Here is a 144179-nt window from a genome sequence, read left to right as displayed (position 1 = left end):
GGTGTGGGCGTGCTCAGCCATCTCAAAAATAAAGCATTTTAAAAAGCATTTATTATCACATTTATGGGATAGTTTATACATGTATATTTTTGCATATTTTTCTTCTTGATCTTTGAACATATTTGTAAACATTGTTCATGTTTGCCCATAAAAAAGTGGCATTTGTTGAGATTTTTCAAGTAAAAATAACATGCACCAAACTGAAGTTTCTGTGGTCAATTTTAATTACATATTTTGTGGCTATGGCAGAAAATGTATCATGCTATATAAATGTTCAAAATGTGTAGCTGTATTAGAAAATGTCTCCACTCCCTTACCTTGTAAGTGTAGTAGGTATACAACTATGGAGTTGAAGTCATGGGCCTCCAGTTGCTGTGAAAGTACACATTCCAGCATGATCTGGCACACCTTTCATACAATGGATTGCTTAAACTGTGCCAGGGCATGCTGATATGTGTAGTTGATCAGCAGCAGCAGACCCATGAGTGTGATGTCACTGTTATTTCCAAATGCAATAATGTACTTACCAGCATGCTGTCACCAAGGGAAACGTCAGGATGAATCATTGTCATAAACAGGCCTCTAACTACTCCCCTATATGTTGATGATAAAGTATGGTATTTGGGTCAGTTTATGCATGCACACTTACAGGCAAGGTACAGGGTAGGTAACAATACACATTTACTTACCTGAAAAGTAGCACCTGATGATCTCCCTCTCATCAGATCCCCCTCTGCGTACCCCGCACTACCGTTGCCAAGGTATTTTGAGCTTCCTGCACGACTGCTGTATCGGCATCCTCAATATAGGAAGGTTGGGCCAGGGTAATGTTGTGTAACATGCAGCAAGCCTGGACGATCATCACTACTTTTGCTGGGTGGTAGCAGTATTCCTGAACACCTGAAACGACTTTTCAGCACCCCAAAGGTGCGTTCCACAACATTGCGGGTGGCAACATGTAAAACGTTATAGCGGTGCTGTGCAGGGCCTTCTGGGAATCGCAGAGGTGTCAAGAGCCACGGAAGAAACACATATCCTGAGTCACCTTCACAGAAAAGATGCAGTCAGTGCAGTATATGGTAAGGTATGTGCATTGGCCTAACATGATTAAGTGGGACAACAGCTATCTTCATATTTTACACACAATTAATTGTAATGTTATTGAGGATTTAATGGTGGTGTGAGTAAATTTCACAGACTATAGGGACACTCCACTGGAGAAGATATTTAAATAATTAAAAATATCCTTACCAAGTAGCCAGCCCTCTGGCATTTGTTGGTCGTGGAATCGGTCCCAGAGGGCTGAGTGCCTCAGAATATAGGATTGGAGGACAGAAAAAGAGTGTCTTGTACTGGTGCACCTAAGAAACAAATTAACTCATAATATATAACTTTTAATGATTTTTAGGTAAAATTGTTGCAAAATAAAACCAAACATAAACAACATATAACAGACACAATTAAAAGGGGAAGACCCCTCACTCAGTGTAACCCCCTTTCCCAAGCTCCCTTTTTATTAGTTGTCTGTAGGTACCATGTGCAACTATATCTGTTATAGGGATACACTGTCCCTCTTAAGGTATATAACTCTCTTGCCGCTTGTAAAATCCTAGCAGTAAGGCTATTTAGGCTGGACAAATATTAGCATGCGAGTTTAGTGCACTTTAATGTGTATGTCAGGGAGAATGAGACGCTGCACAGGCAGAGCCGGCAGACGCCAGACACGGGTGATGTTCCCGCTACAGCGCTGCCACTCACTCCTGGAGCCGCTAGTCTCCCTGTCTGGTTGCCGCTGGTGAACAGGATCTGAGGTGTGCAGGCGTGCACCTACCTCGTTCACCCAGCTAGGCAAGCTTGTGAGAGCACCGGATCTGGCTCCAGACTGCATCCCTCACTTGTGGTCACGGTGTTAGCCGGAGACTCACTTGCTCATCAGTACAGATCAAAAAATACAGTGATATGTGGGGAAGGGATAAGGGGGTTTAACACACTGAGTGTGTGAGATTGGTCTCACAAAAGTCCAACAGGTTTTAATGCGGTTCAGCCTAAACATTCCCACAACCTGTTGATCCGAGAGGGAGTCCAGGTACAGCCTAGCACGATACATACGTGAAGCACGCAGTAGTCGGGGTACCTGGATCTGGCGTGCAGCTTCCTCCCTCCTCCTGCGCAGCTCCTCCAAATGGCCATAATCACATAGAGCCAACTCCAAACTACTCTGCAAAATCTCCATCTCTGAAACCCTCACAGGTGTCTTTAATGATGTTGGGGTATATGTGGGGGAGTTTCTGATTAAAAATGAGGACACCTGTGATGAAATTAACCATTAGTGCACTTGACCAAAGTTAGTTGTGCGCCAAATCGCCAATCAGAACCTGGTCTGAAAAAAGTGCGATTTATATCGACCAAAAAAATGTGATTTCCGTTTGCGCATGCCATTAAATAAGCGATTTGTATACTTTTCTGTGCGAAAACATTTGGATGCGAATTAAGTGCGTTTTTTAATACACTTTTAGAAAGTGCGATTTATCGCCAAAAAATGCGAAAAACGGGCCATAGCGCACCCTATTAAATGTGCGATTTGGCCAAAAAATGCGAAAAAAAGAGAGATCACAGTTTTTATGCGAAAATATCGCAAAAAAACCCAGAAATCGACTCCTATTAAATGTCACCCATAGTGTTTTAATGCAAAGACATAGTTGCAATGGTTACAGCTTTTATCCTGACAGCTCCTTGGCAGATTTCATCAGAGGCAACGTGCATAGGACACAGAGCCCACTTTTAAACCTGATAATTGCGCCAAAACAGTATGCAAATACAGCATTCATGACATCACTAACATGTGGTAGCAGTCTTCACAATGAGTGACAGCGGGAGGCGTGGTCAGGTGCCGGGGGAGGGAAGCATGGCAACTGTCACAGAGCGCACAGTGTCAGTTGCGTTGCGTAGTGAGCATTGGAGGGGGAGTGAAGGGGCCGGATGCTTGGTGCTAGATGGTATGCGGAGAATGCTGTGATTGTATCGCCGGCGTGGTCACTCAGTGTGGTGGGGGCTCCCGCTGTCAATCAGGCTGCAATAATGAAATTGGACAAACTATACACACCTTAATTCAAGTGCGATCCAATCAGTTGTCATTGATAATGTTGCTGTCGGCATCACTTATGTTGACTCAGCAGCAGGGGCGGGCTGGGCCGGGGGGCAGAGTGCCATATGCCCCCCGGGCCGCTTACCCACTCACTGGCTGCGGGCCGTGCTGCGGCTGGATCAGCTTCTCCAGCCCTCCTGCACTAGCCGCGGCTTCCAGAACACGGCCGCGGCTACAGGAAAATGGCCGCCGGCCCCCTGCACTGAGGACATGTTCTCAGTGCAGGAGGCCGGCGGCCATTTTCCTGTAGCCGCGGGCATGTTCTGGAAGCCGCGGCCAGCGCAGGATGGCTGGAGAAGCTGATCCAGCCGCAGCACGGCCCGCAGCTAGTGAGTGGGTAAGCGCTCTCCCCCCCCCCCTCCCTCACCCCAGCATATGTGTTTCTGGCACTGTGTGGGGGCATATATGTATTTGGCACTGTGGGGGCATATCTGGCACTGTGGGGGCATATATGTATTTGGCACTGTGGGGGCATATGTGTATCTGGCACTGTGGGGGGCATATCTGGCACTGTGGGGGGCATATATGTATTTGGCACTGTGGGGGCATATGTGTATCTGGCACAGTGGGGCATATGTGTATTTGGCACTGTGGGGGCATATGTGTATCTGGCACTGTGGGGCATATGTGTATTTGGCACTGTGGGGGCATGTGTATCTGGCACTGTGGGGGCATATCTGGCACTGTGGGGGCATATGTGTCTGGCACTGTGGGGGCATATGTGTATTTGGCACTGTGGGGGCATATGTGTATTTGGCACTGTGGGGGCATATGTGTATTTGGCACTGTGGGGGCATATGTGTATTTGGCACTGTGGGGGCATATGTGTATTTGGCACTGTGGGGGCATATGTGTATTTGGCACTGTGGGGGCATATGTGTCTCTGGCACTGTGGGGGCATATGTGTATTTGGCACTGTGGGGGCATATGTGTCTCTGGCACTGTGGGGGCATATGTGTCTCTGGCACTGTGGGGGCATATGTGGCTCTGGCACTGTGGGGGCATATGTGTCTCTGACACTGTGGGGGGCATATGTGTCTCTGGCACTGTGGGGGCATATGTGTCTCTGGCACTGTGGGGGCATATGTGTCTCTGGCACTGTGGGGGCATATGTGTCTCTGGCACTGTGGGGGCATATCTGGCACTGTGGAGGAATATGCGTATTTGGCACTGTGGCAGAATATCTGGCACTGTGGCGGCATTTGTTGTTGGCACTGTGGGGGCATATGTGTATTTGGCACTGTGGCGGAATATCTTGCACTGTGGGGTCATATCTGGCACTGTGGACATCACATTGTGCGGTGTAATGGGCATCATGGTATGGGGCGTAATGGACATTACGGTGTGGGGAGCATTGGGTAATTGCCATCACAGTATGGGGTGTAATGGGCATCAAGGTGTGCGGCATAATGTGTAATTAGCATCACAGTGTGCGGTGTATTGAGTAATTAGCATCGCAGTGTTGGGCGTAATGTGTAACTGGCATCATGGTGTTCAGCATAATGTGTAATTGGCATTACGGCATGTGGCTTTATGTGTAATGGGTATTACAAGGTTCGCAAAAATGTGCAATCTGCAGGTACACAATACAATCATGGTACAGGCAACGCCCCTTATGATAGGCCACGCCCCTAATTTTTAGGCGCGCCTTCGGCGCGCAAAAGCATTCCTTCTGCCAGTGAGTTGGCTGATTATGGGCCAGTGCTCTGGACTTGCCCCCTAGGCTAAAAGTTGCCAGCCAGCCCCTGCTCAGCAGCGTAACAACAAGAGGATTTACATCTAATATACTGTATACTGCTCATTGCACCTGTTCCTATGTCTCTCCCCCCTATTTTTATGTGGACCCATATTATGCCTTAAAATGCAGTTGTGTATGATTGGATTAATGTACAATAAACCCTCTCAGTGTGCTGCTATGCATTATTTTAATTCCTCTTGTTGTTACGCTGCTGAGTCGACATAAGTGATGCCGACAGCAACATTGTTAATGACAACTGATTGGATCACATTTGAATTATTGTGCAGTGTGTATAGTGTGTCCAATTCCATTATTGCAGCCTGACTGACAGCGGGAGTGTGCTGCTTTGCATTATTCTAATTCCTCTTGTTGTTACGCTGCTGAGTCGACATACGTGATGCCGACAGCAACATTGTTAATGACAACTGATTGGATCGCATTTGAATTATTGTGCGGAGTGTATAGCGTGTCGAATTCCATTATTGCAGCCTGACTGACAGCGGGAGTGTGCTGCTATGCATTATTTTAATTCCTCTTGTTGTTACGCTGCTGAGTCGACATAAGTGATGCCGACAGCATCATTGTTAATGACAACTGATTGGATCACATTTGAATTATTGTGCAGTGTGTATAGTGTGTCCAATTCCATTATTGCAGCCTGACTGACAGCGGGAGTGTGCTGCTTTGCATTATTCTAATTCCTCTTGTTGTTACGCTGCTGAGTCGACATACGTGATGCCGACAGCAACATTGTTAATGACAACTGATTGGATCGCATTTGAATTATTGTGCGGAGTGTATAGCGTCTCGAATTCCATTATTGCAGCCTGACTGACAGCGGCAGTGTGCTGCTATGCATTATTCTAATTCCTCTTGTTGTTACACTGCTGACATATCGGCAAGGATGACTCCAAACTGGACCACAGATCCTGCAACCTTAGATTCAGGGTCACTGCCCCCCAGCCCCTGAGACGGGCATCGGTTGTGACCACCAACCAATCCCATGACTGAAGGGAGCGGCCCAATTGAAGGGATTCCAGATCTGTCCACCCCAGCAATGAGTCCCTCGTTCCTTGAGACAGAATAACGGTTTCCTGTTTCATGGACTTTGGATTCCCTGACCAACTGCATAGTATGTTCTATTGGAAAGCTCTCAAATGGAACCTTGCATACTGAAGGGTCTCGAAAGCTGCTACCATCTTGCCCAGTAGTTTCAGACACTGCCATACTAAAGGACTGGGTGACTGAAGAATGGCCAACACTAACAGACGAATGTTTCTGTCCTTCGCCTCCGAGAGGAAAACACGATGAAGGTGTGTGTCCAGAATTACTCCCAAAAACTGTAGTCTCTGGGTGGGACACAGATGAAACTTCAGTAGATTTAATATCCACCCATGGTTCTGCAAGAATTGAGTTGCAACCGATAGATGTTCTTGCAACTTCTCCGCTGACTCCGCCTTCTACAAGAGATCATACAAAAATGGGATGATCACAATTCCTTTGAGTCGGAGAGCCGCTGCAATGACCGCTATCACCTTTGTGAACCAGCCCAAAAGGGAGGGCCTGAAACTGTAGATGGAGATGGCCTATTGCAAAACACAGCAAAGACTGATGTTTTTTTTGTAAATAGGCACGTGTAGATTGGCATGTCCACGGATGCTAGGAATTCTCCAGGTTCCATGCTCAAGAGCTCCATCCTTAGAGATTCCATCCTGAAGTGATCCACCCACAGATGAAGGTTTAATGATTTCAGGTTTAGGATAGGCCTGAAAGATCCGTCTGGTTTGGGGACCAAGAAAAGAATGGAGCAAAATCCCTTCTTTCTTTCCTCCCGAGGTACCGGAATCACCACACCCTTCTCGAGAAGAGACATCGCTGCCCCCAACAGGGCTTTTCTCAAGCGAGGGTGTTGGAAGAAATCTCTTTGAAGGGACTCCCCTGATATTGATCCTGTAGCCTTGGGAAACTACATTGTAAACCCAAGGATCCTGGGTGGAGAGTACCCAAGAGTCCCGGTACAGCAGGAGGCGACACCCCACTCTGTTCCCAGAATGGGGAGCCTCCATCCCGTCATGCGGAGGGCTTCTCCTCCCCCTTGGCAGCCTGTTTCTTTGCAAAGGTGCCAAAACGGGACTTGGGAGCCTTTCCTTTGCCAGAGGGAAATCTTCCTCTACCTCAGTGGTTCCCAACCCTGGTCCTCAAGTACCCCCAACAGTGCATGTTTTCCAGGTCACCCGGCAGGTGCACTCATTATTCAGGCACATTTGAAAAGATCCACAGGTGGAGCTAATTATAGCACTTGTGATTCTGTGTGGAGACCTGCAAAACATGCACTGTTGGGGGTACTTGAGGACCAGGGTTGGGAACCACTGCTCTACCTGACTGCCCTCTGTTGGAAGCACCCCCTGAAAGGAGGAATGAAAGGATGAACAAAAACCTGCAAACCTAGAAACTCCCTGATTAGCAGCTATTGTGGGAAGAAACGTGCTCTTCCCCCCTGTGGCCTGTTTGATAAGGGATTCAAGTTCTGAGCCAAAAAGTAAAAGCCAGTGCTTCCAGAGACTTCTTGGACTCGTTATCAGCTTCCCAAACCTTAAGCCATAAAGCTCTCCTGGCTGTCACCGAAATGGCCAACACTTTTGACGCCATTTTAACGCCCTCTTCTCCAGCCTCACAAATGTATTCAGCAGCAGACTTTAACTTTTCTGCTAAAACAAAGGCTTCTGAATCAGGCTGAAGCAGAGAACACAATTAGGGATGCCAATCCCGGGGCATTTTTTCAATCCCGGGATTCGGGATTGAAGAATGCTCAATCCCGGAATTCTCGGGATCCCGGGATTGGCCTCCCGAATAAAAAAAAACGGCACCTCCCCCAGATGTCAATATAAATTACTTCTAAAGCTGCACCCCGCGCATCCTCCCCGTGCCCATCCTCTCTGCCCTGTCACTTACGGCGCTGGTGGTGGTGACAGGCAGCAGGACGTCTATCTCCGGCGGGTGGGCGGGAGGCTGGGTTCGTAACAGAGGGCATCTGTCCGGGTTTGGGACAGTGTGCTGTGCTGACAGGCAGAGCAACGGCTGGGCTGTGCAGCGTGACGTGATGTCAGAGGTCACGCTGCGCAGCCTGGGCGCCACCATGCTTACAGTATATACTGAGGGAGATTCACTGAGTTGTAATAAGAGATATGCAGAAGAGGTAGCCAGGTGAGGCACTGCCTCACCTGCCATAGACTTTTTAATCCAGAGATTTGACTATAAAAATTATTAGTATAATAAAATAAGATTTTTTTTATATATTCTTTGACATACTTTATAAACTCAAAACTCCAGCATATACTGTACATTAGTATGACAGGAATGGTTGTGCCTCACCTGCTTCACCCCACCGCACGCCACTGGTACCGGGATTAGGTGGATCTATATATTCATATTTTATCAATATTTTTTATTCTTTTATTTCTCTGAATTCCTAGCATCATTGTATATTTTTGATGCACATCATATGTTGTATGAATTTTAATCCCAAATAGAAAAAAATTCTAGATTGTGTTTAAAGACTATAAGTGCTTATTTATAAGTCATATACCCATCATTAAGTGTGTTTCAAGCGCAGGGCGACACCGTAAGGTGTTACCCCATACTCGGTACTTGTTTCCTAGAACGGCGCCCACGATACCATCGTACGACATCTCATCGCATCACATCCCCGCAATATTGCGGCATGCAATGCGATGCGATTTTTAATTGTACAAGCAAACAGATGGGTGCTTACAATGTGATTCCATCATTTAGTGTCACCCCCAGTGTCAACGCCACCCCCACTATCAATGCCAACCCAAAGAGTGGCGAGTGCAGCGAGCCCCGTGAGGGGTGGCGGTATGCGTCCTCCGACCTTTTCATACCCCCACTATCCACGTCGGTGTGGAGTTGACAATAGATAGTGTGGCGAGCGCAGCGAGCCACCGAGCCCGATGTGTGGCGAGCGCATGCGTAATACAAGCCCGAAGCGTGGCGAGCGGAAACGGATTACTTTACATGTATTCCGCGGCCGCTCACTGCGCTTCGGGCTCATATTCCACGTCCCCTCGTGGGGCACGCTGCGCTCGCCACGCTTCGGACTTGGTGGCTCGATGCGCTCGCCACACTATCTCAAATCAACTCCACGCCGACGTGGATAGTGGGGGTATGCAAAGGTTGGAGGTCGCGTACCGTCGCCGCTCACCACGCTTCGGGATGGAGTAGATACTGGGGGGTTACATTACATTGTAAGCACCCATCACATCTCATGGCATGGGTGCTTGTACAATGAAATATCACATGATTTGCCATTTGCTGCCATGCGATTCTGTGCGATATTTCATTGTACAAGCACTCCTGTGCATTTAACATGGAGATCGCATCGCACAGTACTAAAAACGGTACGCAATGCCATGCCATGGGCACCGTGCTAGGAAACAAGTACCCCATACCCTATCCCATTGCGGGGGGTCCGCCGCCCATGATCCCCCCCTAAGCAGGGAACCGGCTAAGGACTCCCTCAGGGCCCAGGAGACCTCCCTGTGAGGAGGTCAAAGCGCTGTGCTGAGAGACCAGACAACGTCTCTCAGCACACAGAGAGCTGAGCTTCTGTCAGCCTCTGCTGTCAGTGTGAGGAAACTTCCTCTGGAAGCCTCACACTGTATTCCTGCACTAAATAGGTGAAATATTAAGAAAAAAAAAACCCTTAGTTACTCTAAAACATGGCTGCTTTAGCATAGCACCCAGTCCGGTGGGATGCAGAAGGGAGGAGCCGGCCTCTCTCAAAGACTTAGCATAGGTGCCTGGCTCCTGCGGACCCTCCTACATCCCATGGTTGAGCTGTGTCACCAGGATGGATGAAAGAGAAATATATATATTTTTTTTTTTTGCATAAAACAAGGTTTCAAAACATGAAACAAAGTTTGTGTACTATCTCAAGTACTGAATTTTAATGCTAAACAATAATTATTTTGCACATATTTAGTTTACATATCATGTCCTCAGTAGTGCTATCAGAGATGTCCCCAGTAGCAATGCCAGATTAAGCTTTCGGGGGCCCTGGGCACTTTAGACAGGGGGGCCCCCTTGCACTTGTCATTACTGGCCACAAACTGCATGGGAGAATATTACACTGTGAAAACACAGAGTAAAGGCAGTTTAAACTTGGTCAATGGGTAACTACAGGGAATATATATATATATATATACATACAAACATACATACATACATACATACACACACACACACACACACACACACACATAAATACATACCACATGAAAAGCCTTTGTTTGTCCCTCTGCATCTTACTCTGTAGGAGACCTCACAGTCCCAGTGCTGCCTCTGATTAAAAACCCTCCCATTACTAGGCTGCTACTGCTGTTCTCCATGGGCCTGAGAAGCATGTAATGAGCTCCACCAATCAGAGTTCAGCACAAACATCTCAGCCTCTGCCCTCTGGTGCAAAGTGTCATGGGACTTAGGGGTTTATTCTTCTTGGTACAGTGGGACCGTATACGGGGGGATCGTTTTTTTTTTCACCTGCGCATGCGTAGCTTTTGCAATGCGCATGTGCGGCGACTGCACACCGTTCACGGACGGGTCTCTCCGTGCAAAAAAACCTGTCCGCAAGAGTACGGTCATTGTGGGCGGCATGTGGGCGTTTTTATGGGAGCGGCCGAAATAATGATGAAAACTGGGCGTAAACGTGGGCGTACAAGGGGGTGTGCACACAAAGGGCCTTATTCTGGTTGGAGCGTCCGGGCCGTACGCGTACGTCCCGGGTTTTTTACGATCTGCGCATGTGCAGATACGCTAATGCGCCGGCGCGAACACTCCACAACGCTTACGGCCGGTGTCTCAACGTGCGAAAAAACCTGTACGCGAGTGTACGGGTAATGGGGCGGCATAGGGGCGTGTTGATGGGAGCGGCCGAAATAATGAGGGAAAATGGGCGTAAATATGGGCGTACACGGGGGTGTGCACCAAAAATGAGCGGTGCTACTACCGCACGATCGACTAAGGCACCGTTCATTTCGGACACCAAACAGGCGGCCGCCAGCCGCCAGCTCAAACCACCCCTACAGATACCGCATGCCAGCGTGCGCCTGAGTTGGCTAATTAACGCTGATTACTACTCAAACACATACACCTGAATGTAATAAGCAATGCTGCAGTCTATTAACTCCAAACCATGATTTCACTGCCTGCAAGCCACACATACAGCACGCAAACACATTGGAAGCTTATGTTTCTATACTTCTCCACATTTAAAGGTTTGTTTAATTTAAGGTAAGAATCTTTTTATACGCTAAGGTAGGTATTTGCTAAACAGACACATTCACTACGTGCTTTCATAGACTTTACGCAGTAGCACACTCAATCTACACAAGTCGACATGTGTCAACGTGTTCACTCTAATACTAACATAGGTTTTGTATTTAGGATACAATAACATAAACCACATCTAACACCTACAAAGGATGTTTCAGCAATGTTTGAAGCCCATGACCACTATTTTCCACACAATCTTTGTATAGTACCCAAAATAATGACCTGTACCACTATCTCATCTGCTATGATTTGGATTTGACTACACTCTGGATGTAAGATGCCACCAATCACATTATTGCACTCTCATCTCTCTAACAAAGGATTCCTACATCTGCTTATGACACTGTCAAATCATATATATTTAAAAAGTTATGCATGTTTGTTCACAAGCTAATTTATCATGTTTGGCCCATTCACACATCTTTTTTTAGGGAGGACACATATGCATTCCTACACAAATGTACCTTTTCACCCTTGTTTGTCTGCCTCACCCACTCCATGAGGAAAGCATTGTTCTGGACCTGCTTTTACCTACTACTGTAGGAGCTACCTCACCTGCACACAAACTGCTTTCTCACCTATTAAGTTGCTCTGCACATGTGCTGACACAAACTAATTAGCAGGGAAAAGTTGGATAGGAACATGGGAATGGCACATGGGAAACTTCGACCACACTTCAACAAATGTTCAAAAATACCCTGGTCAGTAAGTACACATAAATCTAGTATTTGTTTCACACAAGAAATGACACATACCACAATTTAGATTTAATTTGTAAAATAAATTTATTTGCTGTTCAGCATCACAGCTTGACACTTTAATGTGAGAAATCAAATAAACAAATAAAATAGACACACAAATAATAAAACAGCCAGAACAAGAGGTTGCATATCTCCAAACATGTGTTACCCTGCAAATGCAATGGTGAAAGAAATGGGGACACCAGAATACGTACTGCAACAACCAGGGTGAATACTAAGCAAGATACACACCACCAAAAAAAAATATCCTGCATTTGTAGAGGTCAAAATACGAACTTTCATGCCCATGGCACGCAAATGGATCGATGGGCAACTCAGGAAGCGGATGTCCAGTGCAATTTAAACCTTTGGGCTCCAACCACAGAGGAAGTGAACCAGGTCTCATTTGGGCCCTTTTTTGCCCCTTTTAGATGGGGCCTTGGGGATAGGGGCCTTTGGCTCAGCTGGCTTTCGGCGTCTTCCCCTAGTCGACACAGGAGGGTCAGCCGAGGTGGAAGGTTGGGGAGCAGCTTGGGGTGGGGCAGCAGATGGGGGATTGTCCCTTAGGGACCTGGCGGTGGACAGCTGCTCCGCAAGAAGTTCATTCTGGCGGCTGAGGTGTTGGCCAATGCTTAGCATGCCAGCCGCCAGAGTTTCATTAATGCGGTTCAACGCCTCAACCTGCAGCTGGTTTGTGGCCTTCCACTCCGCCAGAAAATCCGCCACCTGCTGCTGACGGATCGCAGCATCCACCCCTTGCTGCTCGATCCTGTCCAGCGTCACCAACAGGCTCTCACTCCATGTCTCCTGTGGCTGGGGCTGGGGGCGACGTCTTGGTGGAGGCTGGACCACCTGCTCCACCTGTGGCTCTGCAGAGGAAGATGCTGCCGGTACATCCTGACTTTCTGCTTCTGCTAGGATAATAATTGAAAACAATGTCACCATCACATACGCAATAAAAAATATCTTTCTAAATACAATGCATTACTGTGACTTACCATCAAAAGCAGCAGCAAAGACCTCCGCCGGGAGCTCACTGTCCATATTGGAGATCCCCCTGATCTCCCCCACATCGATCACGTCACAGGAGTCCAGCTCCAGGGGGGTATACTCCAAATGGTCAGGCATAGGACCGCTCCCGGTGGACATGCTGTGGTTGTACCGGTCAGTCATCTTCCTCTTCAGGGCACTTTTGAAGTCAGTCCACCTACAAGTTTAAAAATACAAATATCACCATGAGATATGTGCACCACTGTGCTACGTGTAGGGTTACCACCTAGTCCCTTTAATTCCGGACACATGTTACTTACACAGGTTCTGTGGCAGTTTAAAATAAGGTGAAGTGGAGTCTTGAAGTCAGCCAGCCACAGAACCTGTGTAATTAATATGTGTCCGGAATTAAAGGGACTATGTGGTACCCCTAGCTCCGTGACATTTCCTAGTGTGGGTGATCTTATGTTTTTTTGCCATGTGTGGCCAAATATTTCTTTGATGGACAAAACCATGTGCACTGCAGGTGAGGCAGGTGTAAAACCCCACCCAAATCTGATTATCTCTGCACAAGTAACACCTGCCTCACCTGCAGTGCACATGGTTTTGTCCATCTAAGAAATATTTGGGCAGAAAGAGTGAACTAGAATAAGGGCCTCAGTTCCTGCTGGAGACTGCTGAAAAATTGCCCTGACAAACACACTAACCTTTTCTTCACCGCGTCCCAAGTTCTGACCACTGGTGACACCTGGTTCACTTCCTCTGTGATCTTGTCCCAAAGGTTTCTCCTTGCACTGGCACCCGGCTTCCTGGTTGCCAATTCAATCCATTCGCGTGCCCTGGGCACTAGAATTCGCATTTCGGCCTCTACAAATGCAGGGTTTCTCCTTCTGGTGGTGGTATCCTGCTCAGTCATCACCCTAGATGTTGCAGCACGTTTTCTGGTGGCCCCAGTTCTCTCACCATGCACCTGCTGGGTCACACCTGTTTGGAGAGATGCAACCTCTTGTTCTGGCTGGTTGCTTGGCCCTTGTGGAGCTGGTGGAGGTTCACCAGGGCCTGTTACTGAGGGGCCCGCTTGATCTTGCAGGCGACTCCTCTCTTGGGCCCTCCTTCTCCGCTCCTGTTCCCTCTTGTTGAGTGCATCAAGCATGGATTGTGCTGTAGCTCTCTGCAGAGCGTCCTCTGCTGCAGAATCGTCTGAGTCAGACATGTTTGCAGCAATTGTGGGCTGCATCTGACTGAATATTTATATGTTAATCTCCCGCCATGAACAAGGGGGCGTATATTTTTTCCCGCAATGTAGATGCAAATTTACGCCGATATTTCCTGCCGATAATTCCCGCTTAAATTACGCAGGTCTCAACGCACCTGATCAAACACCTGTATATGCACATACACAGGTTGTGGAGCATTGTGCTACATCGTGAAATGTGGGCACCTGTCATTCCAATGACGAGTGTTGTCAGCTGGTATCTGTTGGAGTTCGTGTATGCTTTGTGAGTCACATTTCAAAACATCACGTTATAATGCTTTCCTTACATATGTAATGTGTATGAAATTGTCATACAGCAACATGTTGCATTGTGGCCCTTTAGGCAGCGTAGTTATAAGTAGAGGGTTGCGTGTATTATTTTCCGCCTACTGTATATACAGTACTCCTCTCCATGCATATCAGTGTATCGTGCCCCCTTTAAGCAGCGTAGTTATAAGTAGAGGGTTGCGTGTATTATTTTCCGCACACTGTAAATACAGTACTTCTCTCTTCATTGAATGCATGCTGTTGGTTGTGGTGTGTGTATATCGGAACGGTCCGCGTAAGTTTCTATTCGCATCCAGTTTGTTAATGTAAGGATTAATAAAGTTAATACCAAACAAACAATTTTTTCGACCAATCAGCAAGCACCAAAAGTGATATATGTACCTGCAATTAATAACTGCGCCATTGCCAATATGACTTGTCCAAGAGCTAGGCCCTTTTCCACCTCAGAGCTTTTGGCCCTGGTGGAAGTGATGGACCGTCACCTGGGGCCCAGGGGCCCATATGTCAGTAATGCCGACAAGCGGCGGGCGTATACTGCTGCCCGCCGCCTCATCTTCTCTACGACCGGCGTCCGCAGAAGCCTGGGGCAGGTTGAGCGGCGCTGGTCAGACCTGCGCCGGCGGCAGCCGGTTTTACTCAGCAGCCTTCGCCGCCATATTGCCCGATGTAAGTTTTGATTACTAGTATGTCAGCGTTTTTTAGCAATGTTTTGTGTACTTTTTATAAATATGTTCCTGAGTATGGGGGTGTATATGGGGGGTATATGGGGGGTATATGGGTGTATATGGGTGTATATGGGTGTATATGGGGGGTATATGGGTGTATATGGGTGTATATGGGGGGTATATGGGTGTATGGGGGTGTATATGGGTGTATATGGGTGTATATGGGGGGTATATGGGTGTATATGGGTGTATATGGGTGTATATGGGTGTATATGGGGGGTATATGGGTGTATATGGGTGTATATGGGGGGTATATGGGTGTATATGGGTGTATATGGGTGTATATGGGTGTATATGGGTGTATATGGGGGGTATATGGGTGTATATGGGTGTATATGGGGTGTATATGGGTGTATATGGGTGTATATGGGTGTATATGGGTGTATATGGGTGTATATGGGGGTATATGGGTGTATGGGGGTGTATATGGGTGTATATGGGGGTATATGGGTGTATGGGGGTGTATATGGGTGTATATGGGTGTATATGGGGGTATATGGGTGTATATGGGTGTATAGGGGGTGTATAGGGGGTGTATAGGGGGTGTATAGGGGGGGGGTTTAAGTAGTTGATCAGTTTTTGGGTGTAGGATATCAAATAGTTTGCATGATAAATGTCTGAAATATCACAGCAATGATAATTTTGAAGGTTATGAGCATGACTAATGTGAATTTTTCTTTCCCCCTTTTTTATGAAACCCAATCTTCGATTTCTATGCCATCAACATGAACATTTCAGCACGGGCAAGGGCACGTATGGAAGCCCGGGAGCAGGCAGCCCGGGACCAGGCAGCCCGGGACCAGGCAGCCCTGGAGGAGGAAGAGGAGGAGGAGGAAGAAGAGGAGGAGGAAGAGGAGGAGGAGGAGGAGGAGGAGGAGGAGGAGGAGAAGAAAGAGGAGGAGGAAGAGGAGGAGGAGGAGGAAGAAGAGGAGGAGGAAGAAGAGGAGACACTGGGTGCAGTTTGGACCCACACCATTTCCCCATCCCCTTCCCCCTCCACAACCCCCACCCCCTCCACAACCCCCCCTCCACAACCCCCACCCCCTCCACAACCCCCACCCCCTCCACAACCCCCACCCCCCCCTCCCCACCCCATTTCCAACCCCCCTACACCTCTCCACCACCCACCCCCAAACCTCTCCACTCCCCAGTCACACCCACTACCTCGGTCCAAACACCAGGACCATCCTCCTTGCTCCTGCCCCCCCCAAACCACTGCACAGCCAACCAGCGGCGCCCAGGATGGCTCAAGTAGCCGTAAGTAAATAATGTGTCTAATGTTGACCTACACATTTCTACACATAAACAATCACAACAACCACATATGTGTATCCAACATCAACATTAGTTGCAACATATCACTGCAGGCCGACCATGAGGTGTGTCCTGTCCTTCTCCAGGAACAAGGCTCCCCTTGGTGGGTTTTTTGAGTGTGGCCATGCCTCACCCCTTGAATAATTGACATAACAGTACATCCAATGAGATATCCGACATTAGTGGTGTGGTAGTTATGTGGCTCCAGGTGTTGGGTAACTCCAGTTCCCAGCATGATGTGCAACACAGGGCCAGATTATAATGGAGGCGCAAGGGGTCAGTGCCCCTGGGACCCCCTCTAGCTAGGGGCCCCCTGTGGTTGTCATTTTTTTTTTTAAAAAGAAAATGTTTAAGTTATGTTTTTTTTTTTTAGCTAAATGTTTTGTGCATGGGTGGGGTAGTGCTGCAGCTTCACCTATCTGCCAATGTGACAATGATTTATGGTGCTGAGCATCGGGAGGCAAGGCACACTGATTGCACAAGTGTGCAGTGCATTTCTGGGAGTTGACTAAGTCCCATGACACTTTGCACCAGAGGACAGAGGCTGAGAAGTTTGTGCTGAGCTCTGATTGGTGGAGCTCATTACATGCTTCTCAGGTCCATGGAGAACAGCAGCAGCAGCTTAGTCATAGGAGGGTTTTTAATCAGAGGCAGCACTAGGACTGTGAGGTCTCCTCCAGAGTAAGGGGCAGAGGGACAAACACAGGCTTTTCATGTGGTGTGTGTGTATATATATATATGGTGTCTATTATTATTCCGAGTGCCGCCAACCCCCTGTCTATAAATATATATATATATATATATATATATATATATATATATATATATATATATATATATATATATATATATATATATCCCCTGCAGGTAACCATTGACCAAGTTTATTCTGCCTTTACTCTATGTTTTGACAGTATAATATTCGCCCATGCAGTGTGCGGCCAGTAATGACAAGTGCAAGGGGGCCCCCCGCTCTAAAGTACCCCGGGCCCCCCAAAGGCTTAATCTGCCACTGGTGCAACTTAAATGTAGAGATTGTTTTGGTAATAGTGTGTGAGGCCATGCGGATGCATGCTTTACAAACATAGCTGTAGGCCTATAATTTGTACAGCAATGTCCTAAATTTAAAATAGTAAGGAGTGCTTAAGCCACAACAATGTCATAACCCTTAAATAGCACAGGCTAATTGTGAGGTTAGAGGAGAGTCCCCCAAAACCAAAGTACCAATTGGGATACAGCATACATTCATTGATGAAGGAGTAATTGAATTAATGTTATTTACTATGTACAGTATGTGTGTGTTAACATATTTTTTTTTAGTACTGTGTTTACAGCAGACCCATCTTCAATGTAGTTTCTAAATGTATGTGGCCTTCACACATAACTCTGAACTTTTTATTATGTACAAATACAACAAACATTTGTGTATGTTATATATTAATTTTTTGTTTTATCCCTTCATTACAGACACTGAACAGCAGCAGGAGGAGGTGGCAGCAATAATGCGGGAAATAATGCTGACCCTTGTCTACCTCCAGCTCCTTTTTGGGCTTCTGGAGGCCCGCCTTTAATTTTTTATTTATCCCCCCCCCTTTTTTTTTTGGTATAAAATAAAAGTTGGATTACAGTTCGAAATTGCCTGTGTTTTTAATAATAAATATGTTAGAGGGCGTGTAAGGGTAGGTACATACAGATGTGTACTGTAAGTTATACTTGTAATTTGAGGTGAGGGGTAATGATTGATGTGTGAATGTGTGTGTTTTTGAGTAAAATAACACATAGTGAAAATGCATGAATGTTTAATGTTGTTCGATTAAAACATCACACATAACATCAGGGTAGGTATACATGTTACACATTTTGGACAAAGTAATTACGTACATAATTTAGTACATATACAGAAACACCAACATAACTTGATTTAAAAGTAACAGCAATATGGGGACACATAGATAGTGATTAAAATGCCACATTAGAACATAACAAATATACATGTAATGAGGGTTCAAATGTAGTTTTATTAGGTCTTTATTAAGGTAGACAATTGAGTTAATAGAAAACAATAAGTGAATAACAAATAGATTAATTAATCAATTGTCAGATTAGTAGTTGAGAGGCAAGATTTGCAGGTCCATATATGTGAAGGGTATGCCAGCGTGCACGGACGTACGCTCACTCTCACGAGCGGTGACATAAGCTGAGTTTTCCATTGAAAACAATAGGGACCCGTCCGTGCAAACTGGCGTACGCTCAGATCTCCGCAAGAAGTCGGTGGGGAGACGGAGGAAAGACGGCCGTACACGGCGCCGTACGCTCAGTTGTACGCCTGTTGTCGGAGTGCAAGGGCTGGCCCGTCCGCGTACGTTGCCGTACGCTCATTTGTACGCCACTCCCCTTCTACGTTATTTCTGCCCGTACGTAAGCGGCTGATTTGTGGGTGGACTTAACCCTAACGGCCGCGTACGGCTAGCGTGCGGTAATGGCGAACGTACGCACGTTTGGCCGCTCCGACCAGAATAATGCCCTTGATGTACCGTTCCACAACCGCCTCGATCGGCGAACGCACCATGCATTTTGGACCAAAAACAGGCGGACGCCAAAGATAGCTCCAGACCACCCCTAGAGATACCGTATGAGAGCGGACACCTGGGTCTGCTAATTAACGCTGATTACTACACCTGAATGTAATAAGCAATGCTGCAGCATATTAAGTGAAAACCATTTAGCAAGAAAATTAGTTTTTTCCACTTTCAGGCATGGGCGGATTGGCCCACCGGGATACCGGGCTTTCTCCCGGTGGGCCGGCCCATTTCAGCCATGCAGCGGCCGCTCGCCCCCCCTGGCTGGGCCGCGGGCCACCCGACCGCCTTCTCCGCGGTTAGCGGAAGCGGCCACAGCACTTTTCCCTGAATAAAGATGGCCGCGGCCGGCCTCGTCACTGGCAGCAATGATAATGGCCGCGGGAGGGCTGGTGCGCATGTGCGGTCGCACGCAGCAGCTCCCGCGGCCCCTTTGAGTGTGTGTGTGCGGCTGCTAAGTTGATCCCCAGCAGGCAGCGCAGCACGACTTTATTGCGCGCTGGGGATCAAAAACAGGAAGGGGGAGGCGCTGGCAAAGCCACAGAATTAAAGACTAAGCAGCAGTCTGCAGCGCCGCCCACCCTTCTGCTAGCCTCCTCCCTATAGCAGCAGCAGAGCAGCAGCCTGGCAGCCACAGCCATAGGAAGAGCCAGCCAAGCATGGGCAGAGCCTGGAGCAGCTCTACAGCTAGCCAGCCAGGTATATAATGTGTGCTGGGGATGGGCATGATATGATGGGCATCAAGGTGTGTGGCATATGTATAATGGGCATCAAGGTGTGTGGCATATGTATAATGGGCATCAAGGTGTGTGGCATATGTATAATGGGCATCACAGTGTGTGCCATATGTATAATGGGCATCACGGTGTGTGGCATATGTATAATGGGCATCAAGGTGTGTGGCATATGTATAATGGGCATCATGGTGTGTGCCATATGTATAATGGGCATCACGGTGTGCGTCATATGTATAATGGGCATCACGGTGTGCGGCATATGTATAATGAGCATCACGGTGTGTGGCATATGTATAATGGGCATCAAGGTGTGTGACATATGTATAATGGACATCACGGTGTGTGGCATATGTATAATGGGCATCAAGGTGTGTGGCATATGTATAATGGGCATCATGGTGTGTGCCATATGTATAATGGGCATCACGGTGTGCCATATGTATAATGGGCATCACGGTGTGTGGCATATGTATAATGGGCATCACGGTGTGCGGCATATGTATAATGGGCATCACGGTGTGTGGCATATGTATTTCGGGCATCACAGTATGCGGCATATGAATAATGGGCATCACGGTGTGCAGCAAATGTATAATGGGCATCACGGTGTATGGCAAATGTATAATGGGCATCACGGTGAGTGGCATATGTATATTTGGCATCACAGTATGCGGCATATGTATAATAGCAATATGTGTGTGGCAAATGTATAATGGGCATCACGGTGTGTGACATATGTATATTGGGCATCACAGTATGCGGCATATGTATAATAGCATCATGTGTGTGGCAAATGTATAATGGGCATCACGGTGTGTGACATATGTATAATGGGCATCACGGTGTGTGACATATGTATAATGGGCATCACGGTGTGAGGCATATGTATAATGGGCATCACAGTATGCGGCATATGTATAATGGGCATCACGGTGTGTGGCATATGTATAATGAGCACCACGGGGTTTGGCATATGTATATTGGGCATCACAGTGTGTGACATATGTATAATGGGCATCACAGTGTGTGGCATATGTATATTGGGCATCACGGTGTGTGACATATGTATAATGGGCATCACGGTGTGTGGCATATGTATAATGGGCATCACGGTGTGTGGCATATGCATATTGGGCATCACAGTATGCGGCATATGTATAATAGCATCATGGTGTGTGGCAAATGTATAATGGGCATCACGGTGTGTGACATATGTATAATGGGCATCACGGTGTGAGGCATATGTATAATGGGCATCACGGTGTGCGGCATATGTATAATGGGCATCACGGTGTGTGGCATATGTTTAATGAGCATCACGGTGTTTGGCATATGTATATTGGGCATCACGGTGTGTGACATATGTATAATAGGCATCACGGTGTGTGGCATATGTATATTGGGCATCACAGTATGCGGCATATGTATAATAGCATCATGGTGTGTGGCAAATGTATAATGGGAATCACGGTGTGTGACATATGTATAATGGGCATCACGATGTGAGGCATATGTATAATGGGCATCACAGTATGTGGCATATGTATAATGGGCATCACGGTGTGCGGCAAATGTATAATGGGCATCACGGTGTACGGCATATGTATAATGGGCATCACGGTGTGTGGCATATGTATGAGCATCACGGGGTTTGGCATATGTATATTGGGCATCACAGTGTGTGACATATGTATAATGGACATCACAAGGTGTGGCATATGTATATTGGGCATCACGGTGTGCAGCATATGTATAATGGGCATCACGGTGTGTGGCATATGTGTATTTGGGCATCACAGTATGCGGCATATGTATAATGGGCATCACGGTGTGCGGCAAATGTATAATGGGCAGCACAGTGTACGGCATATGTATAATGGGCATCACGGTGTGTGGCATATGTATTTCGGGCATCACAGTATGCGGCATATGTATAATGGGCATCACGGTGTGAGGCATATGTGTAATGGCATCACGGTGTGAGGCATATGTGTAATGGCATCACGGTGTGAGGCATATGTATAATGAGCATCACGGTGTGCAGCAAATGTATAATGGGCATCACGGTGTATGGCAAATGTATAATGGGCATCACGGTGAGTGGCATATGTATATTTGGCATCACAGTATGCGGCATATGTATAATAGCAATATGTGTGTGGCAAATGTATAATGGGCATCACGGTGTGTGACATATGTATATTGGGCATCACAGTATGCGGCATATGTATAATAGCATCATGTGTGTGGCAAATGTATAATGGGCATCACGGTGTGTGACATATGTATAATGGGCATCACGGTGTGTGACATATGTATAATGGGCATCACGGTGTGAGGCATATGTATAATGGGCATCACGGTGTGAGGCATATGTATAATAGGCATCACAGTATGCGGCATATGTATAATGGGCATCACGGTGTGTGGCATATGTATAATGAGCATCACGGGGTTTGGCATATGTATATTGGGCATCACAGTGTGTGACATATGTATATTGGGCATCACAGTGTGTGGCATATGTATATTGGGCATCACGGTGTGTGACATATGTATAATGGGCATCACGGTGTGTGGCATATGTATATTGGGCATCACAGTATGCGGCATATGTATAATAGCATCATGTGTGTGGCAAATGTATAATGGGCATCACAAGGTGTGGCATATGTATATTGGGCATCACGGTGTGCAGCATATGTGTATTTGGGCATCACAGTATGCGGCATATGTATAATGGGCATCACGGTGTGCGGCAAATGTATAATGGGCAGCACAGTGTACGGCATATGTATAATGGGCATCACGGTGTGTGGCATATGTATTTCGGGCATCACAGTATGCGGCATATGTATAATGGGCATCACGGTGTACGGCATATGTATAATGGGCATCACGGTGTGTGGCATATGTATGAGCATCACGGGGTTTGGCATATGTATAATGGGCATCACCGTGTGAGGCATATGTGTAATGGCATCACGGTGTGAGGCATATGTATAATGAGCATCACGGTGTGCAGCAAATGTATAATGGGCATCACGGTGTATGGCAAATGTATAATGGGCATCACGGTGAGTGGCATATGTATATTTGGCATCACAGTATGCGGCATATGTATAATAGCAATATGTGTGTGGCAAATGTATTATGGGCATCACGGTGTGTGACATATGTATATTGGGCATCACAGTATGCGGCATATGTATAATAGCATCATGTGTGTGGCAAATGTATAATGGGCATCACGATGTGTGACATATGTATAATGGGCATCACGGTGTGTGACATATGTATAATGGGCATCACGGTGTGTGACATATGTATAATGGGCATCACAGTATGCGGCATATGTATAATGGGCATCACGGTGTGTGGCATATGTATAATGAGCATCACGGGGTTTGGCATATGTATATTGGGCATCACAGTGTGTGACATATGTATAATGGGCATCACAGTGTGTGGCATATGTATATTGGGCATCACGGTGTGTGACATATGTATAATGGGCATCACGGTGTGTGGCATATGTATAATGGGCATCACGGTGTGTGGCATATGCATATTGGGCATCACAGTATGCGGCATATGTATAATAGCATCATGGTGTGTGGCAAATGTATAATGGGCATCACGGTGTGTGACATATGTATAATGGGCATCACGGTGTGAGGCATATGTATAATGGGCATCACGGTGTGCGGCATATGTATAATGGGCATCACGGTGTGTGGCATATGTTTAATGAGCATCACGGTGTTTGGCATATGTATATTGGGCATCACGGTGTGTGACATATGTATAATGGGCATCACGGTGTGTGGCATATGTATATTGGGCATCACAGTATGCGGCATATGTATAATAGCATCATGGTGTGTGGCAAATGTATAATGGGAATCACGGTGTGTGACATATGTATAATGGGCATCACGATGTGAGGCATATGTATAATGGGCATCACAGTATGCGGCATATGTATAATGGGCATCACGGTGTGCGGCAAATGTATAATGGGCATCACGGTGTACGGCATATGTATAATGGGCATCACGGTGTGTGGCATATGTATGAGCATCACGGGGTTTGGCATATGTATATTGGGCATCACAGTGTGTGACATATGTATAATGGGCATCACAAGGTGTGGCATATGTATATTGGGCATCACGGTGTGCAGCATATGTATAATGGGCATCACGGTGTGTGGCATATGTGTATTTGGGCATCACAGTATGCGGCATATGTATAATGGGCATCACGGTGTGCGGCAGATATATAATGGGCAGCACAGTGTACGGCATATGTATAATGGGCATCACGGTGTGTGGCATATGTATTTCGGGCATCACAGTATGCGGCATATGTATAATGGGCATCACGGTGTGAGGCATATGTGTAATGGCATCACGGTGTGAGGCATATGTATAATGAGCATCACGGTGTGCAGCAAATGTATAATGGGCATCACGGTGTATGGCAAATGTATAATGGGCATCACGGTGAGTGGCATATGTATATTTGGCATCACAGTATGCGGCATATGTATAATAGCAATATGTGTGTGGCAAATGTATAATGGGCATCACGGTGTGTGACATATGTATAATGGGCATCACAGTATGCGGCATATGTATAATAGCATCATGTGTGTGGCAAATGTATAATGGGCATCACGGTGTGTGACATATGTATAATGGGCATCACGGTGTGTGACATATGTATAATGGGCATCACGGTGTGAGGCATATGTATAATGGACGTCACAGTATGCGGCATATGTATAATGGGCATCACGGTGTGTGGCATATGTATAATGAGCATCACGGGGTTTGGCATATGTATATTGGGCATCACAGTGTGTGACATATGTATAATGGGCATCACAGTGTGTGGCATATGTATATTGGGCATCACGGTGTGTGACATATGTATAATGGGCATCACGGTGTGTGGCATATGTATAATGGGCATCACGGTGTGTGGCATATGCATATTGGGCATCACAGTATGCGGCATATGTATAATAGCATCATGGTGTGTGGCAAATGTATAATGGGCATCACGGTGTGTGACATATGTATAATGGGCATCACGGTGTGAGGCATATGTATAATGGGCATCACGGTGTGCGGCATATGTATAATGGGCATCACGGTGTGTGGCATATGTTTAATGAGCATCACGGTGTTTGGCATATGTATATTGGGCATCACAGTGTGTGACATATGTATAATGGGCATCACGGTGTGTGGCATATGTATATTGGGCATCACAGTATGCGGCATATGTATAATAGCATCATGGTGTGTGGCAAATGTATAATGGGAATCACGGTGTGTGACATATGTATAATGGGCATCACGATGTGAGGCATATGTATAATGGGCATCACAGTATGCGGCATATGTATAATGGGCATCACGGTGTGCGGCAAATGTATAATGGGCATCACGGTGTACGGCATATGTATAATGGGCATCACGGTGTGTGGCATATGTATGAGCATCACGGGGTTTGGCATATGTATATTGGGCATCACAGTGTGTGACATATGTATAATGGGCATCACAAGGTGTGGCATATGTATATTGGGCATCACGGTGTGCAGCATATGTATAATGGGCATCACGGTGTGTGGCATATGTGTATTTGGGCATCACAGTATGCGGCATATGTATAATGGGCATCACGGTGTGCGGCAAATGTATAATGGGCAGCACAGTGTACGGCATATGTATAATGGGCATCACGGTGTGTGGCATATGTATATTGGGCATCACAGTATGCGGCATATGTATAATAGCATCATGTGTGTGGCAAATGTATAATGGGCATCACGGTGTGTGACATATGTATAATGGGCATCACGGTGTGAGGCATATGTATAATGGGCATCACAATATGTGGCATATGTATAATGGGCATCACGGTGTGCGGCATATGTATAATGGGCATCACGGTGTGTGGCATATGTATAATGAGCATCACGGGGTTTGGCATATGTATATTGGGCATCACAGTGTGTGACATATGTATAATGGGCATCACAGTGTGTGGCATATGTATATTGGGCATCACGGTGTGTGGCATATGTATAATGGGCATCACAGTATGCGGCATATGTATAATAGCATCATGGTGTGTGGCAAATGTATAATGGGCATCACGGTGTGTGACATGTATAATGGGCATCACGGTGTGCGGCATATGTATATTGGGCATCATGGTGTGTGACATATGTATAATGGGCATCACGGTGTGTGGCATATGTATATTGGGCATCACAGTATGCGGCATATGTATAATAGCATCATGGTGTGTGGCAAATGTATAATGGGCATCACGGTGTGCAGCATATGTATAATGGGCATCACGGTGTGAGGCATATGCATAATGAGCATCACGGTGTTTGGCATATGTATAATGGGCATCGCGGTGTGCGGCATATGTATAATGGGCATCACGGTGTGTGGCATATGTATATTGGGCATCACAATATGCAGCATATGTATAATAGCATCATGGTGTGTGGCAAATGTATAATGGGCATCACGGTGTGCGGCATATGTATATTGGGCATCACGGTGTGCGGCATATGTATATTGGGCATCACGGTGTTTGGCATATGTATAATGGGCATCGCGGTGTGTGGCATATGTATAATGGGCATCACGGTGTGCGGCATATGTATAATGGGCATCACGGTGTGTGGCATATGTATATTGGGCATCACAGTATGCGGCATATGTATAATGGGCATCACGGTGTGCGGCAAATGTATAATGGGCATCACGGTGTACGGCATATGTATAATGGGCATCACGGTGTGTGGCATATGTATAATAGGCATCACGGTGTGTGGCATATGTATATTGGGCATCACAGTATGCGGCATATGTATAATAGCATCATGGTGTGTGGCAAATGTATAATGGGCATCACGGTGTGTGACATATGTATAATGGGCATCACAATGTGAGGCATATGTATAATGGGCATCACAGTATGCGGCATATGTATAATGGGCATCACGGTGTGCGGCATATGTATAATGGGCATCACGGTGTGCGGCATATGTATAATGGGCATCACGGTGTGTGGCATATGTATAATGAGCATCACGGGGTTTGGCATATGTATATTGGGCATCACAGTGTGTGACATATGTATATTGGGCATCACAGTGTGTGACATATGTATAATGGGCATCACGGTGTGTGACATATGTATAATGGGCATCACGGTGTGTGGCATATGTATATTGGGCATCACAGTATGCGGCATATGTATAATAGCATCATGGTGTGTGGCAAATGTATAATGGGCATCACTGTGTGTGACATATGGATAATGGTCATCACGGTGTGAGGCATATGTATAATGGGAATCACGGTGTGCGGCATATGTATAATGGGCATCACGGTGTGTGGCATATGTATAATGAGCATCACGGTGTTTGGTATATGCATATTGGGCATCACGGTGTGTGACATATGTATAATGGGCATCACAGTGTGTGGCATATGTATATTGGTCATCACAGTATGCGGCATATGTATAATAGCATCATGGTGTGTGGCAAATGTATAATGGGCATCACGGTGTGCGGCATATGTATAATGGGCATCACGGTGTGCGGCATATGTATAATGGGCATCACGGTGTGAGGCATATGTATAATGAGCATCACGGTGTGCGGCATATGTATAATGGGCATCACGGTGTGTGGCATATGTATAATGGGCATCACGGTGTGTGGCATATGTATAATGAGCATCACGGTGTTTGGTATATGCATATTGGGCATCACAGTGTGTGACATATGTATAATGGGCATCACAGTGTGTGGCATATGTATATTGGGCATCACAGTATGCGGCATATGTATAATAGCATCATGGTGTGTGGCAAATGTATAATGGGCATCACGGTGTGTGGCATATGTATAATGGGCATCACGGTGTGAGGCATATGTATAATGGGCAGCACAGTGTACGGCATATGTATAATGGGCATCACGGTGTGAGGCATATGTATAATGAGCATCACGGTGTTTGGCATATGTATATTGGGCATCACAGTGTGTGACATATGTATAATGGGCATCACGGTGTGAGGCATATGTATAATGAGCATCACGGTGTTTGGCATATGTATATTAGGCATCACGGTGTGTGACATATGTATAATGAGCATCACGGTGTTTGGCATATGTATATTAGGCATCACGGTGTGTGACATATGTATAATGAGCATCACGGTGTGAGGCATATGTATAATGAGCATCACGGTGTTTGGCATATGTATATTAGGCATCACGGTGTGTGACATATGTATAATGAGCATCACGGTGTGTGACATATGTATAATGAGCATCACGGTGTTTATCATATGTATATTGGGCATCACAGTATGCGGCATATGTATAATAGCATCATGGTGTGTGGCATATGTATAATGGGCATCACTGTCTCCCCTCCCTGCATCCTCCACCACTTATTGACTCCCCTCCCTGCATCCTCTGCCACTCTGCATTCCCCCTCCTACCCTGCATCCTGTGCCACCATGCCCCCCTCACACTCTGCGTCCTGTGCCACCCTGTGCCTTCTCACCCTTCATTACCAACCCCTCTCACCCTGCACCAACCCCCTCTCACCCTGTGTCTCTCATTCCGTTGCATAATGTTTTTTAACTCAGCTGCAAAATTGGGCGTGGCCTCGTCGGGATAGGCCACCCCCCCACACTGATAGGCCACGCCCCTATCAGGACTGCTTCAAGATATTTCCCGGGCTGGTTTTAATTTCCAATCCGCCCCTGCTTTCAGGAATGCATGGTTTTCAGACTGATTTGGATAACGGATATATCAACCTGTACTATATTTCTCCAATATTATATTTGTCAAGGAAAGAGCAGGTTGCACAATATTATAAACATCACAGCAATCTGCTCTTCCCTTGACAAATATAATATTAGAGAAATATTGGAGCCGCAAGTGAGACACATGACAGTGCTCCATTCGCACCACACCAGTGCCAACAACCACCTCTCTAGAGCCATGGGTAAGAGACGTGGCAGTGCTCCATTCACACCACAATGGCGCCAACAACCACCTGTCCAGAGCCACGGGTGAGAGACGCAGCAGCACCCACTCCCACCACACCGGCTCCAGCAACTTTCCATCTTGCAGCACAGTCGGGTTGTAGGACAGAGGGCACTGCACATTAAAACTGCCTGCAACCGTGGGCAACCAACATTTGGTCAACCCAATGATCCCATTCCTTTAAAATGTATATATCCCCAACAAAGTGCGTTAGACCACACTTTTATACTGTATATCTTCAGTTTGCAAGAAAAAGTGTCCCAGATGGAGTGAGGAGACAATGTTAACTCTTTAATTGATTGATTGTTATTCAAATTGTATCCATATCAGTAAACTGGTATGAAACAAATATTACAAATAATTACCCCTTCTCCCTGACAACCAAAGACACAGTTATTCATTTGTTTCATACCCGTTTACTGATATGGATACAATTTGAATAACTATCAATTAAGGAGTTAACATTGTCTCGTCACTCCATCTGGGACAGTTTTCCTTGCAAACTGAAGATATACAGTATAAAAGTGTGGTCTAATGCACTTTGTTGGGGGTATATACATTAAAGGAATGGGATCATTGGGTTGACCAAATGTTGGTCGACAGTCATTAGGTCGACACCATTTGGTCGACATACTGGAAGGTCGACAGGTGTCTAGGTCAACATGGGACAAAGTTGACAGGTGTCTAGGTCGACACATGCATTAGGTTGACATGGGCTAGGTCGACAGTCAAAAGGTCAAAAAGGTTTCACTGTTTTTTTACCTGAATGTCGACACAGTTGACATGGACACACTTATAAGTGCACCGCATCCCCTCGGCACATTATTTTATTCTCCCACTACGCCCTGTGGATGATAGGACATGAAAATACTGCTTGACGGCATGCAGGGGCGGGCTGGGCTGGGGGGCAGGGTGCCATGTGCCCCCCGGGCCGCTCAATCGTTTTGTGTGCAGGCCGCCGCCACCTTGCTCTGACTCTGAGGCTGCTGCTGCTGCAGCCATGGCTGACCTGTCTGGTTTCTGGTCTCTAGAAACATGGCCGCCGGCCTCCTGCACTGAGGACATGCCTAGTGCAGGAGGCTGCTAGAGTGGAGGAGAGTGCACGGCCCGGGTCACAGAGTGCAGCAGAGTATCAGATGGAGCAGGCTGCCAGCGGTAAGGACTCTGCCCTTTATTGCAATGCACACTGAGGCAGCCCGCCCCGAAGTAGTGGCTGTATGTAGTCACCACCCGGGGAAGGTTGTGTCAGACTAGGGAGACTGCGGAGGGCAGGGAGGGGGTGTTTGTATATACATATGGAGCCGCACTAATGTATTAATGGGGGTAGTTGTTGTTTGTAATTGTGTATGGAGCTGTTTTGTATTGTTGGGAGGGGGATGGTGGTGTTATATATATGTATGGATTTGAATGAGGTGTGTCGATGTATATATGATTGGATTGATATAAGAGAGGCAGTGTATGTATGTATGTATGTATGAGAGCAGCAGTGTATGTATGTATGTGAGCAGCAGTGTGTGTGTGTGTGTGTGTGTGTGTGTGTGTGTGTGTTTATGAGAGCAGCAGTGTATGTATGTACAGTATGTATGAGAGTGCCAGAGTATGTATGTATGTATGTATGTATGTATGTATGAGAGTGCCAGAGTATGTATGTATGAGCGTGCCAGAGTATGTATGTATGAGAGTGCCAGAGTATGTATGCATGTATGTATGTATGAGAGTGCCGGAGTATGCATGTATATATGTATGTGAGTGCCGGAGTATGTGTGTATGTATGAGAGTGCCGGAGTATGTATGTATGTATGTATATATGAGAATGCCAGAGTATGTATGTATGTATGTGAGTGCCGGAGTATGTATGTATGTATGAATGAGAGTGCCAGAGTATATATGTATGAGAGTGCCAGAGTATGTATGTATGAAAGTGATGGTGTATGTATGAGAGTGCCGGTATATGTATGTATGATAGTGGTGCTGTATGTATGTGAGAGGCGGTGCATGTATATATGTAGATGCGAGGTGGAGGATGGACTGCCACTCATGGGCCTGTCCTTTGTGCATGCCCCCCCAGGCTAAACCTTGCCAGCCAGCCCCTGACGGCATGTATCGGCTCAAAAAACTGTGAAAAACCCCATGCTGACTATTTGACTGTCTTCTTTAATCAGCAAAGAATTTATAATGAACAGAGGCTTTCTTCAGAGCAACGTGAACTTTCTTCCATATTTGGGAGAAATGTTTCAGGACTGCAGTGGCTGCAGGATCTTCAGCAGTTGGTAAGGCCTCAAATTTGTGAGGTAGCGGATGCTGACCATACATACATCAAACGGAGAGCATCCTGTAGCAGAATGGTACCTGAAATTATGGGAAAACTCTGCCCAAGGGAGAAGATTGGCCCAATCATCCTGGGAGCAAGATACATACAGTCGTAGGCAGGTTTCTAGCTCTTGGTTAACCCTTTCAGTTTGGACGTTGGATTGCGGGTGATAGACTGAATTTTAGCTTCACCCAAAGGGCAGAAGATAGAGTCCTCCAGAAACATGTCACGAACTGTACCCCACAATCGAATACAATCTCTGTTGGCAATCCATGGAGTCTGAAGATACTTTGTAAAAATATTTGGGCTAGCTTAGGAGCAGATGGTAACCCAGAGAGTGGTATGAAATGAGAAACAATAAACCACTATCCAAATTGTCCCCCCTATCCCTGCCTGTCTCCCTGAAGTGGAGACGGGCAGGGACCCGCAGCGACGCCGTGTGAGACGCACGCGCGTCCCAATCAGATGGAGCACCTCTGCGCCAGCGATCGCCAGTGCAGGCATGCTGGCGATCCCCGGGCAAGAACTAGAGGCGCTCCATCTGTACTCTTGGGATTTAGGTAACTCCATTGGGATTGACAAGGGCTGAAGTGTGCCAGCAGGAGCTTGTCAGGAAACTTTATGTTGTGCACATATCGGACATAATGCCACAATTTCTATAACCTCTTTTCTTATCTGTGGCCACCAGTATGACTGCTTTAAAATCTCTAGAGTCTTTTGGGCACCATGATGCCCTGAAAATATGGACATATTTGCCCAGGACAATAACTTTTGGCGAAGCTCAGTAGAGACAAACATTTTGCCATGAAATTAACACTGGAGAGACTTCTGTGGCAGCAAATGCTGTAGGGTTGACAACAGGAATATTTTTCTTGCGGTAATTGGTCCTCCTCCATGGATCATGATAAAGCATTGGCTATCACATTCTGAGAACCTGGTAGATACATTATTTTAAAAGAATATCTGGAGAAGAACAGAGACTTCAAGCCTGATGAGGATTCAAACACGGGCCTTAATCCAGATCTGATTGCAGTACAAATTTGTTTGGAAAATGGGCAAAACCATGTGCACTGCAGGTGGGGCAGATGTAACATGTGAAGAGAGAGTTAGATTTGTGTGAGTTATTTTGTTTCTGTGCAGGGTAAATACTGGCTGCATTATTTTTACACTGCAGTTTAGATTTTAGTTTCAACATACCCCATACGTGTGCTTTCTTTTCATCTTCAATCTTTCTCGCTATCCTTTATTTTTTCCACCCCGAGGGTACCTTTCTATAAGAACAGACGTATCCCAAGAGGCATATTAGCCCCCATGACTAAAAACAAACACGATTAATCTGACCAGATCACAGATTGGTCGACACGAGACTGAGTCGACATTCTAGTCCATTTTGATCATAGATCACAGAGACACCACCATCAACTTATCCAGACAACACAAGAATCAGTCCATATAGGCTGATCGCAGTGTGCTTTCTTTTCATCTTCATTCTTTCTCGCTATCCTTTATTTTTCACACATTGATTGTACACTTAAAATGCTTGGTCACCAGGATCAGAACATTGGGGGTTATTCTAGTTCACTCTTTCTGACAAATTCCTTCTTAGATGGACAAAACCATGTGCACTGCAGGGGGGCAGATGTAACATGTGCAGAGAGAATTAGATTTGGGTGAGTTATTTTGTTTCTGTGCAGGGTAAACACTGGCTGCTTTATTTTTACACTGCCATATAGATCTCACTCAAGTAAAACCCCACCCAAATCTAACTCTCTCTGCACAAGTAACATCTGCCCCACCTGCAGTGCACATGGTTTTGTCCATCTAAGAAGGAATTTGTCAGAAAGAGTGAACTAGAATAACCCCCATTTAGACCCAACAATTCAGCCCATGAAGCTGATCACAATATACTTCCATTTCATCTTCAATCTCTCTTGCTATCTTTTCCACTCCGATGGTTATCACCTTCCTATAAGTACGGACTTATCTCAATGAGGCACACAAGCCTCTATCAATACACACAAACACGATGAACCTGTCCAGATTATAGAATGGTCGACATGAGATCGAGTCGACATCAGTGCCCATTTGACTGATGATTATAGAGACCCTTTAGATGACTACACCATGATAGACATGAGAGTGCTTTGACCGATAAAATGCACAACACAACACTTTCTATATACTCATATTTAGACATCAGCTAATAAGCTGTCCTAACACCCACACTGGTAACACCACGGCTTCTTATAATTATTCACTGACAAATGTTTTTAAGATATTGAATTGTAATGGAAACTTTGCTTTTTTACAGGATGTTTTAACTGGCTGATCTGACGGCGCCGGACAGACGCTCCCGTGAACCGCTTTACTCATAGAGAGCTTGCGGTTCAGCACCATGACGCTGACACGCAAAGTAAGTTCCACTCTATTTCCGGCTTCCGCCTTCCGGTCCCAGCGACTTCCGGCAGCGGGCTCCCCAGCGTCAGAATGATCTCGCCACACGGTAATATCACCCTATTTAAGTTTGATGTTTGATCACGATTGTTGTTGTTCTTACACCTTGACAAAGGGGCTAGTCCCCGAAACGTTGGAGTATCACTAAAACGATTTTTGAAAACCCATTGAGTGCCGCTGTCTGTTTGTACCTGGATTGTACCTGGATACAACTACACATATATATATATATATATATATTTGTAAATATATTTGATGTTTTTGTATGTGTCACTCATTTTTGTATATTGTAATTTCCAATATGAATTGTAAACTTCCATCGCCCCTGAGGAAGTCATTCTATATGACGAAACGCGTTGGAAATTCTACTCGACTTTGGAAGTCTTAACCCTCAATGAAATTATATATTTGTTTTATGAAGTGATGTTGAAGATTGCCCTAAAGGCTTTTTTTATTGATATTAATAAATTGTTTTTTATTCAGTGGCTGTGATTATATCCATTAGCGCACCCTGCTTTCCCTTTTCTTTGCATCTCTAAAACCCTGTGTCCTGTCTAACAGGGGACTCCGCAGTGGTGCAGCCAACTTTCTGATTTGAGCGCAAGTTTGGGGGTTTTGTGTGTATTTTTTAATATATTATTTATTTTCCATGATGGTCCAGCATAGCCACTATCTACAATATTTTGGAGGGTGTCCGTCATACTCAGGGCTGGTGCAACCTTCCCCCCAGGCAAATCCCCCACCTGCCCGCCGCCCGCTGCGGGGGAGATTTCAGCGGGCAGCAGGCGGCGGGCGGGGGGTGCGGATGATACTCACCTGCTCCCAGCCCCCGCGGCACTTCCTGCTTTCTATGGTACGGGTACCTCTATGGTACCTCTCCTCCTTGGCGGCTCAGTACCGCCCTCCAGTGGCCGGCGCCCTAGGCAAATGCCTAGACCTACCCTGGTAATACTACAAATACAGCACACCAACACATTTATGCACCCATTTCTTTAGTAAATGTTTTGTTGATACAGTCTACCAGTCTGAGTGCCTAATAATAACAGTTTCTTCTATTGCGCATACATATTCCGCAGCGCTTTAGAAAGAATATTTGAACATTCACATCAGTCCCTGCCCCAGTGGAGCTTACAATCTATATTCCCTACCACATGTATACACAGACATTCTAGGGTTAATTTTGTTGGGAGCCAATTAGCCTACCAGTATATTTTTGGAATGTGGGAGGAAACCTGAGTATCCGAAGGAAACCCACGCAAGTATGGTGAGAATATACAAACTCCGCACAGTTAGGGCCATGGTGGGAATGGAACCCATGACCTCAGTGCTGTGCGGCAGTAATGCTAACCATAACACCATCGGTACTACCTCTTCCACCCCAGCTCTGCATCCATGTATTCAGAAGGCACCAGAGCACTGCTGTGCTCTCTCGTGCTCTCTCGTGTGTAATGAAAAAACAAACATACAATTTTTTTAAATTTCAATAATTAACTTGCAGGTATGTCTCTAGATAAGAATGTCGACTTCGTCACAGGCTTCATTGAGCTATACAGGGGTTATGAATGCCTCTGGAATGTCACTTCCAGTGACTATTTTAATAAGCTGAAGAGGAGTGCCACATTGAAGGACATTCTAGAGTTCAGTAGGACCTACTACACCTCCGCAACCACAGACTGGGTCCAGAAGAGATGGCAAAATCTCCGCACTCTTTTTTATAAAAGAGCACAGGAAGGTGGAGAGTTCTTAGAAGTCGGGGGCAGCCACCTCACAAATCTACACACCAACACTGTGGTATTACCCACAGATCATGTTTCTGGTGGGGCATGAAGCGACCAGAACAGGAATCACCTCGCACCCCAGCAACAAAGAAGTGGGTGAAGGTTCTCAGGCCACCTCTGTAAGTACATATTAATTGATTTTTTTTTTTTTTATAAATGCCAACACTTTTTTTTTTTTAAATGTCCCCCACACTGTACACCCTGCACCCATTTCATTCTACTCCTCATCTTCGGTCCGATAGAGCAGCAGTAAAGATCTCTGGAAAAATGGCTGCGTAGTGACCCATAGCCACATTACAGAACTGTCTCCCTCCTCCGCCTTACCACAGACTGCAGATATGCTGGCGCGGATTCAGTTTTCAAGTGTACAATACATGCAGGATGTCAGCACTCTCCCTTTCTCCCTGGGTCTGTCAAAGCAGGGCTCAATGGCCTCATGGGATTTGCAGTTTATCCTTAACTGCATAAAGTTTTGACCCAGTAAAAGATAAAGTACAATCCCCGTGATGCAACTGTTCCTACTTCTATGGCTGGCCGGGTGCCTTTGATACATAGCTGAAGTTGCAAAAGGGACAATGGCGCTGTAAGTGGCCGCACTGCCGCAAAATCCCAGGAGGAGGGAAGTGACATGCCCCCCACCCCTCTCCAGCACTGGGCATAGGAGTCTGCCATCCCTAGGCATGGGCAGTTGCCTCGTATGCCTATGCCTAGGGCCGACTCAGTCCTCTGCCATGGCTTGCCACTCCCCCATGCTTGCAGGGAGCTAAAACAGAAAAAGGAGAAATTATGATTAAAACATGTAATAAAAGTGTTTTATTTCAACATACAGGAAGAACTTTCTGAAGTGAATGTCCCTACAAATCCAGATTTGACATTCCAATCCAAAATAGAGTATTCTAGTACACCTGTTCCTCCATCAAATTAAGAAAATTCAGCACCAGCACCTTCTCCACAGCCACATACTCAGGCTTCAAGGAAACGCAGCCGAAAGAAAAAAACACACAGGCCAAAGATGATATCGTATTTCAGGAACTGAAGAGGCCACTGTCCAAGCCACCGGATCGTTTCGCCAATTTTGGTGTCTATATAGCGAACACTATACGCAAACTTCCCACAGAGCAGGCCCTTCAATTTCAGCGCATAACATCCGAATGCTTGTATAAAGCGTGCTCTGGATGTCTCATTTCTCGCAGCACTGTCCTAGAACTTCCCACCCAAACCATTTCTGCAATGCAACCCCAGCCCCAAGCTACCTGTTCCTCAGCAATTTACAGAGCCATGTTGGCAGATGAGGAGCTGCTCGATTAGTCTTCATTGTAAGTTTAAAATCCCTCTAAATATGGTGCACCAGGTTTTGTGTATAGTGCACCATATTTATAGGCAATTATACAGCTTTATATATTTTTTTTTACCCCTGGGCTGGTTATACTTCGGAATGGGCAGATGGGGATATTTTTCCCTTTTAAAAAACATTACACACAGAAGCATTTACACATTTCCCAGAGTTTCTTTGGGTACACCCTCCTTTTTTGTTGGCATGCCTATGAAACGATTGGTGGCCCCAGCATCCTCCTCCTGACCACCCTTCCTGAAGCAAAAGGCATATTCGCTCATGCGCAAACCCCAACCATCGGGGACTGGGCTGAATGTGGACAACGACAAGTGGGTCTGAATTGGCCCCTATATACACTGTCATAAAATGTATTTAAATAAACTTCTAATGGGGTTAATGCCCACATTTTCCTCCACCATAGACCCCTTATTGTGTTGCTTGTTGCTTTCCACAATTAACACATTTAAATTTAGAAATAAATCATGTAAAAAAGAAGAAAAACACCATCAATTAAACCATTTATTTTAACCATCACAATCAATTTTAAGTTTTGCATCACAACCAAGAACAACAGTCCTGCCACCACTAAAGTTTATCTAATTGCATCCTCCTGCCAGGGGACCGCACCTACCCCATTAAAATAGGCCAGGTATTCCTCCCTGGCCAATTTTGCTTGAGCGTTCGCCCTGGAGATGGCCAGTGGTGGTTGCACAGAGGACAGATGGACAACCTCCTCTGATAGGTTGTGGTCTTCTATTGCTGCTGCTGTGCTCATTGTCCTATGCTGGGTGGCTTTGTGGCATAAAAAGTTATGAAGGACACAACAAGCAGTCACCACCCAGTAAATTTTTGTCAACCTGCAAGTAGATTGCAGTATTGAAAACGCGGAAGCGGTTGGAGAGTATTCCAAAAGCATTTTCTACAATACGGCGTGCCCTTGATAACCTGTAATTATAGGTCTGCTTCTCCATTGTAAGTTGCCAATGTGGAAATGGCTTCATGATGTTCTCGTGTAGTGCAAAGGCCTCATCCGCCACAAAAACAAAATTGAGGGCATGCTTGGCAACCTCTCTAGTAGGCAACTTTAGGGTCTTTTCAGTGAGCCACCATCTGAGGCCTGTCCATTCTTGCCAACATCAATGAAGAAAAAACTCATAGTTGGTATTCACCACTGCCATCAGTGGGTTAGGGAAATTCCACCTGTTATCAAAATCCTCTGCGACGGCTTGCCATTCCTCCATGCTTGCAGGTAGCTAAACCAAAGAAAGAAACATGATAAATAAATCATGTAGTGAGGGTGTTTTATTTCTACATATAGTAAGAATGTGAATGCATGTATAAAGCGCGCTCTGTATGTCTCACTCTTCGCAGTACTGTCTAGGACCTCCCACTTAACCCCAAACTGTTTCTACCATGCAACCAGTGTTTCCTCTAAGCTGTGCACATGCACAAAACTCGCTGAGTGTGCGCACAGACATTACAGCCAAGCGCATAAAGTTATGTTGACACCGGTCAGAGCTGCAGCCGGATCCAGGCATGTTTTAGTTGAGTGGTTGCACAGGGCGCCGCCATATTGGAGCCTGGAGCCATCCTGCGTACTCTGTGGTGCCAGCGTCAGATGCCGGCACCATACAGTGCGCACTGAGTAGCTCAGCAGCAGCCCACCTACCAGAGGCCCACCAAAGTCACTGGATTTAGGCACGATAGCCCCATGGTAAGGGGAATGTCACTGTGGGGGCATATATTTACCTGGCACTGTGGGGGGCATATAAAAATTAACCATTTGTTTACTAGGCCTTTATACCTTTATGTGATGCACAAAAATTTTAATTTCCTTCCAAAGTTGCACAGCCAATATTTTTTGCCACACACAGCCTTAGTAAAATTAGAGGGAACTTTACATGCAACCCCAGCCTACACCCCACTACTACCTGTTCCTCGGCAATTTACAGGGCCATGTTGGCAGATGATGAGCTGCCTGATTATTCTTAATTGTAGATTTTAAATAATTCCCTATAAATATGGTGCACTAGGGTATATGGTGTATTTATTCAATGAATACACACATAATGTAGGTGCATAGTCATGGCTCTGGGAATACAAAGCACTTTTGATCTAAAAAAAAAAATTACCATATATAAAACTGTTTTACAAGTTGGAAAAGCAGGTGTGGTGTGTTTTTATTTACCTTTAAAAACTGGTTCTGTCGCACCTTGACAATAGCCTTGCAGGTGTATGGGATAATACGCCCCAAAGCCTGCGCAGAGATAAAGGCCCAGAACTTTAGATCCTCAAGTGACCCCCCTGTAGCCAGATACCTCAGCCTTTCCTCAGCAGGGATGGTCCTCCGCATCTTGGTGTCTTGCCTCTTGATATAGGGAGTCACCAGTTCCAGAAACTCTTGGAATGTGGTGTCATCCATTCGCAGGTAATTGCGATAGTCCTCTTGGTTGTTCTCCTTAATCTCGGCCAGGAGCGACATGTGGGAGAGAGAGTCCCTCCTCCGAAGCCACTCATTGGTCCAGCAGGACCTCTACTTCTTCCGTTGCTGGGCTCTCTCACATTTCAACTTCAGAAAACCATAGACTTGAAGAAGGTGATAGCTAGAATCCATGACAGAATCGGAAAGAATGCACTTTGTTTAGAAAAGCTAAACAAAGAAATGCACTGTAGCTATGTAAATGCTCAGCAAGTAAAAACCAGCCTCAATAGTTACAAAACAGAGTGTGCAGAGAGTTAAAATGGCCCCTGCTTTATATAGCACTGTTCAGGCCACTCCCTAGGGCCATCCCATACGATAAATCTCATGGCACATCCAATTTGCGTCAGATAAATCTCAAGTGATTTATCATATGATAAATCACGTGTGATAAATCACATGTGATTTATCTGATGCAAATTGGATGTAAAAAATGGCACATCAAGTGTCAAATTGTATGTAGGCCTCCTGGGAAGCTGCTGGGGAAGTTCAAGGGAAATCAGATGCAATTTTACAGGTCAGAAAAATCTTATAGTGTATGGGGGCCTTAAGAGAATGGGTGCTGGGGTAAAAGGTTTGAGGAGTTAAAAGGCAGACACAGCTTCTTCAGGCCATACCGCAAGATTGACCCCCTTCTGAGTGAGCGCTGTAATGGGGATAATTAAAGGGGGAAAAATTTGGTAATAGTTGGCTAAGCCAATGAATCGCAGGACTGCTTTTAAAGTTGTGACCTGAAACCACCCAGTAATTGCCTCTAACTTCTTGGGATCCATGTGGAGTTCAGATCTAGATATTATACCCTATGAAGGGAATTGAGGAAACTTCAAACATACACTTAGGGTCTTATTTTAGTTCACTCAGGGCAGTGTTCAATGTCCCTAATCGCGATGTGCAGCGAATCCTGTTTAGGATTCGCTGCACTTTCGCCGGGTTCTGGAGGGCTGGAGCCCTCGCTGACACAGTATTCAATGAGGCAGGGGCTCGCTGCCCCTGACCGCGAATGTGAACCCCTGCGGCTGACGCCGCAGGGAGCCTGAGGACGGCGGCAGGCAGGGAGAGGGAAGTCTCCCTGCCTGCCCCAGAACGTATGTGGTGGGGGAGGTGGGCTCCCCGGGAGCCAGGCAGCACAGGCTGCCCCCCGGGAGAGCCAGCAGGGGACCGGGTATTCACTGCACCCGATCATGCATATGTAATGATCGGGAACAGTGAATATATGAATATCTAATGAGCAGCTCTTGGCTCCCGGCCCCCTGCTGGCTGCTATGTGAATTTTTTTAAATTAAATATATATTCATGTGCTATAAGCACATGAATAAAAATAGCATGCCCCTTCACAGAATAAAATTCCTGATATTTTGACACCAAATGTAAAACAACAACAACTTTATTTTAAAAGTTCACTTTCCACTTCACCATGAAAAGATGGCGATTTGTTACACGGCAACACACGGCGAAAATCACTTTTCAGAGAAGTGCACGTTGAATAGGGTGATTCACTTTCTGACCCAAAAAATCACCTTCCAACGCGAAAATAGCAAATTCGCAGTGAAACAGGGCGAATTATCCTCATTGAAAACTGCCCTTAGAGGCAAATTCCTTCTTAGTTGGACAAAACCATGTGCACTGCAGGTGAGGCAGATGTAACTTGTGCAGAGAGAATTAGATCTGGGTGGGGTTTTTCTTCAAAGTGAGATCTACAGATGGGGCAGGTCCCATCTTTGCAGGGGATGGCGATGGCGACGCCAGCCGCCATTCCCCGCCAACGCCATAGCTATAGCGAGAAGTGGACGCGCGCGCACGAGAGGCTTTCAGCGCTTCCCCCGGGTCACCGCCGGCTTGTCAGCGTTGACCCGGGGTCCCCGCCGCCTGCCCAAACCTCCCCCTCAACCCTGTCCGTCTCCCTGAAGCAGAGGCGGACAGGGTTCCCGTCGCCCCGCTAACGAAGGTTGAGACGCGCGTGAGACGCACGCGCGTCTCAGTCAGACTTGAGGCAGGCCGCTGGCAGATCGCCAGCGCTGACGTTCTAGCGATTCACCAGCAAAGAAGAGGCCTGCCCCATCTGTATATTGCAGTGTAAAAATAATGCAGCCAGTATTTTCCCTGCACAGAAACAAAATAACTCACCCAAAGCTAATTCTTTCTGCACATGTTACATCTGCCCTCCCTGCAGTGCACATGGTTTTGTCCAGCTAAGAAGGAATTTGCCTCTAAGAGTGAACTAGAATAAGGCCCTTAGAGAGCTTGCCATAGATTTTATTCTGTCTGAGTTAGGAAAGAACCTCTTTCACTTGGGAGTGATGAGACTCAATTGGGGAAATTTACTAAGATGTGTATTCTACTTCACATGTGATGTTGCTATGGGCAACCAATCAGTTCCTGTCTACTATCTTCTAGAGCAGGGCTGGGCAACACCGGCCCTCCAGATGTTGATGAACTACACATCCCAGCATGCCTTGCATCAGTTTCAGCAAGGCCACATAGCAAAACTAATGCAAAGCATCCTGGGATGTGTAGTTCATCAACATCTGGAGGGCCGGTGTTGCCCAGCCCTGTTCTAGAGGGTGCTAAATAAATAAGAAGTAGTTTCTGATTGGTTTCCCATAGCAACATCACATGTGAAGTAGAATACACATCTTAGTAAATTTCCCCCAATATCTTCAGAAAAATGTAGAATGTCGTCTAAGTATATGTCAAGGAATTTATACAAGAAATCAAGGAAGATCTTGTTTACAAATTGATGAAAAACTGCTGGTGCATTGCAGAGACTGAAGGGCATCACTAAGTATTTGTAGACGCCGGCTCTCATATTGAAAGCAGTTTTCCATTCATCACCTTTACGAATTCTGATGAGATTATGGGGGAAATTTACTAAAGGAAATATGTAAAAATTAGGTGTATTTGTATCCAGAAATACACATATTTCTGACATTTACTATGCCGAAAATACTGCAATTCGTATTCGTATTGATAGCATTATTAACATCAATACGAATACGAATTGCCGTATTTTCGGGATAGTAAATGTCAAAAATAAGTGTATTTCTGGATACAAATACACCTATTTTTTTTTACAAATTTCCTTTAGTCAATTTTCCCCTATATGTCCCACAAAGATCTAGTTTAGAAAACACTTTGCCACCCTTCACGCTATCAAAATGTTCTGTGATCAACGGAAGAGAGTAGCTGTGGTCTAAGTCTATTGTCTTTTTTCTTTACAAAAATAACCCTGTGCCAGCAGCAGAAGTTGAAGGCCGGATGAACCCCTTTTGCAAATTTTCTTGATATGTCACAATTACAAGGTGAGAAAATAGCAAAGGTAATGTTGAGTGCTATTAACATAGCACTTGAGCACCATCTGGTGGCCATTGAAGTGAAATAGCACCAATGTCAAGTATTAAATATTTTAAGCTCACCTAAATACACAGCAGGGCCGGACTGGGACCAGAAATCAGCCCTGGCATTTTTGGCACACAGGCCCATCTGCAGTAGGCAGGACCCTTGTGAGGCGAAAATAGGGCATGGTCTCATGGAAAGGAGGCGTGGCATTAGAAAAAGGAGGCATTACACATTATGGAATGTGTAATGCCCGAATCCCGCCCGATGCCCCGCCCTCTGTAGCGGCCTCCTGCACTGTCTAGACCTTAGTGCAGGAGGCCGGCGGCCATGTTCCCGAAGCCGTGGCCATATTGTTAGAGCCGCGGCCAGCGCCACCGAACACAGGAGAGTCCCAGCGTCGCCAGCAGCCAGCGGGACTCAAAATCGGCCCACCTGGTCATCGGCCCTTCTGGCATTTGCCAGGGGCAAACGCAGGATTTATAGAAGTGGGTTTCCAGAGGGGCGGAGCAAAGCACGGAGATGGACACTTAGGTGACCCAGTATATGCCGGTTCAGTTAAAGTATTATAGATGGACCAAATGTATATAAATAATCATAATATATATATATATATATATATATATATATATATCAGGCGTCAGTGTGGCACTCCGGACGGTAGTAGAAGAATTTCAGACGGACACCAAGTGTAGTCAACGTTTCATTTCTTTTATTAGAAATTTCATCAGGATACAAATAACAGTGTAGTACATACAGTACCTTATATAACCCACATAATCAGTGATGAGTAGATCCCACGCCTCCGGGAGCCACGCCGCGCCGCCGGTGTCTGTGACGTCATCAGCACCGCGTCCACACGCGGCTCAGAGGAGACGCGTCACCATAGCAACCCACGTCCATACACAGACGTGGTGCCATGGAAACAGGACTCCTACGGGCTCACGCGAGGGACACTGGAAATGACGCGTCCAACAGAATACCACGGTTACGTCGGCATGGTTACCCTACAGCGTTGATCATTACAGCTGCAATATACAAACAATACCACCACATAAAACAACCCCCAACATTATGAAAATATTAATAAAACACCAGGTTTAAGTATATGCATGTGGCACAATGAATAGCTGTGCTCGGGAGAGAAAATTTTAAAAAGAAAACATGAAAAAAGACATCGATTACATATCAACATTACAATAATTATTCAGTTCATCATGTTCTCTGATCTTCCATGACCTGTAATTAAATATCCCCAGAAATAGATGGGTTAATATAACCAGCAGATGCAGTTATCTAAGGGATACAGCATAGTATACTATAGCGATACTGAAAAAGTATTACATAAAGCATGATAATGTAATGTTCTCATTCAGGCCCAAGGGTGCCAACACCTTAAGCCTGTGAATCCAAGAGGATTCTTTACACAGCAACATACGCCCCCTGTCACCTCCTCCTGTAACCATGCCGACGTAACCGTGGTATTCTGTTGGACGCGTCATTTCCAGTGTCCCTCGCATGAGCCCGTAGGAGTCCTGTTTCCATGGCACCACGTCTGTGTATGGACGTGGGTTGCTATGGTGACGCGTCTCCTCTGAGCCGCGTGTGGACGCGGTGCTGATGACGTCACAGACACCGGCGGCGTGGCGTGGCTCCCGGAGGAGTGGGATCTACTCAGCACTGATTATGTGGGTTATATAAGGTATGTACTACACTGTTATTTGTATCCTGATGAAATTTCTAATAAAAGAAATGAAACGTTGACTACATTTGGTGTCCGTCTGAAATCCTTATACTACCGTCCGGAGTGCCACACTGACGCCTGCTATATTCTCCTTCATTGGATGTGGGGGCACGGGACTCAGCAGATTTACCATTTTACACAGTGCCGGGTCAAGACGCTTTCTATATATATATATATATACAGTGGTCGAAGTGGAAATTTTGAAGTGGGGGTATGGAAATTTTGAAGTGGGGGTATGGAAAAGTAAAGAGTGAATATAGTGCGCACCTTCGGACACCCCCCTGTCCATCAACGTCCCCTGCCAGACTGCCCCGTTGTACAGGGGTATTACAAAAGCACAATATGCGCTGCTGAGTGATCAGAGAGCATCCTGAGGGGGAAAAAAAAGTGTTTTTTTTTATCTTCAGATTAAAGTGGCGGTATGGCATACCCCCGTATACCGCCCCACTTCGACCACTGAATATATATATATATATATATATATATATATATATACATATATACATACCAGCAGTGTAGACCACTGGGCATAGCAATGTATTGGGGCCCCTACCTATCCTCCAGCGGTAGGGGTGGGGGGTGCTATGAGCGGAAGCTTTGATGTCCCGCGGGTGGTAGAGGGTATTATATCAACCACTCAGCATGTAGGGCTCAGTAATTTCCACTAATTACCCCTTTACTGCACAGATGGTGGGAGAAGGGGGCACTGGGCTGAATAAAGGGGTCCCAATAGATAACTTCCAGGGTGGTAGAGGATGTTTAATATGAGAGGAGGGGTGTATAGTGGAGTGGGCTTATTATTCATAATTTTCTGGTGGGAGGGCAGCTTGCTTGACTGCAGATATCTCCAGTTCCCGGAACTAGATTTCTTAGCTTTTAATGGAATTAAAAACTAGAGAATCCCACCTACCAAATGGGGACTAGGGTATAATAGTTCAGGAGGCAGAGAGGGGGGGTTCTGGGTACTCAGAAACCCCCCCTGCATGCGCTACTGGGCCCTGATACACAGTCAGGGCTGCCGCTAGGAATTTTGAGGCCCAGGACTGATTTCCAGTCCAGACCCCCCCCCCCTCCCTTCCCTTACTGCCTGACTCCTTCTGTAGGTCCCAAGCACAGGCTTCTTCAATGCAGGACACCGGCGGCCAATTAAAATACAGCACCAGCTGGTGAGCCAATCAGAACTTGAGTACCGGCAGTTGCTCTGATTGGCTAATGGTACACAAGCTCTGATTGGCTCAAAAGCCGATGCAGCATTTTAACTGGCCACCGGTGTCCTGCATTGAAGAAGCAGGCAGCACAGCAGAGGCAGTCGGGGGGGGGGGGGGGTGTTTGTGGTGGGCAAAAATAGCTGCCAGGGCCCTACGAGAGGCCGGAGCCCAGGACAGCTGTACCCACAGCACCCCCCTGTTGGTGGCCATGTACACATTGGCCCTTATTCAGATCTGATTGCAGTACAAATTTGTTCTCCACGTGCACTGCAGGTGGGGCAGATGTAACATGTGCAGAGAGAGTTAAATATGGGTGGGGTGTGTTGAAACTGAAATATAAATTGCAGTGTAAAAATAATGCAGGCAATATTTATCCTGCACAGAGACAAAATAACTCACACAAATCAAACTCTTTCTATACATGTTACATCTGCCCCACCTGCAGTCCACATGGTTTTGCCCATTTTGAGAACAAATTTGTACTGTGATCAGATCTAAATAAGGGCCAGAGTTTAGATTAATAAATGTATCAAGTGAACACTGTTGGTTTTTGTGTGTAATATTTTTTAGGATGGCTTTTGAACCAATATACTATGCGCTAATATAGCAGCCTGAGGTCCCACTACCAAGTAATTGAAACACCACTTCAATGAAAAAATATACAATACCAAGACAAGATATGGAAGCGTTCCTCTGGCGCTTATAATTCAAATAAAAGGTTTTCGTTTCCTTCCCAAAACAGGTGTTACCCAAAAGGAAAAAATAATACAAATAGTGTAATACTGTATATCATTTGTATGAAATCACACATGTAAATATTCACGGGGGTCCGTACCAAGTATAGTGGTCTACTTAAGAGGTAGACAATCGCATTTGATGGAGGGACAAACTCCTGTCTCCACTGGCTTTAAAAATCCTTCATATCCAAGGGAAGTCACTCAGATAGGGAATATAAAGTAAAAACACCATCATAGTGTAATACAATTGAATAAAATACAAACACATGTCCACACATAAATGTAGACAAAATGAGCGTGAGTATAGCTCCCCAAACAGGCATCCCTGGATGTGCTGTACGATATCTCATCACATCGCATGCCATACAATAATGGCATGCGATGCGATTTTTTATCGCATCCTATCTTTTTAAATTTTGCTTTAAGATTTGCTGACACAGAGCAGTGAATACATTAGATAGGAAAATCGCATCGCATGCCAGTGGGGAACCTGGGGTGGATGAGTCACTGGGGCCTGTGACAATCATCAATTCAGACTTTGTATAGTTAACTTTAAACCCAGAGAATGAGCCAAACCGCTCAATCAGTGATATTATCTCTGGAATAGCCTCCTTCGGGTTTGATGCAAATACTAACATGTCGTCGGCGAAGAGAGCCAATTTGGCTTCCTCTCCTCCAACTCTAATTCCAGTATATGTAGAGGATGCTCTTAGGGCTATGGCCAGGGGCTCCAGAGCCAGGGCAAATAGCAATGGAGACAGCGGGCATCCCTGTCATGTGCCCCTCTGTGTATAGAATGGTTGTGAAAGGAATCCATTATTGAGTATTTGCGTGGCCGGGGCAGTGTATAGGGTCTTAAGCAAAGTAATAAATTGTGGGGGGGCTCCAAGGGTACAGTTGGTGGTGCAGACCTATCCCTTGCTGTAAAAAACCTTGTAAGTATATTAACAACATGTATGTGATTTTTGTGCAATCAACTATGGCTCACCTGTTGTTGTGGAACTACATGGGCCAGCATGCCCTGACACACTGTAAGCATGACAGCTCAAAACATGACTGCCACAACTTGCTGAAATATGTAGTTCCACAACCTCGGATGGGCCAGATTTGAGACAACAGCATCTTCCACCAATACCTTGCCCATATATCATTACATTATGGAACAGATCACACAACAAATGTTTGAAGAATAACACACAGACAAAATGGTATGCGTTGTGACATTTTTACTACAGTATATTATGTCATACATAACCTGCATTTGTCAGTCGCACACAATAGAAATGTGTATTAATGTAACAAAAATTCAAGCATAGTACATGCATTATCAATTTATTTTATGTAAAATAATTATTTTTTCTCTCCATCAGGCCGTGCACTACCACCTCTTGACCCTGCGCACACGCCACCCCGGGTCTTAATACTCCGACGGGGTGGGGAAGTTGGTGAGCCACTTACTGGTGTGCTAGATACACTACTAATTGTAGATGTAGTTGCACCTATCACACCTGACACCTCCATTTGATGGATTTGTGCCTGCATAGCGATCAACGCATTGGTCTGCGCAGTACACGATTGACTAATTGAATGAATACTTTGTGCAAGGCTGCCAATATGGATATTCTGCTCCCTTACAGCAGAACTAAGTTCAGCCAGACAGGTGTCTATGGTATTTGCCATACGCACCTGAGTGCCTACACCAACCCGTACACTCCTAGACAATTTTCTCAACTGTAGAAAGGTGTCACACATGTACCCCTTAATGTTGCCCATTTCCAGACTTTGGGAGGCCATAAATTCTAGTTGTTTGTCCTTGAAATGTACCAAGGAGGTAGCTACTTGGGCAACAGAAGCAGCTGTAGGGGGAGTATTTCTGGGTGGGGGTGGGTTTGGAGTCACCCCACTTGGTGGAAGATCACTCTGTGATGATGTGTTTATTTCCTCCTCAGCTGCAAACGTGTCCACTGGTTCCAGAATTATCTCTATGTCATCCACCGGCATATCAAAGGATTCTGTGGATTGTTGTCCTAGTTGTACAGTACCTGTGGATACAGAGGAAGAGGTAAGTACAGATGCATATATTGTCCTTTCTGTCGTCAATACTGTTTTGGAAAGGGTCTGAGATGGTAGACGCCCATACCTAGGGGTGCTATGTACTTACAAATAAACCCCGATCCTGCATGAAACATTGACAATAATCTTCATTGACATGGCTAGGCCACATTATATTCATGTCCGTTGCAATGTAGCAGCTGGAGATGACTGTAATGTGATGGGTGTGTGTACTGTATGTGTAATGGCCTGTGGTTTGAACATTTACCTGCTTCCACAGATGCGGCACCATCGGAGCTTCTTCTCTTGGATGCTTGATCACTTCGGGATGGACAATCTGTGAAAGGAAAGATCGGCAGACTTTATGTACGAGCAATGGAGATGCTTTTGTGCAAAATCATCAAATAAATTACAATAATGGACAAATTTACCTTTGGTTTAGGGCTATATTATTTACTATTCATATTTTTACATTGAAGTTTTGCACCTGTAGTCAGGCAAAAAAATTAAAACACTGCTTGACACATTACAACTGTTGGCAAATCTGTGGTATGTAGGCGTGACTGCTAAACCACCAGTACACCAATGTTTTTGGGCCACATACATATGAAGCTGCTAGAAAAAATGTTACAGGTGTGGAACGATAGATGTGCAGTTGTGGAACTACAAGGCCCAGCATTCTGATAATTTTTAAAGTAGGTATAAACTATTGCCATTGACAGACCTTGCTGGGCTATGTAGTTCCACAGCACCACATTAATTAGTATAACAATACAAAATAACATTGCAGTTTAAATACATTGGCATGTATGTTTCATATTGCATGTGGTGACACTTACCAGCTCGGGGTGGGCTTGCCGGCCTATCGGTATCCACAATGTGCATCCCAGGCAGGTCATCAGGGGGGATAATTCTTTGGAGCTTCACCTCATATGATGTGTACGTTATTGTGGTGGGGCTTCCTCCGCCAGTCTTGGTGGCCTCCTCCATCTCCATTGCCATTTTCTTTTTCAGCTGCCGCTTGATGTCGTTAAACCGCTTTTTAACGTTTTTGCTTAGCCTCTTGCGGTGACTGACAGCGTTGACCGCCTGGGTGATGTCCTTCCACATACCACGTTTACGATGTGAGGTGGTCTTGTGCTGGTTTTTCCCCAGTAAGCGGTCATACAGGGGTATGATGGCCCGGACAAGCGCCACATTCTCCTCATAGCTGAATCGGACCTTTCTCCCACTTTTGGTGCGGCCAGCTTCACCCTCCCCCTCATCCTCTATATCTTCCACATGCATGTCAAAATCCTCCTCCATGCCAGTGTCTTCCTCCTCCTCCTCCTCCTCACCTCCATCTCGGACATGTGGCCCTCCTGCAGCTGCTGTGGGGTATGGGCAAGGTCCTGGCTACAGGATGGGGATGCCAGCGGATCCTCCACCTCCTCCTGCTGGGCCTGGTCTGCCAGGGCCTGGTCTGGGGCTGCCCTTGCAGTGGCCATGGTGGCTGCCACACTGCTGCCACTCCCTGTAATGGAGGTCGACCTCACCAGTCCTCTGCTGCCTCTCCCACTGGCTCCTCTTGCCTGGCTGCTGCCACTGCTCCCTCTGCCACTGGCCCCTCTTCCTCTGGTCACACTGCCACTGCTCCCTCTGCCACTGGCCCCTCTGACACTCCTCACTCTGCCACCAACACCTCTTCCTCTTCTCACACTGCCACTGCTCCTCTCCATGCTCCTTACTTCCTATCAAAGAGTGAAATGGCGCCAATGCCCCTTTATATAGGGGGTGTGATGCATAATGGAGGGGACCTAGGTGGGCCAATAGATTAGGGGGTTATTTGGCATGTGGAGACAGTCTTGTAAATCGCACTCCGGTTGGTCTAAAATTCGCACATGACCGGCGGAAGAAATCACACTTTTTAGTGACATAATTTCGCATCAATTCGCTGCAAATCGCACTACAGTAGGAGCAAGTTTCATCTTTGCTTCTTTGGCCATGGCTAGCCATGGCTATTCTATTGTTCTCAGCTGCAATACGTATTGTATTGCAGCTGAGAACAATAGAATAGCCATGGCTAGCCATGGCTAGCCATGACCAAAGGAGCAAAGATGAAACTTGCTCCTACTGTACATAGCACTTTTTAGCCTCTAATGCGCATCCCATTAAATATGCGAATTATGACTAAAAAATGCGATTTCTGAAAGTGCGAAGAGCGGCGATGTGGAGTGCGAAAAATTCCATAGAATGTCACCCGTGGTTCAAAAAGGTCAACAAGGCCTTTAAAAAACATTGGCTGATATTAAAAATGGATTCCGCCTTTAAATCCATTGCAAGCAATCCCCCTGATAGGGGCAAAAAGAGGGAAAAATTTGAAGGATCTGCTATTTCGTCCAGACATGAGGCCCGTCAGCTGGTAAAGGCAGCTGGTAATGGGCTGCTTTAAATGTCCGCAGTGCACAAAATGCAGGGCAATGCTGACGGGAGGATCCTTTTGCTACCCACATTCTGGGTGTAAGATCTGGTTACAACATCATTTGGTATGCACCATGGATCATGTGGTGTTTATACTGAAATGCCCATGTGGGCTCGCCTATGTGGGCAAAACAATTCGAACATTCCGCGAAAGGATGAACCAGCATCAGTCCTCAATAAGGCTTGCTTATGCTACCTCTGCTACTGATAAACCAGATGCAGCACATTTTTTGAAAATAAAACTTCAAGTGTCCTCTATGATGTATATGATCATCGACTGGGTGGAGTGGGGGGGTGACAGGTCTCATTTTATTGAGGAAAGAGGCTAGGTGGATACAGAGATTAGATACAATTGCCCCAAAAGGATTGAACGAGTATAATTCTCTGAGTGTTTTTCTATGAAGATAACAGTATCTGTGGGAACATCTATTCTCCATGATTCTCATGGGGATTGGTTGTCTCTAGATATTTGTAGTAAGTGAATGAAAGCGCCTGTTTATTGATTTTTTTTTTTTTATAGAAACATTTAAAAATGTCAATTTTTTTTACTGTTTTTAATTGGGTAATATATGTCTATGTTTGTATTGTGTCACTTTGTGATGTGGGCCTTATATTCCTAGAGGGAATGTATATTATATTGACTAGAGTCTAGATAATGAGTGTTATTTAGCATATGATCATATTGTGCTTTGTATTAGTGAATTAAGCTATTGCGCATTTTGAATGGCTAAATATAGTTTCAATATAGGTGCACGGGTGACAGGACAGTAATAGGAACTATTAATATGGCTTATTTGTGTCCCACGGAGGATCTGCCGGGTGAATGTGATGTGAGCTGGCACTTCCGGTTGGCTACATGTACATTAACCTGGGTACGCAGACTCGATAGTGGTACTTCCGGCCAATGACATTCAGACCGGTCAGCGTTGTACACACTGGGCTGAGATGGCTGTATTGAAGGTGTTGCCATTCTGGGCATATAAGGCTCCCATTATAATCATGTAGTTGTACATGAGGAGGGCAGGAGAGGGGGTCTTGAAAAAGGTCTTGCTTACCCACTATCATAGGGGGAGGGGCCCTAAACTGCACACCCTGGACATATGAGGTGCTACCTGCTGAGACCTGTAGTGCAGCAAGCAGGAGGAGGAGTTTGCAGGTGCACACTAAATATAAATGCTAGACCTTTTAATATCATTGCTATATTGCATTTCTGAGGTTATTAGCATAATGATGGCCATTATTATCAGGTTGTCCACCGCGTCCAGGTTACCTCAATAGGACAAGTCCCTAACACCACTCTGAGACAGGTCCAGGGCACAGGGCCCCCCAGGCCATTCCATTAGTGTGAAATTGAAGTGATAGTAAAAGGGATAGGGGAAATTATATGTGATAAGACTTACCTAGGTAAGAGGAATAATAAATGTGGAGGGTGCTACATATATACTAAACAAACTAAAGGGGTGATGGAAAGTATACGATATGATGCCATGGAGCAGCCCAGCAACTGCAGCCCAAAGAGCCCTGCGCCCCAAACACAGTCCCACAGATGACACGCAGACCGGTCAGCGTTGTACACACTGGGCTGAGATGGCTGTATTGAAGGTAAGCGGCTGTAATAAGCAATGATGGCGCAGGGGCATTATGTATATAGCTCTTATTGCTGTGAAACGCACAAAGCACTTTATATGTTTCTATGTTCATATGATTATGTATGATGGCGATTGTTAGTGTATGCACTTCCGGACTGAGGAAGTGGGTGTTGCCATTCTGGGCATATAAGGCTCCCATTATAATCATGTAGTTGTCCATGAGGAGGGCAGGAGAGGGAGTCTTGAAAAAGGTTTTGCTTACCAACTATCATGTAAGGAAAGTTATACTCTTGTGGTATGTATTAAAAACTTTTTGCAAGCAAGAAAAGAAGACCGGTGAGTGTGTATATATATATATATATATATATATATATATATATATATATATATATATATCCAAATGAAGTCACTCCGGGTCTCATATAAACAAAAGTGTGGTTTACAGGCACCAGTAAACCACACTTTTGTTTATATGAGACCCGGAGTGAGGTGCTTCATTTGGACTTCTACATGTGGTCAGTGACAAACGCTGACTATTGGACGAGCACCCGGGCAAGTTTACTTGGTTCTGTACAGGCAGTGCCGGATCCCGTGGAAAAATATATATATATAGGTACTTATGTATTATCTGGGCTCCCATGTTAAATGCACCCCATTTTTTCATACCCCTACTATCCAACTACGCATGGAGTTGAATTTATATAGTGTGGCGAGCGCAGCGAGCCACCGTGCCCAAATCGTGGTGAGCGGACGCGGTCCTCATAAGAAAAACGGGAGCCCAGATATTACATAAGTACATATATATATATATATATATATATATATATATACAGGGCTATTTTTCTGCAGGCTCCAGCAGGAACTGTGGCCCTTATTCTACTTCACTCTTTCTGACAAAATATTTCTTATATGGACAAAACCATGTGCACTGCAGGTGAGGCAGGTGTTACTTCTGCAGAGATAATTAGATTTGGGTGTGGTTTTACACCTGCCTCACCTGCAGTGCACATGGTTTTGTCCATCTAAGAAATATTTTGTCAGAAAGAGTGAACTAGAATAATGGCCACAGTTCCTGCTGGAGCCTGCAGAAAAATAGCCCTGTATATATATATATATATATATATATATATATATATATATATATATATATATATATATATATATATATATATATATATATATATATATATATGACAACAGTTTAGGTGCGCTGACACCTGCTGTAGTTCATTAATCACCAAGCTTGGTGTACTCCACAGTTCTTAAATTGCACTTGTCCTTGTACTGGACCGCTGCCCCCTTCTTGATGTCCCAAACTCCACGGGACCCACGGCAAACACTACAAGAAAGTCGAGATACCTTCTACACCAAGCCTGTCGCAGTTCGGGGACACTACACCCCAAAACACACGCCCCACAGAGTTGACACCCCCAACAGAATCGGCAGGTATATCACAAGTCCTGCAGATCTTGAGCACCATGCCGACAAGGCGGGACCTTGACCTGCTTGAACAGAGACTCCGTGACACTGTCCGTTCGGAAATTGCCGGTATTCAGTCAGAGGTAACCCAGATCGGTTCCCGTATAACTTCCATGGAGGAATTCACCTCGGACTCTGCAACTGCACATAACAATCTCCGAGCAGCAGTCATACGACAGGCGGTTGAACTACAACATGTGCACGAGCGTCTGGATGACCTGGACAACAGGGGGCGTCGTAATAACTTGCGGATCAGGGGTATCCCTGAGGAAATCCTTCCACAGAATCTCATAGACTACCTCACCGGGGTTTTCAATGAACTCTTGGGACAGGACCCTCACACCCAAGTTGAGTTTGATAGAGCACACCGCGCATTGAAACCGAGAGGAGCCCCTACAGACCGTCCAAGAGATGTAATTTGCCGCCTACATTATTTTACCCAGAAGGAAGATATCCTCCGAAGGACTCGTCAGAGCGAGTACATTGATCGGGGGGACCACCGAATCCAGATCTTCCAAGACCTGTCATGGGCCACCCTCCAAAAACGGAGAGCTCTACGTCCCTTGACGTCCGAACTCCGCAAACTGGGATTGAAATACAGATGGGGCTTTCCCTTCAGCCTGCAAGTGACTCACAACGGCAAACTCCATACTTTCAGGGGTTCTGAGGACCTGACGGCTTTCTGCCGGGCATTAAATGTCCCCACAGTTGCCCTTCCAGAATGGCAGGAGTCCTTGGTGTGCTCTATCCCACCGGAACTTGCACATCCTAACAATGACTGGCAGCTGGTACAGCGAAACCCCAGGCCACCATTGGAGCAACGGGCTCCTGGAGTTGCTACTCCCAAATGATGACCCATCACCTTGCTTCACCTTGGGACCACGTTGACGGTTTGAGGGCCATCTCCTACTCCCGCATCTCGACTTGAGTGTTTTTCTTTTTTTCTTTGTTTGAAGATAAAACGATATACAGTATGGACTTAAATTTCGGCCTACCCATTTTAGCGTTGGGACTTGTTACATTTTTTGGTGAGTTGAAGTGTTTAACAAGAAGGAATTAATGTTTGGTCTTTTCTCGTTACGGTTTTATGCAATTTTTCTCCTCTTTTTGGTTGTTTTGGCCAGCCGCTGGCACTGACCCCCAGTGCCCCCACGTCGCCATGTTTTTCTTGGACCCGGACATGCTCCTCATGGCCGGACTCCCAAGCGGCGGCAGTGTGCTGTTTACTTATTTTCTGATGTTACTTTTAAGTAAGCTGTACAATTTGAAACTGTTTTTGAAAGTGTTCTTTGAGGTTGTTTTTCTACTCTCTTTTTCCTCCTTCCCTTTCCCTACTCCTATCCCTCACCCTAGTGCGGTTGGTGCCCTCCTCCAGAGCTTGTTTCTAGCTTCCTTCCCAATAGATGATGGCGGCTAATATGAAGCCCACCGCTATTAGACTGGTCTCATATAATGTTAAGGGCCTAAACCTTCCAGAAAAACGATCTAGGGTACTTAGAGACCTGTATGCTTTTAAAGCCGATGTTGCATTTCTCCAGGAGACCCACTTTAGGTCTGATGCTGCGCCAACTCTCACAGATCGCAACTTCCCGACTGCTTTCTATAATAACAATACAAAAAGCAAGTCTTTGGGAGTTGCTATCCTACTGTCTAGGCGACTACCTTTTAAGGATGTGACCTCGGTAGCTCTGGAGGAGGGCAGAACATTGTTGGTTAAATGTAGACTTTTTGACCAGTCCTATACATTCGCAAATTTTTATGTGCCAAATCAAATGCAGTCCTCCTATCTTTCTATAGCTCTGGACCGGATTGCCCCGCTGGTCGAGGGCATTCTGGTTGTAGGGGGAGATCTGAACTGGCCACTCCAACCGGAGACTGACACCTCAGGGCCCATGGGTAGACCTTCCACCGCTTCCCATCGTAAGGTCAGAAGAACCTTACATGATCACCAATTGGTGGATACATGGCGGCTCCAACACCCGGTGGATAGAAATTACACATTCTACTCCCGACCACACAATATGTATTCTAGATTGGATTATTTTTTACTTCCCCATAGGTATCTCCATTTGATTCAAGCTACTGACATAGGCCTGACTACTTGGTCGGATCACGCCCCTATATTTCTGACCCTTGACACGTCCATCACCAATATTAAGCAGTGTACATGGCGTTTGAATGAACATCTCCTCGCTGACACTAGATGCAAAGCGCAACTAACCACAGCAATTACTGAGTATTTTATAGATAATGAGACACCAGAGGTGTCTAGAATTACGATATGGGAAGCCCATAAATGCGTGATTCGTGGTAAACTCATTCAGTTGGGCACAATGCTAAAGCGAGAAAGGCTGGGTAAAAAGCTGACCTTGCTCCAGCGACTGCGAACTCTGGAGACAGCGCATAAATCTACCCCTTCCCCTCAAACATTGTTAGAACTTGCTGAGGTGAGGTCGGCGCTTAATGCCTTATTATTTGAAGATGTTAAGAAGGATTACAAATTGTGTAGGAACCGTTACTATCAGTGGGGCAATAAACCGGGGAGGCTTTTGGCGAGAGCACTGCGGTCTCAGAGGGCTACGTTATATATCGACACAATAAGAGACTCAGATGGGACCAGACGTACTCTCACACGGGACATAGCTGGGGCATTTCATTCCTATTACACTAAATTATACAACCTTAACAATGCTGGGGACCTGCCTTCCTCCCATGTTCTTGTGGAGCGATATCTCCGTGATGCGGGTCTCCCTCGACTGTCGGAGGAAGACGAAGCCCGATTGGAATCCCCTTTTTCTCTCTTGGAGCTAGAGACGGCTCTAAGGGATACCCCGTCTGGGAAAAGCCCGGGCCCCGACGGCTTCACTGTTTCCTATTATAAGTCTTTTAAAGATATACTCTTACCTAAGTTGCTGATGGCATTTAACGCAGTAGCAGCTGATCAAGGTTTTACCCCCCAATCTTTAGAAGCACATATAACGGTTATACCCAAAGAGAATAAAGACCCAAGCCAATGTGCCAGCTACCGTCCAATTTCCCTCTTGAATGCTGATATCAAATTGTTTGCAAAATTAATAGCCAATAGACTTAAGGTGGTATTGCCTAACCTGATACACTCTGACCAGGTGGGTTTCGTGCCTGGGAGGGAGGCGCGAGACAATACGACTAAAGCCATTGACTTGATATATTTGGCTTCTACTAAGAACATCCCAATGGTTATGTTGTCTACCGATGCTGAGAAAGCATTCGACAGAATTAGTTGGATGTTTATGGAAGGGGTCTTAAGACACATAGGGTTGGGCCCGGTCTGTCAACAACGTATCATGGCACTCTATAGATTCCCCACGGCTCGGATTAGAATTAACGGGGCCCTTTCGGAACCGATCCAAATTAGTAACGGAACCAGGCAGGGGTGCCCCCTCTCCCCTCTAATATTCGTACTGTGTATGGAGGCCCTAGCATGTACCATTAGACTTAACCCAAATATCACCGGTTTAAAAGTAAAGGAAATTGACTATAAACTAGCTTTGTTCGCCGACGATTTGTTGGCGGTACTGACTAACCCGATTATTTCTATCCCCAACCTCATGGCAGAATTTCAGACATTTGGTTCCCTCTCAAATTTTAAAATAAACATGACCAAATCTGTGGCACTAAACGTATCATCCCCACCTGACAGTTTGGAAATACTCAAACAGTCCTTCCCCTTTACCTGGCACCCTACTAGTATTAGATACCTTGGCGTCACGTTGTCCTCTGACCTGTCCCGTCTCTATGATAATTTTAAACGTTTGTTACTTACACTTCGCACTGAACTTAGAAGTTGGCTGAATAAACGCCTCTCCTGGCTGGGCAGAATTAGTGTGGTTAAAATGAATGTCCTCCCTAGAGTCCTATATCTTCTGCAAACATTACCTATTCACATCCCAAAGGCTTGGTTTCGTGATCTACATAACGAGGTTAGAGCATTTATCTGGGGTAGCAAAAGACCACGATTCCAACACGCAATACTTTTCAGACGAAAGCATATGGGAGGACTTCAGTTACCAGACTTTTCAGTGTACTATGATGCTATTATATTAGGCAGGGTTTTGGAGTGGACGTGGTCAGCTGATACTAAACAATGGGTCCTCCTAGAAAGTGAATTTTTTCCCACGTCTATAGAATTTTACCCCTGGCAGTTTAAAGTTCGGGTCATACCGCACCCCACAATAGGTCCCACTGTAGCTTGTTGGAACAGACTCAGGAAATTTTCCTGTGTCTCATCACAACTCTCTCCCCTTACCCCATTGTTTGATAACCCTGGTTTTCCCCCCGGAGTTGCCAACTCAATATTTGATACTTGGAAACGACAAGGGGTACAGCGGGTGGGCCAGCTGATGGATGGGAATAAGGTGATGTCCTTCTCTGCCCTACAGGACAAGTGGGGGTTACCTTCATCGGAGCTCTGGAGATACCTCCAACTCAAACATTATGCGCAGGGGAGGGAGGTGCGTGTGGCTGCCAGCAGAACTTTGACGCCCTTTGAGAATATGTGTCTCGCACCATTACGCCCGACGCATTTCTTGTCAAGGGGCTATGGACTCCCGATAGAACACAAGTACAATACACTGCCTGCTTATGCCCAGGAGCAGGGACCTTTCTATTGATTTAGATGTAGAGACTTGGACAAAAATGTTCCAGGCCACATTTGTTAGCTCCTTCAGCTACTCTGTAATTGAAACTCAGTTTAAAGTTCTCTCTCGTTGGTATAGATGCCCCCTCACAATAGCGAAAATGTTCCCTGGCACATCTAACATGTGCTGGCGATGTAACGAGGAGATTGGTTCTCCTCTTCATATCTGGTGGGAATGTAGACTGCTTCGCCCTTTTTGGGATCAAGTTATGTCACTTACTAAGTCTATTGTGGGTAAAGAAATCCCTACGACTCCCGCGTTCTGGTTACTTAATTTGTACCCCGGATCGGTGAGTTCCTATAAAAAATCCCTACTGAAATTTTTAAATGGTGGCGCAAAAGCGGTCATACCAGTACGCTGGCGTTCCACATCCCCTCCCACGATTAAAGAATGGTTTACTCGTATAGATTTGTATATGTCCATGGAGGACATGAGAGTGCCCCCTGAACGTACTCAGGAGTTTACAGCAATATGGTTCCCGTGGATGGAGTTTAAGTCTTCACAGGTCTTTTTAGCCAATAACTAATTGGCAGTCTAAAAAACTTTTGTGGACCCCAGCCGCACTCCCCCCCCCCTATCTTCCTTCCCTAACTACTATCCCCCCCTTTCTTTCTGTCTTTTATCTTTTCAGCTTTTTTATGTGTTATGTGCTCCAGAGGCGTGATATGTGTACAATTCAAATTATTCAGACTTAGTCGATCTGTCAGGATATAATATTTTATTATCTTGTCCTTATGACATATGATCTGTACTTTCTGGCTTGTTGATTACATTGCCATTGGATGCTATAATTTTATAACAATTGTTTAAAAAACCAATAAACATATATTTAAAAAAAAAAAAAAACACTACAAGAAAGTAAGCAGGGGCGCCTAATAGTGTATTATCTTTTTTATTTTTAAAAATAACTTTCTTTAAAAAGCATTATCTGTAAAATGTGCGTACCACACAATTCATCAGCTGTGGGCTGATAACCACATGATTTAACAAGTTTCCACACTGGCAAAAGACACCGTCACGATCACCGGCCTCACTACAGGCAATAGACTCAGGCGTCCCTCCTGGACTTCTCGTAAGCTGCTGTCCCCGGCGTCCGGCACACACATGGCTTCAGCTCGCGGCAACTCTCCCTGCCACAGAGGGTTCAGATTGCGTCTGTGAAACCCCGCCCCAAACGAGTTTCGTCACTCGACTTCGTCAGTGGGGTTGGTCCCACAGACGCTCGCCAGCCCTTTTATCGGCAGATTATTCTGAATTTGCATATTGTTAATACATGTCACAGAGCATTAGTATCTCCGTCTATAACCAAGCGGTCCATCCATAGAGTGTTTGCATGTCATTTTTATGTTAATTTTTATGTTAGTAATTCAAGTTCTTATTATATCTAATCAGAGGGTTACATATCTGTTACGTTAGGCTATGGGGAACTGACTCTCCCACACTATATGGTAGTCTCAATTAAGCAACTACTCCTTCACCTGCGCACCGTTTAGCATGGACGGAGGAACTTTACAGCAATTTCACACAAGGTATATTTCATAGACAATCTTTTGACAGAGAGTCTTCTCCTGCATTAGAACTAGCAAGCTTACAGCTCGATGTAGAAAGATATAGACAGGGTAGATGGAAAGACGGCAAAAGCTGACAATATTATGCATGTTACTCAAATGGAGACATGCCCATTCTTTTATATTACAATATGATGTTTTCACTGAATATCTGACACATTTCAATACATTCTTATCAGATTTCTCCAAGGTTTTTACTCATATACACACATATAAGTGACATAGAAAGAGACAGCTACTTATGGAAGCAATATTTTATATCGGGCACAGTCACATTTCTTTCACTATAGTAAGCTATGATAATAACGGCATATGTACTCAGTTCTATTTCATCGGTATGTTTTAGTATATTCCTTCTCAGATATCTTCTATAAAGGGGCTGATCTCATAATTTTCATTAAGTCCGTTAGGGATGATGGTGTCTAAGGTGATGATCCAAAATGTTTCACATTTTGTCAAACATTTGTCTCTATCCCCACCTCTTTTGTCAATTGGAACATGTTCTATACCACTGAACATAAGCAGATTTAGATCACTTCCATGATGTTGTGCCAAGTGTCGTGGGACACTGTGGTTGGTGACCTTGTTCTTAATATTTTACAAGTGCTCGAGAATGCGTATTTTCAGGGCTCTTTTTGTTTTGCCTATATACTGGAGGCCACAAGGACACTCCAGCATATATACAATGTAAGTTGAATTGCAATTAATCAGATTCTTTATCTTAAATTATTTTCTTCTTTTGCTATCTGAAAACATTTTCACTCCCTTCTGCATTCTCGGGCACTCTTTACAATGACTACAGGGGAAGGAACCCACCATTCCCCCGAACATTTTATTCTTGGGTTTGTTTGTTTTTTCAAATATATGTTTATTGAATTTTACAATATAGACTTCCATTACATACATTTTACAAAGGGTATAAAGGGGGGGAAATATACATATCCAACAGCTTTTCGATACCATTGTTTTGATGTTATTAGCCTTTTTAAAGTTTATATCAGGTTTCTCTGACAAATGATCCTTAAGGATAGGGTCTAGTTTTAACACGTACCAGTGTCTATTTAGTAATTTTTTAATATCTCTTTCCCCGTCATTATACTTGGTAATGAACGAGCAAAATTCATTACCCATCTGAACTTCCCTATCCTTGTATTGCAATAGTGATGTTCTATCTCTTTGCCTTAGCTTTCATCTGTGCATTACTGACAATATCCTCGGATAGCCCTTTTCTGCAAACCTTTTAGAGAACACCCCAGCTTGTTCATCAAATTTGGACAGATTGCTACAATTCCTCCTCAGGCGGGTATATTGGGAGAATGGGATATTCATTTTCCAACGATCCAGATGACAGCTATTATATTTGAGGTAGCTGTTACTGTCAACTTTTTTTAAATGGGTATAAGTTTCAATCTCTCTAGTCTCTTTGAATTTTTCTGTGGAAATAACCAAATCTAGGAACTCTATTTGAGATTTGCTGATAGTGTGGGTGAATGAGATGTTGTATTAACAATAACGAACACAACCTGATGAATTGTGTGGTACGCACTTTTTACAGATAATGCTTTTTAAAGATAGGCGCCCCTGCTTACTCTCTCTCTCTCTCTCTCTCTCTCTCTCTCTCTCTCTCTCTCTCTCTCTCTCTCTCTCTATATATATATATATATACATACACACACATACATCTGCAACAGGGGGGCGCACAGTTACCAACACACTAATCATCTAGGGAACTGGTTAACATAAGCTATGCACTATAGGTTAAAACAGGGTGCATGAGAAAATGTGACCCTGCTTTAACCTATAGTGCATAGCTTATGTTAACCAGTTCCTTAGATGATTAGTGACAGGTGTGTTGGTAACTGCTCACCTATAAAAGCATAGTCTGCTGTGAGCTTTAGACCAGATAGCATGCCTGGAATCAAACATTGATGTGATAGCTATGTGTATTGTAGCCATTTTGAGCAATAGTGTTAGGACCTGCAGAAAAGTGGGGTCCCGTGAAGGGGGCTGCAGGCTTAAATGCATTGATTAATTCATGAACCAAATCTCCACTATTTATTATCAGTTAATTTAGTGTGTGTAGAGCCCCTACAATGTCTGTTTAAACAATGTGGTCACAAGCCATAGGGCACCCCAAAACTAGGAAAGGTGAGTGCCGATGTTTAGTTTATATATGTGTATATATATCTCCAACAAACAAGAAAGGGCACTCAGGGACTTCAATCAGCAGTGGAAAGTAAGACCAATTATTCCATGATAGTCGTCAACGTTTCGGGGGCCGGACCCCCGTCGTCAGGCAAACGTGTAGCGGTCAGAAAAAATGGGGTGTCAGTTACCGAGGTAACTGTAGGGGCGCCTGTATGAGTGGCTTCTGCTAGCGGCTGTCAAAAAAAGGGGGTGTCAATCCCTATGGAAAATATACAGAAAAAAGGTGGTAGACTGCGCTCATTGATGACAGACTGAGGAATTAAAATTGTAATTTTTAATTATACAAAATAGCATGCTGTAGTAAACATATAAAAATACAAGGTACAAAGTACACAATATAAAAGAAGGGGAAGGGGGAGGGCAGGAATAATTGAAAATAGCTGCGTCCACTGTTAGAGTGATATCACCTTAGTCCAGTGGGTAACCGTTGAAATGAGGAGCGAATAGATGTATCAAAAAACCGCCGCGGCCAGCTTTTTTGATACATCTATTCGCTCCTCATTTCAACGGTTACCCACTGGACTGTGGACTCTAACTAAGGTGATATCACTCTAACAGTGGACGCAGCTATTTTCAATTATTCCTGCCCTCCCCCTTCCCCTTCTTTTATATTGTGTACTTTGTACCTTGTATTTTTATATGTTTACTACAGCATGCTATTTTGTATAATTAAAAATTACAATTTTAATTCCTCAGTCTGTCATCAATGAGCGCAGTCTACCACCTTTTTTCTGTAAACGTGTAGCGGTGCCATATTTATAGTTCTTTATGAACTTTTTTCAAGTGTACAAAGTGTGATAACAATAAAACATTCCTTTTATAGAAGAATCACCCAGTGTGAGCGCGGCAGGCCGGGGTGGGACCACTCACCCGTCCGGTTGTGTCGCTGAAATAGGACGTCACCACGCTATGCGTGGTGTCTAAGGAGACGTGTGCAACCATCACCATGGGGATAAAGCCACATACAGGTTTAGCGGCTGGCGAATCTGAAATAATGAATACATGCAATCATGAACATGCAACATCTAAATAACATATAAACAATAAATGTATATGAGCTAAATGTAGATAATGCGTAAATATAGTGATTTCTAGCTACAGCCATGGGTAACCACAGGTTGCCATGGCCACGGGTTAGCTACTTTGCTAATATGGTAATGTATACCCTGCTGCAAGTGTGCTAGACTTGACAAGCCGGCGTGAACAGACTGGGGCAGATAACTATGCCTGCTACCAATATAATGTGTGGGCATATGTGTCTGTAATGTAACGCCCTACGAACATTGCATCCCTTGTGTGTGGGATTGTCTTATAGGTAAATTCAACTTAACAGGCCTACATGCAGACTGTATCTCTCTCTGCTGTAACATCCACATGCTTTTGAACTCTACTGGGTAAATTTGCAACCAAGTGTCTTCACTGCAGAACATTGCATGTGTGTGGGATTGTCTTATAGGTAAAATAAACCAAATATCTGATCTTTGTAAATCACAACAGTACCTTGCTGGGGGTAGTGAGGCATATATTTTTTATTCTAAATGAGATATAGTATCCTGGAATGCCAGAACTGTTTGTGTAAGCCACTTTTATTGCTCTGTATAGCATGGGGTGGGGACTGAGGGTGTAGATTCCAATTATTGGAAATTGGGAACCATGCATTGTTAGAGTATTTTAGTTCTCATTGCATACGGCTGTGGCCCTGTATTGAAGTGGGCCATTTTAAAGTGGGAAAACGGAGTCATAACTACAAGCGTTATACCTGCGTTACACCGAAGGTTAACTGAAGGCAAACTACTACAAATCAACAAAAACACACATGGACTGCATTGATACCTCAAGAGTATGTAATTCATCTCCAATATGCTCTCTTCATTTCTGTGTTATGCAAACTCTTGTATGATTTGAAAAGTTCTGATGTAATGAATTGATTGCAATTGTTATTACTTGTTTGGGGAAGTTGTTCAACATAGTTTAGTGTTGCATTCTGCCTGATGTCTACTCAAACACAGTACAAATTATCTCCTTTGACCATTTGGCCATTAGTGTTCAGGTGTAGCCTGGCCTGAACAGACGCACTATATCCTTAGAATTAGTGACCTGCAGCTGTGTTGTAACTGATGAAGTGTTTTTTGAACAGTAAAAAAGAAAAAACAGACATTGTACAACATCATCAAACCGGTAATTTCAACTTTAGACTTGAATTTTGTACTGTCTAAACATGGCTAGGAATAACAGATGCACAGGCAACATTTTTAAAACTATGTGTGCAAACGCTAGCAATGTATGTAAAGAAAAGCATAAATGCTACTTTAATACAAAACATTGAAGAAAAAAACTGAGGCCCTTTGGGTGACCATAGAAATGGGGGAGAAGGACATTATTCGTACTGGGGTAATCTATAGGCCACCAGGCATGGGGCAGGATTTGGACAGGAGCCTATTGCTTGATGTCACTAAAATGGCTTTAAAGGGAGAAGTCATAATCATGGGAGACTTTAATCTACCTGATGTGAATTGGGAGGAGTCTCTTGCAAGATCAACTACAAGTGGCAAATTTCTAAATTCCCTACAGGGAGCATCTCTCAAACAATTGGTGAGGGAGCCTACTCGCAAAGTTTCAATATTAGATTTAATACTCACAAATGGTGACAGGATATCGGACATATATGTGGGTGAGAACCTAGGATCCAGTAATCATCAAGCAGTATGGTTTAGTATCAAGGCAGTGTCCAACTTCAGTCACACAAAAACTAAGGTGTTGGATTTTAGGAAGGCTGACTTTGCAAAAATGGGGATATGTTTAAGCGATTCATTAGCGGATTGGAGGAACTTGAAAGGAGTGCAGGAAAGGTGGAAAAAAATATAAAAATGTGCAATACTAAAGGCAACAGACCTTTGTATCAAAAGGGTTAAGAAAAGTACCAGGAAAAGGAAGCCAGTGTGCTTTTACAGGTATCAAATGGTGTAAAAGCAAAAAAGATGGCCTTTAGGACATACAAGCAGACTCAAAATAATAATGACAAAGAAGTGTATCTTTCCAGACTCAAGAAGGCTAAGAAAGTGATCAGGCGTGCCAAGGCATAAGCTGAGGAGAAAATGGCTCAGTCAGTAGATAAAGGAAACAAAACTTTTTTTAAGTATATAAGTGAAAGAAGAAAATCAAATGGAGGAATAATAAGACTGCGGACAGACACTGAGAATTTGGTGGAGGGAGACAAGGCAATTGCAGATCATCTAAATAATTACTTTTGCACCGTATTCACTAGAAGGAGAACCACAGTTAAGTTGCAAGGACAGTCATAAAAATAAGGTAGATGGAACTACATTTACTAGGGAGAAAGTCCTAAAAGAACTTTCAAGACTGAAAGTGGATAAATAAATGGGGCCAGATGGAGTGCATCCAAGGATACTAAAAGAACTAAAAGATGTGTTGGTAGCGCCATTAACAGATTTATTCAACCAGTCACTAGATATAGGTGCAGTTCCAGAGGACTGGAGAAGAGCAAATGTAGTTCCACTGCACAAAAGCAGAAGCAAAGAAGAAGCAAGTAACTACAGACCAGTGAGCCTTACATCAGTAATAGGGAAATTGATGGAAACACTATTAAAAGAAAGAATAGTGGAATATCTTAAATTAAACAATTTACAGGATCCAAAACAGCATGGTTTTACTGCAGAGAGATCATGCAAAACAAGTCTCATTGACTTTTTTGACTCCGTGACCAAAATACTAGATGAAGGGGGGGCTGTAGATGTGGCATATCTAGACTTTAGTAAGGCATTTGACCAGGGGCTGGCTGGCAACTTTTAGCCTAGGGGGCAAGTCCAGAGCACTGGCCCATAGCCCCCCCCCCCCCAACTTTCTGGAAGACGGAACGCTTGCGCGCGCCGGAGGCGCGCAGAAAAATTAGACTTGTGGCCTAACATAAGGGGGCGTGGCCTATTCCATGATTGTATTGTGTACCTGCAGATTGCACATTGTGATGCTAATTACACATTATGCCGCACACCTTGATGCCCATTACACTCTATAATGTGATGGCAATTACCCAATGATCCCCACACTGTAATGCCCATTACGCCCCATAACATGATGCCCATTGCACTGCACAATGTGATGTCCACAGTGCCAGATTTGCCCCCACAGTGCCAGATATTCTGCCACAGTGCCAAATACACATATGCCCCCACAGTGCCAGAGACACATATGCCCCCACAGTGCCAGATATGCCCCCACAGTGCCAGAGACACATATGCCCCCACAGTGGCAGAGACACATATGCCCCCACAGTGCCAGAGACACATATGCCCCCACAGTGCCAGATATTCCCCCACAGTGCCAGAGACACATATGCCCCCACAGTACCAGATATGCCCCAACAGTGCCAGAGACACATATGCCCCCACAGTGCCAGAGACACATATGCCCCCACAGTGCCAGATATGCCCCCACAGTGCCAGATATTCTCCCACAGTGCCAGAGACACATATGCCCCCACAGTGCCAGATACACATATGCCCCCACAATGCCAGATATTCCCCCACAGTGCCAAATATACACATGCCCCCACAGTGCCAGATATTCTGCCACAGTGCCAAATACACATATGCCCCCACAGTACCAGATATGCCCCACAGTGCCAGAGACACATATGCCCCCACAGTGCCAGAGACACATATGCCCCCACAGTGCCAGAGACACATATGCCCCCACAGTGCCAGAGACACATATGCCCCCACAGTGCCAGAGACACATATGCCCCCACAGTACCAGATATGCCCCACAGTGCCAGAGACACATATGCCCCCACAGTGCCAGAGACACATATGCCCCCACAGTGCCAGATATGCCCCCACAGTGCCAGATATTCTCCCACAGTGCCAGAGACACATATGCCCCCACAGTGCCATATATGCCCCCACAGTGCCAGATACACATATGCCCCCACAATGCCAGATATTCCCCCACAGTGCCAAATATACACATGCCCCCACAGTGCCAGAAACACATATACCCCAGTGCCAGAATTTGCAACTCACCATTGTTGCTGTTTCAACTATATCTGCTGCTGATGCTGCTGCTGGGGGAGGGGGGGCGGGGGAGAGCGCAGTTCATGCCCCTCCTGCCCACACCCTGCAGCCCCAGTCCGGTGCAGGCCGCGCACCTCCTCCAGCTCTCCTGCGCTGGCCGCTGCTTCCAGAATCCAGAACACGGCCGCGGCTACAGGAAAATGGCCGCCGGCCTCCTGCACAAAGGATATGTCCTCAGTGCAGGCGGCCGGCGGCCATTTTCCTGTGGCCGCGGCCGTGTTCTGGAAGACGCGGCCAGCGCAGGAGAACTGGAGGAAGTGCGCCGCGCGGCCCGCAGCAGGTGGCTGGGTAAGCGGCCCGGGGGGCACATGGCACCCTGCCCCCCGGCCCAGCCCGCCCCTGCATTTGACACTGTCCCACATTGCAGGCTGCTAAATAAACTTGAAAGTGTGGGATTGGATTATAAAGGGAAAGTATGCCTTTTTGCAGATGACACAAAGATATGCAACAGAGTAGACACACCAGGAGGGGTAAATCAAATGACTGATGATCTAAGTAAACTTGAGAATTGGTCAAGAGCATGGCAACTACAGTTTAATGCTAAAAAATACAAAATTATGCACTTGGGACTCAAAAACCCCAAAGGCTCAATATAGAATCAAGGGTACTATAATGGAAACTACTGAGGTTGAAAGAGATCTAGGCAGGAAAGCAATGTAGCAAAGCAAAGAGGAAGGCTAGTCAGATGCTTGGTTGCATAGGGAGAGGAATCAGTAGCAGAAAAAAAAGACGTAATAATGCCACTTTATAGGTCATTGGTACGGCCTCATTTTGGAATACTGTGTGCAGTTCTGGAGACCATATCTTCAGAAGTTCAGGTGAAATGTTAGAAAAAATTACTTCACAGAAAGGTTAGTGGATAAGTGGAATAGCCTCCCATCAGAGGTGGTAGAGGCTTAGACAGTAGAACAATTTAAATAGGCATATGAATATCCTTACAAAGAAAAAAGGATTAAAAAGGGTTGAGATTAACTGAAGGGTTAAAAAAAGAGGGAAGATTAGATGGGCCAAATGCTTCTTATCTGCCGTCAAATTCTATGTTTCTAATAGGGATATATGGCACCCAGCCTGTTGTAAAGATCTCTATATTAAAGAAAGAGACACGTAAATACACAAGAAAAGACACCACAAAACTGAACAAGGGAACAGTAAAGGACAGGACATGATGGGAAAGCTACTGAAGAATGAAGCTTAATGTCATATGTTAAACCTCTGAGCGCGAGCACTATGTGCATGTAAATATCTGTATGTAAAATTGTACCATGCAGATGTGCACAATTAAAGAGAGGTAAATTAGATGTTATCAAGTTGTAGTAAAATATATATTCTCATTCAGTCCTCTTGGCAAGATAACATCCAGGGTCATGATCCACTTGGTTTCCAGCTTTAATAATTTGGCCGATCTATCTCCTCCTAGATGTAGAGGTGGGATGGTGTCAATGATGCGGTACCGTAGTGAGTTCAATGTGTGTTTTGCTTCTACAAAATATCGGGCAACGGGTTGCTCCGAGTTGCCCGTGGCTAGAGCTTTCCGAATCGCTGATCGATGTGCTGTCATTCTTGTTTTAAATTTGCAGTCCGTTTTGCCAATGTAGACAACTCCACATGGGCAGATAATTTGATAGACAACATGCGTGCTGTCACAATTGAATCTATAAAGAAAATCCCTTGGGTTGGTGTGGCTGAGTTGCTTTCGGGGTGGCACACCCTAACATTTATTTAGCACTATTTATTTCCCACTAATATACAGGTTGAGTATCCCGTATCCGAGTATCCGTTATCCGAATTATTCCGAAAACCATACATTCCAGAAAGTGAATAAAAAATTTTTTTTTTGCTAAAAACTCACTGGGGACATTTGTAACAGCACTACTGGTGACATGATATGTAACTGGCACTATATATGTGCAAGAAAATGATTGCTTGGCATTCAAATTCAATATCTGAGATAGTACACAAATTTTGTTTCAGGTTTTGAAACCTTGTTTTTTTAACAAATAAAATATATTTGTGTGTATTTTATGTGGTAATAAAATATATTTGTGTGTATTTTATGTGTTTATACAGCATACATGCAAGATACTTCAAAATACATAATTGAAATATTAAAATATTCCGAAATACGGAATAATCCGTTATCCAAAATTCTCCTGGTCCCGAGCATTTTGGATACGGGATACTCAACCTGTATTATACTTTCTAGCACTTCACTTTTTACCTTTAGCTTCTGCTACTTTCTTATTAATACACCTTTAGCTTAGTTTTTCACTTGTGTGCTGCCCTGGGGTGACTGGCCTATGCCAACCTTTTCGGGGTTCCGCGCCCCAGATTCAAACTTAGTATTAGGGACCCACCAGAAATGAGGCCATCGTGAAGCTGGTTGGTGGGCAAATATTTCTTGGCCAATTAATATACCAAGAGCCTCTATTATTGATTAATAATATGAAGTGTGCATCTGCACCATGTATTTTTCTTTGCAGAACTACAAGTCCCAGCGTGATAGCACCTCATGTATCTTGGGTGTGCATTCTAAGATCCCCCCCCCCCCCACAATTGAATCTATGCCTGATCATGTATTTGCGCCCAGAGTGTGGATGATAGAAACGGTCTCCTGGTAACAAGAATTGGCAAGTTGTACATCCACATTTGCTATTTCCCATTTTGAGTGGCTGTAGAAAAGTTGCTTTGGGTGCTGCTGCTTGATATTTGCTCATATCTGTTTTCATTAATATGTCCTTTAAGTTTGGCCTCTAGTATAACTTGGCATGACTTGAACGTTCTTAAGGCCCAAAGCTGGGTCTGTATTAATGATGGACCAGTATTTTTTAGTTAAGTTATTAATAACTGAAGAGTTGACGTTATATCTGGTCACTCATGGTATTTTTCTATCCTCTAGCTCGCTGTTTGGACGCTTCTAGTTGTTTTCTGGAGTACCCTCTGCTGGTGAATTTATCAATTAGCTCATCAATTTGTTGATGAACGATATTCGGCTCACTATTTATCCGCATGACACGTACCATTTGAGAGTATGGTAACCCTCTTATAAGACTCCTGAAATGACAGCTGGATGCCTGTAGTATTAGATTATGATCTGTAGGTTTTGAGTACAATGTGGGGATGATATGATTATTCCTGTTAATCACTTTGACGTCCAGGAAGTTCACCTTGGATTGACTGAATGTATGTGTAAATTTGATGGGATTATCGCTTTGATTGTGGTCATCTAGGATCTTGGCTAACTTGGTGTCCGGTCCCTTCCATAGGATGAACAAGTAATCTATGAAGCGGCTAAGCAATAGGACATCGTTCATACATTCTTCGTGATTGTAGAATACTGTATCCTCTATGCCATACATAACAATGTTGGCGTAGCTAGGGGCTGCTGAAGACCCCATAGCGCATCCTTGTAGTTGCATTTAGTATTGCTCATTGAATATAAAGAAATTGTTGGTGAGAATCAACTCTAGCATGCTGAGTATAATTTCTCTATGTTCATCCGAAAATGAACTTTTTTGTTGCAAAAATCTACGCGCAATATTCAGCCCAAAGCTGTCTGGGATCGACGTATATAGACTAACCACGTCGATACCCACCAACTAGCCTTCTGTGGGCACTTCAATGATGTCATAAAATTTTGTCAAAAAGGTGCTGGTGTCTTTTAGATAGCTGGGCTCGTTTTGAATTAATGGTTGCAATAAATAATCCACAAATGCAGCTGTTGGCTGAAGCAGTGATCCTCTGGCTGCTATAATTGGTCGGCCTGGCAGAGTCATCATGCTTTTATGTATTTTGGGGGTGGTGTAGAATAAAGGAATGATCGGATATGGCGGCATTAGGATTTTCAAAATGTCCTGTGTAATAAGTCCAGTATGCAGAGCTTGTGGCAGAATGCGCGACAGATTTTTTTTACACTGCATGGTGGGGTCTGTCGGCAATTTGCGGTATACCGTTATATCCTGCAATTGTCTCAGCGCCTCTGCTTTATAATCCTGGAGGTCCTGCAGCACTCAGCCGGCCGTATAACAAGCTGTTTGTTGTTGGCTAGTGTTTTCATAGCCTCCCTTTCAAGATCTGTCAGATTTGGATGCATGGTATGTGGCGGAATGGTTGCAACTTCATCATCCACCATACACATGTATGCCTTAATATTTGCATTCATGGATATCGGCTTAAAGTTGGATTTAGGTTTGAACGGTATAAGTTGTTTAGTGATCGTGGATTCAATGTTGGTTTGCGCCGTGGGTTTAGCTTGAAAGAATTATTTTAATTTTCTTTGAAAGGTTTGTCTTTCGATATTCCACTGCAATTTATCAAATGGTACAGGTGGAATAAAGGATAACCCTTTACTCAGCAGTTTATGTTTGCTGGATGACAATTCATATGATGATAAGTTGAATATTGCGCTTTCGGCTGTTTGGGGGCCTTCCTGCCCTTCCCCTGCCTGCGGGTTTGTTGTCCCCTTCTGGTGTATGCGCGTTTTTGCCGGCGATGGCTGCTTTTAATGTCTACTCCTAAAGGGCCCTTTGCTTTATTCAATCTGTCCCCTGATGAGTTAGCCGAGTCTTCTGAGGTATCGGTATCAAACCGATTTTTCCATTGCCTATTGCGCTTGAAGAACATTTTTTTTGCGTTCGGTGGATTGGACATCCAAAAGCCATCTGTATACTGTATGCCTTTCATAGTCTAGATCAACTTTGACCCGTTTATCTTTTTTTAACTTAATAAGCTCTTTCTTATATTGCGTGATCTGTATTTTTGATTTGCCAAGCCAATCCATTTCATGATCGAGCACGAGCGCAGCTGTATGCGTTTCTTCCAGTGCTGTGATTTTCACTTTTGTCTTTTCTAGTTCTTTAGCTGATTGTTCTATAACAAGAACCAACAAGTCAAGTGAGCACTTATTTAAGATGGCGACCCAGCGCTTACAGAAAGCTGGGTCGTATCGACCGATCGTCGGATAATTGCGGACCCGGAAACCTCTGGGAATTTTCTTACTTTTATAGTAATCTGATAGGGACAAACAATGGAGGTGAAAATCAACCTCCTTTTTTTTTTTAAGCGGAGTAAATTCTCTGTATATATTTTCACATGTTGCTGCTTCTGCTTCATCCTCAATACCTTGATTGAAGACTATAGCTTCCGCTTCAGATTCTGAATAAGTGAACGTATCCCCTATCGGAAATTGCATGTGACCCCAGATTTCTGATCCTCCTTCTGCCTTATTAGCAAGTACTGGTTCCTCAAATTGTAGCAAGGTAGTCCGCTGTGCTGTACTGCACAAATGCTTTTATTTCCACACCCTGTGATAAAAAGTGAATCCAGTCCAGTGCACTTAAAGATAGTGCTACTCCCCTGGAAGCACACAACTGTAAATCCTAGGAAACAATTGCGCCAAAACTTGAGTATTGTTCTTAGATAGGAGTATGGGTGCCCAGACAGGTTCCAACGCTTGCCCAACAATGGTTCCAATGTATACTACCGATGGTCTGGCACTCCCAAAAATAAAATCAATGTGCAGGGTGCCCTCACAGTAGTGGATACTTATAGTTGCAATGGTGTGGCACTCCTGGCTCTAAATAACGATGTTAGAGACCTTGTAACTTCCACATTGTTTCAGTTCTTTATGAACTTTTTTCAAGTGTACAAAGTGTGATAACAATAAAACATACCTTTATAGAAGAATCACCCAGTGTGAGCTCGGCAGGCCGTCCAGTTGTGTTGCTGAAATAGGACGTCACCACACTATGCATGGTGTCTAAGGAGACGTGTGCAACCATCACCATGGGGATAAAGCCACATACAGGTTTAGCGGCTGGCGAATCCGAAATAATGAATACATGCAAAATAAATAACATATAAACAATAATATGTATATGAGTTACATGTAGATAATGCGTAAATATAGTGATTTCTAGCTACAGCCATGGGTAACCACAGGTTGCCATGGCCACGGGGTAGCTGCCTCGCTAATATGGTAATGTATACCCTGCTGCATGTGTGCTAGACTTGACAAGCCGGCGTGAACAGACTGGGGCAGATAACTATGCCTGCTACCAATATAATGTGTGGGCATATGTGTCTGTAATGTAATCCCCTACGAATATATCCAATAGGGATATGTCAGCCAGCCTGTTGTAAAGATCTTTATATTAAAGAAAGAGACACATTAATACACAAGAAAATACTCAAGAAAAGACACCACAAAACAAGAATGAACAAGGGAACAGTAAAGGATAGGACATGATGGGGAAGTTACTGTAGAATGAAGCTCAATATCCTATGTTAAACCTCTGAGCGCGAGCATTATGTGCATGTAAATATCTGTATGGAAAATTGTACCATGCAGATGTGCACAATTAAAAAGAGGTAAATTCGATGGTATCAAGTTGTAGTAAAAGATATAGGGTGACATTTAATAGAATGCGAGTTTTCGCAATTTTTTAAAATCGCACCATATCGCCGCACATCATTTATTTTTTTTTGCGCATTTTTCCCTTGCAATGCGCATATTTAATGAAATGCTAATTAGCGGGGGGGGGAATTGCGATATGGTGCAATTTGTGGCAATTTTAAGTCATGGAAATGTGCGCATTTTCAGTCATGATTTTTGGTAAAAAAAAAAAACGTAAAAAATACGGTGTGGGGGGGCGTGGCTTGACCTGCAGAGAGGAAAGCAGTGACTCTTCTTAGCTCCTGCCCGACCTTTTCAAAAGGCACAACTATTATTGCCTGAATCCCCTTGCCTCCTTCCCACTGGACATCCAGGACGTGGTCTGGTGAGTGCCGTGGAGCCGGGGGACCTGGAAACGGGTCCCTGCAGGTTGTGGCCTTCAAGGTCTGAGAAGCTGAGACCTCGATTAGATAGCCCCGCCCGCTCCTGAGCTCCGTGGCGGGAATCGCGGGCGATCGGGACCGCGAACAGAGCTGGAACCGTCCTTGCCTGGCTGTTGACCTCCCCCTGGGCCCCCTGACGCTACTGGTGGCCTCCCTGCTGCCACTCACCACAAGTGGAGAAGAGCTCGGAGCTCCGATCCCTGCTGCGCACACTCCAGCGGCGGCCATCTAGGAAATCCGGCACAGGAGTTCTGTGTGCTGCGGCGGCTGCTCCTGAGCCTCCTGTCAGAAGGGCTCTCCAGTGCCAAAGGGGGTAAGCCTAAGGAGACACCTGGGGAGGGGTGACTGCTGACAGTGGTGTGCTGGCTGGAGAATTTAGACAGCAGGCAGCCATAACATAGGGTGAGACTCTGGGGGACTAGCAACACTCCCCCTATCTGCGGTGGGGGCATTGCAGTACCTGGAGACATTCACAGACACCATTAGGGATGCTATACTCCCCCCTATTCTGAGGGAAAAAAAAAAAAAAGTATCTTGACCTCTTAATATACACACATCTAACGCTCCACACCTAAAAAACTATAAGGTGTGTAACAAATCGATCAATACACACAGGTCCACTAACTCTCTACAAATATACTGCACTGCTCTCCATCAGAAGCAATACTCCTCCATATACAAGAGCGCCACCTAGAGCTCAAACCCTAAATTGGCATCTTTCACCTAAAAGCATGAAGTGCACTGCCTTTGATGTAAACACTAAAGCTGTCCCTTCCCAGATACGAGATGATTGGACGCTGCTGAGCATGCGTAGGCCTCTTTCTCCCTGGGGGATGTGACCGACGGCCACACATGACGTGAAACACGCACACAAAGCCTGACCTACTGCTCCACTACCTGAACTCTGTATATCAGTCTCGCTCCTCTAGTGCCGCATACCACATGGGTAAACGCGGAAAAAGCATCTCAAAAGTAAATACCCCTAAAAGCTCAAGCTCCATTCCACAGCCTGACTTGCGACACTTTCTGAGGTCTCCCGGACCGCATACGAATCCATTAGACGATACTTCACATCCATCTTCGACCGCTACTCCCTCATCACCGTGCCCCTCCTTACAAGAAGCCAATACAGAAATGGCTGCTGATGAAGTTCCTGACCTTTCTGCTATAATGCTGCTCCTCAATCATTTCTAACAAAACAGGAGCTACCATCAAAAACAGACTTCGAGTTACTGGAGACCCGTCTCCAAGAAACAGTTCGCAACGAGGTAGCGGGCCTTACGGCAAATATGTCAATGTTATCAAACAGACTAACTCTATTGGAAGAAAATAAGGATACGCTGACAGATGAACTGCATGCCCTAAGAGACAAAGTACGGCTCCAAGCCACAGGGATGATAACCTTACAACAACAAATGGACGATTTGGACAACAGAGGGCGTAGAAACAACTTGAGAGTCCGAGGTATCCCAGAAGACATCTCAACCCAGAATCTGATCGATGTCCTGACAAAGATTTTTAATGAAATCCTGGAAAACGACCCAAGCTCAAGTATTACATTTGACAGAGCGCACAGAGCGTTGAAACCTCGAGGAGATCCTTCGGCAAAGCCCAGATGATATGCAGACTTCACTACTACTCTCAAAAGGACGAAATACTGCGCAAACTCCGCAGCCTAGATGAAGTGGACTTTTAACGGTAACAAAATTCAAGTATTTCAAGATCTATCATGGCGCACCCTACAGCTACGCCGCCTACTTAGGCCTTTGACAGAAGCTTTGCGCTCAAAAGATAGGAAATACAAATGGCTGTTTCCTTTTGGCCTACAATCAACCCTTAATGGCAAATCTGCAATTTTCCGGGACTGCCCCGATTTAGACAACTTTTGCACAGTATTAGATATCCCCGCTCCAGATCTACCCAACTGGGATGAAACCTACTTAGTCCCTCCACCTCCCAGATCTGATCCCACCGAGAGGGGCTTCCAACCAACCCGCGGTTCCAGACGTCAGCAGAGGAAAAGACTTCAAAACGAATCACAAGATGTGACTTGACTTTCTTTACAACCAGGTTTTTCTTTTCTTACTCTTATTGTGATTGTCTGATTATACGTTCATGACTTACCCTTCTCACCTAGTGAGCTTTGGTATTTATATGCCATATCGTTAAAGGTGACATCGACAATGATTAGTTGGTTATAGTACTGAAACGCACCCATTGTAATCCCTTACTGTCATAGCCAAGGTTGACGTTATCAAGGTGCTAATCGAGGAGATGAATGATTACTCAACCCGGTTTTCTGCAGAGTTCAGATACGTCGTTCACACCACTGGTTGGGTGAACGAACTGTACTGATGGTTCTAACTTCAAAATTGGTCAGACTGTTAGCCTGATTGATTATCTTATAGTATATTCCTATTAGTTTAATACCTGTTATTCTTCTTTTCTCACAGATAAGATATTAATATGTTTCTAATACACTGATGCTTGTACTTTAGATTCTTAGTGTTTCTTTATAGGTGTGGTCGTTGGCACTATTCCCCCAGTGCCCCAATACCGCAAACAGTTTTCCTGAGCTTGTGGAGACATCCCATTGTCCTCCACATGCATCTTAGGAGCGGTATTTTTCGAGATATGTTTTTTATTGTCTTGTTACTCACTTTCTCTTTTCCTGTCTTTCTCCCCCCCTCTCTTATCCTTCCTTCCCCCTCTGCCCCCCCCTCTTACCCCACCCTACCACCTCATCACCGGGAACCTCTCCTACAACTCACATTACTAGTCACGCTGTGCTTAAACCTTAATCTAGAGCTCTGGCCCACAGGAGAGAACTACCCTCCCTCCTGACCCTCCCTATGATGACTCCGACTCTTAAAATTATATCTATCAACGCTAAGGGCTTCAATGTCCCGGAAAAAAGATCCAGACTCCTAAGAGAGCTTAGAAAGGACAGAGCTGACGTTGCCTTTATCCAGGAAACCCATTTCCAAGACGGTAGAGCACCATCTTTACGCAACCGAGACTATACAGACTCATATTACAGCAACAATAGCTTGGGTAGGACACTGGGAGTGGCAATACTTTTTCATCGTAAACTTTCTCCATCTAATGTAGAAACCAATGTTTTAGCTGAAGGTCGGGGATTGTTAATTAAATGTAAAATATCCCATCAAATTTTTACATTTGTAAACTTATATGCTCCAAACTCTAATCAACATTCCTTTATCGATAATATGCTCAACCAGATATACGCCCTGAAAGCGGGGGTTATGATTGTTGGGGGAGACTTAAACTGGCTAATACATCCATCACTAGATTCATCCTCCTCCCACTCAAATCGCCCAGACAAATGGCATCGAAAAATTTGCAGAGCCTTACACGAACACCAACTAGTCGATGCATGGAGGTTACGTCACCCAACAGATCGTGACTACACCTTCTACTCACACCCTCATGATACTTACACAAGGATAGACTACCTCTTAATGGAGCACCAGCACCTACATATGTTAGTTGATGTGGAAATCGGTCATATTACGTGGTCAGACCATGCCCCCGTTCTTCTTACCGTTAAGTTTTCTCAAAGCCAACCCACTTTCCGCACATGGCGATTAAATTAACTTCTTCTTCAAGACCCATATTGTACCGACCAACTAAAACAATGTATCGATGAATATATTAAGCTTAATGACTCCCCTGACACCTCAGCTGTTACATTATGGGAAGCGCACAAGTGTGTCATTAGAGGGAAATTAATCCAACTCGGCTCATATATCAAAAAACAAAAAGAGGATGAAAAAAAAAGGTTGTTGCAAAAGATTCATAATTTAGAAACCGAACATAAATCCTCCTTAGCCCAGGATGTATTCCAAGAACTTACTGAGACCAGACACACCCTTAACAAACTCATGTCAGACAAAATCAAATTGGACTACACTAAATGTAGAAGCCGCTTTTTCCAGTGGGGCAACAAACCTAGCAAAATGCTGGCAAGAGCCCTGAGGACGCAAAGGGCCTCCATGCATATTCAGGACATTGTAGATGACTGCGGACAGAAATGCCACTTGACATCTGACATTACAAAGGCTTTCCAGACCTATTACTCCAAACTCTACAACCTGATGGATGGCCCTCCTCCAGGAGTCCAAACCAAACAACTGATGACGCACTACTGACTTACCTTAGGGACTTGGATCTTCCAAAGATTTCGGAAGATGAGGCAAACCACCTAGACAGGCCTTTCACTCAAGAGGAGCTGAATGAGGCGATTAGGCTCACGCCATCAGGGAAAAGCCCAGGGCCGGATGGCCATCCGATCTCATATGACAAAACCTTTAGTGAGTCTTTGTCGCCTATTATGCTCCAAGCCTTTAATGCCATAACCGATAAAACGCCTTTCTCGGCCCAGTCACTAGAAGCCTATATTACTGTTATCCCTAAAGAAGATAAAGATCCTTCCCTTTGCCCCAGCTATAGACCCATCTCCCTTCTAAATGTAGACTTAAAATGATATGCCAAATTAATCTCCAACAGACTGAAGCTACTACTACCAGATCTAATTCATACTGACCAGGTGGGGTTTGTGTTGGGTCGGGAAGCCCGTGACAACACCACCAAGATGTTAAACTTAATCCATCAGTCAACCCAGTCCCCCGCTCATACAATGCTATTATCTACCAACGCCGAGAAGGCGTTCGACCGAGTAAATTGGAAATTTATGAGAAGCCTACTAGAACACATAGGTTTAAAGCCCATCTCCCTACATAGGATATTGGCACTCTACAGTAATCCCACTGCTAGAGTTAAGGTCAATGGAAGCCTTTCAGATCCAGTTATTATCTCGAATGGAACACGTCAAGGCTGCCCACTGTCCCCCTTGATTTTTGTTTTATGCATGGAGGCCCTAGCAAGATCCATACGCGCAAACCCTAACATTACAGGTTTGCAGATAGCTGACACAGAATACAAGTTAGCATTATTTGCGGACGACCTATTAGCAATTATTACCAACCCAAAGATCTCCCTGCTAAATCTTATGAAGGAGTTCAAAGTCTTTGGAGACCTATCCTACTTTAAAATCAATTATAATAAATCGATCGCTCTCAATCTCACCATCCCCTCAGATACGCACACCCATCTACAACAGACATTCCCCTTTAGATGGCACCTCACATACATCAAGTATCTAGGGGTTTTCCTCCCGAAACACCTTACATCAGTATGCTCTCTAAACTTTACTCCGCCAATAACCAAACTCCGACAAGAACTTTCCTCATGGTCCTCCAAAGGCATATCATGGTTAGGGAGGATCAATGTAATTAAAATGAATGTTTTACCCCGCATCCTTTATCTGCTACAGGCATTGCCGGTTCATATCCCTAGGGGCTGGTTTGTAGTACTTCCCACTTGGCTAGAATTCTGTGAAACAGACAAATACAAAAGTATTATTAACAAACCTCAACCCCCGTCCTGTGCCCAAGCACACTAGGAAAAAAAAAAAAAAAAAAAACAGCGCAATCACCACTAGCAGATCCTGTTGGTTCCCACACCCGACCTATCCCTCCCATCCTTTCCTTCTCTTTCTTTCTTTCTTTCCCCCCCTCTCTTTTCTTCACAATATATTGCTGAGATGTATTTTCTGTTAAACCTGCTCACAACAAGTTTATTCTTAAAACGTTCACTGCTAATTATATTCAAATGTAATGTTATCTCCTATGTCACATTTTTGTTTTATACCTGATTACAATACTTTTTCTTATGTATAGAAAATGTTTCGACTGTATTTGTGTAACTTCTCATTTGCAATCTAACTCAAATAAAAATTAACATGCAAAAAAAAAAAAAAAATACGGCGTGAGGTCCCCCCTCCTGAGCATAACCAGCCCCGGGCTCAAAGAGCCGGTGGAACTATGAGTCAGTGTGTTTATTTAACTATTTCTTTTACTGTGGAACTACAAGTGCCAGCGGGCCCTTTAATGCCCTGCATGCTGGGACTTGTGGTTCTCCAAGTCCCAGCATGCAGGGGGAGGCTTGCTGGGACTCATAGTTCCACAGTATAAGATAATAGTTTATCATCTATTTTTTTACACAAAATCCGCTCGATGCCCACCGCCCAGGGGCATCGAGGACAGCCCCGGGCTTCATCATGAGCAGGTAAGTTCTGTAGGGGGGACCCCTTCTTTGGGGAGGTCCCCACTCCCCCAGGACCCCTGCTGACCGGTCAGAGGGATGAATGCTTTGGCCGGAGGGATTTGTATAAAAAGTCTCCCCCTGGCTGTGGCATTACCCTATTGGCTGGTTGGGCCCGGTGCTGGTTCTTGAAATACGGGGGACCCCTAGTCATTTCGTCCCCCGTATTTTGGGAACCAGGACCGGCCCTTGAGCCTGGTGCTGGTTTTATAAAATCCAGGGGAACCCTATTTGTTTTGCCCCGTGATTTTATGAAACCAGGACCGGCTCTTTGAACCCGGGGCTGGTTATGCTCAGGAGGGGGGACCCCACGCAGTTTTTAAAATCTTTGTGGGGTTTGGGAAGCAGTGTTTCTTCTCTGTGGATAGCCAGCGTGTTTAGCTTGTAGGAGTTTTTGCAGTATATAGCCCCTGTTAAGAAATGTATCTATCATGAGATCAATTTCTTTCTCCGTTTCCGTCGGGTCCCTGCAAATCCAGTGTACCCTCAGGAACTGGGAGAAGGGTAACCCCTTCTTACTGGCCGCGGAGTGGGTGCCACTGTAATGTAGCAGAGTACTTCTATCTGCACTCCGGCTGGGATGGCGGCATTGTACCCCTGCCATAGGTAAATGTAGTATATTCCACTACTTTATTAAAGGCATCCATGCTGCTGTATTGTTGTTACCCTTTGAAAAAGGCGCAAATGCGCCGAAACGACCCGTCAGGCTGTATATATATATATATATATATATATATATATATATATATATATATATAATGGCACTGCACTCTTTGGCTGGAGGGAGTGTGCATATATATCGTCTCAGATGCTCTCAGTCCTGGCGATACATGGTCGGCACCGCAGCCCAAACCTGCAGCCGCCACTGGATGGTAAGTTTATCTGCAGCTTCTATTTTCCCTCTTTTCTGTGCCAGGCTCTTGCATATGACAACCTCTTCGCCATTTTCCATCCTATACTAAACCCTTTGCATTTTTCTTATGACAGCCCTTTCCTTTTCCAGACATATAGGGGGAAATTTACCAAAATGGATTCGTAGAAAAAAAGGTGTATTCGTAGGGAGAAATACACCTTTTTTTTACGAATTTGTATTTTCGGGATTTTCTATCCCCAAAATACAACAATTCGTATTCCTAAAGATGGCACATTCGTATTTGTATTTACAAATACGAATGTCTACACCATCGATAGGATACGACAGAAATCACCATTCAAAAGAATGGTGGTTCCTGATTTACTAAGCAGCCGTATAGAAAATACTGCTGCTTTTGTCCACGAAAATACGGCAGAAAAATAGAACACCATTTTCCTGTCGTATTCTCATTTTAGCCTGCACGGATCAGTCAGATCCGTGCAGGCTGCGGTGTAAAAATAAATAAAATAAATAAATAAAAAAACGGCGTGGGGTCCCCCCCACAGCCGAAACCAGCACCAGGCTGACAGAGCCTGGAGCTGGTAATTAAAAATCAGGGAACCCGACAAATAGGGGTTCCCTGATTTTTAACAACCAGCCCCAGGCTCCTGCTCTGGGGCTGGTTCCCAAAATACGGGGGACAAAATGAGTAGGGGTCCCCCGTATTTTAAGAACCAGCCCCAGGCAAAACCAGCTAGCAGGGTAATGCCACAGCCAGGGGGAGAATTTTTATGCAAGTCCCCCCGGCCAAAGCATTCATCCCTACCGACTAGTCAGCCTGGCCAGGGGCCCTGGGGGAGTGGGGACCCCCCCAATAAAGGGGTCCCCCCCCTCCAGGACTTACCTGACCAGGCTGAAGCCTGGTACTGTCCCCGATGCCCCTGGGCGGTGGGCATCGGGCTGATTCAAGTGTAAAAAAAAGGATTAAACTATTGTTTTTTACTGTGGCACTACAAGTGCCAGCAAGCCTCCCCAGCAAGCTGGGACTTGGAGAACCACAAGTTCCAGCCTGCTGGGTATTAAAGGGCCCGCTGGCACTTGTAGTTCCACAGTTAAAAAAATATTACACAAAACACACTGACAAATTTTAAATAAAAGTTTAATACACACATCACACACACACTGATACTTACCTATCTTGATCCCATCGGTAGGTCGCTGGCTCCGGTGTCTGCGGCTCCGGTGTCGGCGGCTCCGAGGTCGGCGTCCTGTCTGAAGAAAATCCATGGTGGACCTGTGGAAGGAAATCCTACTCACCAGGTCCTCCATGGATGGTCTTGTGTCTTCTGTCTTCTTTTCCAGGGCTTATTTCTGTATCTTCTTTCTTCTTTCTTCTTCTTTACGCTGCCGGCAGCTCACGGAACTTTCAGAGCTTCAGAGATGTTTCCTCCTCGACGTCTGGACTAAGAATGAATTCTAGCCAATCAGGAGCCGCCTAGCGGCCAATCAGGAGCCAGTAAAGTCAGCTCCTGATTGGCTAGAATTCATTCTTAGTCCAGACGTCGAGGAGGAAACATCTCTGAAGCTCTGAAAGTCCCGTGAGCTGCCGGCAGCGTAAAGAAGAAGAAAGAAGATACAGAAATAAGCCCTGGAAAAGAAGACAGAAGACACAAGACCATCCATGGAGGACCTGGTGAGTAGGATTTCCTTCCACAGGTCCACCATGGATTTTCTTCAGACAGGACGCCGACCTCGGAGCCGCCGTCCTCGGAGCCGCCGACACCGGAGCCAGCGACCTACCGACGGGATCAAGATAGGTAAGTATCAGTGTGTGTGTGAGATGTGTGTATTAAACTTTTATTTAAAATTTGTGTCAGTGTGTTTTGTGTACAATTTTTTTAACTGTGGAACTACAAGTGCCAGCGGGCCCTTTAATGCCCAGCAGGCTGGGACTTGTGGTTCTCCAAGTCCCAGCTTGCTGGGGAGGCTTGCTGGCACTTGTAGTGCCACAGTAAAAAACAATAGTTTAATCTTATTTTTACACTTGAATCAGCCGATGCCCACCGCCCAGGGGCATCGGGGACAGTACCAGGCTTCAGCCTGGTCAGGTAAGTCCTGGAGGGGGGGGGGGACCCCTTTATTGGGGGGGTCCCCACTCCCCCAGGGCCCCTGGCCAGGCTGACTAGTCGGTAGGGATGAATGCTTTGGCCGGGGGGACTTGTATAAAAAGTCTACCCCCGGCTGTGGCATTACCCTGCTGGCTGGTTTTGCCTGAGGCTGGTTCTTAAAATACGGGGGACCCCTACTCATTTTGTCCCCCGTATTTTGGGAACCAGCCCCAGAGCAGGAGCCTGGGGCTGGTTGTTAAAAATCAGGGAACCCCTATTTGTCGGGTTCCCTGATTTTTAATTACCGGCTCCAGGCTCGGTCAGCCTGGTGCTGGTTTCGGCTGTGGGGGGACCCCACACTGTTTTTTTTTTTTATATTTATTTTTTTTCTATTTTTTTTTACACTCTGCAGCCTGCACGGATCTGACTGATCCGTGCAGACTGCTAGAAAAATTCGTATTAGCGGCCGTATATATGGCCAGCTAATACGAATGAATACGACATCGGAGGGTTACAAAGCAGTCGTATATGACTGCTTTGTAATTTCCCCTCCGGAACACGACTTTGCATACGACTGAAACAGTCATATGCAGTCGTAGGGGAAATACCAATACGAAAAACTAGGTTTTTCATATTGGTAAATTTCCCCCATATAATTAGTTGAAAGTATTTACACAAATAGAGACACACCCATGAGCATACCACCCAGACAGAACACTGGTCACGCCCCCCACATTATTAGGTGCTGGCCACTACCCCTATTATTGCGCATAATAGGCCTTTGATAATTTTCAGGTCCAGGCCCATTTAAACCTTAATCTAGCACTGCCTTATGCATTCTTGCCCCTCTGTCACTTCACTCCCTCTTGCCCGTCTGTCACCTCAACTCTCTGCATCTCATCCCCTTTCGCCTCTTACCCCCCTCCTCACCCCTGTCTCACCCACTTGTCCCCCCACCAACTCTATTTCTCTCCCCAACCTTCCCCTATTCTGTTTCCTTTCTCTCTCCTGCACTCCCTCTCTGTCACACTCGTTACCCTCCTGTCTCTCCTCTCCCCTGTCTTTTACCCCTGCCCAGTCTTTCGCTCAACCCTCTCTCACTCCCCTTCAATCTCACTTTTGTCTCTCTCTCTCTCTGCCCCTTTTCTTCTCCCCACCTCTTTGTCCACGCTTCCCCTCTCCACCCCACTCTGTCTGGGGCTGTTTCTTGCTCTCTACCTGACATCTTCTCTAACTCAGAGGCAGATTTATTAAGCTCGGTGAAGTGATAATGGGGCTGGTACTTTATCAACGGCCAATCAGCTCCTAACTGTGAAGTTACAGGCTTGGATTGAAAAATGAGAGGTAGGAGATGATTGGCCGGTGATAAAGACCAGACACTTTATCACTTCACTGAGCTTAATAAATCTACCCCTGTGCACAGTCTCTAACTCCTCTAAGACATCTCTCTCAACATGTCTTTTCCTAATACACTGTTTCTGCTTTCTTTCCAAGACACGGTCACACTCTTGCTCCCATCTTCCACTCTCTCTCTGTCACGCAAGGGGTACCTTGTGGATCTGTCTGAGGCCTGGAGGTCAGGGGTTCACGGCTTGAAGGAGACTGGAGAACAGCAGGTTTAATATAACGCTTTATTGAAGTACCAACACTGGAAGGCAAGACCATTTAGGGAGGCTGCAGGATGAAGAACTCAGTGGATACTTGGGCAACAAGGGAATGTCCACAATAACAATGAATGTCCACAATAACAAGAGATGTCCAAGAGTCTCTGTCAGATTACCGAGAGGGATACTGACGACGGACCGCGGGTGCGGACGGCAGAAGGCAGCGGAGGTACAGTGTCGACGGACACCGATGACTGGCAGCGAGTGCAGATGGCCGACAGCGGAGATGGAGAGGCGTCAGCAGGCACGGATGACTGGCAGCAAGTGCAGATGGTCGACAGCAGGATTGAAGAAGTGTCAACAGGCACGGAGGACTGGCAGCAGGTGCAGCTGGTCGACAGCAGGAGTGGAGAAGTGCCAACAGGCACGGAGGGCTGTCAGCAGGTGTAGCTGGTCGACAGCAGGAGTGGAAAAGTGTCAACAGGCACGGAGGGCTGGCAGCAGGTGCAGCTGGTCGACAGCAGGAGTGGAAAAGTGTCAACAGGCACGGAGGGCTGGCAGCAGGTGCAGCTGGTTGACAACAGGAGTGGAGACGACTGGAGCAAACCTGAGAGAGCTGGAAGCAGGATGCAATTGCAATGTCCAGGAAACAGGTGTTGAGCTGTAAGGACTGGAGGCAGAATGCAAATGCAGGGATCCGGGTAACAGGTGCGGATTGGAAGATAACGAATACAGGATAGAGGTGTGGACTTCAGACAGGGAACACTGGAATCAGAGATTTCACAGAGCAAGGGCAGGAGCACAGGCTGAAGCTTCTTCCCAAGGGATTGTACAAAGTACTGGCGATTGTATGCCCCAGAGGGCTCTGCTTTATCCCCCAGGGCAGATCTTGATTGGAGGAGCTGAACTGGGGATCCGGACCATTGGCTGGCTACCACAAGATGGCGGCGCCCGGACTGGAGACAAACAACTTTGGCTGGTTCTCATACTGGATGTGCATGCTACAGGCCCCAGGAAGATGGTCACGGCCGGGAGACCCAAACGCCGCACTCCCCGTCCTGCATCCGGATGGATGGCCCGCAGGCCCCACCGCCGGAGATGAACAGGTGAGCGGCGCGTCTTAGCAGCGGCTGTGACAGCACCCCCACCTTTTGAAGTGGATTCCGGACACTTCCATGGTTTTCTTGGATCCTGTTGATGAAACTTTCGGACCAGAGTGGGAGCATCGACGCGAGCAGCATCTACCCAGGATCGTTCTTCTGTACCGTAACCTTTCCAATCTACCAGATATTGAACTCACCCTGAACGAATTCTTGAGTCCACCACTTTTTTGATTTCAAAAGCAACATCATGATGAGCTTGAGGCTGAGGAGACTTGGGTACTTTATTCTGGAATCGATTTAATATCAATGGTCTTAATAACGAAATATGAAATGTATTTGAAATTTTCTAAGAACGAGGCAATTGTAACTTGTAAGCCAAAGGAGAGATCACAGTAGTAACTGTATCTGGCCCAATGAATCGAGGAGAAAACTTCCTAGACAGGACTCGGAGTCTAATATTTTTGGTGGAGAGCCAAACTCTATCCCCCACCTTGAGTTTCGGAGCTGCCCGTCTGTGCGATCAGAAATTTTTTTGTAACGTTGGGAGGCTTTCTGTAATGAAGCATGAACATTCTTCCAGATGTTTGAGAAAAACCGGACAGACGAGTTAACTGCCGGTATATCACAGACAGGAAGATTTTGGAATTCTGGAACACGTGGATTACGGCCATACACAATAAAGAAGGGAGTCTTTTCAGTGGAGGAGTGGTAAGAGTTATTATGTGCAAATTCGGCCCAAGGCAGAAGCTCCTTCCAATTATCTTATGAAAAGGAAAGATACAAGCGTAGAAAGGCCTCTAAGTCTTGATAAACTCTTTCTGTTTGGCCATTGGATTGTGGGTGGTAGGACGAAGAAAAGTTCAGCTTTACCTGTAAAGTACTACACAACACTCTCCAAAACTTCGATACAAATTCTACCCCTCTGTCGGATACAATCTCTCTTGGAAGGCCATGTAACCGGAATATTTCAGCTATGAATATCTGAGCCAGTTTAGGAGCAGACGGAAGGCCTTTAAGTGGAACAAAATGAGCCATCTTGGAGAAGCGGTCAATGACGACCCAGATTGTGTTGAACCCTTGTGAGAGAGGTAGATCAGTGACAAAGTCCATTGATATGTGTGACCAAGGTGACTCGGGTATGGATAAAGGTTGAAGGAAGCCAGCTGGCGATTGACGAGAAGATTTGTGACGAGAACACTGAGTACAGGATGCTATGAAGTCAGTGACATCTTTTCTCATGGAAGGCCACCAGTATGTCCTTTTAACAAATTCTAAGGTCTTCTTTATTCCACAGTGACCTGAAAAACGAGAAGAGTGAGCCCACTGTTACAAGGATGGTCTGAGTCCAGTATCAACGAAAGTCTTCCCTCTAGGAATGGGCAATACAGAAGTCTTTGCAAACACTGTAGGACTTAGGACTGGACTTATGGTACGATCTTCTGAGGAGGATGTAAATGACCTGGAGAGTGCGTCCGCTTTGCCATTTTGAGATCCAGGACGAAAAGACAAAACAAACTCGAACCTCGTAAAAAATAAGGCCCATCGGGCAAGTCTGGGATTCAGACACTGGGCATTCTGCAGGTATAACAAGTTCTTATGATCGGTAATGACGGATATAGGAAACTTAGCCCCCTCCAATAGGTAACGCCATTCTTCAAAGGCCAATTTAATGGCTAACAATTCCTGTTCACCAATAGGATAGTTCATTTCGGCTGGCAGAAACTTCCTGGAGAAGAACCCACATGGGTGTAGTTGACCGTCCTCAGACTTCTGTGAAAGTACAGCTCCAACCCCATTGGAAGAGGCATCTACCTCCAGGATAAATGGACGTGAACAATCGGGTTGCAGAAGAATTGGAAATACGTGTTTTAATTGCTGGAATGCTGTTACCGCTTCGGAAGGCCACTTGGCAGGATTGGCTCCTTTGTGAGTCAAAGCTGTAATGGGACAAATAATGGAAGAAATTTTTTTGATGAATTTCCTATAATAATTGGAAAAACCGATGAAGCGTTGAACAGCTTTTAGTGTATTAGCTTGTGGCCAATCAAGGACTGCTTGAACTTTAGAGGGATCCATGCTTAGTCCGGTTCCTGAGATGATGTACCCAAGGAAGGGAACTGAAGGTCTCTCAAACTCACATTTCTCCAACTTGCAGTATAGTTGGTTGGATCGCAATCGTTGTAGCACCTCTCTCACATGCAGACGATGTTCTGGAATGTTCTGGGAAAAGATGAGAATGTCATCGAGATAGACAACCACAGAATAATACAGTAAGTCACGGAATAATTCATTCATGAATTCTTGGAATACTGCTGGTGCGTTACTGAGTCCAAATGGCATGACAAGGTACTCGTAATGGCCGTCCCTAGTATTAAATGCTGTTTTCCATTCATCGCCTGCTCTGATACGGATAAGGTTATAAGCCCCTCTGAGGTCCAATTTGGTGAACACTTTGGCCCCTTTAATTCGGTCAAATAACTCAGTCACTAAGGGCAACGGGTACTTATTTTTGATGGTGATGTTATTCAATCCCCTATAGTCAATACAGGGCCTCAGACCTCCATCCTTCTTTTTAACAAAAAAGAATCCCGCTCCTGCTGGTGACGTAGAAGGCCGAATAAAACCTTTCAATAAGTTCTCTTTGATATACTGGGACATGGCTTCGGTTTCTGGAAGAGAGAGAGGATAAGTTCGACCCTTTGGAGGCATTTTACCTGGGATGAGCTCGATTGGACAGTCCCAGCGCCGATGTGGAGGTAACTTGTCAGCTGATCCTTTACACAAGACATCTGAGAAGGCTTGGTAAGCTTGAGGAAGAAGTTCAGGAGACGTGGAAGAAGTGGACTGGATATGCAACAACTTGGGAAAGCAGGCATGGCGGCAATTCGTACCCCAGGATAGGACCTCCATGGTACCCCAGTTGATGCTTGGAGAGTGTTGCTGGAGCCAAGGAAACCCCAACACCACAGCATGATTAGCTTTAGGAATAAGGAAGAAAGATAATTCTTCCTGATGCAAAGCCCCAACTTGTATTTTGATGGGCAGAGTCCGATGAGTGATGGAGGCTTGAGGTATAAGACTCCCATCCACAGCGGATAACTGGAGTGGCTGCGAAAGTTCCTGAGAGCCCAGATGATGACGGAACACGAACTGGGCAGAGATGAAGTTGGCAGCTGCCCCAGAGTCCAGTAAAGCAGATACTGAGAGTGAACAATTGGGTAACGCAATTTGTATTGCGAGCAGAGAGTCAGATTTAATTGGAGAAGTTTCCCCTTGTCCTAGATTGGCTTCTCCACAACCAACTAGGACCGGGAGTTTAACGAGTGCATTTGGCTAAAAGATGACCGGATTCCCCACAATACAAGCATAAGTTCTGTCGCCATCTTCTCTGACGTTCCTCAGGAGTTAAACGTGGTTAACCTGCATAGGAGGAGAAGGACATGGACGAGGCGGACCAGGGATAGACTTGCCTCACTCTTGCCGGGACTTCTCTATTTGACGCTCCCAAAAACGAAGGTCCAACCTATTGCAGAGAGATATAACTTCCCCCAACGAGGTGGGAAGATCTCTAGTGGCTAATTCGTCCTTCATGCGTTCTGACAACCCTGCCAAGAAGGTGGAGATTAGAGCTTCCTCGTTCCATTTCAGTTCAGAGGCCACAGTTTGAAAATGGATAACGTACTGAGACACGGAACGGGAGCCCTGACGAATCCGCAGGATTTCTGACGCTGCAGAGGATACTCGCCCAGGTTCATCAAAAATTTTCCTGAACTGTGAAATAAAGTCAGAGTACTTGGAAAGCAACGGGTCATTTCTCTCCCAGAGTGGGGAGACCCAATCCAATGCAGAGTCCGACAATAAGGAGACAATATAGACCACTTTAATACGATCAGAAGGAAAGTTCATTGGTTGCAGGGAAAAATGCACTTCACATTGGTTGATAAACCCCCGGCAGGCACGGGGTGTACCATTATACTTAGAAGGGGTAGACAACCGTAACGAAGAGGAAACAGTCTGTTGAGGAGGAGTTGCGGCTTGCCGCTTAGAGATACCTTGGAGTGCTTGGGTAACTTGTTGCTGGGATTCTTCCAGTGCTCGCAGCCGAGCAACCACATTTTGAAAGAACTCCTGGCTGGCGGACGGATTCATTGGGCCAGTGCTTACTGTCACGCTAGGGGTACCTTGTGGATCTGTCTGAGGCCTGGAGGTCAGGGGTTCACGGCTTGAAGGAGACTGGAGAACAGCAGGTTTAATATAACGCTTTATTGAAGTACCAACACTGGAAGGCAAGACCATTTAGGGAGGCTGCAGGATGAAGAACTCAGTGGATACTTGGGCAACAAGGGAATGTCCACAATAACAATGAATGTCCACAATAACAAAAGATGTCCAAGAGTCTCTGTCAGATTACCGAGAGGGATACTGATGACGGACTGCAGAAGGCAGCGGAGGTAGAGTGTCGACGGACACCGATGACTGGCCGCAAGTGCAGATGGCCGACAGCTGGAGTGGAGGACCGTCAGCAGGCACGGATGACTGGCAGCGAGTGCAGATGGCCGACAGCGGAGATGGAGAGGCGTCAGCAGGCACGGATGAGGCAGAATGCAAATGCAGGGATCCGGGTAACAGGTGCGGATTGGAAGATAATGAATACAGGATACAGGTGTGGACTGCAGACAGGGAACACTGGAATCAGGGATTTCACAGAGCAAGGGCAGGAGCACAGGCTGAAGCTTCCTCCCAAGGGATTGACAACAAAGCACTGGCGATTGTATGCCCCAGAGGGCTCTGCTTTATCCCCCAGGGCAGATCTTGATTGGAGGAGCTGAACTGGGGATCCGGGCCATTGGCTGGCTACCACAAGATGGCGGCGCCCGGACTGGAGACAAACAACTTTGGCTGGTTCTCATACTGGATGTGCATGCTACAGGCCCCAGGAAGATGGTCGCGGCCGGGAGACCCAAACGCCGCGCTCCCCGTCCTGCACCCGGACGGAAGGCCCGCAGACCCCTCCGCCGGAGATGAACAGGTGAGCGGCGCGTCTTAGCAGCGGCCGTGACACTCTCCCTCCTTGACATTCTCTCTGCTCGAACTCCTCCCTTTCTCTTGATATTCCCAATTTGCATCTCTTTTTCTTAAAGCGCCTCTCTCCCTCTTTCTAGCTCCTCTCTATTTTTATACTCTTGCCCTGGCACCCTTTTTGTTTATCAAACCACTTACTCTTTCTTCTGCCCCCCCCCCCCCCCCCTTAAGAGGCATTGTAGTGACAGTAGAGAGGGTAGGATCAAAAGCAGAATATGTAATGGAACCCAGAAACAGTGGAGTGGGACTTAGCATGATCACTGGTTGTGTAACAACAGCGACATCAGCCATAACTCCACATCCTCCTCCCCCATTCTCCAACCTGGAAGCAGGATTACCATTGCAATGTTCTTCCCACACTCTCCGGTATAGCTGAACTGCTTTCTCTTGAACACCTCCCCCTCACACGGGACGTAAAACTCAGTGTCTTTGGGCTAGTATGTCAATGGCTCTAGTGTCTCTCCAGCAATACATCCCCACCACACGGCAGACCAGTGACAATCCCACCCCCCTTGCCTGGCATCATTGTTTCTCCCAGCTGGCAATAGCAGTGTCCATCCCATTTCCTCTGTCACACCCGGCAGCATCGTCTATACCACAGGTCTTCAACCTGTAGCCCTCCAGATGTTGTGGAACTACATGTCCCAGCATGCCCTGACAGTTTTGGCATGCTCTTATAGGAAAAAATGTGGCAATGCATGTTGGAACATGTAGTTTCCCAACATCTGGGGGGCCATAGGTTGAAGACCCATGGTCTATACTGTGCCAGACCACTTGGTAGCAGTGTCTTGCCTGCAACATACTCCACTCCTAAAATACAGCTTGGTGATCAAAAAAAAATGCGCTATAGCGTGTATTTTACCCTAAATTGAGGCATGGGAACTCATTTTTTAAAAATTTTGCGTCCCCGGTGGCACGCACTTCTGACCCTCACATGAGCTGGCAATGGCGGCCAGGGGACGGAGAACTGCAGGAGCAGCTGGGGAGATGAGCAATGGAGCCCAGCGGCAAATGCCAGAGGGGCCAATGGCCAGTTGGGTCAATTTCTTCTGGTAAGTGGAAGCTTCATTTCCCGATTGGCACACAGAGAGAGCTGCTGGACTTGCGGCTGAGGTCCAGAAGAGAGGGGGGCATTACATGCCGCTATTCCCCTCTCTTCTGCAAACCGGGAGAGGCAGCACATGCATGCCCATGCCTGTGGTGTGCACGTGCATGACCTTTGTTCAGGGCCAATTTGGCGGCCCTGTCCTTCGATGCGTCATTGTATGGGAGGCCCATCAATGCTGGTAAAAGGAGATCTGCCTCCTCTTCCCTCCTCACCTCTTACAACCTCTCTCGTCTGCCATCACCTCACACCCTCTAGCCCACTGTCACCTTAATCCATTTCACCTTCCCCCTCATCATCTAACTTCCTCATTACCTTACATCACAACCCCTCACCCCTCTTCCCTCTCCACCATGTCGTATTGATCTTTCCCACTTTCTACCAGTATCCTTTTCTCTAACCCATGCTAGGATTTAGCCTACTTTTGTAAAATGTGCTAGAATCATGTGGCACGATGCTCTTACATACGCGCCTGCACTTCGCCACAAATCGCTGGCCACCGCAGACATAATTATTGCATATGCAATTAACCTATGCGATAATTATGGAAAAGGACAGCTCTTAACGCATTCGATGCGCAGAGGGTCCCCGGCGGCTCCCCCCCTCTGGCCCTTACCCGGCTGCTGCTGCTGGTGGGCTCTCCTTCTCCTCCCTGCACCCGGAAGAGGATATACAGTGCAGGGAGGAGGTCATAGGTCCAGGCAGCACAGCGCTGTGTTCCCCAGACACAGGTGAGGGGGGGGTCAGTGCGAGGTGGCGGGGTTCCATGCGGGGCGGCGTGGGTGGTGGTAAAGAAGCCCATAGGAATACCTCCCAACATTTAAAGACAGTCCGGCGGGGGGCATGGCCTACCGAAAAGGCATGGCCTGTACCCATGATGCTGCCCCCATTTTCGCCGCAGTGGGGGGCATGCCCAGCAGCTCCGTGAGTTGCTGGCTATATGCTCCCAGCCCCACTGGCTGCAAGAATAGACAATGCGCGCATGCGCACAGCGTCTATTCACAGATGACAGGGGGGGGGGGGGGGACTCCCAACCCCCCCCCCCCCCCCCCCCCCACACACACACACACACACACTGACAGCTGCGGGAGGGATGTGGAACATCCCCCAAAAATGGGACGTTCCTGTGATAAGCGGGACAGTTGGGAGGACCCACTTTGCATCGCCAGCCACGCCGCAAAAGACAGCTCTTAATGCAAGACCTGTCCTTTGCCATAATTATCGCATATATTAGTGCATATGTGATAATTATGTTTGCAGTAGCCGGCGAAGTGCGGGCGCAGATGTTAGAGTATCTTGCCCATTATCCTTTAAGTGAGTATTTTAGACCACTAAGAAATAGCTACATTTGATTGAATTGGCTAACTCAAAGTGGATAGAGGGACCAGGTCCTTTAACCCAGGTTTCCGGGCAGCCCCCCCCCCCCATGTTTGCCTATGCGACCTGTCCTTTAGCTCACTAGGAAATATCCTAATTATTTATTTATCTACAGTTTCTTATATAGCGCAGCAGATTCCGTTGGGCTTTACAATTGTAAACAGAGATAAACAAACTGGATAACAACAGACAGACTAGGTAAGAGGGCCCTGTTGCAAGCTTACAATCTATAGGGACCATAGGTGCCGATTTATGTTTTTGCTGGTGGGTGCTCAATCCAAAAATATAGGGGAGTGGCTTCAAGGGGAAGGGGCATGGCTACAAAATAATACCAACACGCAGCACAGTTGTCTCCAATATTCGAATTACGGCAACAGAGTTCCCCTTTTTACACATAAATTGTGGACCTGCAGCTGTTTCTCTATGATTATGCCGGGAAGATGCTTCTGTCAGCTCTGTTAATGGCGCTGGGCAGCATCTTTTATGCAGCAGTCGGCGGGTCACTAAAGAGTGGATGGAATACACTCTTCCCGGCATACTGTTTGGCAGGCAGCAGGGCGGGTGCTGCAGCTGCAAATTATCAAATTAATATGGCGGCCCAGCAGCGCGAATCGGGCCTGTGGGTGCTCATCAATTTCAGTGGGTGCTCGGGCCCTTGAGCACCCACAGAATCGGGACATAGGCGGGAAACACAAGGACAGGCATCATTAATAGCATACCTTGTAGCTCCAGAAGGGAAGCTATATAATACATCTGTGCCTCAGAGGGTTATGTGTATGGAACTTAAATATGATAGGCTTGCCTGAAGAGGTGAGTTTTCAGGGAACGCTTGAAATTTTGGAGGCTAGTGGAGAAGAGACACAGATCTTGTGCAGAGCGAAGTGGTCGAGATGGGAGATATTTTGTGATAAGTAGAGAGATATAAGCTGGTGCAGTATGGTTAATAGTTTTATATGCTAGTAGAAGGGTTTTATATTGAATACAGTAAAATGCAGGCAACCAATGGAGGGACTGGCAGAGTGAATCAGCAGACGATGAGCGTCCTGCTAGGAAGATCAGCCTAGCAGCTATGTGTATTGAATCAATGGGCTAAATCACAGTGCTTGGAGGGACAAGGTCCTTTAGCCTTCTCTAGAAAATAGACTCAACCAAATCTCTACAGCCCTCTTGCTATTCTTTCGTATTGCTGCTGCCTCAGTGTCTCCTCCCTCACTCTATTGATCTCTGTCCTCTCCACCCCATTCCTTCCCCCGGATTTGAGGTATCCGCCTCTGCTACCGAGGTAGTCATTTATTCGCCAGACTTCGTGTACAGTCGTGCAACAGTAGTATTAGACTTCATTATTCCTACCATTATCAGTGCTTCCTAACAGTCTTTCTGGCACCATGAGCGGCTCCGGACCCCTTCAACTCGGGCTCATCAACTGCAACAATAAATACCTGACCGCCGAGGCGTTTGGATTCAAGATCAATGCATCAGCGTCTAGCCTGAAGAAGAAGCAAGTGTGGTCCCTGGATCCGGTGGGTGAGGAGGCGGTGCTGCTGCGAAGCCACTTAGGCCGTTATCTCTCTGCCGATAAGGATGGACGGGTCTCCGGGGAGACCGAGATCCCGGACTCGGAGTGTCGCTTTCTGGTTACCGCCCAGGGAGACGGGCGCTGGGTGCTACAGTCCGAGGCGTACGGCCGCTACCTAGGAGGCTCAGAGGACAGGATCAGCTGTTTCTCTCCCTCTGTGTCTCCTGCTGAGAAATGGGGCGTCCATCTGGCCATGCATCCTCAGGTCACCATCTACAGTGTAACCAGAAAGCGTTATGCTCGCCTGGGGCTCAGTGGGGATGAGCTGTCCGTGGAACGAGACGTGCCCTGGGGTCTGGACTCTCTCATTACTCTCCTCTTTCAGGAGAATCGTTACAGCATCCAGACCCCGGACCACCGCCTCTTGGCTACGGACGGCAGCGTGCGGACAGAGGCAGGGCCGGATACCAAGTTCACGCTGGACATTTCCGCCGGCAAAGTGGCCTTCAGAGCTAGCGATGGTCGCTACCTAACGCCCTCCGGCCCGAGCGGAACCCTGAAAGTTGGCAAGAACAGTAAAGTCGGAAGGGACGAGTTATTTGTATTAGAGAGAAGTTGCCCACAGGTCGTTCTCACCGCCGGCAATGGCCGCAATGTATCTACCCGGCAAGGTGGGTCAATTACTAACCTATTTCTATTAACAAATTCAGTTATCCTGTGTATGGAGTGTGTCACCCACCCTAATACGTTATCCTTAGTTAATGTGGTTTCATTGCAAGATACATCTCTATTCTGCCAATACATGCAAATCACGCAGTCTCGAGATGTTCTTACTACTGTGATTCAATAAATCCCGCTATTTAGATTGCAGCATATTAGTGTAAAAACGGTCATCGAGGCATTAACCGGTTCTACTTGGAACATGATAGTATCTTTGCCAAAATCAATGGCATTCCCTACATTGAATTCAAACACATACAGGCCCCTCTTGATATATTCTATATAAAGAATGGAGTCTTTGTCTGCTTTTGTCCCCACCCATTAGAGAGCCTATGAAAAGAGCTGGTCAGAACCAGAGGTACCCTGCCTCCGTGCCTCCTAGCTGATGTTAACGAATGAAAGCATTTTTTTTCCTTTCTTTCAATAACACAACTACTGTGTAGTACCGTACCAAGGAGCTTGCTTGGTATGCACTATTACACCTGAGAATAAAATGATGTGTATTTAAATGCTCATCTGCTGACCTGGTGATTTTTCTTTGCTAATGGAATTTCACATTAATGGGTTGCTACTGTGTGCACGTTTGATGAATTAAAGGGTATCAATGTTTTTCTCTTTTAATTTTGTGATTATATATATATATATATATATATATATATATATATATATATTCACTACAGAAGTTGTGTGCGTAAACATCTTTTGCAGATATTTGATATTTGCACTCCCCTGGTGATAATACTGTATTTTGCCTAAGTGACTGATCAAGCATCTGTTTTCTCTCATTTTGCAGCACAGTGAAAGGGATATAATGCTGAGAATTAAGTCAGTCACATCGCTGCCTTTTTGGGTTGCTTATTAATAATAAAAAAAAAATATGTAAAAGCTGTGTACTCCTATATACATTTTTTTTTTTTAAACATCATTTATTTTTTTCTGTTATAACCCACATAAAACAGCAGAATCGTGGCATTTTTAGAAGTACTCCTGCACAAGCCATGTTCCACTTCTATAGTTTTAGAATGTACCAATATGGCCTTTTTTCATACATCCCTGTGAAGTCAATTGCTAGCCTCCTCCTTTTGGGAAGCAGCTATACTTGCTGAGTCACCACCATCTGCTGATGTGCATCAGTCCGAGAGCTTCCTGCCAGATGTACGTGTTTTTTTTTAAATTTTATTATTTTTCTTTCAACAGTTGTTTTTGTACTATTTTTTTGTTCATCACAAAACAATATTCCATTGTCTTTGTTTCCTGCATCTGCTGTAAACAAGTAATGCTGCTTCCATGTTCAAATTCAGATCAGCTTTGGTTTGTTCTTTTTCAATTTTTTTTTGTAATCTTCAGACTAATGCAAAGGTGGAAGTAAATTTGAGTGTGAGGCTTTATTTAATTTTTTTTTATTAAGAGATGTGCTGGTTTGGTTTTACCTAGCAGTAGTGTACATACCCTCCAACATGACCCATTCCATTAGTTACACAATGCACTGCTTCTGGACTTCAATCTTAATTGATCATTGCAGTCACCTGTGTTGAATAATGATGTGTCAAATGTGAAGGTAATCCTAAATTAAGAAAAGTCCAGAAGCAGAGCATTTTGTACCTAATCGAATGGGTCATGTTGGAGGGTATGTATCTTGAGATGTGTACACCTCTACATAGACAATGTATGCATCTGGTTAACTTATTAGGCCATTATTTAATTGGCCCTTAAGAAACATCAGGAGTAAATGGTTGTTTTAACAATGTTTCCATTTCTGAACTTACTTACTGATCACTTTTATTGGGTTATGCAATTGGGATGCATGAAAAAACTATGGGTGAGTGGAGTGAGTCCAGTTCCCCGAGAACCAGACCGCCCCTAAACTTCATGATCAGAGTCTGGCTCGGGTTTTCCCGACAGACTTGGATCCCAGAGCAAGGCAAAACAAATTCTTGCAGGTTTGGGATCCTTTATAAGTCCCTCTTTGGAGAAGGTGCAGGATGGATGGACCTGTGTCTGTTAGAGTGGGGGTGGCAGTGGCGCTATAAGCATACTTGCCTACCTGACCCTCTCCATGCAGCAGAAAATGCTCTGTTCCTGGACTTCCCTGGTAATGTATGATTGCCATCACCTGTGGGGAGCTTGGTGGTTCACCACAGGTGATGGCAATCATACATTACCAGGGAAGTCCAGGAACAGAGCATTTTCTCCTGCATGGAGAGGGTCAGGTAGGCCAGTATGGCTATAAGTCCATAGGTGCCCTGTGTGCTGTATCATACCTCCCAACATGACCTTCCCCAGGAGGGACACAATGCTCTGTTTCTGGACTTCCTTCTTAATTTATGATTGCCATCACCTGTTTTAAACAGGTTAAGTGATAAGAAAGGTGTTTCACCACAGGTGATGGGAATCAAAAATTAAGAGGGAAGTGCAGAAATATATAGCATTGTGTCCCTCCTGGGGATGGTCATGTTGGGAGGTATGCTGTATTAGTCTGGGAGTGCCCTGTCTGTGGTATCTTCAATTGAGGGGGTGTCTTGTCTGACATAAATCTAATTATGGGGGTGCCCTGTCTTCAGACTATTAAATAATTTGTCCCCTCTGTAATTCCTCATGGCATTTGTAATTCATTTTGATGAACATCATGTTTTCCACATTTTGGGGAAGTAAACTCCTACACCGATCGCTAACAAGCTTCCTGTGTGTGCTAAAAATTGCTTTCTGAGTATACACTGGAGGGTAGACAAGCAAGTTTGTGCAAGGGCCTCCAAATTGCCTCTTTTACTGCCAGTATATAAACAGACTGTCTGACATACGTACTTGAATGCTGTCATTGAAACAATCCTCCATCATTCTTTCAATGGTGACAGCATCATATGCAGTGATGGTAGACATATCAGTACATGTACCAAGCATGTTTGGAAAATCTAGTTCTCTTTGGCAGTTGCTGGAGAAAATAATGTAGGAGATGTTGCCATGTCAAATTTGGTTGAGCTGATAACAGTTCTTTTCACCTCTGCAGATTTGTGTTAATTGGAAACAAAGATACAGCCTTAAACCTGATATCAAGTATGGCGGATAAAATATAGTGATCTGATTTAAATAAATTGACCACTGACACCATCTCCTGTGCGCTACTGTCCTTTTAAAAAAAAAAAAAAAATCTACACCACCATCAAATTAATTGTGAGAGCAAAACATCAGGGCGAAATGTAGTAGGTTGCAATTTTTAGTTTTTTTTTTCTGAAATCACACTTAACCGATCTACATACTTACACTATCATCATTCCTCTAACGGAGCAACTCCTCTACTGTACGGTAATGCTGGGTACACACCAAAATTATTTGGATTGGATGCAAATCGTGCGATCAAATTTGCATACGATCCGATCCCATCTGTATTTAGATGAATGGATCTTATACAGATCCTACCTGCAGCAGGTAGGATCGGAATCGGATCCAAACAAACTATTTTGACCCAATCTGCATCCAATCGGTCTGAATTGGATCCAGAGTGATGGGATTGTGCCCAAATCATTTTGGGGTGTACCCAGCATAAATCCTTCACAGGGATTCTCACTGACCTCTGTCATGGGGACTAAACTCGGGCCTGATTGTCTCTAAGCATTTCCATGAAGACCAATCTGGGTTTAGAGGAGGAGCCACTCCATCGGAGGAATATGGATAGGGTAAGTATGTGTGGTACTGTATGTTAGTGGATGTATCAAATGTATACTTTTCGGTGTCTCTTTATTTGCTTTTGTTTTTCCAGTAGAACTACAAGTCTAAGCGGTCCCATTAAATGCCCTGCATGCTGGGAGTTAAGGCTCTGAAAGTCCCTGCACGCGGGTGAGGCCTTCTGGGACTTGTAGTTCTGTGAAAACCAATGTATTTTTCTTCTTCAGGTTCCATGGTCCCACAGGGTGAGATCAAGGTTGTAGGCGGTTCAGAGGACTGTGGCACCATTCAGCGAAGCTTTCAGGTTTCCCTGGATGCTTGGCTCCTCTCCCATATAACCCTCCCTCCCTGCTTAGCAATTTTACTCCTTCCCCCTGCAATGTCTGATCCTTCGGAAATGGGACGGACAACATTGGCGCATATCTCTCCAATAGTGGCTACAAAATGCCTCAACTGAACCAGGGATGTCTTTTCTGGTTCACAGATTGGATTCTCCTCACTACCGACGCCAGCCTACGTGGCTGCGGAGCGGTAGTAGAAGCCTGCAAGTCCTTGCAAGGTGTATGGGCCAAGCTTGCCCATCCGTCAATGTCCAGGAACTTCGAGCAGTGTACAACGTTCTCGTTTGCTCACAGGATTTACTTCAAGGCAAACTGGTACGTCAGGTCAGACCGTGGCATACATAAACCATTGGGGGGCACCCGCAGCTTAGCCATGCGAGAGGTGTTCCATGGAACTTTCATCTTCCGTATGTTTTCCTCTGGTGTCTATGATACCCAGAGTAATTCTGAAATTCAAATAAGAAGGCAGGGATCTCATTCTGATAACCCCCGTCTGGCCTCGAAGTCAATAGTACATAGACCTACAACAGCTGCCAGTGCAGCAGCCGTTCAGGTTGCCACTATGACCGTACCTGCTCAGTCAGGGCCCTTGTCTACACCCAGACCTTCAGCGCCTGTCTTTGAAGGCGTGACACTTGAAACTGCCATACTAAAAGAGAAAGGGTTTTCTGCGAAGGTCATCCAAACAATAATCAAAGCACATAAACCTGCATCGCCAAGGATTTACTACAGGGTCTGGCACACTTATTTCTCCTGGTATGCATCCCACAAGAATGACAAGAAAGTGTTCAAAACTGCTACAGTCCTTGCTTTTCTGCAGAGAGGTTTAGATATAGGTTTAAGGTTAGCCTCGCTTAAGGTGCATATTTCGGCTCTGTCCGTCAGATATACCTACTTTTATCCAGGGTGTCATATGTATACAACCATACCATGGGCAGTATTCAATGAAAAAAATTCGCCGTGCATGGCGAGAGATTTTTTTTCTCTCGCCATGCACTCGCCCTGTTCCGGAGGGCTCGCTGCCACTCCTGCTCCCTCTATTCAATGTGGTTAAGACTCGCCGCCACTCGCGGCGAGTCTTAACCCCTGCAGCGGACGAGTGTCCGCGACAGGGAGCTGGCAGGGAGCCGGGGGACGGTGGCAGCCAGGGAGATTAAAGTCTCCCTGGCTGCCCCAGAACATATGTGGAGGGGAGGTGGGCTCCCCGGGACCCAGGCAGCACAAGCTGCCCCCCCATAGCCAGCGGGGGACCCAGTATTCACTGCACCCGATCGTGCATATGTAATGATCGGATGCAGTGAATATATGAATATCTAATGAGCGGCATGCCCCTTCACAGAAAAAAAAATCCAGATTTTTTTACACCAAAATAAAAAAAAAAAAAAACTTTTAGTTTTAAAAGTTCACATTCCAGCTCTCCATGAAAAGATGGAGAATTGCTACACGGAGAGAGACGGCGAAAATCACTTAGAAAGACGGCGAATATTTCACATTGAATAGGGTTGCTCGCTTTTGGAGAGCAAAATGCTCCGTCCAAGGCGAAAAAAACACAAATTCGCCATAAAACAGGGCGAATTTTTCTCATTGAATACTGCCTCATATGTTCCTCCAACGATGCCATTGGGACTTGTCTGGACCTGATCTTTTTTGCGATTTTTCTTTGGTCGGTTTGTGATTTTTTTTTTTTTTTTGGTCCTGTTTAGTATACGATTTGAAAATTCGCACCCTATAACATATCCAAATTTGATGTATTCTATGAGAAAACATCCGGATGTGGTTTAGAATGTGTGATTTTTTTTTTTTTTTTTTTTTTTTTTTCGATAGGTGAAAACGTGCAAAGTTTATCACTACATGTGCGATTTTCGGAAAATGTGCGATGTTTTTTGCCTAAAAATCGCACATTTTATCAAAAATCAAATTTTACTGCATTTTGCCCCAGATGTGTTGGAATTTTCCCAGATGTAATGCTCTCACAACATTGACATTGTCAAATAGGGCAGCATTACTGCCTTACAGCACTGAGTTCATGGGTTCTATTCCCATCATGGTCCTAACTGTGCGGAGTTTGTATATGATGATGACTAATGATCTAGGTCAGGGCTGGGCAACACCGGCCCTCCAGATGTTAATGAACTACACATCCCAGGATGCTTTGCATTAGTTTTGCTATGTGGCCATGCTGAAACTGATGCAAGATGTTCATCAACATCTGGAGGGCCGGTGTTGCCCAGCCCTGATCTAGGTAGATTAGAGGAATGGTCAAGAGCATAGCAACTACAGTTTAATGCCAAAAATGCTAAATCATGCACTTGGGTCTCAAAAATCCAAAGACTAAATATAGTATAAATGGCACTATAATGGAAACTATACTGAGGGAGTCACTATTTCCGGGGACTTAAAGGCAGGTAGGCAATGTAACAAAGCAATGAAGAAGGCAAGTCAGATGCTTGGTTACATAGGGCCTTATTGTAGTTCACTCTTTCTGACAAAATCCTTCTTAGATGGACAAAACCATGTGCACTGCAGGTGGTGCAGATGTAACTTGTGCAAAGAGAATTAGACAGAGCCGGCCCTAGCTTAAATTACGCCCTAGGCAAGATTTTGGCCAATCAGGAGCCGCTAGGCCGCAAGGCGGCCAATAGCGGCATTCGGGAGGCGGAGCCGCACGATGTACACAGAGTACCGTGCGGCTCAGCTGTTCGGTCTGGTTCGCATTCTCGGTTTTTTTTTTTTTGCAAAGACCCCTTCCCTGGACTACGTCTCCCTGGGACAGGTGAGAATAGTTTCCTTCCACAGTTTCCTCCATGGATTTCGTCGGACCCGGACACCAACAGCAACGACGACATGGACAGCGACGGTCGACATGGAGCCAGAAGACGACACAGGACCAGGACATCAGGACCAGGGCTACCTACGGGATGAAGATAGGTAAGTATTAGTATGTATGGGCTTTGGATGTATTAAAGTTTTATTTTAAGTGTGTGTCAGTGTGTTATGTTTTACTATTTTTAATACTGTGGAACTACAAGACCCAGCGGGCCCTTTAATGCCACGCAGGCTGGGACTTGTGGTTCTCCAAGTCCCAGCTTGCGGGGGAGGCTTGCTGGGACTCATAGTTCACCAGTATTAAACAATAGTTTATTCTTTTTTTTACACCAATATCAGCCCAGTGACCACAGCCCAGGGTCACCGGGGACAGCACCAGGCTTCAGCCTGGTCAGGTAAGTCCTGGAGGGAGGGACCCCTTCATTGGGGGGTCCCCACTCCCCCAGGGCACCTGGCCAGGCTGACCGGTCAGGGGGTTAATGTTTTGGCCTTGGGACCTTATATCATAAGTGTCCCCCGGCTGTGACATTACCCTGCTGGCTGGTTTGGCCTGGGACTGGTTCTTAAAATACGGGCCCTAGTCATTTTGTCCCCCGTATTTTGGGAACCAACCCCGGACCTGGAGCCTGGGGCTGGTTGTTAAAAATTGGGGAACCCCTATTTGTCGGGTTCCCAGATTTTTAATTATCGGCCCCGGCTCCTTCAGCCTGGTGCTGGTTACAGCTGTGGGGGGGACCCCACGCTGTTTTTTATTTTTTATTTATTTAATTTTTCTATTTTTTTTTTTTTTTACACATTGCAGCCTGCACGGATCTGACTGATCCGTGCAGACTGCCAGAAACATTCGTATTAGCGGCCGTATATATGGCCAGCTAATATGAATGGTTACACCATCGGAGGGTTACAAAGCAGTCGAACAAGACTTTGCATACGACTGAAACAGTCGTATGCAGTCGTAGGGGAAATACTAATACGAAAAACTAGGTTTTTCATATTGGTAAATTTCCCCCATTATGTTACTTATCCGTACCCGTGGATGTTTTTAACAAATAAAGGTTTATCCAATCTTATTTTAAACGTATTTATAGTGTCTGCTGACACCACTTCTTCAGGAAGAGAGTTCCAAAGTTTAACTGTTCTGACTGTAAATAAATGTTTTCTTCTAGATCAGGGCTGGGCAATTGAGGCCCTCCAGATGTTGATGAACTACACATCCCAGCATGCCTTGCATCAGTTTCAGCATGGCCACATAGCAAAACTAATGCAAAGCATCCTGGGATGTGTAGTTCATCAACATCTGGAGGGCCGCAATTACCCTGCCCTGTTCTAGATGAACAAAATCTTTTTTTCTTCTAATCTAAACTTGTGCCCTCTCGTCCTAGATGCCTGTCTAGCAGAAAAAAGGGTGTTTGACAGTTCCTTTATATTGGCCCCTAATGTATTTATACATATTGAGCATGTCCCCCCTTAAACGTCTCTTCTCTAGTGTAAATAGTCCCAGATTGCTTAATCTTTCCACGTATCTTAAATTCTCCATCCGCCTAATAAGCTTTGTTCTTTGGATTTTTTTCTAATTCTATGATGTCCTTTTTATAGTGTGGGGCCCAGAATTGTACTCCGTATTCGAGATGCGGTCTAACCAATGTTTTGTACAGAGGCATAATTACTTTTGAATCCCTAGTTTCTATGCCCCTTTTAATACATGCTAGAGTTTTGTTGGCCTTTTTTTGTTGCTATATTACATTGAGCACTACACCCTAGTTTGTCTATTTGGACTCCTAGATCCTTTTCGAGTACTGAATTACCCAATTCACCCCCACTTAGATTATAACTAGCACACTGGTTATGTCTACCAAGGTGCATGACCTTGCATTTGTCCACATTATGGTTGCATAGGGAGAGGTATCAGCAGTAGAAAGAAATAATTAATAATGCCACTGTATAGGTCATTGGTACGACCTCCTCTAGAGTACTTTGTTCAGTTCTGGAGGCCATATCTCCTGAAGGAGCTAAATACATTAGAGACTGCACAAAGAAGGGCAACTAAAATGGTGCATGGACTACATCACAAAACGTGTCAGGAAAGACTAAAATATCTTAATATGTATACTTTAGAGCAGAGAAAGGAAAGGGGGGACATGATAGAAACTTTCAAATATATCAAGGAGGTACAGGGTGGAGACATTCTTCACAAGGAAGAGGAGCAATAGAACAAGGGGACATGCACTGAAACTAGAGGGAGGAAGATTCAGGGGAAATTTGAGGAAGAATTACTTCACAGAAAGAGTAGTAGGTAAGTGGAATAGCCTCCCATCAGAGGCGGTAGAGGCAAATACAGTAGCACAATTTGAACATGCTTGGGATAGGTATATTGATATCCTTACAAAAAAATAAGGATCAAATCTAGTTTGAGGTAACATGTTTAAAAAAGGGGCAGACTAGATGGGCCAAGTGGATCTTATCTGCCGTCAAATTCTATGTTTCTATTCTCACAGTGATTTCGTGGCTCCCAACATAAATTATCCCTACAACGAATGTGATTGCATATAATACATGTGAGGCTATGGATAATAAGCTCCACTGGGGCAGTGAATGATGTGACTGTACAAATTTTCCTTGTAAAGTGCTGCAGAAGGTGTGTGCGTTTATATAAATATTTGGTAATTAATAAATATCACATATCCCCAGTTACTGGGTAAGCAATTATGCAATGATGTACATTTTAAGTAGCCAAGCAAAACTGATCATCTTAAGGGGCCTACAGTACACACAGGTAGGTGCTGGTGCGTTTTGAATGATGCTAGATCGCTCCGAACGCTTCAGCAAGCTCGCTCAGCACACAGCAATGTGTCAGCGCTGTGTGTGGAGCGATTTTTTTTAATTTTTTATTTTATTTTTTTCAGGGCCAGTGTTCTCCAGTCAGAAAACTGGCCCTGACTGATTAAAATCCAGCATGGTGGATATTAATTACCGGGTGATGGCAACGTGCGGGGCAGTGTATTATGTTCACCATAATATTAAAATCTAAAGCATACTAAAAAATAATAATCCGAAACCTGCTCATTTTCTACTGATGGTCAGACGTGCGGGTGGCAAGGTGATGTCCAAGGCGATTGCATGCAAAGGTTGGGTGTGCAGGCGGAGCAGCAGGGTGATGGCCGGGGTAGGTGGCAGGGCGACGACTAGGTGGGCGACAGGGTCCTGTCTCCTTCCCTGCAGCCTGTGCACCAGCCACTCCTGGCACAGGCTGCAGGTTAACATCTCGCAGAAGCTAGCCATCACAGCCTGTGCTGGCTCTGAAGCACTGTTGGCTGTGACAGCTGACAGTGGGGGGAGCAGTGCATCGGATCGCTGACAGAGATTCGATATGCGGCCAAAGGGGGGCCTAGGGGGTACTGAGCCCCCGCCATTATCATGCTCTGCCCCCCCCCCCCCCCCCCAGCCTTATTACTCCCTGTGAGGTTAGCAGACTGACAGTAAGACTGTAATTATGATATTTTATTATTTGTAGTGATGAATGTACACTTTAGTCATTCTGTACCCTCTCGTACTCTATAGATATGTCTGTTCCCCATATATGTGTGTGTATTTCCAGATCATAGAGGGCGGAATGTTATAACATCCGCGGCCCCCCTTCGCCGGACATCGCATTTTTAATAACGGCATATGCTGTAACATATGCCGTTATTAACGCAAGGGACAGCTCTTGCGGTAAGAGCTGTCCCTTGTGATGCGGTGCCGGTGCTGGACTTCCGGGTCTGTGACCCGGGAGTCCATCTGCGGACCCCGGCGCCGGCCGCAGGGCACGCTGGGAGGGATCCGTGACGGATCCCTCAAACAGCGCTGCGGTAAGAAGCCCATAGGCTTCTGCAGGGATTCGCCAGCTTTTGCTGGCGTTTCCCTCCGCATCGCTGACACTGCGGAGGCACAATATAGCATATAGAGATGCGGTAGAAACCCCGAAAACGGGGTTTTTACCGCATCTCTGCTATATAGAATCTCGCCCATAGTATTAGGCTGTAGAATTCCACCAAAAGACAATCTCCACAGGGGGGTGATCAAGACATAATGCAATCAGACTGTGATTGTGTCTCTATCTTCATTTCCTTTGTGTAACGCTGGTCAATACCAGACTTAGTGGAAACGGGCACCGCAGGTGGTGATCCAACTCCCCTGCTATTTACAGGAAGGTTATGTCCACAGGGGGTAATCAGGACATAACCAAATTACCTTAATTGTATTTACACTCCTTTGTGCCTTTCTGGACTCTAGTAGACTCTTTGGAGCCAGACCTAGCAGGGGGGCAGCAGCAAAGGGACAGCTGCAGCGTGAGGGGGGGGGGGGATAAACCTGACTCTTGAATCCACCAATCGAGATCCAGTGCAAGCCCACTGATGGTATGGGCACGCGTGGGAATTTAGAAGGTTTTAAAATGACTTGTACACATGCCGGCTCCTTATGTTAGTCGCAATCCTGGCTCAGGGGTCATACCCTCCACTGGATCTTGTGGAACACATTGTTTGCCCGGGGGGGGGGGGGGCATCCTACTAAGCTCTGGTGTGGAGCGTCCGTGCTGTGTGGATTTACACAGGTTTCGGCTTTTACTGCTGTGTGGAATAAGTGATAGTTTTGTGATTTGGAACTGCTGCTACAAGGACTGCCATTTTTTACTGCTACCCGATAACGTTTATATGCTACAAGGACTGCTATTTTGGACTGCTTCCTAACGTTTATATGCTACATTTGCCTCGTGTTCCTGTCTTTATCTACTTGTGTGTGCCGTGATAAAAATAAACCGATATTTTGGTTTCATCTGCTCGGTGTCTGAGTGATTGAAGAACCTGTATCCTCACACTCCCTATTAGGGTGGCCAATCTTGGAATCCCGAGATTTGGCCTCAAAAAAGCTGGGATTTCAATCACGGGATTGGAGTTTCTAATCCCGAGATTTCGGGATTAGACCGCATGCGCAGTCTAATGCCGGGCAGCATCTGAGCGCCCGGATCTGAGCGAGTGTGACAAGGTTACAGGTCATGCTACGCAGGCTACACAGCCGCACAGCCTGCCCTCCCACCCTGACTTAAGCTGGGTACACATCTATACAATCCCTGTTTTCTTGCGACCGACCGTAGACCCGTCGGACCGTCCACAAACAGCGGATACGCGTGTACACACCTGTACAATTTTATTTGCGACATCAGATGTACTCCCGTCCAAACAGTCACAAGAAAAAGATGCCACCGTACACACTCTCCCGATTTGGGCTTTTGACACGATATATATATAAACATAATTATCATAATGGGCTGGGTTAAGGGCATACTTAAACAATATATATAGGTGGACCACTATAAAGACTGGGTACGCGTCAGCCGGCAGGGTGACTAGGGACAGATACGGCAAAGTGACTAGGTAGTCGCTTTCCGCATCTTTATAGCAGCCGGCAGTGTGACTATGGACAGATACCGCAAAGTGACTAGGTAGACTATATGCGGAAAGCGACTACCTAGTCACTTTGCGGTATCTAAGTGCTCCCTTGATTAGAATGTAGCCCTTATGTCACAACCAATATATACTGTATGCAGTGATGTGAGCAGTTACTTTGAATACTTTTAATATTATAATGTATCAATAGTACACACAACCAAAAAACTTAAGGTATCTCCAACATTCAGCTAAGACACCAGACCCCAAGCTCAGATATATTGATAACAGGACCATTAAGGTTTGGACTTTTTGGCTTACGGACTGTAATAATATAAGCAATTGGCTCATCATTTTAACAATCACATTGTTTGTTGTGTGTACTATTGATACATTATAATATTAAAAGTATTCAAAGTAACTGCTCACATCACTACATACAGTATATTGTGTTCCGGAGACTCAGGGTAGCTTGGGCATCAATGACGGGCTGTATGCGGTGGGAAGGCTGGCAGGCTGTATGAGGTGGGAAGACTGGCAGGCTGTACCCGGTGGGAAGGCTGGCAGGCTGTGCCCGGTGGGAAGGCAGAGCGGTACTCCGCTGCACCACAGTCACTGGCAGGAGCTCCACGACTATGGGAACTGGGGCAGCGGCACTCTTGCTGTGACAGGAAGTCTGAGGCGACTGTTTCCCGACTGTATGGGTGACTCCATAGTCGTGGAGTGACCGCGGTGCAGCAACGGGGGAGCGGAGTACCGCTCGGCCTTCCCAACGGGTACAGCCTGCCAGCCTACCCCCCCGGGTACAGCCTTCCAGCCTTCCCCCCCCGGGTACAGCCTGCCAGCCTCCCCCCCCCCCCCCCCCCCGGGTACACCTGCCAGCCCCCCCCCCCCCCCCTCCCCGGGTACAGCCTGCCAGCCCCCCCCCCCCCTCCCCGGGTACAGTCTGCCAGCCTTCCCTCCCGGGTACAGCCTGCCAGCCTTCCCACCGGGTACAGCTTGCCAGCCTTCCCACCGGGTACAGCCTGCCATTAGACTAGACCTTAATACAATTCTGCCTTGAAACCACTGATTATTTGTGTAATTTGAATGCTCTGATATATTGTTACTAAAAGCTTACTGGCTGCTTACTACATAAGAGATTTGGTCTTGCCACTGCCCCACATGACTGTGAGCAGCTGACGGCGGCTGACCAATTGTGAATAGTGGAATGCAGGTGAGCCGCGCACTTCTGGGTACGGGTGCCGCTGGCGTGTTCTGCCGGCCTCGTGCATCGGAGTGATCAGCGTGACTAACCAGTATGTTGGTATGTGTCCCGTGTAGATGGCACACTGGTTAAATGTGTATATATGATATATGTTATTTGACAGTTTGTCTTGTTTGTCCTCTGGCTAGATAGGGTTTGGTATTGCATTTGACCAATTGTTAGTTGGTAGGTGTGTGTGTGGAGGATCCACACACCTGTTAATTAATCATGATAATTGGCTAAGGTATAAATAGCCTCCATGGTAGTCCCAGTGTATGCCTGGCTTGCTGTGGTGACACACTGAAATTCTGTAGCTGTCTTGAAAACGGCCCTCCGGGGTTTAAAAGTTGACCATGCCTGTCTACAATCTTTGATTAAAAAGCAATTTTACCTGCTGTGGTGGTGATTGCCCTCTCTGGCCTAAAAACCGGACTTATTGCTATTTTTGGAAAATTTCCTTTCCTTAGGGGAGCACCCCGTATTTGTCAATACTCCCGGACGAGTGTGCAGATTCCTGGACTGTATATATGTGTGTGTGTGTGTGTGTGTGTGTATATGTGTATATGTGTAAAATATATATATATATATATATATATATATATATATATATATATATATATATATATATATATATATATATATATATAATATATCAGCACTGTATTGCTTGTAAGAAGTACTTGCACCCCATGCCTTCCTCTGCTGCAGGCTGCCACATATGTAGGATACAATAGGCGGCCCTTGGCGACTTAAAACAAATGGAGACCACACACAGGTTCTTCAAGATCTTTCTAGATTTAATTTAGTCATCAGGATATATACGTGTACTACTAGTTCCCATCCGCCGCAGGGACCCCCTGCCCACCCGGCACTGCCTGGACCCCGCTGCCTGCCACCCACCGCAGACTGGAGTGTGGGGCCCCGGGCCGACTGCCCCTATCACCCCGTGGTGGATCCACCAAAGGCCAATAGTCTCAGCCCGCCACCGTGTTGTACAGTAATTATGCTATGTAGACCCTCATTCAGCCCCAGGGACTCAGTGGGGAAATGTATGTTGAGCTTATCTGTAAGAGTGCTGTAAGCTTTGCATACATTTATTAATTACTGTACAAAATGGTGGTGGGCTGAGACTATTGCCCACGTGGAAGCTCACCACCATCCAGCAGCATTTGCATTTAATACATTTAAAATGTTTTCAAGGCACCTCTAGGCCAAATGTTTCTTATTGAGAAATGTACAAAACAAATATTAAATGAAGTACATTGTGTGTATATGTCACAGTTATGTGGTGAGGGACAGGATTTGCTCCTGTTTGTCCACATATATTATGATTGGCAGCCACCAACACTAGATTTGCCTGTTACATTGACCATTAATAATATGAATTGATCCTGGTCCACCAACCCAAGGCACCCCTGCAAGTGTCCTGATGCACCCCAGGGAGCCTAGGCACACAGTTTGGGAACCACTGCACTAGACCTTTGTTAATCTAATTCCTATGTGAGCTATTGTAATTGTTAGATTTGTTTCAGTAAATAAAGAAATATTGGTTCTGTGAATATAATCTATAAATTTCTTGACTACAGTTGTAAATTCAGCTTTTGCAAATGGGTTGTCTATCCTTGATACATTTATCCAATGCCACCTTTTTTAGGAATGGACCTCTCTGCCAACCAAGATGAGGAGAGTGATCAAGAGACATTCCAGATGGAGATCAACAAGGACACGAAGAAGTGTGCATTTCGTACTCACACTGGGAAGTACTGGAACCTGTCTAGCAATGGTGGAATACAAGCAACCGCTTCAACACTGTGAGTATATATTTTGGTGGACAACTTTTTGAGTAGTACGGAAGGAATGCTTTTAAGTGCTACTTATTTTACTAAATGTTTTTGGCCAAAAAAAAAAACATTTTAATGTTTTATATATTCTCCTGCAATATCTGTTTACTTTTATGTCTGCTAAGATAAATCCTATAAAAACTCACATTTACTTTCCCAGGAACGCTTTCCTGACCGTTCTAGATTAGAGTAACTACTTTTAAACTAAAACCAGACAGTAACTTTGGAAGAACACTTGCTTGACTGCAGGGTAGACAGATAAATTATGCAAATTGATTAATCACGACTAACCCACCTCAGTGAATAAATGTGCAGGGACAAAACAAAATTAACAACATATTCTTTACCCAACACACTTATACCAATTTCAGACTGCACTCTTAGGGCGAGATGTATTAAACTGAAAATGCGGTAAAACCCCGGTTTTACTGCATTTTCCGATGTATCAAAACCCGGCCGCACCGATACCGCATTGTAGGGTATCTCCACCTTTGGGTGGCGATACCCAATAGAAGCCTATGGGCTTCTTTTCGCCGCCTCCGACGCAAACCCTCCGCCTCGCTGACCCCCCCCTCTGCCTTACCTTCCTGAAGGGTCCTCCTGGACCCCGGAAGGTAAACCACTCCTCCCCCTAGTGAAGCAGCCGGACATCCTTCTGGCTGCAGGGGGGAGGAGGAGGAGGCGTCGGGGACAGCCTGCTTAGCTGTCCCCGGCGTGAGGGGAGCAGGAGGCGGCAGGAAGGTGACGGAGACCCCCCGCACACCACAGTACAGGTATCGCGGGGGTCCTCCGTCACTGCACCGCGATGCCAGCCGCATATGTTAGTACATATGCGCTGGCATCGCAGCAGGGGGGCCGCGAAGGGCGGCGATGTATTTTAATACATCTCGCCCTTATCCCTTTTATTGAGGTGCGGTGTGAAAGTGCCACCTTGGGTCGAGCAACCCGGGAGTTCAACCCTGGTCGTGACCAGGGTAGAACACTGCTCTGACCTGGCTCGAGGTGCAGTGTGAACGGGTAACCTGGGTCCCGCTCACAGTTTGGAGGAGGCAGCGTTGTCCCCCTCCCCTGATGATGCTTCGCCACTTAGCCTTGCCCCGAGTGATGTTATGATCCCAGCAATAACCAAAGCTTTCAGACGGCAAATGCCGGGTCGCTCCTGGGTCAGACCCATGTCCTATTCCCAGGCAATTGCGGTATAAGTGAATAAACAAAGTTTAACAGCCAATATCCATTGTAAACTTAGTAATAATGAGTCTCAATGCAGTGAGACACAATAAACCAGGTATATAATAAAGTCAACATAACCAAGAAAAATTCTGGCTGTTTAGACATACAAAATAATATCAACAGTATTTTAAGAGAAAGATAGAACATAATGATAATAGTATACATAATAAAAGAGGGGGGAAATAATGTAGAAGTGATGAAAAAGACAGGAGAAACTGACATAAGCACAATGTAAATAATATTTGCTTTTTGGTGTTTTTAGTTAAGTTTAAACAAATTACTCATTGAAGAACTAGGTACTTGTGAGTTATCTGGGCGTCCGATTTTGGTACTAGATCGCATACGATATCGCATGCGATTTGCGATTTGCATGCGATTTAGCATGCGATTTGCATAAGATTTGCTATTAATTTCATTACCCCACTATCCCCAAAGTGTGTCTATCAACGTGAACCCGAAGCGTGGCGAGCGCAGCGAGCCCGCGAGGGGCGGCGGTACGTGTCCTCCGACCTTTTCATGCCCTACTCTCCACTAGGGCGTGGAGTGAGAATAGAATAGTGTGGCGAGCGCAGCGAGCCACCGAGCCCGAAGCGTGGCGAGCGCAGCGAGCCCCGCGAGGGGACGCGGACACCTTCACAGATATCCGCGTGCCCTTGCGGGCTTCACAGGTGTCCGCGTCCCCTCGCGGGGCTCGCTGCGCTCGCCACGCTTCGGGCTCGGTGGCTCGCTGCGCTCGCCACACTATTCTATTCTCACTCCACGCCCTAGTGGATAGTAGGGCATGAAAAGGTCGGAGGACACGTACCGCCGCCCCTCGCGGGCTCGCTGCGCTCGCCACGCTTCGGGTTCACGTTGATAGACACACTTTGGGGATAGTGGGGTAATGAAATTAATAGCAAATCTTATGCAAATCGCATGCTAAATCGCATGCAAATCGTAAATCGCATGCGATATCGCATGCAAATCGTAAGTACCCAAATCGGACGCCCAGATAACTCACAAGTACCAAGAACTATAATACTTATAAACAGAGTTTTGTATTTGATTCATGGAAACCAGGTTGCTGTAAATTCAGACTTTGTTTATTGATGTTAATAAAACATCCTCCATAGTCCTATAATAGTGTAAATACCGGTATTTGTTAAACGGGTAAAAAGCATTGTCCTACCCGTTTAAGAGCTGTTTTTTTGGGCAGTGAGAAAGGGTCTTAAACGGTATTTAAGATACCTCACCGGTCCTCCCCTGGTACCTGTCCTGCCCCCCCCCCCCCACTTCCCGGTACCTGGCAGGCTGCATGGATCCGGGCAGCGTGGTCCACGCTGTCCTCATCTTCACTGGGCACAGGGCTAGGTAGGCAAGGCATAGTAGTCCAGCGGGCGTGCCAGGGCCAGGTCGCTAGTCGGCATGTCCCGGCTGATGCATGAAAGGATGAGGTGCATTAGCAACTGTCTGTGCAGGGGCACTGGGGTCTGGGCATGTTGATCACCTGCACGGGGAAGCAGCAGATAATCCAGATGCAGCAGAGAGTCTTTTCTCTGCAGCCCCTTTAAAGGAAGAACACTGGAACACAGCATTTTATGACTCGGGAACAGAATGGGACTTGTGCGCTGTACAGGGTGACCAGCGGAAAGGACTGCGGTGACCTTGCTCTTTGCGTTCCGCCACCTGTGTGAAATCGCTCTGACTGTTCTGTGCTGAAGAACTCTAGGCAGTAATGTTTTTGTTATTTCACTCCTCTTGTGAACGGAATGATCATTTTGCATGAGGAGCCCCACACACACGCCCACGGCCATTCTATCACAAACCCATCTGTCACTTCTATGTCACTTGCTTTGCTGTAACAGAAAGTGTTTAAGCTCAGGGGTGGTTTCGGAGTTCTGCGCTGCGCGTGGCATTTTCTACCTCCTTCTGTACATTGCTGCTTGGCAATGTTTTATAATTAGCTATTAACCTATGGTTCTACATTACAAATCGCCATATAAGATATCAGGTTGGGGGTTGTAATTACATTTAGGAGCATTATTGGTGGTACTTGTGGAGTATCACGGCTCCCACGACCTGCATCGTATGCAGATCGTATGCTAAAAATCGCATCGCATCGCATGTGGCATACAATGGCATACGATGCGATGCGATGTTTTACCGATTTTTGACTATTTTAGCTCAAAAATCGTATGCCATCGCATAACATCGTATGCCATATGTAGTGGCATACGATGTCATACGATGCGATACGATGTTTTACCGATTTTTGAGCAAAAATGGTCAAAAATCGGTAAAACATCGGATAACATCGTATGCCATATGTAGTGGCATACGATGTCATACGATGCGATACGATGTTTTACCGATTTTTGAGCAAAAATGGTGAAAAATCGGTAAAACATCGGATAACATCGTATGCCATATGTAGTGGCATACGATGTCATATGATGCGATACGATGTTTTACCGATTTTTGAGCAAAAATGGTGAAAAATCGGTAAAACATCGCATGGCATCGTATGCCATCGATGCGATACGATGTTTTACCGATTTTTGAGCCATTTTAGCTCAAAAATCGTATGCGATCGCATCGGATGCCATACGATGGCATCCGATGCGATGCGATGGCACCCGATTTTGCACTGAAATGCATCAGAATGCATTGAAATGTGTATTAAAGTAGTGAAATGCCCCCAAATGCCATTTTTCATAGTGCACCACCCCCACTATCAACGTCAACCCGAAGCGTGGCGAGCGCAGCGGTACGCGTCCTACGACCTTTTCATACCCCCACTATCCACGTCGGCGTGGAGTTGAGAATAGAATAGTGTGGCGAGCGCAGCGAGCCACCGAGCCCGAAGCGTGGCGAGCCCCGCGAGGGGACGGGGATACCTTCACAGCTATACGCGTCTCCTCGCGGGCTTTACAGGTATCCGCGTCCCCTCGCGGGGCTCGCTGCGCTCGCCACGCTTCGGGCTCGGTGGCTCGCTGCGCTCGCCACACTATTCTATTCTCAACTCCACGCCGACGTGGATAGTGGGGGTATGAAAAGGTCGTAGGACGCTTACCGCCGCCCCTCGCGGGCTCGCTGCGCTCGCCACGCTTCGGGTTGACGTTGATAGTGGGGGTGGTGCACTATGAAAAATGGCATTTGGGGGCATTTCACTACTTTAATACACATTTCAATGCATTCTGATGCATTTCAGTGCAAAATCGGGTGCCATCGCATGCCATCGTATGGCATCCGATGCGATCGCATACGATTTTTGAGCTAAAATGGCTCAAAAATCGGTAAAACATCGTATCGCATCGATGGCATACGATGCCATGCGATGTTTTACCGATTTTTCACCATTTTTGCTCAAAAATCGGTATGACATTGTATGCCACTACATATGGCATACGATATTATCCGATGTTTTACCGATTTTTGACCATTTTTGCTCAAAAATCGGTAAAACATCGTATCGCATCGTATGACATCGTATGCCACTACATATGGCATACGATGCCATGCGATGGCATACGATTTTTGAGCAAAAATGCTCAAAAATCGGTAAAACATCGTATCGCATCGTATGACATCGTATGCCACTACATATGGCATACGATGCCATGCGATGGTATACGATTTTTGAGCAAAAATGCTCAAAAATCGGTAAAACATCGCATCGCATCGTATGCCATCGTATGCCACTACATATGGCATACGATGCCATACGATGGGAGCCGTGATACTCCACAAGTACCTTATTGGTAATAACTTGGGCAGAATAGACTATTCCCTAGCTAGTACCCATACGTGGCAGGGACCCTGCCGCTGACTTCACATTCTCCTCACGGACCCACTTCCTCCTGAGCACGGACCCCAGTGCCTCTACGCAGACAGCCCACACCTGCTGTTGCGCCTCCTCCTTCCATGCATCAGTCGGGATATGCCGACTAACAACCCGGCCCTGGCACGCCCGCTGGATTACTATGCCTTGCCTACCTAGCCCTGTGCCCAGTGATGATGAGAACAATGCGGACCGCGCTGCCCGGATCCATGCATGCTGCCAGGCACGAGGGGGGGTACTAGCTGTCAGGTGCTAGGGGAGGGGGGGGAGCGGGGGGTACCAGGGGAGGGGGGGCAGGACAGGTACCACGGAATGGGTGGTATATTATTGGCGAATTATCGTTTTTGTACCTTTCAAAATGGGTCTTTATGGCTGTGAAAGCAGCATTATATTAATGCGGCGGTGTGCTACCACTAGACAAAATATAGGATCTTTGAGAGATCCTCTGATGTACGAAGGAGGAGAAACGTGTCAGTCGTAATATCTGTGGGTTCGTGATTATTGCCTGACAGCACCCATATTGGCGGACTTAAAGCACAAGCAGAGACCGCAAGTATAAACATTCTGCTGCTAGAAATCTTGGCGGAGCGAAGACCGCTGGTGCTAAAGTATCTGGAAGGTCATTCACTCCTTGATTTTATCAGCGTTCATACCTTTTACAATCATGCTATTAGATGGTATATAGGAAAAAGTTATTGTGACTGTTGAATGGACCGACTGAGGACAGAGAAATTACTAACCACTGACAAATTACCTATTAACCCTAATTAATGGAGGCAAAGTGCTAGCTATAATAAAGCACAATAATGGAGATTCCTTAACTATTGGACTTTTTAATAATCACTGGCCAGTGTGTATATTTTATGTGTATTTTATTTATTGTGAATTTTATCTAATATTTTTTGTCTATCTTACTAAATAAGTATATTTATATTTTGTCGCGATAGAATAACCAGTTGAATAACCACATTTCTTCTTGTTTTTTACGATTGGGGATTGAGTAGCCCCTTGTAGACAGCAGCTGAAACTGGCTACATCCCCTTAGCGCTTAACATTTTTATCACTAGACAAAAGTATTATGGACAATATAAAGAGGCTTTCTTTACATCATATAAATATTGTGGTACTTCTGTATTAGCAGGGCACCCATTACGTAGTTTGCATAGTGGTGTATTGAGAATACCAATGCACCACTATGCTGGCTATGTAAACTACGTAACTTACGCAAACTACATAATTTACGTAGTTAGAGCTGTGCTAATACATAATGGTTCATATACCCACTATCCACGTCATACCCCCATTATCGACGTGGGTGTGTAGTTAATTCTATAGAGTGTGGTGAGCCACCGAGCCCGAAGCATGGCGAGCGGATATGCGTCCCCACGCGGGGCTCGCTGCGCCCGCCACACTTCGGGCTTGGTGGCTCGCTGCACTCACCACACTTTATAAAATTAGCTCCACGCCCACCTGGACAATGGGGGTATGATGTGGATAGTGGGGATATGATTGTGTGTGTGTGTGTGGTGCATTATACTTACCCTCAACGATGCCTCCGGCACGCGGCTACCTGCATCGCGTCCTCCATGACAGTCCTCCCCGACGGCAGCAATGTACACAATTAGCGTAGTGTGCTCCCCCAGCGGCAGTACGCTAAATTACGTACATTGCTGCCGTCCAGCTATCTGCTGGCGGTATCTCTTCCCTCTGCCCGGCCTTCAGCCTGCCGACGCTGCCGGTCAAGCCCCGACTCCTGCCCTAAGGTAAAGGCACAGCCACATATTAGCAAGGCGCCCGGCTAGGCTACGCTGACAACGTAGCCTAAGGTAAGTTGTCAGCGTACCCGGGCGCCCTGCTAATACAGAAGTACCAATATTTTTTTCATATTCTAAGTGCTGATTATCAAAATTTATGTGCACATATCAAATATATACATTTAAAAGCAGGTGTTTATTAATAGCCAGAAAGAATAGGATGCTAGTGGTTGACAACCTTTATTAAAAAGAATACATATCTTATTCAGTGCACTGTCTTCCCGCCACCTTATTTTTCATTTCACACTTTTTCTATTCTATTTCTGTATCGTGTGTCATTTTTATATTTTGCAGTTTTATATATATAAAAATGTTATATTTTAAATGTAATCAGGTGCACCACGCATATGACAAACTTTTTTTTTTCTTCTTTATATTTTTAACAGAACTTAAGTCGACAGTCGTAAGGTTGACACATGAAATAGGTCGACACATTAAATAGGTAGTAAATAGTTTTTATTTTTTTTCGTACACCTGGATAGTAAAGTATGAAAATGAAAAAAAAATTTGGGGAAAAAACATTAAAAAGTCATGTTGACCTTTTTCCATGTCGCTCTCTGATGCACGTCAACATATTTCATGTGTCTACCTAATGATTGGCGACCTAATGCTTGTAGACCAAGTGACCGCATCCCTCCTGGGAAATATCGAAGACCCTGTTTCAAAGAACAGCCTAGTATCATTTTTTATATCTGGTAATTGAAATTCACTGTGATGGGTTGATCTGGTCAGTGTACAGTGTTTAATTCTGGGTCTCTTGCAAAGCCGCAGGAATTGTTGGATTAAAAATTGTAAAGAATGGAACTAGGAACCTAGGACATGAATTGGGAGGGTTTGAAGGAAGTAGAGCAACTTTTGGAGGGTATTCATCATGACTACAGTTGCCCAGCCAAGATACTTGTTTAATATACCATCTGCTTTAGTCTGCAACTGTGGACGGAAATGTAGAAAAAATAGTCTGGACAGATCACTGGGTATTTTTACACAAGTATGAGAAATCTGCTATGTGGAGAGGAATGAGTTTTTTAAAATTAGAGGGGTTGAGATGTCAAGAACACAGAATTTTGACAAATTAACCTTGAAATTAGAGAGCCCACCAAAGAAGTTGAATTTGTGCAGAAGATAGGAAAGGTAGGTGTCAGGTTGGGCAAAGCTTGACAATTTATTTTTTAAAATCTAGGAGCCAATCAAAATAAAAATTAAGACCGTGCGCGGCGAAGGCGCGCGCCAAAATTTGACATCGTAATGCTTTTTAGACATGTAATACACCCATTACATATAATTCCACATGCCATAATGCCTATTAAATATTATGCCACATAAGTGCCACTTACCTACATGATCTTTGCTACCGGTTTCATGCTTGATGTCGGGGTTGCACGCTCTTTGGCAGTGATAGCATGCTCCTTGCCAGGGGTAGTATGCTCTTTGCCAGGGGTTACATGCTGGAAGCTGTGCAGCCCTCGCTTGTCCAGCAGCATGGAAGGGTGGCATTGGAGGGGGCTCAACAGTGCTGCGGAGGTGCTGATAACCCAGTGGGGGGACTTCTGGTAGGGGGTGGTGGGGGCACTTGCTAAGTCCCTGTATGAGAAGTAGGTAGCCACTGTCTACATTGTTGTACAGAGACTGGTCCAGGTAGCCAGAGAGCCAGGAGGAGTGTCGGCTCTGTGGGGACTTGGTGTACGGTGTCTCCATCAGGATGTTACCACCAGGGAACGAAAGGCAGAGGTCTCAGGCAGCAAATGTATGAGCAAGTCGCTGCCTGCAGTGATTGGTTGTGGTGGCGCTGAGGATTTTTATTTGGTTCTGCAGCGTGCCCTGCTGGACCTGCTCAATTGTAAAAATGGGGTCCCTCACTGCGAGTATTTTGCAATCACTGAGGGGGGGGGGGGGGCACGCACTGCTTCCGCTGGTCTGCCCGCAACCATATTTTGCTTCCTCCCTCCCTGCAGAAAAATCCAGTCGCAGTGGCAAACTGGCATTAGGATTTGTCGAGCCCTAAGGTTGGGTAAGGATTGCTAATTGGTCATCTGCAAACATTGAGTAGATTGTATTCTACCTCGCCTGCATTGAGGCCTGATATGCGTTCATTAGCTCTGGCCAGGGCTTAAATACATAGGTGAAAAGGGGCTTCACTGTCTTGCACCACTTTTTAAAAAGGGATCTGAAAGTGACCCTAGCCCTAGCTGTAGGTGATTTGTATAGGGTTAATACCCTATGGAATGCTTGGGGATCTAGTCCTAAGTGTACAGCATAGATCTCCATAAAGTTCTAATTAACCCGATTTAAATGCTTTTTCAGCATCGGCGGATATCAATATAGTAGGAATCTGCTGCAAGAGGCTAGATTAATCAAATTCAGAACCTTGGTGGTATTGTCCTTTGCCTCGAGGCCTGGGACATATCCCACTTGGTCATCATGGATCAAAACATATAGGAATAAATTCAATCTGTTTACCATTACCTTCACAAACAGCTTAGAATTGAGGTTTAACAGATATATAGGTCTGTAACTAGAACACAAGGGTCTTTTTTTCCCATGCTTAGGGACAACTGTGATCTGGGCTACTAGGAAATGGAGTAAAAAAATGAGTATAGGCAGATACAGAATTAAAGGACCAATGAAGTCTAGGAACTAGTACATCTTTAAAGTTTTGTAATAAGCAAAGGTAAAGCTGTTCTTACCCTGTGCTCTTATCTGAAGGCATGGAGGAAATAGTTGTCTAGATGACTTAAGCCCCGTACACACGGGGGAGATATATTGCTAGCAATATATTACTGAGCAATATATTGCTCAGTGTCCCCTTTTCATCTGCGACCAGAGATGGTCGCTGATGAAAAGGAACCTCAGCCGGCGGTGCCACAGAGGTAATCAGCTGGTCAGCGATTTAGAATAGGTCATAAAACGGGAGCGCGCACCCGGCGATTTATCGCCGGGGCACACTCCCATCACTGGCAATATGGTCGCCAGCGACCATATTCCCAGCGATTTCAGCCCCTATCGCCCCCGTGTGTACACAGCATCAGAAAAACAAATATGGGTCATTGGGTCTACCAAATTAATGTTGACATGCATTGGGTCGACAGGCCTTAGGTCTAAAAAGGTTGACATGGCTAAAGTTGACCCAAGCATCATGTCGACACTGGGAAGGTTTTTTCACGTTTTTTGTCCCGAATGTTGACACAGTTGACATGGACCCAGAAAAGTTTAATCTGTCCACTCACCTGGCTTGCTTCGCTCACCATGCTTAGGGTTCGGTGCCTCACTACACTCGGCACACTATTCTATTCTCCCTCCACACCCTAGTGGATGGCAGGGCTTGAAATACCGCCTGTCGGCTAAAAATAAAGGAGAAAACCCCAATGTCGACCTTTCCAAAGTCAACCTTTTCACCTGTTGACCTTAGCCATGACAACCTATCGATCACTTAGAAAATGTCCCTACACAGGTCAGATAGCCGTAGCTATCAGCAGATGATTAATATCCAGCATGCTGGCTTCACCTAGAGTAGAACACTGGCCATGACCGATCATTCAGCACACAGCGCTGGCACATGGTTTGTGCTTAGCGATCTAGAATAGCAGTGTCGCTACGTGTGTAGGTTCCTTTAACCCTTTGAGTGCCAACGTTACTGTGAGAGATCCTCAAAATATCCGTAAAAAATGCCAGTGCCGCTCACAGCGACTGTTCATTTTTTGGGTGCAATATTTAACTACACTTAAATCAATTGACTTGGCTATATTTATTTTTACAAAAAGAACAGCCGATGTGAGCGATGCTGACATTTTTAGTTATTTTGAGAACCGCTCACAGCAATGTTGGCACTCAAAGGGTTAAGGAACATTTTCTCAAATCAAAACTTAAACAACTTCTTATACTTTTGCATCTTTAAAATGAATGCTTATTATAATACAAAATATAAACACTACCAGGAAATTGTGAGGCTGGTTTCAAATTGTTCAGACATACCTGATTTGTCTCTGAGATAAGATCTTCTTCATAAGCTAAATCTAATTGATTACTTGAAAATGCTTAAATACCCTGTTATTTAGTAGAAATAAGGGCAAAGATCTAGTCTTCTTGGCATCATGTTATCCTAGTTGTTATTGATTTTGTAAGCCACAGCAATAAAAGGTAGATATTTTTTACTTTTCAGGGAACAAAACTCAATGCAATGCTCTGTATTAAGTGTTTTATCATATCACTTGAAATTGTTGAGGATGCAGATGGGTGGTCCTTTCCCAATCTCAATTTTCTATGTCACGTCCATTATATTTGGAGTTTGCATTAAAAGCTCAATCTTTTGCTGTAACAGGAATGACCGTTGTTACTTTGATATTGATTGGTGTGACCGACGGATAACCCTAAAGGCAGCAAATGGAAAGTTTGTGACTGCTAAAAAGAATGGACAGCTGGCAGCATCTGTGGATTCTCCTGGTGAGTTTTTTTGCTTGATATTGATGTAATTTGTTTAAAATATATATATGTATATATATTATATGAGAGAGAGATCGGTTGTGGATGGCGGCACACACAGGACTTTGAAAAGAAATCACACCAGGCTGTGGGTCTTGGTGGTCTGGTGTTTCAGTCGACTTTTATCAAGAACAATTGCATACAACCAGAGTAGTACACATACACCAGTTAAATACAGAAGTGAGAATGAAATCAGGTGCACTTGGCACAAGAAGGCACGCCCACAGCTGCGCAGTCCATGACGCGTCAAATGATTGCATCATTCACTCACCTGTGTCTCCCAGTGCTCAAGACCACCAATCACCGTGGTGTCCATCCAGCAGAGTGTCATTGCGTCAGACAGCGCGAGTCCAGCACCCTTGGATGACGTCCCATCGCAGCTGGCCGATCGCTCCACCCCCTGGTGGTGTGCCCGGTGGTTAGCATCATGGCGTTGGGTCAAGTGGGACTGTGCTTGTCACGTGACAGGTCAGAGAAGTGCTTGGCTGGTTGCCATGGCTTCCAGACAACGGCACTGTAAAGTGAAAACATTGTGAGAATACTGCATCTGCTAATAGACATTTTAGTGAAAACAAAATACGTATGTTGAAAAACATGCTAGTGAATTAATATACATGTAATAAGTGATTTTTTTTTTTTTGTGATTAAGAAACTAAAACATACCCTCCAACATGACCCATCCCATTAGGTACAAAATGCTCTGTTCCTGGACTTCCCTGCCAGGGACAGTTACAGATGTGAGCCTACAGCACAGTCCAATATTCAAAGGGGGGGTCACATCAACTCTCAGTGATGTTTGGGATGGCAGCTGGTGTGGCTCCCCTTTTTGAATATTGGACTGTGCTGCAGGCTCACATCTGTAACTGCCACTGGCAGGGAAGTCCAGGAACAGAGCATTTTGTACCTAATGGAATGGGTCATGTTGGAGGGTATGTTTTTTGCTGTATGTTTTATGCTAAAAGCTGCCTAGAATGTTTAAACATGCATTGGTCAAAGATATGCAGAATGTATATGTGAGACCATTATATTATATTATAACTATACTTCTAGCACAGGGACTAGAGGCTGTCAGACCTGTCAATAGATTGTTTTTTATATATCTATAAAGGAAAAAATTCTCTCAGATCAGATGGCAAAAAAGGCCATGCAGCCATCCCCCCGGTGGATTTTAGTGTATAATATATGAATATATATATATATATATATATATATATATATATATATATATATATATATATATATATATATATATATATATATATATATATATATATATATATATATATATATATATATATTTAAAAAAAATAAAATATATATATATATATATATATATATATATATATTTTTTTTTTTTTTTTTTTTTCCCATGGATATATCGTCAACTGAAAAAAATAAGATAGTGGGTGTGAAAGCATTTGATTACAATCCTGTATCTACATCCACCCACAGCCACCTAATACACTTAAATGGTATCCTTTATGGAAATACAAAAAGAAAAAGGAAAACCAATTTGAATGATGTAAAACAGCTTGTAGGCCAGATCTCAAAATTAATTTTGTGTGAACACATTGGTATTTAAGGACAGGGGTCTCATTGCTGGAACCAAATGAACATTAATTACAGAAAACATGAGAGCGATAGGTGTTCATTAAGTCCCATTGGTGCTGCAGTGTTCATCTGGTGAATCCAAAACGCTTCTAGCTGTAGAAGCTTCTTGTCACGGTCTCCTCCACATTTGGACATAGGTACTTGATCTCTTTATAAGACAACGGATGTCGATGTTCTATTAAAATGTTCCATGTCCTCAAGGGCATGTCTGATCGCCATCCTATGTTGTGCCATCAGCGTTCAGAAGTTGCATTAGGTTTTTCCAATTATGTACGAGACTGCCCGAATTTACTCAGGCAATTTAGTACATATCGTATCGTGAGTTTGGATGGTAGACATATGGTCCTAGCTCCATGTATTTACACGTGGTGCAAACAATACACCTATAACACCCAGGCTTATTCCACAAAAAGTGGCCTTCAGGGGTCTGCGTGCTACATCATTATGCACAAGCCAGTCGTTCAAGTTTCTGCCCCTTTTATGGGCTAACATAACTCTTGCATTGACCAAGGGTTTAATCTGAGTGTCTGTATTGACAAGTGGCTAAAGTTTTTTTTTTTTTTTTTTTTTTTTTGTACCGATTTAAGTTTCTGGCTGTGGTATAATTGATTGGAAAGCTCATGTTGGTAGTTGGGCCTGCTAAACAAATTGTGTGAATTCTAGTGTCTTGCTTAATTAATATTATTGAAAGGGAAGTTACTACACAAGAGACCCTTACTGTTCATCTCTGGGTAAATAGCACAACGTACTATTTTCAAGCCTTTTGTCCATATTTCAGCATAAAAGTGCAGGAGGAATGTGTGTGTGTGTGTGTGTGTGTGTTTCAAGGGGTATTTTTGAGTGGTCCTCATCTGCTGAAAAATTGGGTTTGCATACATCTATGAATCGGGCTCATCGTTAAAATTTTCAGTTCAGACAAAAAAACCATAATGCATCAAAAAATGTAGATTGCATCCTACTTTCTCTTTCGTCCAGTCCGGTGACACAGCTAACCTTGGGATGTAGGAGGGTCCGCAGGAGCCAAGGCACCTATAGCTGAAGCTTTTCCTCTGGCTGCAGGCTCCTCCCCTTCTGCATCCCAGCATGCTCCAGTTCGTTTTAGAACCCAGAAGTGGGTGCTTGGCTGACAGGCTGCTGAAGCAGCCGGCTTTTTTATTGTTTTTTTTTGCTAGTTAGTTAGATGTTTATTATTTTATTAACTGTAGTGTTAGTGCAGGTTTTTGTCCAGTGTGCGGCTCCTGACAGAAGCGCGGCACGCTGAGAGTGTTGCAGAGGCTGACAGAAGCACGTCCTGTCAGCACTCTGTGTGCAGGGGTTTCTGTCTGCACCCGCTGCACAGCGCTTAACCCCAAATCGTGGGGGAAGGACCTCCCACAATGGCGACCGCCATCTTGGAATGGTTTACTTTCTGAAATACGTCCAGGGAAGTGAAGACTGTCACAGGTGTCCGGCGTTGCCGGATGACTCCCAAGTGATCCCAGCAGAGGGGAGGCACGAGGAGGTGAGGAGACTACATTGTGGGAGTGGCTAAAGGGGGGAAAAGGGGGCTAATCAGGCTTCCCACCTCGCTGAAGCAGGAACTTGGTTCCTTCCCACCTGTGTGCAGGCGCCACTTTCTCTCCACAGTGTGAGCTGAACGCTGGCTATATCCTGTTACTGCACACAGAATTGAGGTCTCCTGGAAGCGCTGCCCCCGCTGAGGCTGAGAAGTCGCAGAGACAGCAAGCAGACAGATAAGTACTACCTGGTACTTTGCCTGACATTTTGCACCGTGGTAAATCATGACTGACACAGGTGATGATGATGCTGCTGTGGGGGGGACCTTTTGAACAGATGGACCAAGGGGAACCTTGCCCTGCTTGTAAGTCTGGGCCTGGCAAGACGCAGGCCTTAGGGAGGTCTATGAATGCCTTGGTTGAGGCTCTGAATAGGCAGAGGGACAGTTTAATCAGGTCTCCTGGCCCCAGTTCTTCCTCCCAATGCTCTATGGAGTCCATTGCTCCTGCGCAAGGGGATCCCATGTTGTTGCAGGTCATTCAAGACACTACGCAGGGGGGTGCATAAAATGAATGCACTTATGGAAAGGTTTGCAAAAAAACCCTGATAGTCCTTCCTCTAGACGGCCCTCTGTTAGCTGATTCAGATGATGATGGTGTGTGTGCAGATGATTTGGCTGGTGATCATAGGGAAGAGGCCGATGCATCTGTCCCTGGTATTGAGAATCTTATCCTGGGTGTTAGACAGGCTTGTCAGAAGAAGATAAAGTTATGTTACTTTCCCCTCAGACCCAGGTATGGTCTCTTTGTTAGGGGAGGCATGGAAGGTGCCTGATAAAAGGGTGTCCATGTCCAAGAGATATGCAAACATGTATCCTATGCCAGAAGAACATGTTAAAATGTGGGAGAAAGTCCCGTTGATGGATGCGCCGGTAGCTAGACTGTCAAAGGCTACAGCTTTACCAGTTCAGGGTAGTGCAGCTTTCAAGGATCCGGTGGATAAGAAAGTGGAAGGTTGCCTAGAAGCTGTTTTTGAGGGAGTGGGATTTACACTCCGCCCTATTATTGCCTCAGCATGGGTAGCGAAGGCTATGATGAAGTTTGCTGAGGCTTTGGCTGATCAGCTGCAGCCTGATTCTGTGGCATTTTTTCTAGCAGAAAAGCTCAGGTGTGCTGCAGAATACATCAATGAGGCTGCGGAGGAAGGCGCCAAGATGGCATCCAAGGTTTCCGCCACTTCTGTGTCAGCAAGGCAAGCCCTTTGGCTGAAGGCCTGGGATGCTGACAGTGAATCTAAGAAAGCCCTGGAAACGTTGGAGTTCAAAGGGGAATTTCTTTTTGGCTCCAAATAAGAAGCTATTATTAAACAGGCCACGGGGGGTAAGAGTACCTTCTTGCCTACCACCACGAAGGCCTCAGGTTTTATGTTTGGGGCATTTAAACCTACTTTTCGCTCTTCCTTTTGTGGCGGTGCTTCCAGTAGAGGACAGGCGGGAAGAGGTAGATTCCCGGCAGGTTGAGGTAAGGCTGCCAAATCAAGGTTTGGGGCCTTCAGTAAGAAGCAAGTGTCAAAAGGAGAGGATAAATCCTCCGCATGACGAGGTACAGGCTACCCGTTCTGGTCTCAGATAGGGGGGGGGGGGTCACCTCCTGCAGCATCGGGACAGATGGGATCTTCCATTATCTGACCAGTGGGTTTGGTCCATTGTCTCTACAGGTTATCGGATAAATCTCAGGGGGAATCCTCCAAAGAGATTTCTGCCAACTCATTTGCCTCGAGTTCTTCTAGAAGCGACCTCGAATCTCAGGGAGAAGGGTGTTGTGGTCCCGGTTCCTTCAGGAGGAACACAAGGGTTTTTATTCAATACTCTTCTTGGTGCCCAAACCAGACGTCAGTCAGACCCATTCTAAATTTGAAATCCCTAAATAAACACCTATGGGTGGATCATTTCCGAATGTAGTCTCTCCACTCAGTGCTTGGCAGCATAGAGTCAGGGGAATTTTTAGCATCCGTAGACTTCCAGGATGCATATCTACACATACCAATATGCAAGGAACATCAGTCTGTTCTTAGCTTTGTGATAGGGGAGACTCATTTGCAGTTTCAGGCCCTACCCTTTGGCCTGGCCACAGCGCCAAGGGTATTTACAAAGGTGATGGCGGTAATGGCTGTGTCACTGAGACTCAGAGGGATTGTTATCATCCCATACTTAGACGACCTGCTATTCAAAGCGGAGTCGGAGATCAAATTGGTGGAAAACCTGTCCATAGCAACAGTTTTTGCAGGACATGGGATGGATTCTGAACATGGCCAAATCCCATTTAATTCAGTCTCAGATTACTTTTTCTGGGGGTCACACTGGATACCCATTTACACAGGGTTTTCCTACCAGAATCCAAAGCAAAAGACATCCGTCAATTAGTCCTACTGTTACTGTAGGCTCACAGGCCTACAAGTTGGCAGGGGGTGAGTCTCTTGGGCAAGATGGTGGCGACTATTGTGACTCTTGCCAGGTTTCATTCCAGAATTTTGCAACGGAACATTCTATCTTGTTGGTCAGGAAACGCAAATACCATGAAACAGGAAAGTTTGATTCTCTCTCAGGAGACAAAGGAGTCTTTACTTTGGTGGACGGACATAGAGACGTTGCAGCTGGGGCAGTCCCTTCGCTCTTGGGACTGGGTAGTGATAACGACCGACTCCAGTCTCGGGTTGGGGGCAGTTGCCCTTCACCATTGGTTGCAGGGTCTTTGGTCCAAGCAGGAATCCAGACTTCCAATAAATATATTGGAGCTTCGAGCAATTTGGAAGACTCTTCAGCAGGCCAAGGAGAATTTGAAAGGCCTTCCTATCAGAGTGCAGTCGGACAATGCCACGGCTGGGGCCTACCTGAACCATCAGGGCGGGACTCGCAGCAGGATGGCGATGCAGGAAGTCTCACGGATCCTTACTTGGGCAGAGATCAACATTCCGGTTCTGTCTGCTGTCTTCATTCTGGAGATCCGGAATGTAGAGGCGGATTTCCTCAGCAGGGAGGATCTGCTGGAGGGGGAATGGTCCTTGCATCCGGAGGTATTCCAGGAACTTGTGAGTCTCTGGGAGCTCCCAGAGGTGGATTTAATGGCATCCAGGAACAACTGTCAGGTTCCGAGGTTCTGTTCCAGAACCAGGGACACAACCACTTGGGCGGTGGATGCCATGACGGTCCAGTGGCAGTGTCACCTAGTGTATATCTTCCCTCCGTTCCCAATGTTACCGAGGGTGTTGAAACGAGTGAGGTCTCAGCAGGTGCAAACTATTCTGATAGCACCGAACTGGCCCAAGAGGTCATGGTGCTCAGACATTCTGAGGTTTGTCAGCGGCGTCGTGGCCTCTTCCTCTTCATCAGGATCTGCTAAGACAAGGACCGTTTCTTCACCATGACCTTGCTCAGCTCAGTTTGACGGCCTGGCTTATGAGACTGCCTTATTGAAAAAAGGTCTTTCTGATGCGGTGATTCAGACTATGCTTAGGGCTCATAAGCTGGTCTCCGCTGCAAATTATCACCGAGTATGGAAGATTTACATCAGGTGGTGTGAATGTCAAAAAGTACACACCTCCAGATTCAAGGTATCCAGATTACTGGAGTTTTTACAGGATGGTTTCTCGTCTGGACTGGATTTACAGTCTCTGAAGGTACAGCTTTCTGCTTTATCTATTTTTTTTCCCCAAAAAAGGATAGCTTTTTTGCCTGAGGTTCAGACCTTTTTACAGGGTGTTACCAGGCTAAAGCCGCCTTATAGGCAAACGGTGGCACCGTGGGACTTATCTTTGGTACTATCTGTGCTTCAAGGCCCTCCTTTTGAACCGTTAAGGTCAGCTGACCTTAAATATGTGTCTTGGAAACGTAGGTTTTTGTTAGCCATTGCTTCCTTCTAGGCGTGTTTCGGAGTTAGGAGCGTTGTCCTGTATATCTCCACATTTAATTTTTCATGAGGATAGGGCTGTGCTCCAAAAAGTACCTAAGTTCTTGCCAAAAGTTGTTTCCTCCTTTCATTTGAACCAGGAGATTGTGCTCCCGGTGTTTTCCCCTCCAGAAGGGGCTAAAAATAGGTACAAATTGAGGAGATTGGACGTAGTTCGCGCTTTGTGAATTTACTTGGACAGGGTAAAGGATTTCTGCAAAACAGATCTGTTGTTGGTTCTCTATGATGTGCCTGCTTCTAAGCAGACCATTGCCAGGTGGCTTAGGTCAGTGATTGCTTTTGCTTATACCAAGTTGGGTAGACCTGTTCCTTCTAGGATTAATACACATACCACCAGGTCAGTAGCTTCCTCCTGGGCTGTGCGCCATGTAGCAGTTGTGCGGGGCTGCTACTTGGTCCTCTGTTCACACCTTTACCAAATTCACACCATGTTCACACCTTTACCACCTTTACAGGTTTCATGAGTTTGCGTCGGAGGACGCTTCATTCGGACGGGCAGTGAAGAGAACTGGCAGTCTGAGCGTACTCTTCCATAGTAACGGCTCGTGAACGTCCCAAGGTTAGCTGGGATTTTTGTAAGAACTTACCGTTCGAACCCCTTTCTCTGAGTCCAGTCCGGTGACACAGTGATTCCTCCCCTACACTGAGTAAGTCATGCCGTGCATGTGTGTCATGTTATGGTAAGATGATTGTGCATATAAGAGGTTGGGTATTGTACTGAGTTGTGTATCCTAGTATGCTTTTTAAGATTGAACTGGAGCATGCTGGGATGCAAAAGGGGAGGAGCCTGCAGCCAGAGGAAAAGCTTCAGCTATAGGTGCCTTGGCTCCTGCGGACCCTCCTACATCCCAAAGTTAGCTGTGTCACCGGACTGGACTCAGAGAAAGGGGTTTGAACTGTAAGTTCTTACAAAAATCCCCTTTTATTTTGTAACTGTGATTTAGAATTAAAATAAGAACCGACCCCCACCACCATGCAGTGCAAATGTTGCTTCCTTTTTTTTTTGTGCCCTAACTAATACATGCACTACCATATCTGCAAATGCCTGGCTTTTAGATTTAAAAATAGAATAAAGAATTGTATTTGGGCTTTAAAAAAAATATATATATATTTAGCAATAATAAACTTATCTTTCCAGAAACAGGTAGGTTCTGCTTGGTTTTATGGTGTGTACACACGGTAAGATATGGATTCCAATGTTGCCGATATAGTGAACATCGGAAGCCATATCGCATGCAGATCGCATGCTTTTTTAGGGCTTGCGAGCCCGATGCGCTGTCGATGCGCGCTCCCGTGTGAGCGCAAATCGGCAGCCAAATAGAGAGGGCAGGCAAGACTATATAGTGCAGATCTGCACTATATAGTCTCAATTGTGCCCCTCCATGCATCGCACGGCATGCATGGAGGGGCACACATGAGATCTGATCGCATCGGGACTCATATCGCCCCCATGTGTACACACCATAAGATTGTTTATTCTATTATTTATTTATTTGCACGCAAATATAATGAATGTAGAGAAAAGTTTTTGTGTGTTTTTGCTTTTTGTTAAGTTAATGTGTTCTAATGTATTCTAATTATTTTGTAGTGGAGACAGAGCATTTCTTAATGAAACTTATCAACCGTCCACTGATAGTCCTAAGGGGTGAACATGGATTTATAGGATGCCGTAAAATGACTGGAACCCTTGATTCTAATCGCTCAATTTATGATGTCTTTCAACTGGAATTTAATGACGGTGCCTACAATCTAAAAGGTACATTTTTATAATTCAGTATTGTTGTTTTGAGGTATTATGCTTCTATATAGTATCTTTCTCCCAAAAGATATAGCACTTTACATATTTGCATAGGGTAAAGTAGCCATTTTCACGTTGCTACTCAAGGTAATTATTCAATGTTCTCTTCTTACATCTTGTAAGCTGAGAGGATACCGGGTTTATGTTTGTGTTACTCTTCTATTTCCAATCTCCACCTTGAGATAGGCAGCAGTTCTAGCTCTTGCATGGGGATACGGTCGATGGGTCGACCATAAGATGGTCGACAGTCATTGGGTTAACACCATTAGGTCGACATACTAGAAGGTGGAGAGCGGTCTAGGTCAACATGGGTTAAGGTCAACAGGGGTCTAGGTCGACACATGCATTAGGTCGACAGGTGTCTAGGTTGACACATGCGTTTTGTAGACAGTCAAAATGTCGACATGTGTCTAAGTCGACACATGCATTAGGTCGACATGGGTTAGCTCGACAGTCAAAATATCAACATTGGTTAAGGTCGACAGGGGTCTAGGTCGACATGGGACAAGTCGACAGGTGCCTAGGTCGACATATGCGTTAGGTCAACTGTCAAAAGGTCGACATGGGTTTTTTTACTGTTTTTTTGGGGGACTTATGTAATATCTGGGCTCCCGTTTTTCTTATGAGACCGCGTCCCCTCGCGGGGCTCGCTGCACTCGCCACGCTTCGGGCTCGGTGGCTCGCTGCGCTCGCCACACTATATAAAATCAACTCCATGCGTAATTGGATAGTAGGGGTATGAAAAAATGGGGTGCATTTAACATGGGAGCCCAGATAAAACATAAGTACGTTTTTTATTTTATTTATTTATTTAGCTGACGTGTGGACAGGAGGTATTTCATGCCCAAGCATGGCGATCTCATCGGTGCACTTAAAACTGTGTCCATGTTGACTGTGTCGACATTCGGCTAAAATCCCATGTCGATCTTTTGACTGTCGATCTAACGCATGTGTCAACCTAGACACCTGTCGACCTTCCAGTTTGTTGACCATCTTATGGTTGACCCAATGATCTCAACCCCTTGTATGATACCCCAGTTTCTTTGAGTGCCTTGGATCGCAAAATAGTGGTGGAACAATACCTTGATTTTATACAGCACACACTATAGTCATATAAAAACAGTAACTACAAACAGGGCAGGTCTGTGGGGGCTCTGTACAACAAACTTGTGGGGGGATCTTTGTCACCTACACCTTTCACACTGCATCTCTTAACCAGTATACTGCGGATAATTTTTTTTTTTTTTTTTTTTTTAAGCCTTTTAAACCGGTTAGAGCTGCAGTGTGAAAGCACCAGTCTGCACTTACCTACACTGTTCAGAGCCGTTTTTATGCAGTGTGAACGGCTCTGAACCGGTATATAGGACTCAGGCAGTAGCTATGAGAGCGCAGTGCATATGTAATGAGCCGGTCATTACATATGCACATATGTAATGAGCGGCTCATTCATATGCACTGAGCTAATTACATGTGCACATATGTAATGAGCAGCTCATTACATATGCACTACGCTGTCTTGTAGCTACTGTCTGTCCTGCTTTCACACTGCAAACCTGCTTGAGACCCGGTATTTATGTGAAAGGGGTTTAAAAAGGTAATATACAGTTTTAAATACCGTTTCAAAATACCGGGTCTCAAACATTTAGGCAATGTGAAAGCAGCATAAAAGTGATCTATTGCCAATTATAAAAATAAAGGTTACTTGTTTCCTAGCACGGCGCCCATCGCATGGCATCGTGTACCTTATTTAGTGGTGTGCGATGCGATGCTTGTAAAATTAAATATCGCATAGCACCGCATGCCAGCAAATGGGATGGGATGCAATGCGATTTTTAATTGTACAAGCACCCATGCCATGAGATGTGATGGGTGCTTACAATGAGATGTATCCTTGCCATCCCGAAGCGTGGCAAGCGGCAGCGGTACGCGTTTTCCGACCTTTTTATACCTCCACTATCCACGTCGGCGTGGAGTTGATTTTAGATAGTGTGGCAAGTCACCGAGCCCGAAGTGTGGCGAGCAGACGTGGAATACGAGCCTGAAGTGCAGCGGAATAAATGTAAAGAAATCTGTGTCCCCTTCGGGCCGCAGAATACGAGCCCGAAGCGTGGCGAGCGACGCTTTCGCCACGCTTCGGGCTCGTATTCCGCGGCCCCTCGCGGGGCTTGCCACGCTTCGGCCTCGATGGCTCGCTGCACTCGCCACACTATCTAAAATCAACTCCACGCTGACGTGGATAGTGGGGGTATGAAAAGGTCGGAGGACGCTCGCCATGCTTTGGGATGGCGTGGATACTGGAGGTTACATCTCAATGTAAGCACCAATCACATCTCATGGCATGGGTGCTTGTACAATTAAAAATCGAACTGCATCGCATGCCACAATATTCCAGGGGGATGCGATGCACTGATATTTTTAGGAGCCCATAAGATGGAAATCGTAGGCGCCGTTCTAGGAAACAAGTACCAAATAAAGTATAATTTATCAGCATTTTGATTGTGTTCAATTCCTTAAGAGAGAAGAGAGACCAAAATGCAAATCACACTTTAAAAATGTACCCGAATGTTTCAAATATTTTGCATAATATTAAGAATAACACAATAAATTCTCATCAGCAATTATCTATTAATTTATTACCTATAATTATTTTGTTTATAAGTATTTTCTTGGAATGCACCAATGAATCTTTGGCGCATTTATTCTAAAAATTTACAAATAACATAAGTAATGGATTCCCAAATATAGAAAGAAAATGAGACTTAATACATTTGTTACAATTTAAGGACATATACATAAAAATGACCACATAAGATTACAAAAGGTAGCTCACAAATATTACTATTTAAATAAAGTTAATTACCATATGGAAAATAGTATTACACAATAATGTTTATGCATAATTCACAATGACTGATCAAAGTCTGGCGTTGTGTAGTAAGGAAATCGCAGACACAGCTGAATCATGCTGTGCTACGATTTCAGTATCAGCAATCCACGCGATTCAGTGGGATAGTGTGGGGGCCCCTGTTGTGTGGTTGCTCCAGTACAGCCTTCCCTGTCGCTCCCTCCATGTATCCGGCAATATATACAAAAATGCTAGTAGTATTATTCAAAACTGGTGTTACCGTCCAATTCTTAAAACAGTGTCCCTTCAGTAATAGAAGGTGTGGGTAATTCATAATTATCTGTCTGGACTAAGGACAATACCACTTTAGGGGAGGCTGCTGAATAAAGTCCTGCTAAGAGATATGCCACTGGGTGACTTCAATGATTTTTAGATAACTGCTTTTCTGATATGTGTGTGTGTGTGTGTGTGTGTATGTGTGTATATATATATATATATATATATATATATATATATATATATATATATATATATATATATATATATATATATATATATATTCAGTAAATATTAACATAGGCACAATGACAACACATGGTGAATGAAAACAAAGCAAGAGAAAATCTTACTATTAGTTCTGTAGTACATCGATCTCAACGAGAAGGTGGAGGAAAAACCCTGGGTGACCGAAGCAGCTGCTACATGATACTGCCCGGCCCGGCTATTTATTCCCTCTAGTAGCCAATCAAGCAGAGCGTGGACGCCGTGTCCGCGCGCTGACAGTGCTACTTCCGGTGTTTCCCGGAAGTTCGGGACCGGAAGTCTATGCGGTGATCCGCACTAATGGAACGCACGGCTTCCTGTCAGTGACTGGAGCCGAGCGTGTGCTCTAAGAAAAAAATACTAAGTGAGCCCAGCATAATGGTTCCGGGTGCTCTTAGTTTTCTCAGACAAAGCGGGGTTGCATATTTTAACGGATCTAATAGAGACTTGCAGGTGCGCTAAATGCTGAATGTTAAAGGAGTACGTTAATCCACTGGATGCGTATACTGGTATATTTGAGGAAAAAAGCCGGGGACGGAGTTTTATAGAAGCCTAGTAGTTGCATAAAGCCATTTAAAGATAAAAAAACGAGGTTTTATATTTTAAAAATAAAGGGGTTTCCTTTTTTTTTTTATTTTTTTTATTATTATTATTATTATTGGCAATTACCGGCTAATATATAGTAGGACCTTTACTGGGAAAATATATGTATGATATTTTTTTATATTTAATATTTTTATATTTTTATTATTATAATTTTTATATTATTGCAGGGGAAAGAATTAGGGAGGAATATCCTCACCCCTGCGTCAATATTAGTATTGTAAGGAAAAAAGTTACTCCATAAATGCTAAAAAACTACAAAGAAGTATATCTACAAGGGTGTGATCATTATCTGTGCTATGTTTAAGCATTAATTTTCTAGGGAATTGGTTTAGACAAATACTTTACAGAAAGGGTGTTTATAAGAAAAAAAGAATTTGTCCTTTTGGGAGGAGAAATTCTTTTTACGGTGGGAAAAAATTCACTGGAAAAAACGTCTCAAGGGGAACGACCACTCGAGAAAAAATCACTCGAGAAAAAAATCATGAGCACAAGCTATCTAGGGGTACTCGTAGTAGAGCTCCTAGCTAATGACCTCTTAGGTCATTCGACAAGATGGTTTGGTTTGTAAAACTGGTTATGATAACCCGACTAGTCAAGAAGTTTGAAAAAATGAAAACTATGAAAAAATGAGATCAGACACCAGTGGACCTAGCAGATGGTTAAAGGGTCCCCCAGTTGTGCAGTTGAAGAGCCCTTAAACCCACAGTGTCATATATCAATGCACCATAACAGCAGATGTACATATGGATTCAAAAATACAACTTCGAGAATATACATTTCACAAACAGTATGTATAGGGAGAGAACCAAACAGTCCGTGGGAAGATGGTATTATCTTAAAAAGATATTATAAGGGTTATTCTCATTGAGGCCCCTCGGGGCCAATGTCACGAGTTGGTGAATCCACCTACTCTCTCTTTTCTTAAGTAGCAGGCCACGGTCCCCTCCGCGGGCTGGTGGGGGTATCCAGTCTATCAACCGGCAACGAAGGGAGGATATTTGGTGGCCGGCTTGTAGGAAATGACGGGGTATTGGAAGTTCAGCTTTACCTGTTTCCAGGGCAGCTCTCACTGAATTTCGGTGGTTTGCCATACATTCACGGAATTTACGGGACGTCATCCCAACGTAGGCAAGTCCGCATGGACAATTTAATAAGTATACCACGTGGTCCATCTGGCAATGAAGTCGATGTCTAATTTTAATTGCTTTGCCCGAATGTGGGTGTGGGAATGTGGTCCCAGAGATCAAACTGTTACAGGTGGTACAACCTGTACAGCGGAAGCATCCTGGTCTTCTTGAATGTAGCCAAGTGGTGTTCTGTTCCATGTTAGGTGTTGCCATCGGTCGCATAAGAAGCTCTTTTAGATTTGGCCCTTTCTTATAGGGGGTCCGAATCTTTGGAGTTTTAGTGTATGGTCGGAGGCAATGATTGGCCAATGCTTCTTAATACTTTTTTGAATGTTGGCTGAAGTGTGGTCGAAAGTATTCACATAAATCATCCTGGGTGGTGCTTTTGGTCGCTCAGTTTGTGTTGGTTCAAGTTGTTTCGCAGTAATGTTGTGTCAGGCTTTCCGTAGGCATCTTTTCAATGTGGTTTTGGCATAACCTCTTTCAATGAATCTGTCTGTAATCTCTGTCAGTTTTTCTCCATTACGGTGGGCATTGTGTTGTTCCTGATCACCCTTATATACTGGGATATGGGGAGATTCTCCTTAAGAGTGGGGGGATGTTGGCTTTCCACAGAAAGCAAAGTGTTGCGATCTGTAGATTTGCGGAACACGCTGGTCTGGAGGGTGCCATTAGAGAGAGTCACAGTGATGTCCAGGAAATTTATGGATGAGGGCTCAATGATATGAGTCAGTCTAATAGGGCCACTGATGTTGTTAAGTTCGAGCATCATTTCCTGGAATGCTTCAATTGAACCAGACCAAATGAGAAAAATGTCATCTATAAACCTTTTGTAGTACCGAATGTACTTATGATGTTTTGCCAATATGTGCGTGGTTTCATAGTCACACATGTAGAGTCCCGCGTAGGCAGGGGCTAGGTTTGAGCCCATGGCGGTGCCCGACACCTGGACATAGTATTTACTATTATATAGGAAGTGATTACAAGTAAGTATGAGCCTTGCCAGGTCAACCAGAAAGGCTGTGGGTGGTACACGATTTGGTCTTGTGTTTTATTGGGTTCTTTAAATAAAGGGACTGGCTACAGTTAGTGTGATTATCTTCTTTCATGTCTCCTTGTTTTGGGGGTCACAACATCTACCAAAATCCTTTCTGAAACCATGCCCACTTCATCAACTTGGTTTACAGCTGCAATAAAACATACAGCTGAGCCTGGCATCCAGTATGCCATCTGTGAGAATGGGCTGTATAGCTTGGGACTTTCTGTGGTGGCTCCTAGAAGCCCAAACAAGTAATCTGGCTGTATAAACATATAGGTACCTACCGTCTTTCCCCGATAATAAGACACTGTCTTATTTTTTTTTTTCCTCCAAAAAAGACCATAGGTCTTATTTTCGGGGGAGGGCTTATTTTAATAGACCTTGACAGCAAATTTAATGTGCCCCCCTGCGCCTTTAAGAAATTCCCCACTGCCTTTATGAAATGCCCCACAATTTGTATTTTACATGCCCCCACCTGTTTTTTTGAAGTTCGTTGATGGCGTGTTGTGGTGAGCAGCAGCCATCCAGCCACTCAGTCAGTCAGCCGCGTGATGTGCGCGGCGCGATGTGCGCGGCGTGACGTCACGCCGCGCCTACCGCAATGCATCCCTGGGAACGGGAGCTGCGGTGCTGCTGGTAAGTGAGCGGAGGGCAGCGGGGGTCAGCGGGGGTCAGCGGATGCATCAGGGGCCGAGCGGAGGCTACACATTAGGTGTACACACAATAACATGGGGAAAATGGTAGGTCTTATTTTCGGGGGAGGGCTTATTTTGGACCAGCGTCCAAAATCTGGGGTAGGTCTTATTATCGGGGTAGGTCTAATTATCGGGGAAAGACGGTAGCTGTACATATTCATGGTTTATAGCATTGCATTAGAAGCAGTGGTGGCTCCTACCTATTGTGGAGGAGAGGCCTGGCACATGCACAATGGATGACAGGTGCTTGAGCTGCACATGGGCACAAGATGTGGCTAGACTGTAAAGGTGCAAATGCCTAGGTTCTATGGACTGTATTGGCTGCAGCCCAAAGAATTCAGCTAGCTCTGACAGTCAGGCAGGGGGAGCCTTCCTACATCAAATTGCCTGGTCTGGCAGTTCCAATGGGACAGTCATGCAGTTGATTAGCAGATAGGACTTACAATAAGAAGTCCCTTTCAGTCAGAGTGTGACCAATGCAGTCATGAACTGTAATTTTCTCACTGCAGTGGCAACATTTTACTAGTGGACCTGCAGTCCTGCAGCTCATAGGTAAAATATTCCACTGATTACAACCCATAATTTAGAAGCAATATTCAGAGGAGGACACATTTTACTAGAAAAAGTATTGTGTTTTTCTTCTGAAATAAACAGAATTGGCATATATCATTGTTTCATATCTTAATATAATTTGATGTTTGATTCAACAGAGTATTTGAAATAAATGTGAAAATGATATGTAAAAAAATTATTGGGATCCTTAAGGCCCATACATACTAGAAGACATTGGCCTCAATATCGCTCAGAAAGGAGCTTCTGGGCGATATTGAGGCCAATGTCTTGTAGTGTGTATGCCTACTTTCATTAACAATGCACGCACCCGCGCATCGTTACAAGGAAGCTGACTCAGACAGCACGGATGCTGACACTCAAAGAGAAACTGATGCACAGATGCAGGCACACTGACACAGACAAACAGACACCATGATGTTGGCTAAGCTTTTTCTCAGCTTAATCAGAAACTATTACTTTTGATGTATTCCTGATTTTGGTAACTGGTCTAATTGGTAGAGAAGTTTCTTGAAGTGGTGGTGCATTTAATATAAATATCCCATCTTCTCGACTGACACTGCTGCTGGGTTTCCCAGTGGGTGGGGGGGGGCGAATGACAGGACACATCCGCCGGGTGCATTAGTGGGGGTCATGGTGCAGGACAGCCGTTGGCTACATAAGCGGGGGTGTATGAGGCTTCTACCACTGGGGAAAAAAAAGTGTGTTCCATATAAGAACACTTCCTTTTCAGGAGAAATGTAGTGTTGTTTCAATTGGCTTTTTTTAATGGTATAACCAAATTTTGTCCTTGTCTGCACATCTGATCGTACAGTATGTTTGCATGCAAAAATATGTCCATATGCATACAGTGAAAAACATTCAGATACGATTTTCATATTACACATAGTAAAGCAACACATTCAGATTCATCAATGTCCTATCTATTAATGTCTAAAGGTGTCCATACCCTGTACAATTATTGTATGCAATTTGGACTATTGTAGATCTCATCGCATATGATTTGCGATGCAATCTAGTGCAAATTGTATACAGTAATTGTACCATGTATGGGCACCTTAAGGCACTGTCCCGTCCACAACTGCTGTCGTCAAAAATGGTTAATTTGCATCATGATGTGAAGTGGTCTATTGACACACAGCCAGTGTGCTTCTGAATAGAAGCAAATACCTACAGTACTGTATATTCTTCTCTACTAGCTGTGCACACTCCTCAACTTATTTGTTCCTCCTGCACTTTTATGCTGAGATATGGACAACAGGCTTGGTTGTGCTATTTATTCAGAGATGAGCAGGGAAGGGTCTCTTGAGTAGTAACTTCCCTTTCGATAATATAGGCGCTCATTAAGCAAGACACTAGAATTCGCAATTTGTTTAGCAGGCTTATTCATATACTGTAATAGTCTCACCCTGTACCAGTATTTCCATACTTGCACGTCGAAATTCCGATGGGAGGTGCTGTGCACACCTTGAGAAGGTTTGCAATAGGACATTGAAGTTTAATTATTTACTATGTTGCCATTAACCAATGCAATCACATGTTACTAAACATACAGCAACAGGTTCCGTTTTAAAACTAAACTGTCTGTTCTCTCTTACTTAATGTGACTTTAATTTTGTCCTAGATTCAACTGGAAAATACTGGACTGTGGGCAATGATACGACCGTTACCAGCAATAGCCCAACACGGGTAGATTTCTTTTTTGAATTCTGTGATCAGAACAAGGTAGCAATCAAGGTGAATTCTCTTTACTTGAAGGGTGATCATGCTGGTGTTCTGAAAGCCAATGCAGAATCTATTGACTCCTCTACTCTGTGGGAGTACTGAGCACCTGGTACCTGTGACCTCCATCAACAGTTTGATCTGATCTTGTATTGAAAACAAAAAAACAACGAACAAGAAAAACCCCACATACCTATGTTCTTTGTTCCATTGCCTTCCCAGGGCACTACACAAGAAATGCTTTGGTTACTGAAGAGTTTACTGTGTTTGCAATTTATTTGTATTATTTACTGTTCAATGTATTTGGATCAACTGGATGCTTTTGTTTTCTGTAAACGTTCTGATTTACTATACATGACACAAATATGGTATATAAAAATAAAAAAATAAATCACCATTCTCCAAAATGTCCTGATCCGAACAAACAAATATTTTAGTGCCCTCTACTTTAAAGAAAGCTATTTAAATGAAAAATGTGCTAGATCAAATAAACTACCTCATACACAATAAGGACCCAAGTTTGACTGTCATTGTATTTACCTCTGTGAATAAGAAAATGACACAGGCGTTTTAATTTAGTGGGGATTCACATGTGTGTGAATTCCTGAGGGTGAAGCTGCACAAAATAGGCACAGTTGTGGGTTTAATCATGTAGCAAACCCATTGATTATACAGTTTATGCAGAAACAGTGAGTTTCTGCGAATGAGGTTAGCCCTGATTTTAGGTTCATGGGAATGGCTATTTAATTGTATAGCCTTTCCTTGCACCATGCAGTAATTAGATTAATACCTGAGCTAATTATTCTAACCAAAGTCTGCTGAGAAGACGTGCCTCAGTAAATATATACAGGCCAATTGGGGTTTAATATTAGAAATGCTAGCTATGTGGGGTATCATATTAGTCGTGATCATTTTCTTGTGGAGAAAAAATCCCCTTTTTTGCTATCTTTGCCCGATGGTCATTACCGGGCTTTCCCATGACAGTCCATTATTTGTATTCTTTTTCATGAGAAAAATGTCCCATTTTTGGCAATAACACATAGGATCGAGTATAAATTGCTGGACCGATGGGTTATTGGTGCTCTGAGGGCTGGTTATTGGGAATTATCTTCATGCACCTGAGGTACGTGAAGCAAAATTGTTGAGGAGTCTCGGCTAATTGGTAGCCGATGCACAATTCATTTGCCACAGTGGCTAATTGGATATCCCCTATGTGTGAAATTGCAAATAACCAGTATATATTTTTGAAACCAGACACTTCTTGTAGGTGATAAGGACTTAAGCTGGGTACACACCTACAGTATAGATTGATCTGTCTGGTAGGAGCAAAAATCTGGTAATGTATGGGAGCAAAGGACAATCAAGCATTTGCTCCCAAATGCTGGAAAATAGACAAAAACTATTGATTGGATTGGAAAATGGATTTAACCAATTTGTCTGAAATCTCATTGTTTCCAGTGTTTGGGAGCAAATGTTCGATTCTCATATGCTCCCATACATTATCAGATTTATGTTCCCACCAGATGGATTGGACAGATAAATCTTTAGGTGTGTACCCAGCATTAGTCTTTAGTTACAGGCACAAGTATTTGTGTGCATTGTTACATGCTCTTTATAATGGTGCTATACAACTTAGTATTTTGAATAACTGGATCATTTGAGCATTGGTGATACCAGCAAATTATATACATGATAAACAATTGATCAGTGTAGCTATAATGTTGGTTACTGTTCCTTCTAAGCTGTTAAATTTCATCCTGTCAGCAGTGCTATTAAGGCTGTGATTTGGTTGTAAAAAAAAAAAAAATCACAATTAATACATTGGACATTTATTGCTATAACTACATAAAGTACATGATCTAAGAAATAAAGCAGTTAGAGCTTCGTTATTATGTTTTGAACTTGCTACACTGCTTTTTTTCATTACTACTGTAGATTCTTTTTTTTTTTTTTTTTTTTTGAGACTTAACCTTGTTAAGTAAATGTGTGCTTTATTACAGAACCTTGCTTTTCCATGTATAACACCATCCTCTAGTACTTTGGAACATAAAAGCAGTATACAATTTCATATATGATATGTGCTTTATGCCATTACTGCACATTTTGCGCTTTATTTTTATTTCCTGGGCTCTGATCTGGAAAGTGGCCTTTATTCAGATCTGATTGCAGTACAAATTTGTTTGGAAAATGGGCAAAACCATGTGCACTGCAGGTGGGGCAGATGTAACATGCGTAGAGAGAGTTAGATTTGTGTGGGTTGTTTTGTTTCTGTGCAGGGTAAATACTGGCTGCATTATTTTTACACTGCAATTTTAACTCTCTCTGCACATGTTACTTCTGCACCACCTGCAGTGCACATGGTTTTGCCCATTTTCCAAACAAATTTGTACTGCAATCCGATCTGAATAAAGGGCAAGTGTGTGTTTGTTTTTACTTTCTAATTATACTGGAAACATTAACAATTACTTTTACTGGGAGGATCGTTTGAAGGCAGGACTTAAATGACCAAAACAGTATTACTTTTTTTTTATTTATTTTTTGTTTAACATTCTCTGTGCTTAGGAAACATTAAGTGAAAATATTTCTAAATAATTTACTGATCTAGATTTTGATAATTCTAACATGAATTGATTGTTCAAAATGTAATGTGTGCCAAAATATTACTATGGCATGTATTGGGCGTTCTAACTACCATTGCAGGACAACCATTCCACCAGTCTTGTATGAATTTCTTATTTTTAACATAATAAATATATATATATATATATATATATATATATATATATATATATATATATATATATATATATATATATAATGTGTTAGTGTGAATTAAACTTCCAATGTTCCATAGCTTTGCTACTTGTAATCTTGTGCTGTATTTTCCATCTGGCTGGTCTACAGGGCTGCTGCTTGCTATGAACTATGACTCTAAAAATAAAGAAATAAACAGTATAAACTGCTTTTACTTGTGTTCTAAATTTTACAAATGTATATATTTAGTTTGCTATAGAAGAAACATTAACTACTATTGTGTGGAGGTTATTCATGTTATAGGGCAGTGGTTTCCAAACTATTTGAATCGCATCACCGTGGAGTATTTGAATTTGTTTTCAAGGCTATAAGCAAACTTATTTAGTAGCCCATACATGTATCATGCAGGCATATGAACAGTACTTGAAGTTTTTTCAAACTTGGCGGTATTATACCCACTAATAGTGCAGGAATTTGCGAGTGGTATTACCTGCCATGCAGTATGTTGTATAAAGAGTGTCGCTCCATTTGTAGGGCTGTGATGGACAAGCCGCGCTCCACGGGAATCAGCTGGAGTGATCTGCAGCTGCTGTCATTTGGCAGGTGGTGAATATTTCCTTCCCTCTACTGCGGTAAGCAGGGACAGCCATTCACACAATGGATAGTCCAATATGGTCAGTCATCCTAAGATCAGAAGGGGTGTCAACGTGTTTTGCCCCATAACATGTGAGATCTGGCTAGAAGACTCCTCCCAGACAATAACCTGATTTAA

General features: G+C 45.1%; 1 protein-coding gene and 2 long non-coding RNA genes across 6 annotated transcripts; 2 read left to right on the top strand and 1 right to left on the bottom strand.

Annotated features, from left to right (window-relative positions):
• The first annotated feature begins 33597 nt into the window (after window positions 1-33597).
• LOC146020437 (uncharacterized) lies at window positions 33598-48830 on the top strand. Of its 4 annotated transcripts, XR_014450790.1 has the most exons (5): window positions 33598-33785; window positions 42565-42625; window positions 47719-47793; window positions 48298-48410; window positions 48681-48830. It is a non-coding gene; the product is annotated as an uncharacterized LOC146020437 (long non-coding RNA). The 4 variants fall into 4 exon arrangements; XR_014450791.1 differs by lacking the exon at window positions 42565-42625; XR_014450792.1 differs by lacking the exons at window positions 33598-33785; window positions 42565-42625 and adding an exon at window positions 35244-35633.
• A 14291-nt stretch (window positions 48831-63121) lies between these two features.
• LOC146020436 (uncharacterized) lies at window positions 63122-95868 on the bottom strand. Its single transcript, XR_014450789.1, has 3 exons — window positions 95162-95868; window positions 79638-79719; window positions 63122-63366 (listed from the first exon to the last, which is right to left on the bottom strand). It is a non-coding gene; the product is annotated as an uncharacterized LOC146020436 (long non-coding RNA).
• On the top strand, window positions 94817-143609 carry FSCN1 (fascin actin-bundling protein 1). The gene is made up of 5 exons (XM_083153568.1): window positions 94817-95909; window positions 111109-111265; window positions 122475-122596; window positions 131297-131464; window positions 140556-143609. The coding sequence occupies exons 1-5, from the start codon at window positions 95108-95110 to the stop codon at window positions 140756-140758; spliced, it is 1452 nt and encodes a 483-aa protein (XP_083009694.1). The 5' UTR covers window positions 94817-95107; the 3' UTR covers window positions 140759-143609.
• Window positions 143610-144179: the final 570 nt, after the last annotated feature.

Source organism: Crinia signifera, chromosome 7, assembly GCF_055691185.1.
Source record: "Crinia signifera chromosome 7, ASM5569118v1, whole genome shotgun sequence".
Lineage (NCBI taxonomy): Eukaryota > Metazoa > Chordata > Amphibia > Anura > Myobatrachidae > Crinia > Crinia signifera.
Note: the sequence above shows the minus strand (reverse complement) of the source record. Positions and strands in the feature narration are given on the sequence as shown.

Excerpts from the sequence above, each read along its gene's own strand:
- FSCN1 (XM_083153568.1), top strand. The coding sequence starts at position 95,108 with ATGAGCGGCTCCGGACCCCTTCAACTCGGGCTCATCAACTGCAACAAT. Across the intron at positions 122,597-131,296 it reads AGCATCTGTGGATTCTCCTG|TGGAGACAGAGCATTTCTTA; the intron begins GTGAGTTTTTTT and ends ATTATTTTGTAG. Across the intron at positions 131,465-140,555 it reads CGGTGCCTACAATCTAAAAG|ATTCAACTGGAAAATACTGG; the intron begins GTACATTTTTAT and ends ATTTTGTCCTAG.